This window comes from Typopeltis vanoorti, chromosome 15 (assembly GCF_054136105.1).
Source record: "Typopeltis vanoorti isolate ZY-2024b chromosome 15, IOZ_Tvanoo_1.0, whole genome shotgun sequence".
NCBI classification, from domain to species: domain Eukaryota; kingdom Metazoa; phylum Arthropoda; class Arachnida; order Uropygi; family Thelyphonidae; genus Typopeltis; species Typopeltis vanoorti.
The window spans coordinates 47,196,303-47,307,237 of NC_143563.1; the positions used below are offsets into that span (position 1 = coordinate 47,196,303).

General features: G+C 34.4%; 1 protein-coding gene and 1 non-coding gene across 2 annotated transcripts; both read right to left on the minus strand.

Annotated features, from left to right (window-relative positions):
* Window positions 1-1,972: 1,972 nt before the first annotated feature.
* On the minus strand, window positions 1,973-2,044 carry TRNAM-CAU (transfer RNA methionine (anticodon CAU)). Its single transcript has one exon. It is a non-coding gene; the product is annotated as a tRNA-Met (tRNA).
* A 3,991-nt stretch (window positions 2,045-6,035) lies between these two features.
* LOC150098740 (uncharacterized) lies at window positions 6,036-72,166 on the minus strand. The gene is made up of 3 exons (XM_090405503.1): window positions 71,567-72,166; window positions 23,872-24,269; window positions 6,036-6,862 (listed from the first exon to the last, which is right to left on the minus strand). Exons 1-3 carry the CDS (start codon window positions 71,938-71,940, stop codon window positions 6,249-6,251), a joined length of 1,386 nt encoding a protein of 461 aa, XP_090261629.1. The 5' UTR covers window positions 71,941-72,166; the 3' UTR covers window positions 6,036-6,248.
* Between the last annotated feature and the right edge of the window lie 38,769 nt (window positions 72,167-110,935).

Here is a 110,935-nt window from a genome sequence, read left to right on the forward strand (position 1 = left end):
TTACTATTTAACTCTTGGTTCTTTTTTGTTCCTTACCTAAATGATTTGAACTTACCGCTATTTTAAATTCAGTTAATATAAATATTTTAAAACGTTAACATTTTAAAATATTAAATTTCGGTATTTTATAACTTTTTTTTTTTTTTGTAAATGAATTATAACAGAGAATTTTCAAATTAATTTAAAAAATAAAATAAAAAAAGCCCTATTAATTTACCTATTAATTTAACCTGAAAGACAATTTTATTTTGTTTAATGTCAATTAGAAACATTTTAGTTTATGAAATAAGGGGCGCACTTGTAAACTTTGCCTAGGGCGCAAAATAACGTGGCACCAACAGTGGCTATGGCTGACACGACGAACCCGCGCGCGCTTATACACGAATATCACACTATTCATGACTGACTGACTGACTGTGGATGAGATCCTCTTGTATTTACAGTGGTATCTCGCTAATCCGAACTAATAAAAACCGTGCTCGTTCGGATTAGCGAATTTTCTCCCAAAGAGACAACAATAACTAGCGTCTAAGCAAAATAATGAGATTCGAATGGTACATCAACTTAATTCTGTAAATAAATGAAGTATTTGATAGGAAAAAAGCTACTATACTGTAATGTAAAACTTAAAAAATAATTTAGTACACAAGTTTATTTTAGTAAAAAAATTTAGTTTGTATGTACCTGTATTGTTGAGGATTCTGATTTAATAATGCATAGTTCAGTACATAACTTAATTGGGGTAAAAAATATCACTTCCTTGTACACAACACAAAAAAAGTTTCACAAAATAACACAAAAAAGGTTTTTTATTTCTTTGTAAAAAAAGTCACTGATTTTCTTTAGCTTCTTGGAAGCTAAACTTTTCAAATGCGTCTTCTCGGAGCTGCATTAGCAATAAAATTTTGTGGATTGGCGTATCATTCTGCTTACCCCATTCTATACGCATATTAAAACTGTCAACTGCCTCTCCATGTTTTACTTTTTTTTTCTCTTGGAGTTCTTTATCGTCATCATCATCTTCTAATTCATTCTGTAGCGTCATATTTATAATTTCAGCATCTGATTTGATTTCGAATTCACTTTCGGTTCTACCTGTAATCCATTCCATAACATCTGTTTGTGAAATTTCAACATCTGGATTTATATTTTTAACTAAATTATGTACGTTTTGAATTTCCTCTTTTTGTGTATCAGTAGTTATACCGTATTGTAATAATAAGAAATAAATAATAATAGTTAAAATAATACTTATTAAATAAAAATAATAGCACACAAAATAATACGTAATAAATAAACCTTTTTTTTTTTCTTCTTTCAAAGCACAGTTCGGATTACTGGAGGGTTCGGACTAAGGAGGTTCGGATTAGCGAGATACCACTGTATATGAAAATAATAAGGTATCAAGAACCTTCGAGATGTATCAGGAAGGCACTAGACAGCGCACTCAAACGAACTACTGCTTCAGCCATCTACCTGCGACGTTAGTACTAGCACTTAAGTACCGCTTGGCGCTGGTAGATGGCTGAAGAAGCATTTTTATGGGATTTTATGTAAAGTATCAAATGCACAGGTTCCTTGTGAATCTGGAAAGCATCTTACAATTCTAAATACCGCAGTATAGCTTAGTGGCCCGTGGATTCATTGAAATTATTTTTTATTTAATCGCGTTTTAATGTTAAGTAGTTATTTTTTTTAAAATGGCCGGGGAACCGGCACAGCAAAGGGCTCCGCTGGCCATGCGTTGAAGACCCCTGCTTTATAGGAAGTTGACAATCACCCTGTACAACGTTGTCGGTGGGAGTTTTTTAAAATCCGGCATTTTTTAAAGTATTATATTTTTTAATGCAAATATAAATATAAAGCTAACTACATTGTGTTTGGTGCCTTCATAATGTTTTTATCTCTGTTATCGGGAAAATAACGTATTTAGAATTTCACAGTTTGGGAGAAAGAAAAAAAAAAAAACTGTTAGCAGAGCGTGGTTTCGATCCACGGACCTCTGGGTTATGGGCCCAGCACGCTTCCACTGCGCCACTCTGCTTGCATAGATAGCCTTACATTATCTTCTCTAATATTTGCTAGCCAATGTTATTATTATTTTTATTTTTTTTTATTTTTATTTATTTTATTTTTTTTTTCAACTTTGCTGTTTGCTAATTTCGCATACCGCATTTACTCAGGAATCTGATTTATTTATTTATTTATTTATTTATTTTTATTTAATAAACTTCAACTGAATGGAAAAACAAAACTGGGATTTATTGTTATTTTTAGAGGAATCTGGTCTTGTTTGAAGGCTATCAATTTATGAAATAAGAGATACTTCCGAAAAAGTATTCACTTCAAATCGCAGCGTGGGTGTTTGTAATACTCTTCAGGTGGTAGATGATTTTTGGTCTTCCGATGTGAAACTGCCACTATGTTAATTAGAGGCCCGAAGCGGCTTGAAAAAAAAAAAATAAAATAAAAATACCGTGTTTAGTGTATAACTCAGACAAATCAGATTATTTCACCTAAGCTGTGCACCCTTTCATGGGTGGAATTTAAAGGAATTCCATAATGCCACTTCAATTTATTTTATTTCTCCTCAAGAAAATGCTTTTAAACTTTTCGAGTAGGATTCGGAAGTTGCATAAACACCTATAACATCCATTCTGTAAGAAAGAACTCCACTCAAACAGGAAGAATTTTAATGAAATTTAGCAATTTCAATCTTTATTAAAATGTGTTGCGTAATCGTTTGAATCGGTGAATGGAATCCAATGAAATTTGATTTTTTCTTTCTTTCTTTCATTTTGGTTTAACTCAGAACATGTGATAAAAGCACGCAAAAAATATTGGAAAAAATATAAATTCGCATCATTCTTCCTAAGAATATCGTAGTGAAACGCACCATTTTGTCTCCCATCGTTTCCATACTTATTTGTTTCTTCAGGTCGTAATTGGATGCATGAAGAGTTTTAATTTTTTTTTTTTCCATTTTTAGAATTTCGCTATTTGTTTCTAAAAGCTCTTATTTAAATTTTTCAGTGTGACATATCAAAGCCCTACTTTAACTTATTTTATGCTATTCTATGTTCGAGATTTGAAAATATGATAATGGCAAACACTTCACACAGATTGGACAATCATACACTTTCCTGCTAATAGGGAACCAAGACTGTGAAGCTTACACGTATGATTTAAGGGAAAAAAGAAAAAAAAAAAGCCTCTCTGGTCAAGGAGTTTCGCGTGCGATAGCAGGTAAATCAAATAAACTTAAAATAAAGTAATTAGATTATGTCAAATTACAATAAGCTGGCAGAGGACAGACTACCGTTGACTAGCAATGTCCAGCAGAACAGACTTTGTCACCACAATCTTCCTGTCATTTCAAGCAGTAATCCTAGTAATTCACTCAGTCGAACTGTAATCAGCTCACACAGAATTGGATCTTCTAACATAATTATATTTCCTTTCCTTCTAAGTCAAAACAGGCTTTCCATCCAACTTTTATTATTTATTATTTATTATATATTATATAATATATCATATTAATATTAATATATAGATTATATTATATATATATATTATATTATAATATATTATATATATTTTATTACTACATCTCCTAGAAGCTGCGTTTTACATTATGAGAAAATATTAAGGAAAGTGAGGGATCTTGCTCCACCTTTGCTCCGAGTTGTCCTAGTGTTGTACCACCCAGGTGTTGACTTACGCTTGGACTCGCCGATAGTTCTTCGGCATGAAACTCTTAGATTAGATTTCGATCTCCGAGTTTCGTATCCGGCTTTAAAATAATGAGAGATTTATTATCCCCTTAACTTAATTTACACCGCCGGAAAAAAATAGCCTCTTGGCTCTTTATCATTTTATTATTATTATTATTATTATTATTAATTATATCACCTGGCACATTAAAGGTTGCAAAACTCATACCACATTACTTCTATGTGGGGGACAAGAGGTTAAGGGGGAAGTAGGAATCCATTTATGTGTTTTCTTGAAGAGCAGGAGGGTACAGTCATTGGGGGACAGCCTGGTTGGCCGAATGGTTAGCATATCCGCTCTCCAGGCTGCAGGTTCGAATCCCACCTAAGCATGGATGTTTGTGATTGCCTTTCCCATCTTACAAGTGAATAAACACCTCCAAGATGGACTGGGTCACCGAGGGAGAAGTAGCCCCAACCCTCCCGCAATGGGAGAGGCCTTCACTCTGTAGTGGGTGGAATAATAGGCTAATTATCATCATCATTGTCATTGGGTGGGGAGAGAGAGAGTGAGGGTTTGTTCAAAAGAAAAAGAAAAAAAAAAGAGGTAGACGGAATAAAAGAGCCTATTCTTTTTGAAGTTGATTCAAAAAAAAAAAAATACACACACACACACACACACGTTGTATGTGTGTGTGTCTGCGCGTGCGTGCGGAGAGTGGGAAGTTAAGCAAAACTAATTACGCAGAATTATATGTTACGAAAAACAACGAAGTGAAACTAGTATGTTCGTATGCCAAAAATGTCTCTGGATACAGTTATTACTGTTACAATTGAATAATAGGCATTTAAATATTTCTTTGTATGCAAAGTTAATAATAAAATAAAGGATGGAAATTCAGATAAAATTGGCAGGCAAAGGATGTTCCGATGGAACCATAACATGAAGATGACTTACAAATATTATTGTATAAATTCTCAACAAACAAAAAGAACGTTATCGATATCAAAGACAAATTATACGAAACTTTTTCAAGAAGCACCAGTGCTGTACAAATTAATAATAAAATATAATGAAAATTAATAATATAATAGAGAGATGGTCGAATTAAATTCAGTATCGCATTAAATATTAAACATTGTGCCATCTATTAAATGCAAATGGCAAAAATCACTTTGTATCATAACTTATGACATATTCACCGGAAACAACAAAAATCACGATGAAAATACTGAATAAAACTCGACTAGATAAAATAAAATAAAGAATTCTAGACATTGGAGTTAATGTAATATAAAATCAATAACAGAATTGAATAAACACGGAAAAATGACTTACAATATAATTATTAAGATGACAAGAGACTATCAATCGGCATAAGAGGAATAGAAAGAAGAAAAAAAACGTAAGATAAGTAACTATTCACTCTATATATATATATATATTTATTTATTTATTTATTTATATATATATATTATTCCTTAAATATTCCTCTTAGAGACAATGAATTAACGTTAATTATTCCTCTTAGAGACAATGTTATCGTGTTTACGTACAAGGTTACCTGGTGGGAGTATGACTAGACACTGCTCTCAGTGCACACACAGACAATGGGAGCGAGATTAGAATTTTAAAACCACTGTAGATCTACTGTACGTCGTCTGGTACAAACTAAATTTTGGATGGAGTTTAAATTGTTGTCGTATGTTGCATGTCTGTAAGCCAAGCGAACTGCCAAAAGGTGAAAATGATAAGTGGGGGTTGTCAGAATGGCACGTGCGTAGACTAGGTAGGAGAATAACTGAAAGCGGCACTGTTTTCAAGATCCTAATTTTGGAAACAATCCTAATTTTGTAATCTTCATTTTGAATGAGCTCATTCTTCCACAATGTTATTCGTGAATGTTTTGATTCTAAACCATTTCAAAAAATGTTCGTTTAGCACTTGAGAAACCGAAGTCACGTTCTCCACAGTTTCATTCCATCCCTATCTCAGCAGGAAGCAAAATGAATCAATATAATAATAAGGTTAAAATATTTAAGTTTCCAATCGATATGGTTTACAATAATGCACTAGAAAATATTTATTAATGCATTGAATCGAAAAAGGTTCACGTGATTCTACATAGTTTGCGCATAGTGTAGATTTCATTCTTGATTAAATAGATATTTCTGAATGATTGTGTTCATGTCTTTTGGTAAACGGAAATGAACGTATGATTACACATGCCATTTCAGGAAGACATTACGCTGAAAAAAAAGAGTCCACTCTTTATTTCAAACATATGTACATAAACAATAAGGAAACATGTTATCCAGAGAGAGACTTGAAACAACAAAAGAAAAAAAAAATGAAAGAGAGAGACATCACGGGAAGAACACAACATACCATTCTAAATTCCTTTTCCTAGTAAACAGAAGTCTGTGATTTCTCACTTTGTCCACAACTACATGTCTCATAAGACACATTACCGGGCTGCCGTTTTGTGATGTCTCACGTGCTGGACACACTTGTTTTCTTGCAACACACGTCCCTTATTTAGGGGGAAGGAAATGTCCCAGAGAATGGCCCGGATTGTAAGCACAAGAGCTGGACCCATCTCCCGGCCCTCGCGGTTCGGCACCGAACATCGCCTGTTCCTGGGTAGGAACGACGTGGCTAAAAACAGGGCAACTTTGCACGCTGATTAGGCCGGAAGGGGGTGAAAAAGCTTTGGTACAGTGGCCGAAAGTGTCGGCTTCCATGAAACCTGAAGAAGCAGCCCGACGTCCGTGGAAATCTGGAGCGTAGTTATGGTTGCGATAGAGCTCGAGAGATGATCCGCTAGTCCTGTCGCCGTCTTTGCCGCTTCCCATGAGACCGTCTCCAGATAAAGGGTGGTCGTCACGGGCAATACATCCCATCCGGAGGCGGTCCTGAGTGAACTGTTCCGTGAAGCGATTCCAAGCTGTGGATGACGGTGATGCAGACCCCGACAGACTCGGGTGTTGAAGATGCGGGTACTGAGGGCCTGCTTGCAGACTGAAATGGACGTATGGATCAGTGGTTACGGGAGCGTGAGCAGTTGTCTCCATGCCGCCAAACTTACATGGACCTGCACGGGAACTTGAGGCAGCCGCAGCTGTAGCAAAGCTAGCGGATTCATGACCTAGACGAAAGAAAAAAATAAAATAAAAAAATGATTAGTAACAAATATTCAATGCTGTCCATCAGACTTTCCCACAACATATGGATGTTTATACACATTTTGATATGCTGATAATTGAGCACAAATAGATAGTACTTTGGGACTTGTATAAACAACGCAGTGGAAAGTTAGGCTTAAGGTTTTATAGAATAGTTACAATTAAAATAATTTTCACTAAAATAATCATAACAATAATAATTTATAGTAAGCTTTTATATTCAATACTGGTTATATTTATAGTTAGAAAAATGAACGAGAAATTTCAAAATAGAATTTTTTTTGTTTGTTTGTTTGTTTTAAATGCTGATACCGAGTAAATATGAAGTCTTTTCGAATACATTTTACAATAATGAAATTGTAACAAACACAAGCAATAAATAATGAACAGGAAAAGAGCAACATTAGCTGTCACTTGCTTACAAATCACTGAAACATCCGTTTCTTCAACTGATACGCAAATTTATGCGCATGCGTAACGAAATGAACAATCACACTGAATAATATTAAGTTTGTTAACTTCTAGGCAATCACTGTGTTATAATAATTTTATAAAGTTTTACTATGTATAATGCGACTTCTAAAAACAAGTAAATTAAAAAACATAAAAGGAATTCAGTTTTATGAAGAAAGTAAAATGTCAGTGAATGAACTCGAAGTGCTATGAGATATCTGCAGAACAAAATTTTGTATCTCACAACGGCCTATCTCGGATTGGCGGCCATTTTGTTCAAGTTTATCTTTCTAAAAATCTGGTATTCTTAAAATTTAAACGACGCATGTTGATTAAAAAATCGTGATGACCACTGTCTAAAGTTAGAGAAAAAAATAGGAAATATCGACATATAAAAGCAAATACAAACAAAAAAAAGCAGTAAAATATCAAAAGATGGATAAAAAAGCACTCTCCTTAAAAAACTCTTACTGATGGATTTCGAACAGTGTTTGTTCGTTTTGAATTAGTTTTTAAGTATTATTTAATCCAAATGTACTTTCGTTAACACTAGTTACGTTTTATACGTTCTGTTAACGAAATTATAACGATTTACTTTTAAGGATACCATTTAGAGAAAGCTTTTTTTTTCGCTTTGATTTTTAATCATCCGAAATAAAGCTTTAGAAGAGCTCATCTCGCTAGTCAAAAATGGGGTTCCCTTGAGAGTACTTTTAGGCTTAACTAATTTGTATTTAACTATACAAATACTAATGATAATTGCATATTTAATTATACAATTTAGTTAACATTGCGTGTGCACACCTTACTAATATTTACTAATTCAGTTTTCATTTCAAAGATAGATAGAATTAGCATTATAAATAAACTTAAAAAAGGATCCAAGGATTTGCAACAACCAAAAGATCGGTAATTTAAAAAAGGAGTGTTCCAAGTTTGTCTGAAATACTAAAATATTTATTCAAATAACTGTGGTAATTCTGCTAAAGAGATGTGTATTATTCCGCGGCATTTTAATTGATAATTTCAGTTTTGTTTATTAACTAAATTCATCTGGACTTTAAAAAAAATACGACATCTCTTTGCAATAAAATCGATATTTAAAGTATTATTAATAACATCTGAGAAGCTTTAAAAATTCTTTGCCTATTATTACATCGTGGAATTAGTATTTATATGAGATGATTCATCACTCTCTGAATGTATCACGGTTCAATTTTTTACTGGTTCAATCAACTTTGTAATAATCACATTTGTTTCTATATACGTGTCTACAGAAAATGCATAAAATGCATTTATGTACTTCCTTACATCTCGAAGAATATTATTAGAAATAGTAATAATACAATTTAGAGGCGCCGCAGATTAGTCGGTTTTGCGAGGCCTTTTTGGTTGGCGGAACCAGGCAAACCGGCCAGATGAACACTCGCAATTTACACGTAAAAATATGCATTTATGCAAAAGACTATTCTAAAATTCCTCCTATCCTTCTCGTCCGTCCTAGGACGGGTTGAGTCCTCCCACTAATTAGGGGTTAGTGGCGAATTAATGCAGCCCGGTTCGCCACTCCTCTGCTGCATCCCCTAAGGGCGATATTCATGACTATAATCCGCGTGTGTTCACGGGGCAGGTTTCCTGCTTCCGGTAGGAAAAAACCCCACATAAACTGGGGTTTTTTTTCTGCTGTCCTGCTGTCCACTCTCAAGACTATGGCTGAGGAAGATCTTTTAAGCTCCTCGACGACGGGAATCGAACCTAGGACACTCCTTCCCCAGGCATATGGTTGCCAAGCGCATAACGACTAGGCTAACCGCTCAGATTGGTTATGGGAAGATTCAAGGATTCGTTGAAAAAATGTGATTTTTTTTTCATCTAAAATATTAAATATTAAGTAATGTTCAGATCAAAAATACCTTACAATGGAGATTGAAATTCAAGTGTTGTGTGGCTAAACGATTTTCGTAAATAAATCCTGCGCTAAAGTCTCGAATATTGGAAAAACAACACTTGTGCTTATTCCTTTACTTTCTTTCTATTTATTTTCCCCTTCTCCTCATCCACATTTAAGACTGCTAATTAGGTGTGGAATCTACTGAGTAAATATGAAAGCTGTTACATGTGACACGATGGGGAAAGTTGGTTTCCAAATAAACCAGATGAACATCCTTGATAAGGAATCACTCTTAAGGGAAAAAAAAAAAAACATTTAAAAAGAAAGCCGAAAAGAAGTACATCGCAAGACAACTAATGATGCCAACAGTTCGCCTATCTTCACGGATCACCTGATGATGGCTGAAGTGTTAGCGGTTGATTCCTACCTTATATAGTACCGGGACGAATTCCCATCCATCATTAGAGTATCAGAAGATATGCAGCGACCACCCACAGACAAACAACTAATTAGACTAAGCGGAGGGGGTGGGATAAGGGGATAATGTGGACGTAGAAACACAAGGCAATATTACTTTATATAATGATATACAGGGAAGACAAACCGACAAATTTCTTTTTTTTTTTTTTTAACACAAGGCTTAAAGAACAATGATTCTAGATTTGTTACAAATATTGATAAGCTAATCAATGCATCTTAGAATCGTAGATTATATTACACTTATGAAATATGGAATTTAATGAAATCCTTAAAGGGTAAACGTTTGTGGCACAGTACCGCCTGAACGACTGAAGTAGTGCACAACCATTGAGGTTTCGAAGCGAACTTGAATAAATTTCTCGCGAAGTGGTCCACGACACAGTTCTTAGAACATTACAACCCTACATGTTTCGACTACTGTTTGTTACATTTTTCTTAAAATTTTTCCTAGTCCAATTCCAAAGAAGCAAGTGTCTGCTTCACTTTCAGGAATACCGTTGTTCATGGCAGCGCTTTTCAAACTCTGAACCAAGTTCTTCATAAATAGCAAAGATGCTATCAGTTCCACGAACGAATCTGAATAACTGCGCAGTATCTGTGATGTTTATTTAACGTCTTGCACAACTCACATAGGTTATTATTATTACTATTATTATCACCTTGCACAACTCATATATCTTCTTCTTCTTCTTCTTCTTCTTCTTCTTATTATTATTATTATTATTATTATTATTATTATTATTATCATTATTATTATTATTATTATTATACCATTGCTAAGACTGTTTCTTAATTATGTTTTATTGAACAGTCGAAGTAGCTTCCAAAAAAAGTGCTGATTTTATTTTTCCTAAGTCCATCAGTTAGAGAATTTTTATTTATTATTTTTTTTTTCGTTCACTCTCGTAATAGCATTCTTGCATTATACTCTTTCATAACAAATACACTTTCCTTACGGATAAGAAAAATAATTAGTCGCGATTAAAATGAAAAGTATTTGGTACTCCGGACATCTCTTTAAAGTTGCTCTCTTCATTCTCAACTTTCTGTTTGATGCCATGGTTCAAAAAGAAATACACTTGAAATCGCATCTGTTCATCTCTTCACTCAAAATGCCATTGAGTGATTTCTTATTCGTATTTGGAGATTCGCGCCTGAGGAGCTCAGTTGGTAGCTCCCTTCTACGACGTGACCAACCTTCATCAGATCAAATGGAGAGTTAGCCGGTCTCATACGAGGTAGAGGTTTATTTTTCTCCACAAAACTCCGGCTTTTCGTCTCTCGGAACAGACAAACCGATCCCGTGCATTAAATTGGCTCAAGGTCCCTAATCAGAGGAGTAAACCCGTCTTGGAAAAACGAGAAATGAATTTATAGGTTCATTGACCTTCGTGTATCTGCCCAGAAAATGCTGATCATAGGAGGGGGGGAGGGGGAGGAAAAGTTCTCATAAACACCTAGAACAAAAAGGACTGGTTTGTGCAATAGGGGAAAGACTTTTTTCTCAGAGGATTGCAAATGATGCAACAGCGTTGTAACAAGTGTATAACACTTCGTGGGTAATGTAGAATAATGTGTAAGTTACGTGGTTCTACCTCAATTCCTTCTTGGTGATTATCATAACCTTTCAGCACACCCTCGTCGTATCTAAAACAGACCAAGGCTTGCAACCTATTTGGTCGCTGTCACGCTACCTCAAAAAACATTTCATTATTCAACCTAACACTACATTTAAAACACTTCCGAAGAAAGTTCCGAAGAAGCTTGACTTAATCTATTTATTATCATATTAAACTGTCAAGCCATGAGGAATAAAAAAGAAATAATTTTTGAGCGGATATAATATTCTAATCTAGTCAGTAAAGAAATATTATTAAAGTATATGCAGAACAGTCCAGTTTTACCTCCTGAAAGTTGGGCTTTTAACTCGCAAACTCTGAAAAATCAAACCAGTAATACTCACACAATTTCAGACAACAAGACGAGTTCGGATCTAGGATCTCGAAACGACAACAGTTGTTTGTCAACCACACACTTTCCCCAGATACTTTCAAAATCATCGGCACCATAGGCTCAGCTATCATTGTCGTCTCAACGTGGAAACTGGTTGCTAACAGAAAAAAGTTAGATTGAATAGACTTTGCTTACTCCCTTTGAGAAATAAAAGGTGTTAGCGGATTGACATATTCATATTTTTATTTAAAATATTAAAAATAAACGTGTCATGAAAACATTTTCAAAAGAGTCATAAAGTAAACTCGAGGACTGGATGTTGTGCCTACCAGTTGCTGACAGACGGACTAGAGGTTTAGATAAGAAATACGTGATATATCGCATGAGATCAGTGTTAGTTGGTTTGAATTTACTGTCGAAGCAACTCATCTTATGAAGGCAGTGCATTAAGTCTGCGATGTCTGGCGTATTAAGCCGGTGTATTGTCTGCGATGAAAATACCGAGTTTCCGGGCAGAAAACAGCTCTTCCAAGACCGTGGAATTCGCCTTCAATTAAAAAAAGCCCTTATAAAGATTGTTTGCGTTTAGATGAGATTCGAACCTGGGTCTGTTCACCCAAAGGGCATTGTAATTATCGACTAAGCTATAGAGGCTCACAGTATTGATTATCAACAGTATTCTGTTATAAAATTAGCCCACTTTTTATGGATGAATTTCATTTTCAATTCACTCATTTTTGTCCCTTATTCCAAATTAGAGAAACTTTGAGTAATACGGAATGCCTTTGACCTAAAGTTAGTAGACTGGAATTTATTCGTTCATGTATAAGTTTTAGTCATTCCGATAATGAATATTTATAAGAGATTACAAAGTGTAATTGTCAGTTACCTTAGTTAAGTAATTTAACTGAATATTTCTATGGAAACATGAATTTCAATCCTGATAAGAATTAAGGAAATCTTTCCCGCTTGAAAAGCGATGAGGTTGTCTCAATAAGTGATGGCATCCCCCCCCCCCCGTAAAGTGCGATTATCTATTTCTTTTCAAAACTTTCATCCCGCATACGAGACAAACCAGCCAGTAGATCAGAATTTACAGACATAACACACTCTGGCCTGATAGCCTTAACTGATTCGGCCATAAATCCAAAACAAACAGAATCTTTGCAAAACAGGACAAACCGATTAAAAAAAAAAAAAAAAAAAACAATCGATAAACAATTGCATTCTGTCAAAAAAAAAAAAAAAAAAAAACTTTCTGTTATTAAAACAATAATGTGGCTGCAAGAAAGCTTTCCCGATCTATAATTTATCCGAAAGGGGAAAGATTGAATATTAAAAATAAGCCACTGAAATGACATGAAAAAAGCGAAATGGATTTTCTGTATGTATATATTATTATTATTATAAACTATTATTACAAATACTAAGATTTCAAATAATAATTGGTCGAAATATTTAGTATAACAAACGGTTGGCTATTCATAACAAAATACATAAATTCAAGACATCGATAGGAAATTTATTTATGTTTGTTTAGGCTTGGTAACAAGCCTAAAAGGAACGTAAAGATTCTTTGCCGCTATAGCACACAAGACTAGTAACAGCTGGAATTTTTTTAAACTTTTATCATGCTTCTATCCACTTTAAACACAGCTGCATTAAGCTACTTTCTTCTCCCCGACATTAACATTTCTACGAAATTTGATGACAATTCTTTCGAGAAATTTAATGGTAGATAAAAGAACTTGAGTAAGAGCCGTCGTATCTCGATCTGCTGTTAGTGCCTCCATGATCAAATTCCGGTGTCTTGTTCCTAGTGTCTTTCTGGTGAAAATGATGGGGGGGATCGAGTGTTTGAAAAGATAGTGTTGCAGTAAGTGTAAAGCCAATTCTTGAGAGAAAATTAATGAGAGGATTTTAAGATGTTTGATTTTAAAGATCAGACTACATAATGCGGAGCTTTTATTGAATAAACGAAGGCTTACCGTACTGGAAATTAGACTTTAATACGAATAACTTTACATTCAGTTCGTGATGTATAGGATATTTTTAGCACGCTTTCCTTCAGGTAAAGATACTGTTGAAATTGTTCTCTTTGCCAATGTTATCAATACTTAAGATAAAGTAAGAAAAGAAAGATTTATATGTACAATAATTCTACTTGTAATGCCTTTGGAGTTTTCCATAATCCAATTTTCTCATTAATAAATAAATAAACAAAGCCATCTAGTAGGTGAAAAGCGAGTCAACTTAGAAATAGTACTTCACAGATATTCATTTTAATAATGAGTGTTATTGATGTTGGTGCTGTGAGTACCGCTTTGGAAGGAAATTTACGTAAATTCTCAATAATTGAAACAATCATGTCAGCCAAGTAACCGCGTCTAAACTGTAGCCAATTTCCTATGTTCTGAGTACTTGGCTGCATTTTCTTTCTTTCTTTTTTTTTAATGAACTTGTTTGTCCAGCATACTTCCAGCTTCATCCAGTTTACTCCAAGTTTATCACGAAACTTACTTCAGGGATAAACTTAAATTATGTAGGATGTTTCTCATTGTTACAATTTTCCCCATTAAACAGTGCTTCCCAGTTAATATTTCTTACTTCTCTTAGCACGCTTTCACAGTTATCTTTCATTGAAATTCTATGCGAAATGCTTTCAAAATATCATTTTCCCTCTTAGTTTAATTCCCTTTCTCGTCCATATTGCTTTCGATACCATCCCGAAGTTCCAAACTTCCTCCACTACGGTAACAATCTTCTACCCTCAACTGCAGAGACTCCATGTGATTATAATTAATCCCAACGTCTCGAACTCCTGTCTCGAAGAGAAATTCAGTGTATCAGTGATATAGTAGTTTAAATCCTAATAATACACACCTTCTCTTTTCCGTGTTCGGTCTCTTCTAACAACATTATAATTACCATTGTGTACTTCTACTATTACGTATTAATATTAATACGGTTGCGTATTAATATTACGGTTTCGAAAAGTTCTGCCTCGATTTCTTTCTTTTTCTTTTATGCAGATTTTATCGGAGAAATATTAGGATTCAGTTTCTCACGACCTCTAGAACCTAATTAACGAGAATCTTCAACAATGGACTTCTATTTGCTTGAGTATATTGTTTAAGTTTTCGGTTGTTATAAAATTTTAATTAATATTACTTACACTTATTTCTCTTCACTCCATGAGGAGCACAGAGCCTCCTTTTATATTTATACAGTGGCGGATTGTTTTAAAGAATCGGTTTTGATATAGACAATACAAGGGATCATTCTTTTATTTCTCATCAACAAATTTATATAGCGTGCTTTTTTTCAATGAAATCAAATGAACTAAGAATTACTGGCTCTTTTCCGACACACTGCACTAGCGAAAAAAAGTAGTGCCTCTTTTTGTAATAGCAGAAACATTCCTAAACCAATAGCGACAATGTCTCTACGGAACAAATGGAGCAACCTGCAAAAAAGACGAATAATGAACATCATCATCTTCTACACATAGTGTATATATATATATATATATATATATACACTATGTGTAGATCACCAGTGGAGAAACTCATATCCGCAACGTGTGGGATCCAGCAGTAGTTGCTTTTAAACCTACTCAGCACACGAAGATGGAATTAGACACTGTTGAAGAGAGTGTCAAACCATTTGTAATATAAAGACCTAAATATCTCAACTGAGGATAGCACAAGTTGTAATATTACGTCAAGTCTAGAGAGAGATAGTATTTGTGCGTGAGTTTACTAGTCAAAGAAACATTTTAAACCCCTCCCCCCACTTCCAATGTGGAAAATCAAATCGGAGATATATTTACATGTCAACTCATACAATTGCTGGATTAATATAAACACAGGATTTTAACAATACTTCATCCCTATAATCTTAATTAGATTATAGGGATGAAGTTATAGGGTTGAATTAAGTGAAATAGGAGATAAATGTTTAATCATTTAACTGTAGTGAAGTTACAAAGAAAAAATCGCACGAGCCACGTGTTTAATTCTATATGAAATCTAACTGGACGATTTGGTAACAAAATTTGGAATTGAAACTAAAATTGGTTAAACTAGTCTGGTTTTTATCGGGGGGGGGGGAGAACTGTTAGAAAGTATGAAGAATATCACAGTCTAGCTTTTGTTGTTTGTTGTCCGCAAGAAAGCAATCTGATAGGTCGGGAGGAAAAAGAAGCCACCGCTCACCATTGCACAGTTCAAACGATGACTGTTGTGAGCAAATATTTTTCGAAATTAGAGTGTACACCAATGGAACGATTCCTTTCAGTGATGAGTCCGCATTTATACTTGCAAGCGATGCATTAGATATCGCTCTGGTTTGGAATTCTGCAGAAATTGCACATTCCACAACTGGAAACATCCAACTTCGCTGTCATGAGTTTGGAAGACCAGAAGCAGACTACGCTGTGTAGATCGAGTGAAGAATGCGTGTCTATATTAAGGTCTTTTTAAAGTGCTAAAAATCCTCTCAGCAAGAATGTGATTCGCTAATAATATTTGAATTTAATAATGATATTAATGATGACTTCGATTTAAGGTTTGGTCGAAAACGCATTTTGCAAAGCTCATAAAACCGATATCACAACAAAATTTGCGAATAGAAAAAATAAAAGAAAGAAAGACTTCCTCTAGACTTCCTTCTTCCAGACTTCCTCTACATAGGTTTTGTCCCATTTCTCTTTTCAATTCAAATACCTTCCTACGACTACCAAAATAGAGGAAGGTTGGTTTATAACCAACTTTCCTCTATTTTGGTAGTCATGGCTTTTATGATGTTCCCTTGAAAGAATGCGCCACAGCGTTAATCTTTTTCGTAAGTAAATTTAAGATCTTCATCTATACAAAAGGAGAGTCTTTGAAAACGGAAATAGCGGTATGAAATAAATTAATGACATCTGGAGTCTGAGTTAAATTTAAAATCGCCTCTAAATTGTATGTTTATTTTTGAATCTGAGCCAGTTGGAAACGGATTCAAACATAAAGTCGAAACAATTTTAATGTACATATTCATCAGCTGAATAAATCAGTATAACGTAAGGTGCCCTATTTTCTTTCTTTCCATTTTTTTAATATATAATTGTACAATTACGCATTTTCTCTGTAGTAGGACAGAAGCGATATTCAAAAGTGAACAGTGTCAACTTTTTTTTAATACATATTTAGAAAGCATCAAGCATCAGAGTTGATCCTCTAAACTACACAATGTTTAAAAATATTGCGCAGCATTAGGCATATCACAGAAGAATTAGTGGAGAATTATAGATCATGTTAGTTAAATTAGCGTTACTAGGGGATCATCTAATATCTAAGGAGTTAGAAGAGAATGACTCAGAGGTCAATAGGGCTTTTATTTAATATATTCATAAATGATTTTAGGTTCAAATATTAAGAGTAAAACTTTCCACTTTGTTTAGGATATGAATCTGGATTGAATAGTCAATTATTTGGATAGCCTTAGTGTTTTTAGTTTAGATTAATTCTTCATTTGGAATTATTTGACGAAGTAACTAAGGCTGTGAGTTCAGTTGTATTACGTCTGCTTATTGCGTATGTTTTCTGGCTAAAGTGTCTGATTTGTGGGATGAAAAACCCGAGTTTCGAGTTAAAAAACCTTTCCGCTTCTGTATGTGACCCTTGGGATTTAGAATTTAACATGCACAAATACAAGTATGTGCGATTCGTTAAGATAATAATATTACTTGAATATAATGTGAACTAAGATGAAAAGGCATATTACAGGCATATATGCCAAGCTTCAAAAATGTTAATGATTTGGATGTTTTTGTTGATAGGGAATTTAATTTCTGAAGTCATATGAAGTAATTAATAAAGCTCAAAAGAATGTGGGATTAATTAAAAGCTTCACCTGTAGCTTTAAGGACATAATGATAGCGTTATACAAGTCTTTAGTCAGACCAATATTGGACGATGGCTCCCGGCTTTAGTCACCCAAGTTTTTAATAAATGTCAAGGAAATTGAGGGTATCCAGAAAAGATTCACTAATCCATATCAGGATAGTTATGGAAGTTGTAATCTGAAGAATTTATCTAGCAGGAGCGGAAAGGATTTAATTGAAGTTTATAAGAGTTAGTTTGGGATACATATAGAATAGACAGCACGAGCTTGTCGCACTTGGTTGAATTAAGCTCTACTATAGGCATAATAAAGAGACATTGAAGAAGTACGAATAAATGAAGTTCATATTTTACTGTTTGGGTTGAAATATATGGAATAGCCTCCGGCAAAGGTTTATAGAAGCGGATAAATTTATGAAAGTTTAAGAAAGCAGTAGACATTTATGGCTGGAGGATAGGTTGATAAAAATCAATGCGTTATGCTTATGTTAATTAGACGTTGGGCAAGTCGGTATGGAGATGGAATAAATCGAGAGAGAGAGAGAGAGAGAGAGAGAGACAGAGACAGAGAGAGAGGAGTATAGTATATTATCCATCCGTATCACTCCTGTTTACCTCAAAACACTTAGCAGTTTTGGAAACAACATTAATTGACGGTGAGGGAGGAATTCATTAGAATTGATTGAGTTCTATTGTTTAATGCTTGATGGCTCCTCCAAGAATATATATAAGAGTAGGATACATAAGAGTAGGTGAATCAATCCATACCTATATGGGCAGTACTGACACTTCACAATTAGGAAACGATCGACAGAGGCATTGTCCTGGAAAAGATAAATGCCCCACTGTTCCTTTACCTTGGGAAAACTGAAGGATGGCATGCTATTTTCAAAAGTCTCCGTAGCACCTACTATTCTTCTCAATATGTATGTCATATTCATGTGACATTTATACTCAATATCATGTGTTGTGTCACTATAAATATCGTTATATGTCAACGCTAATGTGTGAATTTCCGTTAATCTGCAGATTCCCTACGTAATGTTCACGTTACCTTTCAGTTAAAGTTGAAAAATAAAAATGCGTTCTACACTTAAACTAGATCATATGTAAAGTAATTAGTTAATAAACATTAACTAAATATCGATAAAGTTCGAATTTTATCTCAAACACACAAAGATTACCAAATAAGTACCTCTTCTCATGCGATGTATTTTACGCGTGCAATTTACTATCAACAAGTGTTATATCTTATTTGTGTAACGTTGGAGGTTAGGTGACTAGACACTTTTATTAAAAAAAAATAAAGAAAATACAAAGTAAAAAAAAAATTTAACACATTTAAATTTTTAATCTAAGGACAAACATTTAAAACAAAAACAAATTCAAAATTGAAATTACTATAAAAATAATTGCAAGCTTCCTTCTGACAATTTCCATTAGTTATTTATTAGGAGAACTTAGCGATTGATGGCATTTTGAATTGCGTAGTCAATTATTTTTACGGTACTCACAGATTCCTGTGAAGCATTGAGATTTGCAGGGACACTTTCGATATCCTTGCCTAGTGCCAAGACACAGATGTTGCATCTTGTCGCAAGGATACTTCATCTCGAGGAATTTCATCCTTGGTAATAAATTTTGTTTTGCATAGACTGAACTGTGATTGGCAAAAGAATTACTTCAGAACACCACTTTTTGTCCTTAATTCTAAAACCCGTCGTCATCCGTTTCGCTGAAATTCTGGACGCGGAATAGTGGACGGGCGTACGCGAGCAGCTTATTTTAACGATTTTTCGGATATATACTCGTAATACGCTCTACTCGTTAAAGTGAGAAATAATATTTTTTTTTCGTACTTTAACGATGTGATTCAGTTAATGTTGACAATGACTAGGGAATGTTAACATTAACAACTTTCGAACATTAGCGTTAACAAATACGATATATTTAAATGGCGGGATTTTTTGGTAATAAACATTGGAGTTTTACTACTCTTACAATTAAGTTAATTTCGTCAGAACGAAGCAAATAAATCTAATAAAAAGAAACAAATAAAAGTCAAATGAATGACGAAAAAGCGTGCTACACAAGATGCATTTTCAACTGTGACAACATTCTTCAGAATGTATATACATATCTTACAATAGGCACTCATTCTCTTTGTGTATGTTTTTCAAGTAACCTAATTCCCGTCCCTTGCATTCCTTGGTCCAAATCGGATCCAAGGTTATTCTGTCTGTCTTTAAGGGTAACTATGGAGGAGGTCCTCCAACGTAACTTTTCTAACGAAACACACACACACACACACACACACACACACACACACACACACACACACACACACACACACACACACACACACACACACACACACACACACACGAGAGAGAGAGAGAGAGAGAGAGAGAGAGAGAGAGAGAGAGAGAGAGAGAGAGAGAGAGAGATGACAGCAGGGCCAAATTCTTTCATTTTTTAAAAGTAATCTTGTAATAAAAAGACAAGTCTGGGTTCAGTCTATTAACTTTATTTAGCCCGAATAGTAGGTTAGTATTGTGAGTCGAGCCACTTCACCATTACGCTATATAATATAATATAACAATATTGTTTCAGAATCTATTTCAGATATAAACAACAAGAATAAAAAAAAAAGTTGTAAAAAGAGTTCATAATTGTTGAAAGTTCAATGCTCTAAGCGATAGGTGTTGGAAGAAAAAGAAAAGTGCACACGAACATTGTTTTTCTTTCTTATTATTTTTAAACCCATCGTGGGCAGGCAGGCCTGAATTTCAATATCCAGCGTAAGATCACCATCCTGCTTATTGGAGTCCCTGAAGTGGACAGTGGAGATGGTATCCAATCGGCTAACCAGACTAGCAAATGAGATATTTCCAATAAAATTTAGTTTGACTAAATTCAGAATAGATTTTCCCCCCCTTCTGTTCTCCTGTATAAGCTATGTAGCATTTTCTATTTCCAGTTAAAGAATAAAATAAGCATGCGCGGATTTCACCAATAATCTTACATACGAGGGTTTTCTGAAAGATTCTCGGCCTCGACCACAGATGGAAACACTATCGGCATGATTTTTTTTTTTCTAAGTTGGTACATCTGACATAAGTATCCATGTGAAATTGCAAGTCATTCTATCAAGTAGTCTGTGTTTATACAGCTGTCTGAAGCAAAAGCTGTATTCCTTGAAATGGATAAAACTGAGTACCGTGCGGTTATAAAATTCTTTGTAAAAAAATGTTTAACGCCAAAACAAATCCATTCGAAGTTCATTAAAGTTTATGGGCACTCTTTTCCTTCGTTATCAACAATTACGAAATGGGATGCCGAGTTTAAACGTGGCCGTACCAACCTTGAAGATGATCCACGTGAAGGACGTCCAAAAAGTATAACAACACCATAAATCATTGATCAAGCGCTCGATATGGTATTGGATGACCGGCGAGTCAAAGTGCGTGAAATTGCTCAGACTATAGGCATTTCAAAAGAAAGTGTAGGATATATTTTGCATGAAGAATTGCAAATAAAAAAGCTTTGCGCAAGATCGGTGCTGCGCTTGCTCACATCAGATCAAAATGCACTCGCATGAAAATCTCTGAACAGTGCTTGGAGCGTTTTGACAAGCATAAAACTGATTTATTGCGTCGATTTATTACTATGGATGAGACTTAGATTCACCATTACACACCAGAATCCAAACAGTCGAAACAGTGGAGAGAAGTCGGTTGTTCAGCGCCAAAGAAGACCAAGTCGGTTCCATTTCGGGTTCCATCACCTTTCCTGCTGATGGAACTCAAAACACCGATGCCACCGATTCATAGCATCGGTGTTTCGGGATACTAAAGGCATTTTTTTATTAATTATCTTGAAAAGGGTAAAACAATAAATATTATTCCGATCTTTTAACCAGACTAGACGAAAAAATTCGTGAGGAAAGACCCGGTTTGCAAAAGAACAAAATCATCTTTCATCAGGACAATGCACCTGCCCACAAAGGTGTTTTGGCAATGGGAAAATTAAGCGATCTGCACTATGAATTGTTGGAACATCCCCCCTATTCCCTAGATTTCGCTCCCTCTGACTTCTGCCTCTTCCCAAAACTAAAGCTCTTCCTTGCTGGTGAGCGTTTTTCTTTGAATCAAGAGGCGATTGCAGCTGTAGAAGGGTATATTGCAGATCTTACTGAGAGCCACTACAGGGACAGGATAATAGCGCTGGAGCATCGCTGGAATACATGTATTAGCCTTAAGAGAGATTATGTTGAAAATAAAAATAATTTAGAAATTATAAATTCCTTTTTTCATTGTTAGGCTGAGAACTTTTCAGACCACCCTCGTAGTTTAGTATATTGATCGCGAAAAAGCAAGGCAGAAAACTTCTGGCTTATATTAAAAATAATAAAGAGGAAGTAGCTGGAAGAGAGAGAGAGAGAGAGAGAGAGAGAGAGAGAGAGAGAGAGAGAGAGAGAGAGAGAGAGAGAGAGAGAGATCAATAAATGAAAACATAAAAAAATCGAACTAAATTATTCTGATCCGTTAATGAAAAGTAAAAAAATAAGGAATTATGATGGTAACCCACAGAAAACTTAAAAAAGCTTGTTAAACTTTTCATGAGGAAGTTTTATGGGGTTATGGATGTAGAAGAAAATGGACAGAAGAACAGATTGCAATTTACATCCCTTGATTCTCCCATAAAATCAAAACAACTGAAAATATAACTCAAGCATGTTTTGAGAAATGCGAAAATTCCTGTGTCCCGTATGAGACTGGTTAATTCACCTTTACGTTATTTATAAAAAAAAAAGCACAATATAGATGGAATTAAAATTTTTACGGATTGTATCTTCTTCTTCTCATATCTCATATCATGCTGTTCTCTCCTTTGAAATGTTTTTTTTGAGAAATGATTCCTGAAGACCAACATTTGTGCTAGTTTTGAAACTGTTTGCAGAAGTCTTGTGTTTTGCACTGCCTAAAAGTTGGCGCTTTTTTTTTTTTTTTAATCGTGATGATGACAGCAAATTTTTTTTTTTTTTTTTCAGCACAGTCAGAGCAGAGTGGCCTCCGACCATAATAAAGTATCGGCATGATCCACATCTTACATAACGATGGTCCATTTTCATGGACAATATTTCCTGATGTACGTCATGTTTCCATCGTTTTGGTAGTCAGCTGATGCCTTGATTAGCAGCATTAGCAAACGCTACATCATTTTTGAACTTGTAAAACCAATCGAACATTTGAGTTTTGTTCACTACTTCCTTTCCGAAAGCAAGTTTTAATACCTCGAAGGCTTCTATGGCAGATAATCTCAGTTTGAAACAGATACACGTGCTGTTTTTTTGAAATCTGTCAATTTTTCATAAAGCGAAATCACGATTACTCTTTGCAAGATATCGCTTTGAAATAAACAATTAATAACTTGAACAAATTCTACTCTGTTACACCTGGCGAGGTAGCTTTGTACTAACTACAGTGGTATCATCTAGCGGTTCGTCGGATTTGTTATCATTATTTTCAAAGTTTAACTCCCCGTATCAAATGTTGAAGGGATTCAGTCATACCATTCTAAATGCTTTGTAAATATTCTTTGTAACATTTTTATTCTCATTATGATTTCTTTCTAGTTTGTCCGACCAACTTGGCTTCTGTTTTAGAATAAGCAAAAAAGAAAAAAAAACGTGTATTATTATTATTATTATTATTATTATTATTACCTAAATTTATAGTAACATTTCTCATGCTTAAAACTAGCAACCTTATAACTTTTATCTAAAAAAAAAAAAAAAAAAAAAAAAAAAAAAAAAAAAAAAAAAACATTTCTTGCTAACGATTTAGACCAGAACATAAGAGTTTAATGTATCCTTCATTTACAGAGTTAATAAATAAAAAAGAACCTCGTAACATCAAGCAAAGAATTCAGAAATTATAACAACCGAATCTGTATGAAATAAACTCAAACAAAATTATCTCTAAGTGCAAAATACTTGGAAAGTAAATAACTACAAAACAGTTAAGTGGCAGCCCCTCTAACAATACAAAGTTTAGATAAGTTTTAACTGATCTATCATCTTTTCTCGTACTTATCTACTCCTTGTTACATTTACGTATGATATCAATAATGATTATGATTAAAAGTTTAAATCTGGACATGCAAAAATGAATTAGAATTTAAAATTTAAACTTGAATAATACAAGTTATTATCGAACAAGCAGGAGTTCCTAATAATACAGTTATGTATAACGAAGAGCTCCTACAGAGCAGAACGTAATATTCTGTGCCGATATATTCTTACCTCTCGCCGCAGCTGTCACATTCAGTTCCGCACTCTGAATCCGGTGATGTTCTTCCCTACCATGTGTCGAGAAACGCGGGCCGTGGTGCGGCGTCGTCGGCGGGGTTGGAGGACTCTGAGGATGTGCCGCCACGGACCTCGTGTTGTAAAACGCTCCGAACTGCTTAACGTCGGTGTCGGATGCGTCTCCCGAAGGTGCGCCAATTTCTCCCGAAACGCCTCCTTTGTTCGAAAGGTTTGCGGTTTCCGAAGGGACGTTGGTCGCTAAGAACGAAGACGTCTTTGGAGGTTTCCGTCTGCGCGGTTGGTACTTGTAGTCTGGGTAATCTTTCTTGTGTTTGCAACGTAAGCGTTCCGCTTCTTCGATGAATGGCTTCTTTTCTTCGTCGGCAAGCACCCTGCGAATAAAGAAGACAGTGAGAATAGCTCCTGAAGTGTTACCGTAATTAGTTTGTGGCAAAAACTAAACAATTACTTATCAGAGAGACACAATACTAATTAATTCTAGTGAAAAACACAGCATGTTGTTGAGGTGGCAATGTTTAAATGCAATTAATGTCAATTCAGTGGCGACGATTACAAGAGGAAACAATTGTATACAGGAACTGCGATAGTCTGCCAACTTTTCTGACCGACTAGTTGGCCGAGTGGATAACATACCCACTCTCCGATCAACAGGAGGGGATTCGAAAACCAATACGGACAGGCATTTTGTATGCATTTTACAAAGTCTCTTGCACGCAGTGTTATCAAATTTTCCCCGATCATTGATTTTTTTATGTGAATTCCACCAACGAAAAGTTGTAAACATATGCATCAGCACCACAGGTGGGCTAAGGGTTGAATATTCTGAAAATCCTACTCTATACACCAAACATGAAACCCACAGCTCGGTATGATGCCGTTTCCTTTGAGTGGGTTCGAACCCGTTCGGGATACGAAGAACCTTTATTCGAGGCCGGTGTCATATAGATGTAGCAGGATTTCACCCCCCCCCCCCCAGAAACTATTTTTACTCCCTCCCACAAAACAAGCAAACTTCCCAGAAAAAAAGACAGGATTAATAATTAGAGTACATTTGCAAGATAAATTACTGAGGGATACAGAAGCCTCTAGCAATGAGTCCTAGGACTCCGCTGCAGGTGCAATAATAATAATAATAATAATAATAAATGATGCAGTGAATGATAAGAGCTATTAGATGCATATATTTTAGCTTGTATTTCTACTAATTTTTCTTATCAAGAGCAATTACTGTTCCAAGTTATTGGAAAGAAGTAACAATTTTGAATTTCTACTTATCAACAGTAAACTGATCATTTGCTGCTGTTGTTTTTACATTCTTTTAAATATCAGTTTTATCCTAGTTGATTTGTAATCCTAATTTCCGCTAGTTTTAAGTTTTCTGAATGTTATTCTAATATGTTCAGCATTTTCTCCAGTTAGACGAATATCATCTACATATCGTACTGTTACCATTCTTCTTGTATTATATTTGACAGTTTCTCTAATACATTATTAATATCATCTACCACCTACGCATAAATTCAGAATCTAATGGGAAATAAACTTCGTTTATTACATGCAAAATAACCAATCATACTATTTGAATGCTTCCGATTCTATAAGCGCGCGCAGAAACATAATTAATATTTGTAATCAGAACACAAATACAGCAATTGTACTGTAAAATTTCTCCATCATACATAATGAAGTAAGGAAAACACCCCTCTTGTAGAAAACGGTGTTTTCCGTATTGATTCTGCTACAATATGTCCATTAAGAATATGACAAAATTTCAGAACGAGGAATTTTTCTCCATCTCCATCTTCTTTCTAGCGAACACATCCAATTACTACTCCAGATACTCTCGTAATAACATCACTTCGTATATGACAGTTCGATGTATTACTAATTTATCCAAGCCTAACCGGCCACAACATCATTACACTGTTTTTTTCTTTTGACTGCACGAGAGTCGCAGAAGAGCTATGAATCTTATTTTTCCCACAAGTGGACGAAACAGGCGGAGTTTTTCCGTCGTGAAATTTTAACTGAACAATGACAACGATGTCAGCTGGATCATTGACAGCGATGTCATCATTGACCCAGCACCGTTCACATGAAACGTGATCTTCAAGAATTCTCGTAGATCCTTAAGATCTTCATAATAAATTAAGCCGCAACTATAAATTTCGCGCTCTTTCACGGCCCTCTTCTATTTATTTCCAGTTGCAATTGACGGTAAATACAAATTAATAACCATTGTTTTTATGACAGTAAAGAGTTATATATCGCTTTAGTTGAGATTCGCCTAAAAAACAGGAATAAATATTTTTTTTTTCAACCGCCTTTTATAAATTACTTCACAGAATAAGAATAACATTTACAAATGCTTTTTTTTTTTTTTGCTGTTGTCGTTAAAACACAACTTTTGTCTCTCTATTCGACACAGAACTATTCCTAACGTAAATAATTTCTAAATTGCTTCTACACTTTCACAAACAAATTTAGTTTACACTTAACACCATTCCCCCCCCCCCCCGTCTTTTCTAAATGGATGTTGTGGAACGTTTGGACTGAAGGTGTATAGTTGAAAGCTGGAAGGCTGCCATCTTCTACAAAGAGTTATTTGTTGTATATCACAGATCCCTATCCCTCCTTTCTCTTAGTTTAGTTTAGCTATTTGTCATAGTCTTAATAATACACTCTTGAAAGACGGTGTATATATATATATATATATATATATATTTCCAGCAATGAACACCATATATATATATATATATGGTGTTCATTGCTGGAAATAAAACTAAATAAATAAAAAGATGGATAGATTTATTGATATTTCTTTTAAACCGCTGCAAAATATATACAAATAGTAGATATTAAAGATCCAACATTATTTCAAAGCTGAATATGTGTAGAAAATTCTGAAATGTTGCCCAGAGAACTTATGAGAATACAACCGCCTGCATCGGAGTTGCCTTAGCTTGCACTACTTAAAACACACGAGCGCTGCCCAGGAGTTCATATATTCGCCTTTTATTAGTGCATTTGATAATAGGTTTCACTGGACTGACTGCTGCTTCGAACTGGTCGGTTCTCTTTAGAGACCAGACAGAAACTTTAAGAGAACAAGAACTCTCATACAATACCAAATATTCATTTCGGCGACGTAAGTTATATAGAAATAGTGGATAATATCGATTGAAATAATTCGATATTTAATATCCACTATTTCTATATAATGTACCTCACCGAGATGAAGCTGTATCGCTCTTTCTTTGATAATTGACTATTGCTGCAATGGGACTAAAAATGGGCATGAATGTAGAAGACGAGGAGAAGAATATTTTTGTAGAAATAAATTTAAAATTGGACCGATTACCATTCGAATTTCGACATGTTTTAGAAAGTCAACGGTGGAACTATAGATTCAGACTCATGTGAACAATGCATACGAAAGTATCTGTAGATAAAGTACAACATGACAAGAAAGGAACTAAGAGGTAACTGAGTCTAGAAATTTTAAGACCTTGAGCACTTTCCGAAACATGGGGGACAGTATTTCGTAATACGCGGAAGTTCCCGTTGCTCAGTTGGTTTCGACGACGGACTTTGATTAGAAGGACCTGGTTTCGAATTCCGCTAATGCCGCAAATGTAATACGGGGGATTTTCAATTAAAGGTGAGTTAGCCGGTCTCGTGTGTTGGTGGAGTTTCTTTTCCTTCCCCGGAAACTTCGTTTTTTCGTTGATCAAAACAGGCAAACTGACCCATTGAACGCACGTATCTACAGATGCGATGTCTCTGACTGACGAGAATTGGATGGATGTAGATATACAAAAGAAATATTACAATTCAAATGTGACGCAGAAGAGTTTTCTTATAATAGTCATACATTTCCTTTGATTCTAAATTAAATCACTGAGAATCTAAGTAGGCCAAGTGAACTAAAGTGAACCACGTGAACAACGGATAGGGCACAACTGTTTTCAAATCTCGAAATCAGAATCTGCAGTAAAAAAAAAAAAAAAAAAATTAGATGATAAATAATTTATAAATTCTTTTATATGCAATTATTCATTTTTTTAAACCATTCATTTATCGCTAAACAAAGTCAGAAAATTTGGTATTTGCCATAAATTAATTAATTTTTAAATTCCCATTGAGTTTGTAATATTTCCTTAATGGTTAGAATGGTTTTTACTGATTGCTTTCTCCACGAAAATAATTCAAACCTAAACTAGAAAAAAATGCGCACATAAAAGAGCTTCTCTGAAGTGACGATTCTGCCTACTCGGAATATAATTCTGTGAAAAGTGGGCGTACTCGTCTTCTGGTAATCGCGAAGCACTGAGAACACCGATTCCTATTCAACATCGACCTCATCGCTCAGCAAGTGACAGAAAGTTGTAATTAGTTCTTAGAACAGGTGATGGTGGTTTATGAGCCGTCGATTTATCTGACGTTAACTTCTGCAAGTTGAATTTATGAATTCATTCAGACAAGCGAATTATATGAACGAGATTCTTTTTAATGACCTCTCACGACCTTTGAACTGAACGAAGTTCAAAGTTAACGATTCCCAATCAGCACAGCCAACTTATATGAACTAACTAAAGATTATGAAGATTTACTACGCAGCAAATCGAAAACGGAAATTCTTACAACAGTTATGTGTCTCGCGATCTCTATGGTTTCAAGGTGTGTGTGTGTGTGTGTGTGTGTGTGTGTGTACGCTTTAGTGCTTAGAAAATGTACATATAGGATTGCCTTTTCTGTTACGCATGCGTATTGAGCGGAGTTTAATAAACTGTATTTTGAATTCCCATGTTAATTTCTCAAACACCTCACTTTAGATTTTAATGGAATAATCATTGAGGAGGGGAAAAATTGTAAAAAAAAAAAAGATGATGTTAATAAATTAAGTTATAGAAATTCGTATATTTTCGCTTCGATTATTTTCTTCAAGCCCTATTGCATATCAACGTCTATTCCTGATTGCAAATAAGATCATGAATATTATTATTGTTATTATTGTTGTTGTTGTTGTTATTTGACGTTTCTCAGGGATTCCAAGGACTTTTCGTGGGAGGGCAATCCGCACAACACAATCCACTGTCTGAACTGCTTAATCATCCATCTACATTATATCTAAATATTATGCCATTCTCTCAATTCTGTAAAACTATCTCAAAGCAACTTACCTGTCTATCATATACCCCTCCCCCAACACACACCTAATTAACTATCATATCTCACCCCTTATCCACCTATTAACTAACAAATGCTAATTAGGAGAATCATAAGGAGAATCCCACAGACCTGCCACCACTTGGTCATTCGCCTCTGGATCCATTTCAACCTCTTCCACATCTCCTAGATACCTTGAAGCGATCAAATCTGTGAGCAGTAATCTAAATTGAAGATTATGAGGTCTTATCCAAGATGTACAATAACCTATTTGTCCACAACAGTCTCTACTTTACGGTGTTCTTCCATAAATTTGCAACAATTATTCCTATAATTCCACTAGAATTATCAGAGCCATATTGCAAAATATGGCTCTGATAATTATGGCACAAAATATGGCACAAAATAAACAATTAATGTTCAAAAACAGTAAAGTCAATTTACTGTATAAAAAAAAAATTAAAATTAAAATTAAAATACCAAAAATTCCGAATTGCTTAGAAAAATTCTGCGCCGTCGCTAATATGAGAAAGAAAGAACAATTATACCCCCCCCCCAGTAAATTTCAGTCATCTAAACATTTAAAGTCGTTTTAATCAGAATGATTAAAACGACTTATTAATTACTACAATCCAATAATTCAATTACCTGTATGCAAAAGCACACCAATGATACTGGTTTATGTAATAAGCCTCTTGAAATTACTCAAATCCAATGAAATTTTGTGTGTGTCACACACACACACACACACACACACACACACACACACACACACACACACACACACACACACACACACACACACACACACACACACACACACACACACCGCGCGTGCGTGCGTGTGTGTAAAATTCTTTAGAATTAAAATAATTGCATGAATCAAATGCGTGGCAGTAAGATTCTTGTGTTTTTAACTCTCCCCCTTAATAAATATCATTAACTTTGTACCCCTTTTATAAATAATTCGAATTTTATAGCATATCAAAATCAATTTTGTATGATATGAATTTCGTATCATACCATTTTCTCTTGCTAATGCGTATGAATTTTGGGTTCCCTTGCAATTAATTTAGTTTGGTAGGCTATCTTATATTTTATTATTGTCCATGACGGCATTCAAATTTAATCAACATTTTGGAGTCAGATATGAATCTGTTAACAGACACAGTTAATTATATTTAAATTTAAATATAATGTATATGATATTATACACATATGTTGAGAAAGTATATTCTGAGTATAAAAAAGTTATAATCTTCGCACACATGACAAAAAAAAAAAAAAAATTCGGAATATCGCTTTAGGTAAGCTAAACATACGTTCAATAGCCAGCCTTCGTAGCTCAGTGGTTAGAGTAATGCTCTACTGCCCCCACACTTCCCAAATATGGAACACTGTTCAAAAATTCATACAACATAAAGAACCTTTCATAGAACACACTATACTGGTTAAACGAAGGTAACATAAACACTACAACAGCAATCATCATCATCACAACCATGTACTCAATTTGGACATACAGATGCGACAAAATTTACGGAAGGGGAAACAGGTCCAGACATACTCAGTAAACTCAACAACCAATTAAAAGAAATCATCACGGGCACTATAAACAGAAACAAAATAACAAAACACCAATGGCGGCAAATAGGTCTCATCTCAGAATTTGAAGAAAAAATACAAATAATAGAAATAAAGGACCCACCGTAAAGAAAAACACAACACAGAACCATACACGACACTTTGAAGAATGCTGATAGCTAAAAATAAACATATACATGTGAATGAAAAGAATCTTGTACTCTTATTTTGTAACCTATATAACTACTTGTATGATGGTTGCTTTATACTGTAATTAGTTGTAGTGTTTTGTGCATAATGCTCGTGAGTTGTAGAGGTTGTAGATTAGTTTTATGTACCAGAAAATGTCAGTCACAGCTTACATATTGGAAGAGTTAATGACATGGTACTGATTCACTGCTTAACCTATGATATACTGTCAAAAAATGTAATCCTCTCCAGTATATATATAAAATCAAACAGTACACATGTATACAGAAAGTTGTCTCCCAACAAGAGATGTTGCAATAACCTAGTTAATGATATACTGCAAAAAAATGTTTAAAAGTAATTATATGTATAGAATATGTATTATATGTAAAGCAGTTGTATATATGTATGTATGTATATGTATATATGTGTATATGGATATAAATGTATAAATATGGTATATAGAAATAGTATTGTAAACTTTCAGATTAGTTCATAATGTATAATTCAAACTTGTATAAGTTAAAACAAATGTTATACAGGTCTAAGCAAAAGTGTCTCCTAACACACACACACAAAAAAAAAAAATATAGATCGAATCCAATATGTAAGTGGTAATATACCATCAAAATATATGAATGTCATTATAATAGAAGGAAATATGATCTATGAAAATAGAAATGTGAATGTTAACTTAAATCCATAATATAGAAATGAATATGTACGTAAGTTATGTTACGCTAAAAGAACAAAATACTGCTCAGATTATGTAAAAAGGACTTTAGGAAGAAGTAGATACTGAGTTATCATGTTTAAAAAAAAAAAAAAAAAGGAAAAATAGATTATAGGTGATACACATTATTAAGATATCAAGAAATGTAAATAAAAATGCCAATTAGAATAGGCATTCTATGTACAAATGTATATATTGTAAATAGTTGTATATATATATTTATGTTGAGTGTAGGTAGATGCTTTGATATGAATGAAATATGGCTCAGTGGTTAAAGCACTCGTGTTGAAAACTTAACCGTCGTGAGTTCGATCTTCACCGAAGGCTGTCTAATTATGTTTTACTTCACTTTGTAATTACAGAATGCAACCAACGTTTATTTAAATCCCAGCTTTCTTCTTAAAAAAAAAAAATCATGAATCAACAAGATAAGCCACGTTATAATAATAATGAATACGATCGCATCTAATTGATGTTACGCAAATTAATGAGTAAAATACATTGCAACCATTTCCATCGTTATTTATCTTTATGTTAATTTATAATAAGGATGAAGTAGAGTTTCTATTCATTAAACTTGCACACATCAGATTCATCAGTCCTTATTCTCAAGTGATTGACAGAGTTCGTTCATAAGTATTTCCCAGGAGAAACATTTCTATGATGCGTTCTTAAATCCCATTCCATACTCAATATATTCGGAAGGGAAGGGTTTTGGTATTCTCTGGAACGTTCAAGCCATACAACTGTCAACCGCATGTTGAGGAAATTACAGCTTTTTTTTTTTTTTTTTTAGTTTATCCTCTGTCACATTAGTGAGTCGCTTTGTCAACTCAACATAATGGATGTCAATCTCTTATAATACATGTTATTTCTCAGAGAACAAGTTTCAAGTAACGCGCCAAGAGTTCTTATACAATTCCACACACACACACACACACACACACACACACACACACACACACACACACACACACACACACACACACACACACACACACACACACACACACACACACACACACACACACACACACACACACGTGTTAATGCTTTTAGTTTCTTCTCAATAAGCAGCTTAGTCCTCTTCAGTGTATAAAAGAGAGAAAGGGGTTTTTGAAGTCTGTTTATGAAAAACGTATACTTGAGCATTTCAGCATTTAAATCTTCCTGTCTCTGAAAAACCCAGTTTTCAAGAGGGATTTTTTTTTTCCAGTTCTGTATTGACATAGGCTAACTCATCTCCCGTTGGGCAAATAATAATAATAATAATAATAATAATAACTTATAAAGGTTCTTTGCTTCCTACACGAGATTTCAACTTTTTACCAACCAAAGAGTGTTGTCCATACCGAATGAGGCTAACGCTGGTGTAACAGCTATAGAGACGGGAGTAAAAATTAAGAGTTTTGTTGATTCATCTGGCTCTCAAGTTTTTGCATTTTCGCAAGTTGCCATTGATATCAACAAATTACGACCTTGAGTTTATCTCTGCTATCCTCAGTATGTTTTACTTTGGTAAACAAAGCGCTGGATCCGTTTTATGGTGAAACTGTAGGAGTGAATCTAGGATTGCTTTGAAACGTAGACAAAATTATCAAACCTATTGTTTCATAGAGTAGAATCCTGAAGCATAATAGACCAAGAAAAGCCTTAAAGATTTTTGAAAATAAAATATCTTGACAGCAGGAAGTAAAAAGACCCTTCTATTTTTCTTATTGATGATAATAATCGCTCGTTGAGTAGTGATGTTCCATGTTTGGGCACCAAATGTAAATATGGCTTGACTGGTGGTTTTGTACAGATGAATTTTGGTATTTGTGGCCGTGAGAGTGGATTTCCAGATATTAGGCTTTCATGGAATTGAAGAGCTTTCATGCTATGTTTTCACTATGTCAATTAGAGTATCGGTGTAGAAGCCAAGATATTGAAAATCATTTATTTTTTCAAGACTAATATTTCCTTATACTCTCTTCTTTAGGATTTTAGTTTTACTGCTGTTGAACTAACAACCCAATCAGTGCTGCATTTTTACATAAATTATCTAAGTTGTTTTGAGCAGTCGGAATGTTAGAGTCATTCTGTACAAAAACGTCTGCACAATGAGACTGCTTATGAGGATATGTTCTGCTGAATCTTCGGGAGTTATTCCGTACCCATTTCCCCGAATACATAATCAATGGTAATAATAAAAAGATATGGTACCAAAGAATCTCCCTGAAGAATTCACTCAGAAGGACGACTTCAGATTCGTCCTTTTAATTTATCTTTGATGTCGTGAAATTTTGTCTTTGTGGTCAGAAAGTAAGGGGAGGAGGGGGGAATTAAAACTGGAGTTTCCGGGAGAAAAAAAAATTCCGATTCCCTTATGAGCCTCTCAGAAATGCAGTCGTTACATTAAAAATGGCGGAATGGTTTTATCTTTTACTAGCGGCAACAGTAGCATTAACAACAAAGTATGGCTCTGCGCATGTCACCAACTATAATTTAATTATATCCTAGCTCTTAACTTTTCTTCTAAAACTGGTTAAGCTAATTTGACGCCCATCAGGTAAATAGATATTACCGTTATTCATAATACCACCAAATCATTAAAGAAAACACAATATCATAAGGGACGTGAATTCACAAAAGATCCCGTTGTAAGTATCTCTAAAAAGTATGTTTTGTTTTGTTTTATTTTTTCGTAATTAACATGGTTATTTATTCATTTGGTTGCGGATAACCTTGGCAGTTTTCGGTCATCAGTGATCTATAATGGATTTCTATCATTGTTTATGACTATGAGTCTCAAATTATAGTTATACCGAAGTGTCATTCCAAAATGTTGGAGTATTATAAAGATAGCAATTCCGGGATACAATTTATACTTATACTTTAAAAACTTGTTCTGGTGATCCACAAGTCTTAATAGATACTGTATTAATGCGTTCCTGGATATTTGAGCCAAGTTGTGATCAGAAAATATGGGATACAATTATGACTGACAGAATACGAGAATACAAGAAATAATCTTCACATACAAAATAAAAATGATCTCATCGGAATCCAGTGGAAGTGACTTGGAAATGAAAAAGGTCTGATCATTATGAAACACTATGTACTATGACCTGTTGTTTTTAATCATATTTTAATTATTAACAAATATGTTTTCAAAAAACACATTGATCTCGTAATGAATTCAGTTATCACTAGGAAGAATTCTTATTATAAAATAATAATAAAAATCTTATGTCTTCCTGTTTGAAATCAGTTAATAGAATAAACACAAATTTCAAAATAAATCATTCATAATCCTTTTTTTTTTATAGAACAAACGTAGTTTATCTCCTCTCGCCAGTGGTATTTGTTATAATTAGAAAGAGCTAAGAAACATGGCAATGCCATATGGCATTGGGAAGCAAATGATTCTAATACGGTTACGTTAGATTGAGCGTGGAATACAAATTCTGTGTTGGAAGCTTGCAGTCCGCAGAACTGGTCCTATTGTTAAATCTTATTTAACATGAATGAACAGAATTAGAAGAATAATTCTTATTTTAAATAACTTGATTAAAAATATAGCTGTAGGTGTATTTGTAATCGTTTGGATTATCACAAAAAAATAGTGTTAAAATACGAAACGTTGTCGAATGTTTAAGCGGGGATGGGGGGGGGGATTTGGAACTAGTCAAGAAAGGAATGACATAAAAACCTAAGTGATTCTCCAGCACCTGGGATTCAGCCAAACCCTGAAAATAGACAGAAAGATGGAGACGATGTAAGTCCAATGTTTCACAGGCGAGGATGCTTGGGTGGAGTTTGTTCAGCGATTTAGAACGGGCGAAATGGTGTTTCGTGGTCGAGAGAAGCTGGAAGATCCAGCGTCTTGACATCCCCCGATGGCAGTAGGAATATGGCCACACTCCCAGGATGTGAGCCAAGTTGCGTGATTCACGGCAGTGCCTGCCAGCGTTGCATAAAACCTACTTACTCACAACCCAAGTTCAGATGTCATCACACTATCTCACTCCTTTGGCAGGCTGCTATAAATACCACGTCATCAGGCTGGGGTAATGGGGAAATTCTTCAGCTAGTTCGACCTAAGTAAAACGTGAAAAATGAGATTTGACACGTGAAATCCGAGCAGAAAAAAAAGAGATACCCATGCATTTCACATTGATCATTCCCATCATCAACATGCTTGGAGCTAAAACGGCCCCAATTTTTTTTTTTTTTCCTTTTCTTTTTCCTGACTGTTGCCGATGAACTCTGCTATACCAAAGCGGTGTCTGTGATGTTTCATTTATTTTAGCCCCCTTCTATGTCATGTTTTACCTAAAATCTGATTAATTCTCACGGTTAGTAAGTTTTAAAGAAGTTAATTTAGGTTAATTATAGTTTGTCGGGACAAATATGAAATGTGCTTCCCGAAATCTCTTTGAGATCAGAATATACGTGTTTGAATATTTCCTCAGACATTTTAGATATAAATACGATATCAAATTTAAAACAATATCAATTGAGACATATTAATATGTTGATAATGTATTTAGAGCCCACAAATTACTTTCATTATTTTAAATATTTGACACTGCAGTGACACTTCAAAGAAAAAAAAAAGGCGACGAATTTGCAAGCGTATATTTCAAGCAAATATCTGCATAAAATATGAAGACCTTGAAAGTATACTTCAAAAATGATATTTCCATATTTCGCAGTGTAAAATTCATAATATAAATGGATACAGGCCTAAACAGCACGTAGAGGTGTATTCGCCTAAATTAAAAAAGGTTACAAAAATATTGTTGTACTTCATACAGACGTCGTTCTGGCATAATTAGAATAGTTTAGCGACGTCAGTTTGGAGAATGTAGACATCACAGGTGTATCCGTTTCTCCAAACAACTTATGCCACCTTTTACGGAGAAAAATCGAATAGCCTCCGAGATTAGATTGCTGTGGAGTTCTTTACTACACTATACATACCCCCAGCACGTTTGTAAAAAAATTGTAAGACCAAAATGAAACCTGAAAACTCATACGGACAATAAATATCACCAAGAGAGATATTCTGATTTTTAGTAAAAATTACCGTAATGCGGGATTTAATATCCCCTTAATTTAAATAATTACCGTAACAATTTAAAATATATGACTTTATAGTATTTTATATAAGAAATACACATCAATTATAAAATATCAAAATTAATAAGAAAGAAAGATTTATATGCAAATATCGAGTGCACCACGTTGATAGCACACGTACACATTTATTGCTGACCTCAATGAAACTGAGATTAATATTTATGCATCAAATGTAATACACATAAAAGGCGTCATGTTATTATTTAGAAACGCATGTAAAAAATGATGAACAGTGTGTGTGTGTGTGTGTGTGTGTGTGTTCTTCCAATCGAATTTCGGAGTGTTTATTTCAAAATCTGCCTTTATTATTTTTACGTGACACCTCCAAGGAGTCCAAGGATTCATCTTAGGAGGGCACTCCACACAACCCACCGCTCCACTACTTAATCCTCCTTCTACACATGATGGCGCCATCCACAATCAGCATGACATCTAACAGATAAAAGCGTGTGTGTGTGCTCAGGCAAATTTTCCTGTAAACGGGATGTAAACATTCGAATTTCAGAGAGAAAAACCTAAAATTCGGCTTGTAACGACGAGAATCGAACTCGGGTCTCTCTTTTCCAATTGAAGAGATATAAAAAAAAGTGCTGTCGTTCTTCCCAATCGTTATTGAGGTGGTGATTATTAGTTGAGGATGATCACATCCTAATTCGAAATGAGACCAAAAGCTGTTAATTATATCTGCAATTTTATTTACTAATTCATCAATAAAAGCCCAAAAAAATTTTACCGATTTCTGTTTTAGCTTTTACACTAAAAAGTGTCTTCGTAGTTGGAAGAACGAAGGAAAAATGTACGCCCCCTTCAATTGGAAATGACCTGAGTCCGAATCTTTACGTGGAGTTTTTTCAATTGAAAGTAAGTTAGCCGATCTCATATGGCGACTGAAGGCTTCTGTTTTGTATTTTCTTCCCAGACACTCTAGTTTTTCATCTCTCATTCAAACAAATTGGCCAGAGAACAACAGTTCAATTAACCGGCAGAAATGCAACTCGTGCACGGTAGATGGCATCGTGTAAATGATGATTTTAGTAATGTGTACATGATGAATTAAGTAGCACAGGCAATGGGGTATGTGGAGTAGAGTGCTCTTCCACGATGATTCAATGAAGGTGCTAAGTATTATTATTATTATTATTATTATTATTATTATTATTATTATTATTATTATTATAGTTAAATATAACTGTTTCCCTATTGTTATTGTGACAAATATATGGAGGGGCCTTTAACAAGAGTTCTAGAAACAGGCAATTTAAATAGAGTGAATTAAATAATTGTTACGAATCGATGATAAATATAAATTAAATAATAGCAATTGACATATAGATGATTAACATATAATCTGGAAATTGAGAATCTAGAGTCTGAAACTCTACAAGCTTCTAATCAAATTGGTATATATGTCGAGCGATAAAAAATCATGTTTTGCTTAAAGACAGGGACGCTTTCACAAGCGTCCTTGTCACCCTAGAATTCTAACAACAACAGCCTATTAGGTAGTAGAACAAAGGCGCTATCCACTTGTCTAACAAGCCATCTCAGATACTAGCTGTAGTTTGCAATATATGAAATTAGCGCTGAGTTTAATAGTCGTTTTGGTATTATAGACAATCAGATTATACACTGACTAGTTTCGAGCACTATGAATCCATGGCTTCTTCAGGATGGTAGATAAAAAAAAAGGATTACAGATTAAAAACCAGCCTAAGAAAAACCGTTAGAATAGTAATAATTAAAATGAGGAGCCGGGATAAGTTGCGCATAGCATCTGTTCGGAGGTGACTGTCGGAAACGTTAGTTTCAATTATGCTGAGAGATCTCTTGAGACTTTTTGGCCATAATTTAAGAAACGCTAATTTCTGTTGATGGCGCTATGAGTGATGACAGCACTGAATTCCCTGGCCGTGAAAGACAGTTTTCCTCTACATGGACATGGTGGCTGCACCCCAATCGATAGCGCGATTTGGGGTAGGTAAATGATTATGAGCGAGCCTAGATCTTTTTTTCCTTTCTGTGTGCCACGTAGGAGAGATGTTCCTTTTTTTTTTTCCTTCTGATTTCAAAACGTCTGCTTGTCTCTGACCTATGTAAGGTAGACAACAAGAACACGGAATTCTATAAACACTCAAATTTTTAGAATGAAATATTGTATTTTCAAACTGCCCATAGTTTCTTGGGTCTTCAAGAGACAGTATTCCCTTCTACAAACATCTGGATATGATGTTTGAATAATCTTCGTCAGCTTCGGTATAAAGAGCACATAACATTAAAAAAAATAAAATAAAATAAACAAATTACACGTTATTCAATTATAGACCCTACTAGTTTCGTGAGCCAGCCTACCCACTCTCAGGAGATTATTAATGCTATTACAGAAAAAAAAAAAAAAAAAAGGCTTAAAAACACTAGAGAAGTTAACATAACTTTGGGTAATAAGGGAATACGACGGATTTTTTTTTTTTTTTTTTAAATTTAACTAAACAATGAAACCTGTGACGGTAGAAAACTAGTAATGTGTCGTTCTGTAACGTAATGAGTATCACAGCCCAGGTATTTTCAAACTGGTTGTCAGATTTTTGATAAATGAAGACCAAACTTGGTGAAACAATAACACTTGTTTTTTTTTTATTGTTGTTGTTGCGCTGAGCAGGGTAGCGTATCATTTTCAAAGCCTCCTTGAATTTCCCTACAAAACAGTTACGCTCGATGTAAGGAATTTCTGTTTTTTTGCCCCAGTACTGGATGGTTTGACATTACTTGTGTGAAAGGGATAATCCTGACTTGTCTTTTCTTTTCAACTTCCTTGAAATGCTCCGACATGGTGATCTCTCCGGAAACCCCCTTTTGGCCAAGATGCCACAAGAGCACTGAATCTTGTAGACCAGTGGTTTCCTTAGGGAAAGAGTATGGGCAAGAGGGGGGAGGTCTCGGAGGTTGTAAGAACCTAGATATCTGGTAAAGAAAAGTGAAGCCACTTTTATGTCATGGCTCCGCTTCAAATAAGAGATTCTGTCAGTGATATTGCGAAGAAGGATTACGGCAAGTTTCTTGCTTAGTCGATATTTTAGGTGGAATTTTTAAAATTTTGTTAACTGTCTTGAGCCTATATTCATTTAAGGAATATGGGCTAATTGAATAAAGCATAGTTTCTTTATTTTCTTTATGTTATGTGGTTTATGCCGAAACTTTCACGAACTCCAAAAACCACAGAAACTTCAAGTTTTCAGTGCATAATCTGATGATATAATATCAACGACTATTAAACTCAATATTTACTCAGTAAAACTGTTGCACATACTACGATTGTTGTTGTTGTTGAATTTTAATTGCAATCAATATGAATGCAGTGATTGGTAAGTGATTGATTTAAGATTATGCTGATATCCTTATGTTATGTGGATATTAAAATGATAACAGAAATAATAAATAAATAATAAAAACAAAATTTAAAATGATAAATAAAAGACAAAGGAATAGAAAGAAAAGATAGATGCGTATGTGAATATGTACTGTAAAAGCTATCCAATATGTGGCCATAGCGGGAGAATCCATAGATGGATTCTCCTTTTATATGTATCAATTTCGTACCACTAGTTTTTATTTACTCAAGAGGAATTATTATGATTCTGATCAATTCTATTTGCATTTTGACTCAGCTTTGCTTCTTCAAGCATATGCATTGCAACAAGCGAAGCCTAAACTGTGGTGAATTGGATAAGCTTCTTACGAGTAGCCATTTTTTTTTTTTTTTTTTTTTTGATACTTACTGAGCAGGTTTCCGATAGCGCTAATATGTCTTTCTGTGTTCTATGGAGACAGTTTGCAGCATGTGAAATCCAAACACGGCACCTCCCTCTTTAATGGTTGCCGGACTCATTCCTGCATGTTGAAAATTAAGTCGTTGTACCCTAGTGAGGTCAGAACTAGTCACCGCTCTGGTTTGTCCCGACTGTGATGACAGGCGTGCGAAATGTGAACTGGCGGCATGTCATTTAGCCAGAACGAGTGCGTCATTTTGACACATTTCCAGCCAATCTCCACTGCCAGTAACGTTTTTTGTGGAATCTTTGAAGATTGATTACTATGGGGATAATCCATAATTTGGCTACTTACTTACTTACTTACTGACTTACTCATTATCGGATAATTTTTTTTCTTCTTCAACTGATAGTTCTAAATGGTAAATAGCGGCCAACTATTCATATACAATATTTTTGAAAAAGTGATCCTTTATAGGTGGGATCTGTTATCCAGTTCTGTACAAGTAGAAATTACAAGGAAAATCTCGCCTAATCTTTCTTCGAAAATTAAGCTTTATTTACCCCCCTCCCCATTTCCTCTAAATAAACTGAACATGAGTAGTACAGAATTAGCCTTTCTGTATACTTGATTTCAGTAACATTCTTAAATTTTAAGATATTTTGCTTTAATAAATATCAGTTATAAAAACTACTCTCTCTCTCTCACTTTCATATTAGGTTACACGACATATTAAAACAACAGATCTTTGCATGCATAGTTTACTAGCCGAACTAAAGAGCTCCAGTCGAAATGATTTATGATTTAAAATGTGAACTTTCTAAAAATTTTGAATACAATATTACTGAGTCACAAATTACATTCAGAACTAAATTTTCAAGCAATCTAATACTATAGTTTTTTTTTTTTTTTTTTTTTTACAAATTGGTGAATGCATTTGTAATGCACTCACCAACCGATAACTGTTTATTATTATTATTATTATTATTATTATTATTATTATTATTATTATTATATTCAATTATCAGAGTTCACAGTCAAAGAGTAACAAGAAACATCAAAAAGAATAATGAAATCTTTGACTGGAATCCAATTCGGGCCTTATTCAAAGGCCTAGGAATCAAAAATGTGAGCTGTCCCTAAAAGTGTCGTTTTTTTGGAATTGAGATGGTGTATATCTGGAAGGCTCAACTTTTTCAGATGTTTCATAAATGTTCTTGGTATTGCTCCTAGCGCTCCTATGACAATTGGAATTTTGTTGCCTTCTTACTCCAAAGTCGTTGAATTTCAATCTCCAGATCCCTATACCTGGTCAGTTTTTCATGCACGTTTTCCTCTACTTCAGTATTTGCTGGTTGGCTGGTTTATTGATATGGCATTGTCACATCAATAAACCACACATGTTGTTGTTCAACTACAGCGATGTCTGGCATATTATGTTCAAGATGTTTAAATCTGTCTGAATTTTACAAGTCCCATATTATTATTGTTCTGGATGTGACAAAAAACAACATTTCCACTGTTCAGGGAACGCAGAAAGCACGTGGAAAGCAAAAGGCGCGGTGAAATGAACCGAATGGCGATGTCTACAATGCCGTGAGAAAACGAAGAACAAAAAACAGACACCAAAGAAAAGTAACGACGCACATCAAGGTAAGCCGCTTCCTGATCCTAAAATTACAGATAAGTTTGATTCATTTAAACTCATGGTGAAAGACTTGCTAAATACACACATGGAACAAATCAACAAAAAATTTGAGGAGTATGAACGTTACATACAGTTCAATAACGAGACCTCTGAAGAAATGTTAGGAACCGTGAGAGAAATAAAGACAAAATTAACGGTAACGATTGAAACACTCAAGCGCGAGAATGAAGAACTGCGGAAAGAGGTAAATGCACTCAAGTGTCAAATGGAGCACATGCTACAAAAAGAAAGAAAAAAAGAACATCAAATTGAGGGAATAACAAAAGAAAATACAGAAGACTTAAGCAACATAATGCAACTGATCGGCAGCAAAATCATGATTCAAATAGCAACCACAGACATCACCTCTATTAACCAAGGCCCACAAAAAAAAACAAAGAGAAACTGCCACCAATCATCGCTCGCTTTACCAACAGAAGTCTGAGAGACTCCATTCTTGCAGCAAGCAAGAAAACAAGGCCGACAACAACGATCCTAACTGATACGAAACGCCCAACACCAATCTATATAACGGAACACTGGACTCCATATTTCAAAAATCTTTTATACCAAGCAAGGAAGACAAAAACAGAGAAAAACTACAAGTTCCTGTGGATAGAGAATTCCCAGACATTTATGAGAAAGAATGAAAACACTCGAGTTTATATAATTACAAGTGAACCCGACATACACAGCCCATCAATACAATACACTAACTCTTCACATCCTTAAGAACAAGATTAGAAATCACTTAAAAACTATATAATGGAGATCTCAAACACAAGCGAACATATCCAGTCAGACAATATAAACTTCAAGGTCTTTGACTCTTTGAAGAAATGTTCAGACAATATTTCCACCAACACCAACTTCACTATCATACACACAAACATAAGAAGTATAAAAAAACACTGGCTTACATTGATAACACAGCTCAACTACACCATGATAAACATAGATGCGCTAATACTGACCGAAGTTGCAATAAACGACACAGAAATTTACGCATACAACATAAATAATTACCAAACCCACAACTTATGTAGATCAAACAAAAGAGGAGGTGGCATTGTGGCATTTATCAAAGAAAAATACAATGTGACTGAAAAACGAACTCATTTCGAACACGCGGAAACACTAATTTTGGAAATCACAAATAGTCAGAACAGTATCAAATGCACAATAAACACAATATACACCGCGCTTCTTCAACCACTAACACATATCTTGATATACTATGTCAGTACAACATAAACTCTACCATTAACTCCCCAACAAGAGAAGAAATACTCAATAACTCACTAACACAATCATGCACATTGATCATATTATCAACATACGGGCTCTCATCCATACATATACATCATCAGTAATTAAAGTCAAAATTGCCGATCACTACTTTGTCTCAACTTCGTTTTATTACGTTACTTACCCCTCCTCCCACCACCACAAAAGTCGACAAAACTCGATCATACTAAAGAGCATTGTCGATAACCAAGTAAAAAATACAGACTGGAATTGCCTACTTAAAATAAACGATCCTGTAACATTATACGAGAATTTTCAACTAAAGTTCAAAGAAATATACAAAAAAGCAACAAAGCCTACACAATCTTTTACAATATTACTGTAAAAGAAAATCTATGGAAAAAAAACTCAAAAAGTCACCCAGTAACACACATTTACAAACCTTATACAAAAACACAAGAAATCAACTAAACAACAAAAATTCGTAGGGCAAAAAGATACTACTACAGTACAGTACTTCCAAAAATTCATGGAATATAACGACGTCATTAAGCAAACATGGGCTACACTCAACGAATTAGTAACTCGAAAAAAGAAAACTTCAGCATAAGATTTTATTGCAAAACGCTTCGGTCAGGACACAAACCAAGAGGAACTAGCAGACTCATTCAACCATACCTTCACAAACAATATCACAACTCAAAAAAGACAAACTACCTACGATCAACAAAAAACTACCGACACAAAGTCAACAACAATCGATGTATTTTCCACCCGTAACAAAACAGGAACTGAAAGAAGCACTCTTACAACTAAAACCAAAGACCACTCCAGGAATAGATAAAATAAGACTCACAGACCTTATAACACACTTTGAACAAATAAATCCAATACTTTTGAAACTCGTGAACATACTATTCGACACAGGCATTATTCCACAACAACTAAAAACAGCACTAATTACGCCAATATACAAACACGGCAAAAGAAACGATACTCAGAACTACAGACCAATAGCTACACTACCAGTCATCTCAAAAATTCTAGAAAAAATCACACATACACCAGACTACAGAAGTACAACATCATCATCTCACAAAACAACCAAAACGGCTTTCAGAAAACAAAAAGCACCATTACTTTATTAGAAGACATCGCCGACATAATAAACAAAGCTCTCGACAAAAACAAGTACGCCGTCCTTATACTGCTGGACCTAACCAAAGCATTTGATACTTTGGTATGCCACTTGAACATGACTTACTACTCGCCAAACTATAAGAGGAACACTGCATACATGATTCAGGAACTACCTCTCAAACAGAACACAAGTAACAAAATTAGGTACATGTCACCAGTGCCGGTGGCAGGTTATTTTGCGCCCTAGGCAAAGTTTACAAGTGCGTCCCTTATTACAAAGTTGGATATTTTTTAAAATGAAATTTTAAATATAAAAAATAAAAATTATTTTGGCATGCTTTATTAATAATATGCAAAGTAATATACAATATGTATAATATATGAAAATCAAATTTTAATTTTTCTTGCCTTCAGTTTTGCAAAATTTTCTACCATTTCCTTTAAATCTAGTGTAGAAGCTCGTGTTCGATTGAAATTGTTGCCAAATCTGTTAACCTGTTTTGGGACATTTGGGAAAATACAAACGTAGTTTCTCAAGTTTTAACTTGGAGAAACTACGTTCTCCACTTGCTACTGAAACTGGAAGTGTCAGGAGAATTCTTAGTGCAACAAAAACGTTGGGTATGCAGTCGACAAGCTTTTGCTGTGCTATAAAGAATAGTACTTCTTGTGGTGGCATGGATTTTGGAAGTCTTTGAGCTATTGCTCGAAGTTCACCGCAGAGATCCTCGGCATCAATATCTTTATTAGCATTATGAGTCAAAACATTTTCAAGATTTTTGCAATCGTTTAGTAAATCAGCAGTTGTTTTTTCAGTGATATTATATATATCATAAAGAAATCCAAATAGAACATTATGCTGCTGTAGTTGTTGGAGCCTCTCTTCAATTGACTGTATAGCCATATCCAAGATACAATAGTAAAATTCTATTTTGAACTTCTGCTGAGGATCTTGCAAAGCCTCATCTTGACATTCATATTCGAACTGCCGTCTTTGTCTTCTCTTTCTTTCTATTTCAAAATTCGGTTGAATCCCCAGTTCTTTTATAATTTCAACAGCATCGGTCAATTTTTTTTCAAAACCCTTGTCAGTTCTACATTCTAGAAGGTATTCTTTGGTTACTTGTAGTTGCTTCGTAACTGAATTTAAATCAGCCTCTTTTCTCTGTATCATTTTGCTTGAAATATTTACCTCATAAAGGATGTTGTACAATGCGACAAGGGATACTATAAACTTAAATTTACAAATGGAATCAGCAAGGGCTTTTTCTTCATGTCAGGTAGCATTTCCAGTTGAATTATTTAATCTTGGGTCATCAAAAATTTGAATGAGTGCTTAACATATACTGACAAAGATGATACCTTAGTGGTTTTAAAGCGGCGATATGACTCTCCCATCTTGTATTACTCAACGGTTTAACAGTCAAGTCCGAGATACAAGTAGAAAGAATTCGCCAACGATGAGTAGATGTAAAGAAATAGTTATAAATCTGTTGAAGTAAAGTAAAGTAAAGAAGCTGGTTGCATCTAAACAACACCTGGAAGCGTTATTGACCTCTGCATTTAAAGAGTTTGAACTACAAGGAATAAAGAAGGCCCGAGGATTTATATCTAGAACTCTCTTTTGAACACTATTTTCTTTGGCCTTCATATTACTTCCGTTATCATATCCTTGACCATGGAGATTCTAGATCGGTAATTCCATTTGCCTTAGATGTTCAATTAAAGTTTCTGTTATGAATGAACCTGTGGCTTCCTCTAGAGCAGTGGTTCTCGAACTTTTTTGTTTGGTGGCACACTAAAATCAATAAATAAATTTCACGGCACCCCTAGTATTATTTGCTTTTTATAGAGAGTAAAGTGCCGATTAATTGATTCTGAAAGACTCGCATATATAACCCATAAATAAATTGATATTACAGATACTAAAGATATGAAGGAAAACGTGTTTAAAAGAAAACAGATTTTATTTAAACTAAATTGGTTTATTTTCAAACAACCCAAAAACATACAAAACAAAAGCTATTATAAAGGTTCAGATAATAAAATATGAACTTAATGCGAAATATGTGCCTGGTGTTGTTTGCATATTTCTTTGATATTAGGCCTTGTTTTTGAGAGACATATTCTCATCTCATTTTCAAGGGCCTTTAGTCTTTCTCTCTTCTTTGTTTTAATATTTACGAGTGCAGAAAAACCCAGTTCACACAAATAAGATGTAGAAAATTGCAATAAGATGTTAAGTGCTTTGAATCCTATATTGGGGTACTCCTTCATAGTTGTTATCCAAAATGAATTCAGACACATTTCTGAATGCTTCAATCTCAACGTACGATCGTTACTTATATCAATTAATTTTTCGGCTTCTATAAGACTTAACTCACTCATTGCTGATGTTGACTCTACAAATGGATTTCGAATCCAATCGTATAAATTGACTGGAATGTCTGGAAAATAATGGTCAATTTTTTCTTCTAACGATGTTAAATGACTGTAAATAAGCTTTTGCAGATCAGTGTTCTTACATTTTCTGGAGGCAACTTTAAGGAACATTTCTACATTGTTGGTTGTTAATTTTATCTTCCACATTTTTTTTTTTATCTTTAAAAGCTTTAATTTTATCTGTAGATGTCAAAATATTCTCATTTCTTCCTTGCATGTTGGAGTTCAGCTTGTTCAGATGATCGAATATGGCTGTTAAATAGGCTAGTTTGGAACACCAAAAATCATCTTGTAATAATTTATAGAATTTTGGTTTGTCTTCATTTTGGAAAAACGTTAATATTTCTTCTTTAAGTTCAAAAAAACGATCCAATACGCGACCTTTTGAAAGCCATCTTACTTCGGTATGAAGAAGAAGATTCTTGTAATGAGATTGCATCGCTTCACATAGTCCTGCAAATATTCTAGATTTTAATGGTCTGGCCTTGATATAATTAGCCATCTGAATGATTTCTTCTAATACGCTTTTTAATTCCAAGCCTATTGTCTTTGCCACCAATGATTCACGATGAATGAAGCAATGAGTCGTTATAATGTTCTCATTTTCTTTTCTAGCAAAGGAAACAAACCCTTTTGTAATTCCAACCATAGAAGGTGCACCATCTATACATATACTCACACAAGTTTTCCAAGATAGACCATTTGTATTAAAATATGTGTTCATTATATCAAAAACATCTTTTCCCGTCGTAGTTTTTTCGAATTCCTTGCAGCATAGAAATTCTTCGATAATATTATCATCTGCAATGAATCGAGTAAAAACAAGTAAGTGTGCTTTACCACCGATATCAGTTGACTCATCTAACTGCAAACTGAAAAATTTTGATTCGATTATTTTGGTTATAACTGACTTTTCAATATCGACTGACATATCATTAATATGTCTACTCATAGTATCATTTGATAATGGAATCTTCTTTATTTCTTCTTCTGCCTCAGTACCAAAAATTGTTCTCACAATTGCTGAACAGGCCGGACGAATCAAGGTTTTGCCGATAGTATGAGGCTTCATTTCCTTCGCAATTATTTCAGCGACTAAATAACTCGCTTCTTGAACTCGGTCGGAAATTGTAAACTTTCTTACAAAACTTTTACTTTGTTTTTCTTGTAATCTTATTAACTCTTTGAAATATTCAGGATTTTTATTCGACAAGTTGTCATGTTTTGTGGAGAAATGTCAATAATTTGCTAGGAACCATAGCCTCATTTAATAGAATCAAACCATACAAAATACACTTAGGTCTGGGAATTAATTTATCACCACACCACGTAAATCCCATTTTCAGATAGCTCTCTTGATATAAACGAGTTTTTACATTCTTTTTCATTGTTCCCTTTTTACATGAACTTATTCTTTCTGTTTCTGTTGTTTCATTAGTACTTTTTTGTTGCTGAACGTTAAAAATAGTCAAATTTTCATTAATGCAAGTATCAGTTTTTGATAATTTATTAGTGCAAATTGGTTCGTTAGCTTTGCTACAAGTAGACATTTCTTGATCGACAGAAATTATCCATCCGGAAAAAAAATTTTCCGGATGGAAAAAGGAAAACCATTTGTTTACGATGTCTCTCGTTATAGTTGGAATATATAACAATAAGAAAAACCTCTACTCACTGAGTTTAACGACTTTAATATCGTACTTCGTTTATTCTCGCCGATGACAAAAGACTCATGATTTTTGTTTAGGGGAAATGATCATGTATAATACTTGTCACACTGAACAGAGAAATACTAAAACAGACAGCAGGACAACTAACCATTCATCAGTTAATTTTCCCCAGTATTTATGTGCCGTCACATATCTAGATACTACGACACGCGGTGATCTAATGAAATCCCAGGATATAATATAAGAGTGATACAAAAAATGATAATTTTTATATACGCTTCATCCATTAAAATCAAAAAAAATATATTTTTTGTTTTTGATTTAGTTATTTGTGGCAATTGAATATTTTGCTTTTTTCAAATAAACGATTCAAAATTTCGCAGCACCCTTGTGGCATACTTGCGGCACCCAGTTTGAGAACCACTGATCTAGAGGAACAAATCCTAAAAAATACTCTCTTACTATTACCTCAGGTTTGGACATCTTACTATCTGATGGAATGACAATATCAACAAAACGTACAATCATTGTCAGCAGTTCAATATGGCTAACGTCTGGAGTGCACTCCAAGATGGCGGAATAATATTTTGCCGATTTTACGAGGGATAAGATATTATTTTTTATATCTTTTGCCAAGATTTGTATAAGCTCATTTTGAATATCTTTTCCTAAATAATGGATCATTATTTCTTGACTTTTGACTCTACGTACATGTTCTTTCATTACAGGATCAAAGAGAGCTAAATATTCAACAAATTTCAAAAAATTACCCTTACTGGCAGTGTACAACTTTTCGTTAGTACCGCGAAATGCAAGATTTTCTGTGCCAAGTACTCTAATTAAAGCAATCAAACGTTCCAATATTTGACGCCAATATTGTTCTTCTTCTCTGATGGTTTGCTGATTGAAATTATCAAGAGTTGTTTCTGCGATTAATCGCAATTCAAATTCTTTCCAAGTTTGATAGTTTTCTAAATGAGAAGTACTCCTCTCATGTGAAGAAAGGATTACCCCAATATTTTTTCAGTCTTTGACTCCTGATTTTTGTACAGTTAGTTTTTTTTACTGAATATTTTACAGCAAAAACAAAAAACTGCATCCTTTGATACTGAATATATTAACCGTTGACGGTATACTACTTCATTGTTCGGTAGTATCCTCTTGTAGTGTAAAGAGGAAAATCTTCATTTTTGTGAATCTTTGAGGAAATCGTATGACACAATCTGTTGTGGTCCATTTTGTACTAAGATTTGTCGAAAATTATCGTTAAAATGAGAAGGTCAATCCGGGGGATCACTGTAATTTAATACAGGAATAGTAGTATCTTCTTCTTCTGGTTTGTCTTTGATATCTTCGTTTTCTTTATTTTGCGCATCTGTTCTTGGATCGTTATCGTTAATAAGAGTAACACAACATTCATCTTTCGCATCTTCGGCAAAAGAATTATCATGTTCATCTTTATTAGCTGTTTCTCTTGTGTAGAGATATTTCAAAAAAAGAACCCTCTTGGTTCGCTAGTTCTTTAGCTTTTTCTGATTTTCTTTTCCGATACTGAGCTCCAGATGGTCGTTTTTTATCAGCCATAGTTAACTAAAAAATTATACTTTTATAAACTTTCTTATAAAAATAAAAGTAATTTTTAAAAAGTCACAGACTTATTAATTACTCACGTTATTATTAAATAATTTATCGTTGATTAATTTTGGACACTAAAATTAACTCGAAAAATTAATAAATGTTTTTTAAATTATTTTTAAGAAATCAATTTTTAATAATTGATTATTGAAAATAAAATGAACTCACCTGATTCAATCGCTCGATACTTGGAATAACTTATGGAGATATTGAAACGTGTTTCAATATCTCCATAATCCCCACTTTCTCCACACATTGTTTGGAAAATACCCATAAAAACCTGACATAAACTAAAATGTTTCTAATTGACATTAAACAAAATAAAATTGTCTTTCAGGTTAAATTAATAGATAAATTAATAGGGCTTTTTTTTTCTTTTTTAATTAATTTGAAAATTCTGTTATAACATTCATTTACAAAAAAAAAAAAAGTTATAAAATATCGAAATTTAATATTCTAAAATGTTAACGTTTTAAAATATTTATCTTAACTGAATTTTAAATAGCAGTAAGTTCAAATCATTTAGGTAAAGAACAAAAAACAACCAAGAGTTAAATAGTAAAATAGTGTGATATGTGAGGGATAAGGAAAAAGAATCGATACCTAAATCATATATCACTATTTAATTTTGATATTTTAGTAAAGTATGAATAAAGCATAGCTTGAATTTTTGTGCCCCTTCATGGCTTACGCCCTAGGTGGTTGCCTAGTTTGCCTAAATGGTAACGCCGGCTCTGTTTCACAGCTGGGGTATACAAATAAAACACGGTGTTCCTCAAGGCGCCATATTATCATCCACACTATTCAACATATACATTAATGATGTTCATAACATGGCCATAAGAGGTCAAATATTTCAGTACGCAGATGACACCGCACTACTAGCAATCCACACAGACATCAACACGGCTCTCTGCAAAGCACAACAAGACCTAAATGAAATCACAACATACTTCCACCAAAACGCAATTCTAATCAACGGCACCAAAATACAGATGTTGATAATACACAACCCAAGAATCATGCGTCCCGCACCACTATCGATACACTGTCACATATACAGCTGCATTAACAACAAAAGTACCTGCAAATGTCCCGAAATCAAACCTGTAACACATGCAAAATACCTTGATCTCTATATAGATTGCCACCTTAAATGGACAAAACATACAGAATACCTACATACCAAACTCCGGATCATCGCAGCAAAACTCTTCCAAGTAAAAGACATTATTCCATCCAACATAAAAAAAAACTCTTATATCACGGTATCTGCGAATACCTACTCAGATACGGTATAACAGTCTGTGCAAACACATCAAACAGCCACCTAACAAAATTAGAAACATTACACAGGAAAATTGTGTCAACAACCAATATCTGATCAGCACATGGCGACACATAGAATCCTGAGCATTAAAAACCTGAAACACTACATGACATTAACAAGGAATTACTTCAACATCACCTATCGAAACAACAAAGACACATATCGTATAACACGACCTACAACAACTCTCTATATCCCTATCCCTACACCCTTCAACAACTCATACGGTTCTTCTGTGAGCTTACATCGGATACCACCGCAACTCAACAACCTACCAAGAATTTTAAAACATCTGGATAATTACAGAACATTAAAAAACGAACTCTGGAAAATATACCAACAAAGTTAATACACCATTAACACTAATATACACTTCACAAATCACCATCATCCAATGCCCACAGCCTATGCATAAACAGTAATAACAACATAAATAGTAAGGCTAATCCCACTCTCTTCATAAAAGCTAACCCAAGCTTCGAAGTAGGTGGGATTAATTTGCCTCACTCATCTACACTTAGCTCTTATAATCAAAAAATGCAGATTATGTAACAAAACAGTCAGTAAATTACATAACAATAAAGAAGATACTGATTATTATGAGATAATATCATTAATATAATATTACTATGTAACGTGATAAAAATAATGTAATAACTTATTATTAAAAAAATATGTAAATAACGAGTTCACATTGTATGCTTGTGAGAAATAGGAAATATAATATTTTAATTGCACATGTGTAAAAACTGTTGTATAATCACTCTTTCTCAAACTTTGCAAAAAAAATAGTAAACTACATGTAATGTTATATAACTTCTGTAACTCTGAACTATATAATTGTAAATTATTACTGTAATTGTTATTTTAAAAAAATAGCAAAAACACTATGTTATCATCATTATTATTGAAATTTCATTATATGTTACACTTAGTGCTGAACCTTGTAAAATAATATACTGAATGTTACTCAAGATGATAACTGTATATATGTAAATATTTGAGAGATCAATTATTATTATTATTATTATTATTATTATTATTATTATTATTATTATTATTATTATTAAAAAAAATTAATATAATGGACTGTTAAATGTAACAGAATATCTGAGAGTAACTGGTCAAACTCTCCAATCTTATAATCTGCAAAACTTGAATTCGATGTTTAAATTTTAGTGTAGAGTTCCTAAGCCAATTTTCATAAAAATTCATCAAGCGGTTTATAATATGAAAAATACAAATAAAAAATATAATGTAAAATATCTGAATAGCTACAGAACATTAAAAGCTGAACTATGGAAATTGCGTCAGCACACTTAGAACTCCAACAGTTACCATAACCACGGCAACAAACTCCAACAAAAAAAAGAAGAAAAGTTTACAAGAAATTAAGATAAACTGGGTTGTATATTGTCCGAAGAATTTTTAATAATAAAATAAAGTAAAAACACCGACAAGTTTCGCCAACTTGGCTGTTTGGCTTCGTCAGGGCATATAAAAGTGATACAAAACAACTTAAACAGTTTATGAAAGAATAAACCGAATACAAATGTATTTTATACAAATTCAGAAGAACGCGTATATCAAACACATGGAGCGTGTATGATATCAACGATTGTTATGCAAGTTTGATGTACGCGTTCTTCTGAATTTGTATAAAATACATTCGTATTCGGTATAATATAGAATTACTAAGAAAAAGTTTACTTAATCGCTAATCCCGCTGTTCAGAAAAGCTAACGCTAACTTCGAAGTCAGTGGATTACTCCGCCTCATTATCCTTTTACTATGAATATTAGCACCTAACTTATTTTCATATATATATATATATTTTTTTTTTCCCTTACATTACATTACTCTAATATGCATATAGCCTATGTCCATATACGTACTTGTATAAACATGTGAACATCTACACATTGTAAATAGTACGTATGCATGAACATTAAAAAAAATTGATAAAAATAATAATATTATTATCAATCAAAAATGAATGTACTCACTAATTTGAAAACTGAGTTTTTGTAGTAATAAAAATGGAATAACAATGTCCTTAATCGTACACATGCAAATACGGTGTATAGTAATAAATTATGATATTGATATAGAAAAATTATTATTATTGGAATATTGACGACTCGTAAAGAAGGGAACAGCACACCAACCTACATGAATGCAGGTCATCAAGCAGATATGACCCCGGAACATGATAATTGCCACATTCTGAAATCAATAACAGAATGGAAACAAGTGACTAACACCCAAAAAGGACTATCTATTCTCCACATCAACATTAGAAGCATTCAAAAATACTGGCTGACCCTGCAAGCTTATCTGAAGGAAGATATAGACAACAAAGACATTTTAATACTGACTGAAGTATCTACCAAATGCCACACTTCCAACAACAACAACAACACAAACGCTGCAGACAAAAACGAGACGATGGTATAATAATATTTACCAAACATAAACTAGAAATAACAGAAATAAACTATAAATTAGAATATGCAGAAAACATATGCATCAAAATTAAAAACATCAAACAAGAAAACTCCTTGATATAAAACGCAATATACAGACTACCCAACTTAAGAACCACAAATTTTCTAGATGAGCTAAACAGATGGGTATCAGCCACGAAAGAAGGCGCCTCAGAATACTTGATAATAATAGGAGACATGAAAATAAACATTAGCAACATAAATAACAATACAGAACAATACCTAGACCTCTTATCAGTATATAACATAACCCCATCCATACACGAGAAGAGATAGTCGGAAATACAACACCCTCATCCTGTATTGACCATATAATATACGGGCTCCACCAAACAACCACAAAGCAGCCGTCATAACATGCAAACTGGTAAACCATTTTTTCACAGCATTACAGTTACACACTGAACCAGAACCCATAAAACTCACTGAGACTACAAAACAGTATTATAGCATTCTAAACGAAACAATATAAACGACGAAATCAGAAAAACAGACTGGATGCAGATAGCATCTTTAGACTCTGCTGAAGTTGTATATAATAATATTAAACTTGCATTTAACAAAATATATAACAACGCATTAACAAAAATAAAAATACGCTCCCAAACGAAACAGAATCCGTGGATAACACACAACATATTAACAGACATACAAAGAAAAGATGCTCTATGGAAACAACTCAAGAAGTCGCCGAACAATATCGCTTTAAAAGCTGAATACAAAAGAAAACGGAATCTCCTAACAACACAGATTAGAACTGCAAAAAGAAACTACTACAGCAAATTAATAACAGCTCAGAACGACATAAAGGAAACCTGGCACCTGATTAATGAAATACTGGACAATATACACAGAACCACTGCTTCAGAAACAATAAAACACAGCTTTGCTTGCGACCCCAAATCTCTCAAACACAAATTGGGAAACAACTTTAATCAGCTTCGTGAACTCTGTTCAAAAACTACAAGAAACAACCTTTCCTCACACAAACGAACATTCTCCACTTGGTCCATGAGCAACTAACTCAATGTGGTTCCCACAGTAACAAAAGAAGAACTATCACTGGCAATTCAACAAATTAACTTTAACAAAGGACCGGGGATAGACGGAATCAGACCAAAAGACATCAAGAAACACTCAACCAACCTATGTTCAGTTATACAAAAACCGTTAAATAAAATCTTCGAAACGGACATATACCTGAAACACTAAAGACTGCATTAATCACACCCATACCCAAAGATGGAAAAAGAAACATTATATGTAATTACAGACCCATCGTAACGTTGTCTGTAATCAACCAAATCATGGAGCGCATCACGCATTGTAAACTCTCCACATACGTTGAAAAATTTCAAATCACACCCAAAACAAAATTTGACACACTAACACACAAAACCTTGTTTACGAAATTAACGCATAACGGAATCGGAGGTCGTCTACTCCAGTGATTTAAAGCATACATGAAAAACAGGAAGCACATCACACATATGGGATCAGCGTACAGCAAAGAGGTACCGGTAACCTGTGGAGCACCGCAAGGAGCTATCCTATCTCCCATTCTATTTAACATATACACGCACGACATAAGTCATCTTCCCCTAAAAAGTAAAATCTTCCAGTACGCAGACGACACGGCCATAGTATCCATTCACAACAACAAATATTGCTTACACTAATATGCAACACGACATCAATCAAATCACTAACTGGTTAACCGAAAACGGCATATATATATAAACCCTGGAAAAAAGAAAGCTAATGATATTCGAAAATCCCCAAACCTTGCCCATAGAAACTAAATATCTCACTATCCGACATTCATCCTCCTATACACAAAGCGCTGAACCTAAAACCACAATCATCACACAGGTGAAAACAACACGCTATCTCGGACTTCACTTCGATGCTGATCAAAATTAGTATTTTTATGTGCCCCAACCCAATAAAAATACTAATCTAAAAACATTATGTGAAAACATTTTAAGATACGCAATCACATCATATGCATTCTGCACACACTACAGACTTAATAGGTTACAATGGTTGCAAGATAAAATGATAAAACTGATATTCTAGGAACAACCCACACTTATGTAGGCATCACGGACACAACACAAAATATTTAAGGGGAAACACTTATGCCACTACTAAGTCATGTTAAAATATTACTACAGCCCAACCTATAGAGTAACCAGAACAACATATCAGATAACAAGAACACAGTCAACAAACTACATAAGATATAAGTACAACAATCACTACGGAAAAGCCACCCGAAACTTCTACGTACCTGACATGATAAACAAACTGCCGTTCGACGACAGAAACTTAGGGGCATACAGAGAGCTGAAACAGGCGATATATAAATATTATAGCGAGAATGAAAATGAGAGAAATTCCTGTTTTTCTGTCTCCCTCCCTCACACACACACACACACACACACACACACACACACACACACACACACACACACACACACACACACACACACACACACACACACACACACACACACAAACTTATGACAAACCCCTCCCAAAAAACACCACTACAAGGACACAAACAAACACACCATGCCCAAATCTAACCCTACTTGCAAAAAAAAAAAAAAAAGAGTTAAACAGTGTAATAGCAGTTGAAGTCTTCCAAGCACGTACCAACAAACAGTAAAATCAACACCTGGCTTGCGACCAGTATAGGAACATAACCATGGAACCACCGCCATCTATTATCTTCCTCAGATAAGCTCCAGCTCCACAAAGCTTCGAGGAAGAAATCAGAAATGCCTCCCAAAGAAAGAAATTAATACATTATACAGAAAAAAAAAGAAAAATTTGTACGAATTTCATTGTTACAAAAAAAAAAAAAAAAAAAAAAAAAAAACAGAATTCAGCCTGTTGTAAATATGTAATATTATATGTATCAGAATATGTAATCATAATTTTAATAATAAAAAAAGATTGAATTTAAAAAAAAAAATGTAAACAGTGTATGTATCATATGTAATCAAACGCACGTAAAGTATGTATCATATGTAATCAAACGTATGTATGTATGTATGCAATGTATGTATCCTATGTAATTTATATATTTAATCATAAATTTTAATTAAAAAAATATTATTATAATTATTATTATTATTTAAAAATATTATTAACTTGAAAGTATCTGTTATTCATAATTGTAATGTATTATATATATATATACACACACACATGTACATATAATTATTATTGTATCTATGTATGTAATTTATCTGAGACATAATAAAAAAATTACTATATATATATATATATATTATTATTATTTTTATTATTATTATTATTTCATAAAAGCTAACCCAAGCTTCGAAGTAGGTGGGATTGACTCTCCTCACTTATCTACACGTAATCCTTATAATCAAAAAATGCAGATTATGTAACAAAACAGTCAGTAAATTACATAACCATAAAGAAGATACTGAAGATACTGATTATTATGTGATAATATCATTAATATAATATTACTATGTAACATGAAAAAAATAATGTAATAAGCTATTCTTATTATTAAAAAATTATGTAAATAATGAGTTTATATTGTATGTTTGTGAGAATAAGGAAATATATTTTAATTGCATATGTGTAAATACTGTTGTAAAATCACACTTTCTCAAACTTTAAAAAAAAAAAATAGTAAACTACAACATGTAATATTGTAAATTATTACTGTGATTGTTATTTTAAAAAAATAGCAAAAAAAAAAAAACTGTTACATCATTATTATTGCAATCTCATTATATGTTACACTTAGTGCTGAACCTTGTAAAATAATATGCTGAATGTTACTCAAGATGAACATTGTATATAAGTAAATATCTGAGAGATCAATAAAGAATAAAAAAAATAGTAAAAGAAAATTATTATATATTATTATTATTATTATTATTATTATTATTATTATTATTATTATTATTATTATTATGATTACAGACCACCCAACTTAAGCCAAAAAATTCCTAGAAGAACTAAACAAATGGTGGCTTTCAGCCAAGAAAGTAGGCACCTCAAAATACTTGATAATAATAGGAGACATTAATATAAATATTAGGAACATAAATAACAACACAGAACAATACCTAGACCTATTATCGGCATATAACATAACCCCATCCATACAGTCGTATACACGAGAAGAGATAGTCGGAAACACAACAACCTCAACCTGCACTGATCATATAAATATAAGGGCCCCTCCAAACAGTCACACAGCAGCCGTCATAACATGCAAACTGGCAGACCATTTTTTCACAGCATTGCACTTACACACTGAACCAGAACCCATAAAAATCACTGAGACTACAAAACAGTATCATAGCATTGTAAACGAAGCAATAGTGAACGATGAAATCAGAAAAACAGACTGGATGCAGATAGCATCTTTAGACTCTGCTGAAGCTGTATATAATAATCTTAAACTTGCATTTAACAAAATATATAACAAAGCATTAAAAAAAATAAAAATACACCCCCCAAACGAAACAAAATCCATGGGATAACAGACAACATACTAACAGACATACAAAGAAAAGATGCTCTATGGAAACAACTCAAGAAGTCGCCGAACAATATCGCTTTAAAAGCTGAATACAAAAGAAAACGGAATCTCCTAACAACCCAGATTAGAACGGCAAAAAGAAACATTTACAGAAGAAACTATTACAGCAACAAATTAACAACAGCTCAGAATGACATAAAGGAAACCTGGCACCTGATTAACGAAATGCTGGACAATATACACAGAACCACTGCCTCAGAAACAATAAAACACAGCTTTGCCAGCGATCCCAAATCCCTCAAACAGTTGGCAAACAACTTTAATCAGCACTTCGTGAACCCTGTCCAAAAGCTACAAGAAACAATCTTTCCTCACACAAACGAACATTCTCCACTAGGTCCACGAGCAACCCAGTCGATGTGGTTCCCCATAGTAACAAAAGAAGAACTATCACTGGCAATTCAACAAATTAATCCTAACAAAGGACCGGGGATAGACGGAATCAGACCAAAAGACATCAAGAAACACTCAACCGACCTACTTCCAGTTATACAAAAACTGTTAAATAAAATCTTCGAAACGGGATACATACCTGAAACACTGAAGACTGCATTAATCACGCCCATACACAAACAGGGAAAAAGAAACATAATAAGTAATTACAGGCCTATTGCCATGCTGTCTGTAATCAACCAAATCATGGAGCGCATTGTACACCAGAAACTCTCCACATACGTGGAAAATTTTCAAATCATACCCAAAACACAATATGGCTTTCAAAAAAATAAAGGAACAGCAACACTCCTGGAAGATTTCACAGATCTAATAAACGCTGCATTGGATAAAAACAGAATAACATTAGTGGTATTCATTGACCTAACAAAAGCATTTGACACACTAACACATAAAACCTTGTTAACGAAACTTACCCATATCGGAATTGGAGGTCGTCTACTCCAGTGGTTTAGAGCATACACGAAAAACAGAAAGCACATCACACGTATAGGAGCAGCATACAGCAAAGAGGTACATGTAACCTGTGGAGCACCGCAAGGAGCTGTCCTATCTCCCATTCTATTTAACATATACACACAAGACATAAGCCAACTCCCCCTAAAAAGTAAAATCTTCCAGTATGCAGACGACACGGCCATAGTATCCATTCACAACAATGCAAATATCGCTTACACAAATATGCAACACGACATCAATCAAATCACTAACTGGTTAACCGAAAACGGCATATACTGTACAGTATATATATATAAACCCTAGAAAAACAAAGCTAATGATATTCAAAAACCCCCAAACCCTGCCCATAGAAACTAAATATCTCACTATCAAACATTCATCTTCCTATACACAAAGTGCAGAACCTAAAATCACAACCATCACACAAGTGAAAACAACATGCTATCTTGGACTTCACTTCGATGCTGATTAAAGTTGGAATAGCCATACAAACTACCTACATACCAAGCTTAGGATAATAGCAAGCAAATTATACAGATTAAAAGACATTGCCCCAACCCACATAAAAATACTAATCTATAAAGCATTATGTGAAAACATTTTAAGATATGCAATCATATCGTATGCATTCTGCGCAGACTACAGACTTAACAGGCTACAATGGTTGCAAGATAAAATGATAAAGCAGATATTCTGGGAACAACCCACTCTTATGCAGGAAGCACGGACAAAACACAAAATATTTAAGGTGAAACACTTATGCCACTACACAGTCATGTTAAAACACTACTACAGCCCAACATATAGAGTAACCAGAACAACATATCAAATAACAAGACCACAGTCAACAAACTACATAACATATAAGTACAACAATCACCACGGCAAAGCCACCCGAAACTTCTACGTACCTGACATGATAAACAAACTGCAATTCGACAACAGAAACCTAGGAACATACAGAGAGCTGAAACAGGCACTATATAAATATTATAGCGAGAATGAAAATTAGAGCGATTCCTGTTTCTCTCTCCCCCACCACACATGCACACACACACACACACACACAAACCTATGACAACCCCCCTCTCAAAAGCTATCACTACAAGAACACAAAGAAACAAACACACCATGTCTAAATCCAACCCTATTTGCACAAAAAAAAAAGAAAAAAAAAGTTAAACTGTAATAGCAGTCGAAGTCTTCCAAGCACGTACCAACAAACAGTAAAATCAACACCTGGCTTGTGACCAGTATAGGAACATAACCATGAAAACACCACCCTCTATCATCTATTATCTTCCTCAGATAAGCTGTGTGCTAAGCTTCGAGGAAGAAAATTATTAACTTGCAAGTATCTATTACACACAATTGTAATGCGTTATAAATATTATATATATATATAATTACTACAGCAACTATGTATGCAATTCATCTGAGACATAAAAAAAATAATAATAATAAATAAATAAATAAAATAAATAAATTATTATTATTATTATTATAATTATGTATATTCTAAATTCAAAAATTCTGTATAATCCTTATTGTAAATATTGTAAATATTATTATTGTATGTAATTTATACTGAGACATAATAAAATGTTTTAAAAATATATATATATTATTATTATTATTATTGTGTACTGTATCTGTGAACTACAATAGTAAATTCTTATTGTGGTATTTATTATTATTATTATTATTATTATTATTATTAGCACAAATTGATAAAAGACACATCGGAACTCCGTCAAGAATTTAATTCCATGAAACTACAATACGAAATTTTAAACCAACAACATAAAGAAGACCTTGTCATAAACGGTCATCCAGTGAGTGCGCGTATGCGAATTTCTTAATCATAGATTTCGAAGCTTGCCAACACAGCAAAAAAAAAAATAAATAAATAAATAAATAATAACCAACTGGTGTCATCCTCAGACAAATTAGTTCTCATCCAAGATGTATCATATGTAACCAAGTGCATGTAATGTACGTATCACATGTAAACTAAAGTATGTATTATATGTAAACAAATGTATGTAATGTAAATATCATATGTAATCAAATGTATGTAATAACTGTAACAAAAGTATGCAATATAGAGTGATTATATCCACTGATATTGTATATATAGAGTGTAAAATTGCAAAGAAACATCTGTAATAATCATCATTATAAATATTATAATAATATATATGTTGTAAACAGTTATTATTATTATTATTATTTAAAAAAAAAACTTTATGTACGAGAAAGTATTTGTTATGCATAATTGTCTTCATATAATGTATGTAATTTATCTGAGAAATAATACATTATTATTATTATTATTATTATTATTATTATTATTATTATTATTATTATTATTATTATTATTATGTACTGTATCTGTGAACTACAATAGTAAATTCTTATTGCGGTATTTATTACTAATACATGAATTATCCTGTTATCAATTTCGCTTGACGCATATTATAATGATATTAATTAGAATATGTTCTTTAGCCAAATGAAAGAAAATGTAGTTAAAGTTTACGTTTTATATATGTGTAATTTATCTGAGACATAATAAAGTGTTTAAAGAATTTTTTTTAAAATTATTATTATTGAATTGTGTATTGTATCACTCGCTGTATTGTATAGTATAGTGAATTGTAAGCACATTCATGCTCATGCATATGTAAATACTATGGATAAATATTGAGTTAGTTAAGAAATGATTATTATATTTATAAAAATTGAATGTACTCTGCATTTTGTACTGTACAGAATATATATAATGTTTCATTGTATATATGTAAATGCTTTGTATGATAATGAACCTTGTCACTGTCATTGTAAAAAAAAAAAAAAAAAAAAAATCATCATCATTATTTACCTCTTCCTGAAAGAATACAAATTTAATTTCGTTCTTCATTTTCGAATTGCAGGTCAAGTGTTCTGCGTTTCTTATACCTGATAAACCTCACAATGCCTATATAAATTATTTACATTAAGCAAATTTTACCGCTTCCTTTGAGACCACCACCCTGCTTACTGAAGAGCCGAAATGGTTTGAAACAGTTCCATGTTTGGTCTCTAGGCAGAGTTCTTCATTATTTAATCTTTTGCCTAACTACAGCACATAATAATTCCCTAAGATGTTTTCAGGTAATTGAAATGACCGACGATCGCACCTACGAAAATGTTCCGCTCGGTTTAAAGCGTACAGTTGGGAAACAAAATAAACGCTTCCCCTCTGAAATTCCCCATATTTGCATTAAAAAGCCCAAAAAATCTACATACAATGTGATCAACCTAAACACCATAATATAAAAAGAAGTACCCCACAAGAAGAATATTTCACTAGAAACATGAACAAATTTACAACACTAAATCATCCGCTATCCACACGTCACAGCGTCATCTTCGAACTATATATATATATATATATCAACTTCAGATCAGAATTCAGACTAGAGTGAGAGACATTATAACAGCCATTAAAAGATCCAAATAGATGGGCAGGTCATATTGCAAGAAGTAACACTCAACCATGGACAAAGTTGATATCAAAATGGTATCCAAAGATGAAAGAGAGCTACAAAAAGACCAAAGAGATGGTGCGAAGATGAAAGTATAGAAATGGCAGGAGCTCAGTAGCATAGAAGCTCAAGATTAGAATGAATGGGGGACTTTGGGAGAGGTCTTCAACAAGCAGTGGACAGAAAATGGCTGGTGATTATGATCTATCGGGCTATTTGAAAATGAATACTTCCTCTTCATTTCATTCTCCCACACTGATTCATTTCGACTAAGGTAAGGCGGTACTTTGTATTGCATGTGACATGTTCTTAATGAACTCATGGACCGTTCACATAAAATCGGGGCAAGTATATTGTAAGGTGACTCCTGGAGCAAACATGTGCTTTCATAGTTTCTGTGTGTGATGTAAAGGAAAAATACTCCCCCCCCCCTCTCTCTCTCTCTCTCTCTCTCTCTCAATGGCTACGAATTAAATCGAACTAATGACGATTAGCAAAATTGTAGGCACACCTCCGACAGTTCCTTCGAAGAAACAATACTTCAAAAACGCAATCGCCTTATCATACATCAAGAATGTTACAAAGAAGATTGCAGCAGTGCTACGTAATTACAACGTTAAAGTGATTCTATCCCAATGCACAAAATTTTTAGGGTCTTGCATTTCCAACCATAAGGAAACTAGGAGTTTATAAAATTCATTTCTTTCTCCGGACGTTCGAAAAGAGATCTGCATATCAGAGCATATAAAAGACGTGAAAAAGAAAAGGAAGCACAGATCGGAATTAGCGTTTCACACAACAAACGCACGCCACCAAATAATTGGGCACAAAACAGAAATGCCGTATATTGATCATGCCTGTTATATTAAAAAAAAAAAAAAATTGAAGAAGCCTGAGAAATGCTCTGCACTCCCACAGTTTAACAAACACCAACATTTAATTCTACACCAAGTTTGGTCAACATTTATTAATTGTCTAACAACAACAACAACAACGGACTTGAGATGTGATACGCATTCTACCACAAAATGTGACAGCAATAACTAGCTTTGTTCGATCGCTTACTTTATTTCCGGTTGCACCAACGTCGCTAATCTAGTTTTTTGTAAATTTCAGTATTTAAAAGTCAAATTAAATGACCGTAATACCTTTGATCAAGACTCCTAGAATTAGCTTAATTTATAAATAGCAATAGAAACTACTTGTCAGTATTACGAAGAAATTTGATTTCCTGCAATCATAAGAAAAACGCAATGACTTAGCTGTAACATTGACATCTCATTCTCCTGCAATCCCACCAGTTTTGGTTGGATCCTCCCCTTCCTCTGAATTTCAAAATATGTTGGCAATCATTCGAAAAATCACTGACAGAGAACAAATCCTCACTCAGAACACCCCATGAAACAATGTGATAGTGCAGGTTTAAGGAATTGTATTCGAAACAACAATTCTCCCTTTTTTTTTTTTTTTAATCCCTCCCACCTTTCTTTCCTGATGACTGCTTGACAGCTCTCTGTCTCCACATCTGCTAGCTGGATCACTGTTGACAACCCGGTGTATTTTGGAATTCTGCCGTATTGCCCGGCGATCTAACAATAGTGGCTTAGTAGCAGGTTTACAACAAGAATGCAGAGTAGACATTCAACAAAAAGAAAAGTCTGTCTTCATCGGTCTGAAAGGATCTCAGTAGACAAGTGGTTGATGTGTGAAACAAAAATCTACGCTCTAAATGTAACATTCAACTTCACTCGAGACATTGCACTTTCAAATCCTCTTGCAAGTGATTTTTAATGCTGTTCTTTTAACTAGTGAACAAACAAATCTAAAAATTGCTTGAATTTTTACATGTACGGCGTCATCGTCATTCTTTGGGCAAACAAATAAAATAAATTTGAATAACTTCTCCGCAAACAAACAAATGAAATATTATAAACGTTTTAATCGCAGAATTGATTAATTAATTATAGAAGTTATAATTTATTTTTAATTTTCATTTGATCCCATAATACACTGTTAACCGCTGAATTCTGAAATTGATTTTGAGATTTTTATTACAAACATTATTATCATTACCGCAGCTGTGATCAAATCCATGAATCCCTTCCTCCAATTAAGGTAGGATAATTAAAAAATAAATTATCTTAAAAATATTCTAGCGTAAAACGTGTTACTGTTTTTAGGCTTTCGCTAAATAAAGTGAATGAAAGCCTTGATAGTTTGTTTCTAGTTTTCTTACGGAGCTGGTAATATTTGCCTACCATATGCGTCCATTTTACCCCGAACCATCCAGTTTTGACTTATTTAAAGAGTTTTTTTTTAATTTCTCGTGGAGTAATCAGTAGCGACGATATACTTTTGGATAGTGAAACCTGAATTCGATTCGTAATGGTATAACAGAGATATCTTATAAATGATATCTCAGCAGAAGGTAAGCTAGCCAATTTCATAAGGATGTAGCAGGATTTTTCCTCCTACATAAGTAAAACCTGTCCAGAGAACACATGCAATTTATAAATCTAATCCTCGCCATATTATCTTTAGTAGTTTAGCAAAGTCTGAACAGCCAACCACGCAGGTATTGATTAGTAAAAGTGAAATGAGAGCAGTTTCAATATTAGAACTGTATATTAATTTTTCATGGTGGTATGTAAACCTTTTAAATTAAAATTTTCCTCTAGTAAGTATATTTAAAAATTAGTTTCCACCTTTATTTTTTATTGAATGTATTTCAATAAAGCAACTACTGGTTGGCTGAGCGGCTAGCATACATACCTGCTTTCCAGCCAACAGGCTTCGGGTCGAATCCGGTCTTAGGTATGGATGTCTGTAAACGTCATTAGGTGAGATACGAATTTCATGACCGGGAGTGAGACCACAATTGGCTTATTGAAAAGTTTTGAAAAGTTCAGTACAAAAAAATATATATAATATATACAGTATGTATATATATATATATATATATATGTTTTAATGTAGTATGTCTTTACAACCTTTCGGGGGTTGAAGACACATAAAATAAAATGGTAATAATAATAAAAATTTGTGACTGAACATACTAAAGAGCTCCTCGCAACTTAATTTTGAACTTAATACATTCATATGGAGTGGATCATTTTGAATAAATCGAATATTTGGCTGCAATAAGTGCAATTCGTATTTATACCGTGAGTAATTCCATACATTTTAAGAAAATGTTTGGAGAATGATGATTTCCGAATATCTTGAATGTCTATGATTTTTCTATAACCCTCCGTAAAAAAATGGATCTGTTGAATATTATTGTGACAACATATGACTTCCCATTCTCGTAAGTTCAGTTTCGGGCAGTTCGGAATACAATTTTCAGCCTGCAGGTCCCAGGTATGGATGTATGTGTAAAATTGTATATGTTACATTTATTAATTTTGTATGATTTAAATTTCTGCTAATAAATTCAACATACACAATTTCGTGCACTTTTTAACTGTTCACAAAATTTACTTGGCACCATTGCTATTTTTCGCCATCTTTATATCCTCTTCTTTTAACGTAAATTTTTGCCAGGTAATCGATGTGCACAAGTTACCGGACAAATAGCAACTCTCTCTGTAAATTACAACTTCCATGAAAACAAATAATTTTATTTGATATACTCATTTTATAATTCTTATAATAAATGTCTATTTTAATACCTTAAATACCTTGCGATTTCAGCATAGTTTAAAAAATCTCACAATACTCGATACATAACATCACACTTATGATACATTGCATCAAAGCTGTAACCTATCAAGCGCCATCTACATATTCATCAATTCCAGCACAATAATTGCCAATATTACTTCTTTTTTTTATCTCTTTTTGAAATAATAATTTTTTTTTATTAGCGGGTGTTTTTTGGGAAATAATAATCAAATTAAAAAAAAAAAAAAAAAAAAACAGCCAGAATTCACCTCGTGAATTGTGTTTTTTTTTTTTTTTTTAATAACCTAGGATAAAATATGTGTGAAATTGGATACTCATTTTCAAAGAGTACCTAATTTTTTTTTTTTTTTGCTGTTTGAATATATATATATATATATATATATATATATATATATATAATCAAACTTGTTAATATTTAAAGCTACTCTTTTAATAAATAAATTATGTCGATTTATTAAAAAAAAGGGGGAAATATTTATTATACTTGTTATTACTGTGATGCGTATTATGCAACTTTTACGTTGTCATAGATAGTATTAGAAAATTAAATATAAGATTTTTTTAATTTCGAAAAAATGGGGGGGGGGATGGAGTTTTTTTTTTTTTTTTTTTTTTTTTTTTTATCTTTATTGCGTCGATCCTTTCCCAACTACTGTTGTCACAAATGTAACCTACCCTTCCCTAGAGACGCCTCATATAATTTATGAAAACTTATCTTTTCGAACTTGGATTTCTCGGAAAAGCTGTCCACCTCTTCGCAGTTTTATCACGTGACCAAAATATGAATAAAATGAATCAAAATAAATTTATAAAATAAAATAAATCTATTATCAATGAATTTGACTTCTGGTAATGTTTATGCACACCTGTCGATTACGTTGCTCATAAATTCGAGATTAAATTTTGGCTAATTGTTATTATTTTAGCATTACAACTGACACGTCCTGTTAATTGTAGAAGTACGTTTCTATTATTGTGTAACCTGTAGCATGGAGATGAGCTCATATCCGTACCATCACTATCATTCCTACCCCTTTCTAAATAATGAGGAAATCCATCCATGGTCCTCTTCACTACCTCGAAGTGTACTATCTCATTAACGATCACCCGTGTGGATTCCGCTCTTCTTTCAATTTCCGAGGGAGCACTTTCATATATACATCACACACACACACACACACACACACACACACACACACACACACACACACACACACACACACACACACACACACACACACACACACACACACACTTCTGGCCACGTGCCATGTAAAAGTTCATGGAAACTCAAGCTAAAGATTTTGATATTTTTGGAGTCTCTGATCAGCTATGGCATATGGAGACTTGTAAGCAAGTTCTAAATTGTCTTGTTCTTTTTCTTCATTTCGCAACCCAATGATTTTGATCGCTTAATGTATTCAATGTTACAATGTTTTCAATCGTCAAACTTTCCGACTAAATCAAGCTTTCTCATTACTGCATTGTCGCTGACCCTTTTTCTCCTATCAATGTTCTTCTTTCGTTGATGGCAAATTTCATTCATAATCAATCTTATTTATCATTGATGCAAAAATTCTAGGGACTCGCCTCATGCACGAGAACGCGAAATGTTCAGTCAAATAAACAAATATTCCTTTGCTCAGTGTTTCATTTTTTTTTTGCCTTTTTTTATAATTTGACAGAAATACTAATTATGATGGGGGTAGCAATCTAGAAGGCGTATACCTTTCTAAAGTTCAGGTGATTCGTCTAAAGGGAGACATATTTATACACTACATCCATTCAGTTAGGATAAAAATAATTATAAAAACTAACTATGTGTAACAAGGAAACTTCTCAACAAGATTGAGAAGGTTGTTTAAATATCTGGAACAGACCATTCACAAAATCGTTATAGAGTTCAAAGTGGGCATGAAGCCAGGATAAATAAAAACGATGTAGTCTATGAATGCGTCTTTAAAAAAAATGCTAAATGCCTTGTATATTTTACTCGAAATTCTTCTATTTATTTATTGCCCATTCCATGCAATTAAAATGTTTGCAAAAATGTTTCCGCAACTTACTTGGGAAAACATTTGGAACTATTTTTATACTAAAAATAAATAAATAAAATAAAATAAATTCAAAACGATAATCAAATAAAGTCAGTTGCATTTTGGTTTTGATTTTTTTTTTTTTAAATTCTGCATCTTATGAATACTTTTTTTTTATATAAAAATGTAACTATTTATTTTTTAATTATAATTTAAAATTTGAATGGTATTTAAATAGTACGTTATTCAGATATCTACAAAGTAATCAACAACTAAAATTTATGATACTTATAAAAATAAAAAATAAAAATAAAAAAACCTTGTACACTTTCAAAGCATTTATTTTTAAACGCGTTCGAACTGCTAATACGGGATCTTGTTACAAAAAAATTGTGCTTTGTTTTAACACAAATTGATGGCCACTGTTGTTCCCACTAATGCATACATATACACCTACATTATATACACTAGCAGAATTAGCAGATATAAGTTGAAGCCAACGTTAGACATTTGAAACGTCGTTTAAACGTCATCTGTCCAAACGATTCCAGGTTTCAATTGTTCTACGCGTATGTAGGGCCAGATGGAAATACTGTATTGTATTACAGGTTAGCTATGACAGAGTGATTGTGCTGGTTAAGTGCTTCTCACAGTTTTTCCTATTTTCCTCCTTTTTAAGGATATATCACAACATGGGGACTGTTGGAGAACAGTTCAAAGAGCACAAGAGGACCCTACTGTATATTATTGGTCTGCTCCGTAGCAAAATGTCAATCCATTTTTTTTTATTATCATTAAAAATTAAATGATACTTAAATGCACATTATTAAAATATCTAGTTCGCTACAGAGATTGATCACAATTTTAGGACCAATCTCGTTTTTTAAGTATTTATAAATACCTTTTACAATTCAAAGTTACACGACTCTGTGACTTGTTTCGTAAATGATGCAGAATCTTATTCGATGATGATACATTACATCAGCTGTACGATATACGTAAGTGAATCTGATCTATTGATAAACAGATTATGGTTGACTAAACATGTATATTTAAACACAGAAAAAAAAAAAAGAGTTTATATATTCTGAATTAACCAAAGAACAAATACCACGGATTAAATATAACAGTTGTGCAGTTCGAGAGAGAGAGAGAGAGAGAGAGAGAGAGAGAGAGAGAAGTAGGTAAAATCATTCTCTGATTTTCTGATCCCAACTTACTTTTATTTTTTTCCTGAACATCACTGTTTTACAGGATTTTTCTTTGAGCGAAACGGAGTTTTTTCTTTCACAAAAACCCCGCTATTTTTGAATTTTGTTACTAACTACTGTCATGCTATGATTATAATGTGGAGACAAGTAATGAAATAATTTTGAACGCCACCTTGGATAGCTGAGTTGTTTATAGCACTTCGTGTGGGATGAAATTATGAGTACTTCCTACTTCTCCAACACTCCACACAGAAACAACATTAAGAATACTTTGGTAGAACTGAAAAGTGTATTTCGCTGCTTGTCAAAAAACATTTCAGATGAAGTATCTTTTTTATTTATTTATACATTACATTTATTTTTATTCTAAGCAGTTTACTTATATATGCATGTAGTTTATTCCTTCTGCTTCAATAGACGTATGGACACAAGTTGATAAATAAGAGGGGGTAAACAAGTGTTTTAAAGAAACTGGGACGATGCATTTTCAGTCTTTAGTTGTATGTAGAGTCTAATCGCTCTATATACAACTAAAAAAATAATTGGAGAGGAATTTCAAACCAAAAACCTTTATGAATGTCTTATTTGATATTCATTGCTTTTGTTGTAAATCTATAGGCTTGGTAAGAAAGGTTATCTCAAACATCTTCAGTAAAAGTTCCTATGAATTACCACAAACCTTTGTGATATTGTGGGTTATCTTGATAACCCAAATCATAATGCTCGGGATAAGTCATTTGATTATAAAAAATGAAATTCTCCTACCACGAAGCCTTGCATCGTGAAGACAAGAGTTCAGAATTACTGGAAGTTAGTTCCTCAGGAACTGAGGTCCAAGGAAACTAAGGCCATGAAACTATCAGTAGTTCAGACCTAATGAATGATCTCAGGGGTCTGACGAAAGCTGTTAGAACATATGAGAGTTTGCTGATAGGAGGCCTAAAATTTGCTGTTAAAGCACTTGGATATATTTACATACATTTCTTCTTCTAAGTGGAATATCTTACTTTAATTACGCTCATAAAGTTTTAAGTAAGAGAGGAATGTTAAAACAGTTGGCCAAGTGGTTAGTGTATCCGCTCTCCAGTCAAGAGAATGCAGATTCCAATCCCGCTAGGAATGGAATCCGCATGTTAATTATGTCAATTATGTTAATAACACTGAATGGAAAGTGCATCTGCGACTCTACCACTTCTTCTAGCAGAAGGTTTCACTCCCAAAACCCAATGAGGTATAGGAGTACTCATACAGCGTACAGTGAAGTCAAATGGGAATAACTAATTCAACTAAACATACTTTCGGATATGTTCTTGTTTCTATTGTTATCTTGACACGTATATCTGATGTTTGTTTGTCAAAGTTATTATATAGGTGTGCTTATTTATTTGAATATAGAGTTTATTTCATTAGCAAATGAAACAGAATTTTCATTTAAAACATTTAAAAAAATCGCCAAACATGCTACCTACCTCCACAATTTTCCGAGGGTTTTACTGAGCTCGGCGTTATGTAGGTGGGGATACTGGTCAGCCAATTTTCTTCGGGCTGCTTGAGCCCACACCATGAAAGCATTCATTGGACGTTTCACGTGCGGCTTTCGCTTATCTGCGCCGCTCTGTCGGCTGCTCTTAGCCACCAGTGACCAGTCGTAGCTCTGAAGAACCTTCGAAACTGCTGCCTGAATGCGAGGATTAGAGTCCATGGCGTCCGCCACTAAGTCACCTTCCGGAGACATCCCTTCACCTGAAGGTGAAGCACTGGATGAAGCGTCATCGCCGTCACAGCTATCTTCATATTCCTGCGAACTAGAACAGTCCAATTCCACCCTGTTTCTCTCATTCATTGTCGGATTACGTAATACGGTCGTCAATCTCACTTTGGCGAAGCCTCGATCCTCTCCTCATCTGAGATGATATCGCTCATGGAAAGAACCATCTTAAGTCTACGTGAAATCCTCTTAAAACCTCCACGTATTAGTAAATAACCATGCTTCTAAAGTTTCAGTAGGGAATAAAAGTCGCCCACAACCTCCGTATCCTTCCAGCGAACACTCCTCCTTGCAGTGAACGATAAGCTTGTAATTACCTCCTCTCAGACAACCGGCGACACTATCTGTAGCGAGAATTTTCTGCTCCGTCAGTCGACATTAACCCCCCCACTAATAGGAGTGTGCCGACCTTATAGGATTGGCAGAAAGTTCCGATTACTCCGCCCCTTAAATCTAGAGAGGCGAGTAGAACAACGATACACGCCTACCTCATCAGCTTGTAAGCACGCACGTGCGATGATGCCAACACACCAAGTCGAAGATTTTGTCACTTCAGACTTATAACAGCAGTTGGTGGATAAATCTGAAGAAGAGTATTTTGGATATGAGCTTTGACAGGAGTGTCTAGAAAAAAGATCACGAACCTAGTCTTCTTTTCTAGGATAGCTCAAAAAAGAAGATGGGAAATTTTTAAGGTAATGTTAAGGGGAAAAAAACAACAAAAAAACTGAACACGCTCATCTTCAAGCGTAACATTTGCTACAGTAACAGAGCTATCTATATGAGAATAAAAATACTGAGTAAATATTCCAATAGGAAATTAACACTCCCCACGCACCCCATAATTGTGAGACAATGTAAATTTATTGCTATGAAAGCTTTATTTAAATTTCTCTGAAAATTAGAGTCAAATATTTTGATAAACAAATATAAATAAATTGTTGTTGTTGCATGCTGTAAAAACTACAAAATAAAATTACAATTGCTAATACTAATGTATTAGTATTATTGAAATTACTAATAGTTTTAAATGTTGACTTGTTTATTGCAATTTTAATCAAATATTTCCATTTTTGTATAGCCAATTAATGGGCAATATGGTATCTAACTTTTACATATGTATATTCTTGTCCTTTGTCTTAAAAAAGAAAAGAAAAGAAAAGAAAAGAAAAGAAAGTGAATTTATTTAAGACGTATAGTACTTAAATTTAGGGTCAGCATGGGGTTGAAAATATAATAAGCATAAATTACCAAAAGACATACAAATGCCTATTCCTAGCAATATTCTATAGCTAAGCTGTCTTGAAATACATAGAAATCTTAGCCGCAGTTATAAGCTAGGCAAAGAAATAAGCATCCTTCAAATATCTTACAAGAAAGGGGATAGAAGTAGAATGAGATGTCCTCCGGGCAAGATAAAACTTGCAGTGTAAGTTCTATACTTCAATCACTACGTCAAAACAACGATTAAAAAGCTAGTAGTCAACATTATGATATTTAAGGCAGGTTTTGCCTTTATGTCTTGAAGAGGCAGGGGAGGGGGAGAAGAATTAGTAGTAAAATAAATAAATAAATAAATAATGCTTCTGGGAGAATCTTTGGAGGGAAGTAAATACCCCCCCTCTCTGGTGGATTCAACCTTAATTCAATCTGATCAAAAAGTAACGAGACTTCTTTCATATTTTCTTAACCACACAGTCCATTGGTGCAGTGCGATACAACACTTCAATGATCACGTAAGTTGCTTGGGTAAACAACATCACGCCACTCCCCCCGTATTGTTTCATTCATTCATAGTCAGCTCTGAAAGTTAAAATAAAATTACCCTTTTGTTTCACGATATTTGAGGAGCAGAGAATGTGTATCTGCGTGCACGCGTTGCGTTTTATGTTAAGATGACATAAAGTATAAATGCAAACACCATTCGGCTTGAAGTAATGAGCCGTGCACGAGTGATTCGATGGTCGGTGGTTGAGTGATGAGCATCCTTTTACTGCTAAAATAATCAGTAGTTAAAGTGAAGCATTTGAAGAGGTTGGACTTTCTTTATGGTATATGGTTAGGCAAAATTTGTGAATGGAAGCTTTACTACCGACTACATGTTATAAGTTATGGTGACCAAACAACATCTCAAGTAATACAGCACCCTCCGTACTCGCTGCACTCGACTATGTGATTTTTTCCCCATCTTTTCTTAACCATGAATAGCAAGTTTGATAAGGCGGACAAGGGAGAGTTTCGTATTACCGAAGTGGCGGGAACGTTAGTATATACACTCACATTAATAATAATAATAATAATAATAATAATAATAAAACAGTCGCTTTGAAGGGGAAACCCTTCAAAGTGGACCGTTCAATATAACCCGCTCTCTGTAAGCATATTTTGTTTTTCATGATTCTTCGTCCTTACTTTATTTTTTATTTTTTATTTTTTAAACTGCAAATTTGGTAGAAATTCATAAGAAGAAATTTCCTGCAAATTCATAAGTAACAACAAAAGGTTTGGCCCTTGTATTGATGCAGAACTTTTTATAGCTTAACAGAAGAACCAAAACAGATAAATAAATAAATAAACAACTCAGTTGAGATGAAGGTGAGTTGGAGAGAATTTTCACACATCGGAAGAAATTCCCTTCAGCAAATCAAATAAAACACATTACGAAAACTTTCTTAAAGAAAATTCATCTTATGACGAGATAAAAGAATGGCTACGTTTAAAAAAAATAATAAAACATAACTTTAAAAAAAAAGAAGAAAAGAAGAACAAAAAACATATCACTCTCTTTGAAAAGAATTCAACGGAAATTGCATAACATGTATCAATGAAAAAAGAAACTAAAAATAAATAAAATTTCAGCTACCATATTAAAAAAAAAAAAAAAAGAATTAATACTTAGAACATTCCTTTTAGTGATTTCAAACTGTTAAATAGTTATATTACGAAAAACTATAAAAACAGCAGAAAACTTACATATAAAAATCATTCCTGCAAATAAATAAGGCCTTACAGAGCGTACGACCATAGACAGTTTGGACCTAAACATACCGTACGGCTTTAACTTTGACTGGTTACTTCCCAATAAACTAAAAAAAGAACCCGAAGTGCTCTTTTTATTTTTTTAAATTTTATTTTGCAACTAGGAAATACCATTAAAAGGTACTATTTTCCCATTAACATAGTATATAAATTTCGAAATCTAAAAGAAAATGTTGATTGATGCATCAATCGTATTAGCTTGGAGATCGAACACAGAAAAATAAAATATGGATTCAATTCATTTTCATGAATCGTCTCTGCTGCACTAGTTTGTAAGATATCACAAAAGCACCTAAAGGTCTTGAATTAGTTTCCTCTGAAATTCCTCATACTTTGCACGCACATGCAAGTAAGGCCACATTTACGACAGCCCTATAAAGTGCGAAGTAGTTGGAAATGATGTTTGCTTTATATAACGAATTAAATGAACTGGCTAGTTATTTTGTCGTTCAGTTCAAAGTGCATTTTAATTCATGCTCGGCCTCAGGTAATGATCAACTGATAAAGATTTCAAAGTTAAATTGTTAACAAACTGGCCTATCTAAAACCAGCAATCTATGAAGAATTTTAAACAAAACATAGTATACTAATTTTCTTGTTTCAGCATTTTTGATGTGCACTTTTAGCTTCCATAAGCCAATATGTTTATAATGCCCAACTAGGATAGGATAGGATGAGCTGGACACTCTTGCACTAGGCTTCTCGAACAGCAAAATCAAATGCGCTGCAATTTATACAACAAAAAAATAGATAAAACTTGTCTTTTTGTTATTTTACATAACAATGTACCATTAAATCAATTCTCAACGTATTATCACTTCGTTAGTAGAACCTTCTGTGGGATCATAGACACAAATAAGTCTCATCGTCCAGTTTTCCTATTCTGGGAGAATTCCATTGAAGAAGATTATCCCCAAATTTATTATTGAATACTATTGCTGCTCCTTCTTTTCCTCGATTGTTATTGCCTGAATATAATATCTTGTATTCTAAGCAACAAGTGCAATATATTATATTCAGTCAATACCAGTAAGAGAAACGGAGTAGCTATAGTATTTAACACTAAATACGAGGATAATTTTCTTGAATGACAGGAAAAGCAAGTAGAGTGATGTGGGCAATATCACAATAAGAAAATTGGACGATGAGACTTATTTGTGCCTACGATCTCACCGAAGGTAGAATTAGGAAAAAATGGGGTATTTTTCGAGTATCAAAGAAGGCATTAGAAAACGCAGCTGACACAACGAAAAGAAAAAGTTGGTCCATATTGGAGATCTAAACAACAGAGTAGGAAATGACTACTAAACATATAGAAATGTTTTGGGAAAATTTGAAGAAAAGAGAAAAATTAATAATAATGGTAAGTATCTGCTGTATTTCTGTGCAAGACATGGACTAGTTATTATTTTAGATATATGAAGTAATTACTTTGAAAGACTGCTGAATGAAACAAGTAGTGACAGCATGTAAACAATAGAGGGCACTGAACAGAAGTGTAATCAAGATACATATCAATACTTTAAATAGAAAACATCACAAAAAAACTCAAATTTGGAAAGGTAGCTGGAGTAGGTGATATTCGACGAGAAATGCTAAAATATGGAGGTATATAGAGAGGTATATGGAGGTATATTGCAAGTCATTCTATCAAATAGTTTGTTTTATACAGCTTAGTCTGAAGCAAAAGTGTTGTCTTTATCCCTTGAAATGGATAAAATTGAGTATCGTGCGGTTATAAAATTCTTTGTAAAAGAAGGTTTAACGCCAAAAGAAATTCATTCAAAGTTTATAAAAGTTTATGGGCACTCTACGCCTTCGTTTTCGACAATTAAGAAATGGGCTGCCGAGTTTAAACGTGGCTGTACCAGCCTTGAAGATGATCCACGTGAAGGACGTCAAAAAAGTGTAACAACACCAGAAATCATTGATCAAATTGTCGATATGGTATTGGATGACCGGCGAGTCAAAGTGCGTGAAATTGCTGAGACCATAGGCATTTCAAAAGAACGTGTAGGATATATTTTGCATGAAGAATTGCAAATAAAAAAGCTTTGCGCAAGATGGGTGCCGGGCTTGCTCACATCAGATCAAAAATGCACTCGCATGAAAATCTTTGAACAGTGCATGCAGCGTTTTAAAAAGAATAAAACTGATTTTGTGCGTCGATTTATTACTATGGATGAGACTTGGATTCACTATTACACACCAGAATCCAAACAGCAGTCAAAATAGTGGACAGAAGCCGGTTGTTCAGCGCCAAAGAAGACAAAGTCGGTTCCATCAGCAGGAAAGGTCATGGCATCGGTGTTTTGGGATGCTAAAGGTATTTTGTTTATTATCTTGAAAAGGGTAAAACAATAACCGGGGAATATTATTCCGATCTTTTAACCAGACTAGACGAAAAAATTCGTGAGAAAAGACCCGGTTTGTAGAAGAAAAAAAATCATCCTTTCAGCAGGATAATGTACCTGCCACAAAGGTGTTTTGGCAATGGGAAAATTAAGGGATATGCACTATGAATTGTTGGAACATCCACCCTATTCCCCAAATTTGGCTCTCTCTGTCTTCTATCTCTTCCCAAAACTAAAACTCTTCCTCGCTGGTCAGCGTTTTTCTTCGAATCAAGAGGTGATTGCAGCTGTAGAGGAGTATTTTGCAGATCTTACTGAGAACCACTACAGGAACGAGATAATGGCACTGGAGCATCACTGGAATAAATGTGTTAGTCTTAAGGGAGATTAGGTCGAAAAATAAAAATAATTTTGAAAATATAAATTCATTTTTTCATTGTTAGGCCGAGAACTTTTCAGATCATCCTCGTAAAAGTTTTATAGTGGCTATGTTACCGCTAAAGTGCGAAAACCGTTAATGTGCACATTACCTAGCTAATCTGCAGATTAACTGATTTGCTCCGTTAACGTGCGGAATCAAGAATTTTCCGCATTTTACCTAGGTAATGTGCACATTAACGGCTTCCGTATCGTTAAAGTTCAAAAGTTTGTTTCTCTCATTTCCTTTCCCTACTCCTTCCCCCCTCTCCCTCCACTTTTAGTTTGGTATTTTAATAAGTAAACATAATTTTATCATATGTTTTTTTCTTAATTGTAATAATATTTTAAACCGTTTGATTCCTTGTATTATATTAATTGATTGATGATTGATTCTATCAACTAATTTGTTGATTGTTTGATTGTATTAACTTGATTCTTTAGATATCAAAAAAATAAATAAATAACATTATCTTAATTTAAACATACAGAAACGTTGCTGTTGTTCCAGCAAAGATCTTATTTTCACTTTAACGAGTGCCTAGTAGGTAATGTGCAGATTACCTAGGTAATTTGAGAAATGAAACAATTTTCCGCACATTAACGGATCACCGTAGTTAATCTGCACAATACCTAGATAATCTGCAGAATAACTGATTTCTGCACTTTAGCGGTAACAGCTACACTGAATAATTCAGAAGCCCGATTCTGGGGTTCGGACTAGCGCTTTCATACTACCATCTAAAAAATAGCAAATAAAATTGAATGCAAGAATTACAGAGGAATTTCTATACTGATTGTTCCTGGTAAGATTCGTGAATATATACTTGAGGAACGGCTAAGAAAAAGTGTGGAAAAAAAGCTTGGGAAGAACAAGCTGGATTCAGGCCAAATAAACGTGTCTAGGATCAAATTTTCACTTTAACACAAAGAGTAGAGAAGTCATTGGAATATAACAGGAATCTGTATTTAATTTTTGTAGATCTGGAAAAGACTGACAATGTGATAAGAGAAAAGCTGTTCAAAATGCTAGGGTTATATGGTGTAAATGGGACATTATATCAAGCAATACTCAGTCTATTTAATAAGAGTTACGGGAAGATGGTTTGATGTTAAATCTGGTGTGAGACAAAGGTGCACATTACCTCTATTCTTATTCATCATCCATATGGATCACATTATAAAGGAAAGTGGTATTGAACTTGATATCAAAATTGGAGATATTAATCTCAGTTCTTTATTTATGCAGATGATGTCATACTTCTAAAAAATAAAAATAAAATAAAATAATAATAATAAAAATCTAGTGCTAGTCTGCAGGATTCCCTGACTAAATTGAATAACTGCTTTGATAAATTTGGTATAGGAATCAGCCAAATAAACAAATACAATGAAAATAGGCAGAATAATCGAAAACATCAACTGCATTGCGAATGGAGAACCTATAGAACAAATAAAACATTTCAGCTACTTAAGCACAATTTTAAGTGAAGATGGCATATTAAATATGGAAATAGACAGCAGAATTAGCAAAGCTAATATTGTAGGAAGTCAACTGAATAAATTTATATGGAATAAGAGAGAAATTAGCCAGAAAACTATACTATAGTTCGCCCACCGATTAGAGATCCTTCGACACTTCTGCGCATGTCAGAAAAAGGAGAATCCATTCCGATAATAGGGTAATCAGTCCGTATTGTGTGATGAGTTGTTTATTATTACAGGTCGAAAAATTAACTTCTCTTTTATGATTATTGTAGTTAACTATGTTGCTTATATAACAGTTGGAAAATTTTACCTATAAAGCACGTGATTTCGTGTTGGCGACCAATTCGTTCATTTCTTTCCCCCCTTCAGCATGAATCGACTATTTTTGGCAAGACGCCAAGCAGAGATCTACAAACGGTGGGCGAACTTATAGCTGCATGCAAGACGATGTTTAAACGAATTTTAAATTATGAATCTCAGAGGTGGGATAAAAATGAAACACTTGATCAAAGACCGATCGCAGATATGAGAGTTCTAGGAAAGATTAGGGGAGTGAACAAATGGCAGTATATATTAAAAATGAGGATATGAGGAAGAATTTGACATCGCAAGCATCCAGGAATATGTTCAGAGCTAATCTCAGATGGTGCGATCACTTAAATAGAATAGGAAAGGAAAGATTAGCTAAAACAAGTATTCTTTGCCAGAATGGCAGGACCAAGATATAGGTGGATTGATACGGTAAAAAGTGCCTTAAAAGACAGAAATATAAGATCTGATAATAAAAGCACAACGCATTGAATTAATGGTATCCATTCGCGATAAGTTAAGTTGTGTGTGCTAACCAATGATTTAGTTACCACACTGCAGTTGACGCAAAGACGTACAGAAGTTCTATAAAGAGACTATATATCAGTCCTCTTTCAAAAAAAAAAAAAAAGTTTGCTCCAGTGCATGTGTGTCCCCAGAAAATAAAACACTGAATAAATAAATATTTGGAGGTGGTTTCATTCATCTACAATTCAAATGGAATCTATAGTACTTAAAAACATCGTTCGTCCTAATAATAATGCATGCTATTTTTTTTTTTAGAAGAGCTCGCTATAAACAATCATTTTCTTAATATTTTTTCATGGTAAAAAAAACATGACAACATAAAACATTACTTGTATCACTAGCTTACTAAAAAAATATAATTTTTGCGTTTAACATTCTAGGTCATTAAAATCTACTCTCTCTCTCTCTCTCTCTCTCTCTCTTTCTCTTATTCACTCTTTCTCTCGTCGTCATCTGGCATCACACTCAGAATATCAACCTTTGACACCACAATGTAAGCTCTAGCGGTAGAATTGCCTTGCCGACTTTCTTGGTATGACAACATCACAGCAGGCCGCTGAGGTTCGCACGTGCGCCGAAAGAGGGGAAACACGCTCAGCAGAGCCCGAGGTATGCTCCGAAAGAACAGATGTGAGAACCCAGTTGCACCTGCAAAACACAGAAAGCGAAAGAGGGGATAAACGTAAGGAAAGTGATAAAATCGCCGAAAATAAACAGACACGACTCTGTGTTTCGATTAGACTTGGAGGAAGTGGCCACGAGGATCTGAAAAAGGTAGGTGAAATAACAAACATTATGGCGGAAGTGAAGTTCTGTAGACCTTCCGGGGGCATTTCGCGCCACGTGGAAATAAGAATCAGAGACGTACAGCATCAGTGACTGTCGGCAAGTATCAAAAGTACTGCAACATCTGACGTAGGGACATAAATGTCAGATGAGCTTATATGCGGGCTTGCTAGCAATAGCAGGGTACATCACAGCTATGGGAGAAAAAAAAAAAAAAATACTGGTGCAAAGCAGATGACGCTTTTAATTATTTGAACGACTAGGCTTCTGAGTGTTTTCTATATAAGTTACGATATTCGACAGTGTAAAATAATTAAATGCAAACGAAATGAATTATAATTAAATAAAACATTAATTAATTAACCGCTCTCTGGTACTTGTATTCATTTTATTGAAATACGAAACCTCATATGTCACTGCGCTTGCGTGGCATAGCTATTCGTCTGCCATTAGTTTGTAATACTGAAGAGCCAAATATCTTTTTGATGTAAAAATTTGCGCTTTTTACAAGTATTATTTATAAAAAAGATTTTGCAAATATTAAATGTATTTGCATATATATTAGCACACTGAAATAACGTAAGTAACTTTGCTAATTCTACATTATATTTATCAATCATAAATATTAAAAGTATCAATGCTTTAATTCACGACGAAATGTAAAATTAATGATAAACATGAATTTAATTCAGTGCGTGTGATTTGTAGTTCTTGTTGCTGAAGTGTTTTTTTTTTGTTTGTTTTTTTGACAAATATGATGATTATGATGATGTGGATGATGATGATGATGATAATAATAATAATAATAATAAACATGAATTTAATTAACTATGCGTGAATTTGTAGTTCTTATTACTAAAGTGTTTTTTTTTTGCGACAAATACAGAGGAATATATTATTTTCGAGATTCACAGTGTTACATTTAATGCAGAGACAATAAAAATTGAATATTACCAGGAACTTCACATTAGCACAGAAATAAAAAAAATAATTTAATTAAATATAGCAGCGTGTTTTACATTTTAAATATTCTAACGAAGCGTTTCTCAACCTATCTAAGACCAAGGACCAGTAAAATGCTGAAAACAATTCTAGACCACTAAGTGACAGAGGCGTAGCTGGGGGGAAGGGGGCGATCCTCCGCGGGCGGCACTTTTTTGGCGTTTAAGATATCTTGTGTTACTGTCTATAAAACAGCAACTGAGTGATGAAATAGACTTCGACAATATCATCGGCGATTTTGCGAACAGGAAAGCAAGAAAAATATCATTAAATAACATAATTAAAGTTTTACTTCAAAAATAAACATACTGTTTTTAATTTATTTCCCTATGCGTCATTTTGACTTTTCGTAATTTTTTTTAAAAACCTAAGTAGGAATTACCAACATTTCGGAAATACTGTGCCATTTATAACATAATAAATCTAAAAGCATGTTTTGAATACATAAGGAAACATAATTAATTAAAATGGAAGCAAACGATTAAAAGTGTATCATCATTGAACAAAGTTTTAATTTTTATTAAACAAATAAATAATATGATCTAATTATGTTACTACTTACTTTTATTGAGATGGTTGAGCTTCTCGGCCCTTGCAGAATTGCTGGATATCTGGCTCAATATTGGTCAAATTCAGTCGAAGATCGGCGCGCGCGCACGCACACACACACACACACACACACACACACACACACACACACACACACACACACACACACACACACACACACACACACACACACACACACACGAAGACGATTTCTGTATTTTGTTTTTATTTGGAGTGATGAAAATCCTTTCTCACAAAGATAGATTGTAGAGAACTGCATGATGATTTTCAATGCTTCTTCAGATAATTCGGGAAATTCACTTCTCACTGAAGACGAGATCCAAAATCGAGCCAAACCAAGATCACGGAATTGCATTTTAAGTCCACTGTCACTTGAAAGCTCAATTAACTATTCTTTTTTTCGATAACGAAAGGTCGTTCTCGTGACTGCAAGTCTGAAATGGATTGCGAACCCACAGAAATTTCTTATAAAAGTTATTCGGAAAATATGTTTCAAAATTCCGTTTCAGATTTTTGAGGTGGTCACAAACCCTTTCCAGAAACTCAGAATCAACAAAAATATTATTTTCCACTAAAAAGGATTGCAATGTTGGAAAAGGTGCAAATGTCTGTCTTTTACATAATTAATCCATAAAACCAATTTTTCTCGAATGCCTTTATTTTGTCGTAGGCATCAAGAACAGTTAAAGAATTTCCCTGAAGGGAGAGAGATTTAGTTTATTTAATTTCGAAAAAATATCTGAAAGATAGGATAGTGTTGATAACCATGCTTCGTCAACAAGGAGTGATGCAAAATCAGAATTACGTTCAGTTACAAATAATAAAACTTCGTGCCTTAATTGAAATTTCCTTGTTAGTACTTTGCCGCTGGAAAGCCAGCGAATTTCAGAATAAAGCAAAAATTGTATATATTCACTGCCCATTTCATCACAGAGTACTGAAAATAACCTGTTATTTAACGGTCGAGCTTTAATAAAATTAACTAGCTTTACAGCGTTGTATAGCATAGTTTTAAATTATGGTGGCTTCCCTATGTATGAAACAATGTACTCAATTCATATCCGAAGTTACTTCCTTGACCATAGAAACAACCCCACTATGCCTACCTGTAAGGGCGCGAGCTCCATCTGAACAGAAGCCTATACATTTTTTCCACTGGATTCCTTTGTTTATTATATAATTATTGAGAGTGTGAAATATTTCTTCTCCGGTTGTTCGGGATGGCAGAGTTCTACAAAACAGAATATCATCATGAATGTTGTTATCATGCGCATATCTTACGTAGCATATTAACTGCGCATCACTTGTAACATCAGTAGTCTCGTCTATTTGTAACGCATAATAAGGGCTCTTGTTAACTCTTTCGATTAACTGATATTCTACATTGCCTGCCATATCATTAATTCTGCGACCGACAGTGTCATTTGAAAGAGGAATCAAATCAACATCTTTTAGTAACTTGTTGCCAAACATCGTTTTTTCCATATCTTATAGCTGGAAGTAGCAAATTTTCCCCGATAGAATGAGGTTTCCCTGTTTTCGCTATGCGCAAACTTAAGAGATAGGATGCTTCCAGTGCCTTGCTATTAATGGAACCCATGGCCAAAACTATATCTTTTCCCATGATTTAATGTCCCTAAGCGTCGCTGAAAAAATTCAATTGGCTTATTTTTCACATCACAATGTTTAGTTTCTAAATGTCGTCGGAGTTTCGCAGGTTTCATGAACTCGTTCGGCAACACTTCATAACACAAAACACATTGAAGTTTCTGTTCACTTTCATCTCCACACCAAGTAAACCCGAATTCCAAATATAAACTGTTATATTTCCTACTGTATTTTTTCTTTGAACTGCTTGTTTCTTCTTCTTCTTCTTCTTTAACGGTATTCGGAAAGTTCATCGAAAAGGCAATTCATCGAATGAACAATTCATCGAACGACAATTCGTCGCAAATGCAATTCATCGAAAAAACAGTTCACCGAAAATTTAAAATTTTCGAAAATGTTATGAGAAAATTGATCAATTCAGAACAAAACCTGAACCGTGAATAAGATTATAATGCTACTTTCATAGGGAAAAATTATAGAACAATATGGTTCTTATAGTCTTTCTTGTCCGATAACTGTTTCATGTCTGTTCATGGGATTGATTTGCCTGTTTCCGGAAGAAAAGCCCAGCCGTATCTATATTATGCCTGCTAACTTGCCTTTAGCAGAACAGGATTGATAAAAATTATGCATAAATGGGATCCAACTATCCAGGTCTTTCTAACTAAACAGCTTCGTTTTTTCCGACTGAACTATGCGGGCTTTATTATTATTATTGTTGCTAGTAGTAATATGCGACTTCAATACTGCAATTATTATGGGATGAATTTTACTCAGATTCGCTATTTGAAACTTTTACAAGAAAATGTAGAAACCGTTTCCGTTTTCAGTTCAGCTATATTCGTGGCGACAAAGAAATAATGTGTCCAAATTATGTACTGAATTACAAAAACTCTCTGACTTGGCGGAATTAGTATAAGTTGAAGTACAAGAAGCAGTCTGCATGGTTAAGTTTTTTGTTCTAAATGGATTATTTTACCATAACATTATCGAAAATTTTAAATTTTCGGTGAATTGTTTTTCGATGAATTGCATTTTCGACGAATTATCTTTCGATGAATTGTTCATTCGATGAATTGCCTTTTCGATGAATTGTCTTTTGATGAATTTTCCTGTAACCTCTTTAACAGTATCAGATTTACTCGCCGTTACAACACTTGTGTCACGATTAGGGTTAGAATCACCTGTTTCATTTGCCCTTCTTTTCAAAGTCCTGGTTCTAAGCCACTTTTCCATTATTAAAAATATATATAAATATATAATACTGGGATTAACTCAGGACACACTTTGTCCAAGTATCACTTAGCACTTCTCAAGATATACTGAGCCTTGGTTGAAGGAGGGAAACCTTCGATTATAAAAATCAATAAACAACAAGCCATTCGTTGAAATGTGGATAACACATGTTCACTTCAAATCTGACAAAACAGCAATTGAAGCGGAAGCAATAAAACTATATTATTGTTCACTTCACCCCTCTTTTATTATTGTCAGTCTACAAATTTAGCGGCAGAATGACGAATAATAAAAAGGGTGAAGTTAACAACAATATAGTTTTATTGCTTCCGCCTTTAAACATTCTGATTTTTTTTTTTTTTTGTAAGTCTTCAATTGATTTCAATAATTTTTACTTAGTTATTCAATTTTAATTTGTTTAGATAATTAAAAAATATATATATATTTATTTAATTTAAGTCTGCTGGCGGACCACCTGTACCATCGTCGCGGACCACAGGTTGAGAAACACTGTTCTAAAGCAACAATATCGCTATATATTAAGCATCAGTAAAATATTTTAAGGTAATCAAAATCTTACCTTAAAATATTTTAAGGTAATATTTTAAGGTATTTAAAAATCTTACTTTAAAATATTTTAAGGTAAGATTTTGGTAGAATAATAAATACAAATGCAAAGCACAGATTTAAAAAAAAAAAAAAAAAAAAAAAGATGGCCATCTTGGTAAGGAAAGCGAAATCAGATTATGAGAGGAAGGTAGAACAAGTCAAAGGAAATTCCAGAGTTTTTTCGCTTAGTGATTTACTCCGATTCTATAATAGTTACAATCGAGTTGCTTAGAGAAAATGGCTACACTATGATATTGTGTTTAGCAAAAACATTGACAGGATACTTCATGGTAATTGTTTATGTAAGTTGGAGCAAATGGATGTGAAGCTGGTGACATGGATAACGGGTGGATGATAGATAGAAAGAATAGTGTAAAGCGGGTGACCATTAATGTGCCTCGAGGCTCTGTACATGGCCTGTTGCTCTTTTTAACATTTGTACATTAATCATGTTGGAGATGATTCTACAGAGCAATATTCAGTTGATTGTTTGAGAGAGAGAGAGAGAGAGAGAACAATAGAAAAATAAAAGCGATATGGAGATCCTGTAGGATAACTTGAATAAGATGACATAGTAGGTAAAGGATAATGATTACCAGTTCAATGTGGCAAAGTATGATATAAAGTTATGCACTTGAACTGAAAATTCCAGGGTATATATTATTGACGATGTTGTCCTGTTAGTAATTGATGAGGCTAGGAATTTAAGGATGCTAGTGGACATCGAATTGAATTTCATAAGATGTTACAAAAGTGCACAAAATAACATAGCATATCACTTGGGTTTCGAAAAACATACTGGCAACTAGGGATAGGGAAGATATCTCTTTTTATAAGGTTTCAATACTGTGTGGGATACAACGCTTAGATTTGTCGCATGGGTTTTTTGGAGAAGAAGACGGTAGAAAGGTTTCAGAGGCAGGTGACAAAGATGGTGTCAGAATTATGAATGCTTCGTTATTATGAGGATAGATTGAAAGTTTGTAGGGTTACATTATAAGGTTTAATGGAATAAAAAAAAAGCACAAAAAAATAAACACACGTTTATTCAATCCTATATTTCGACTGGGTCACTGACACATCGTTAGGGAACAGAATTAAAATTATAAAAACACACACAAAATTGTACAAACAATAAGTGGAAAAGAGAACGATAAAAAAATATTACAAGAGAACAACATCTATAAATGAAGTTATAAACGGTTGCTGACATTTGAGGGTATTCTGGATCCCACAGTATTGTTTGGCATGTTCACGTCGGTATGATCTTGTGCACGTCAAACTTGGATGGCTGACGAGTAATAACAATCAGAGAGGTCAAAGTTCAGGTCAATATTAAGTTGAATCGGATTGAGGAAATTTCTATCGATTCCATAGTTCTTCTCTCAAGCTCATAGTAGTATCTAAAAATGTTTTCTGATTTATCCAAGATCGCTGGGTGAGTGGGAGAATCTTCATTATCAGGGCTAGCTGAATTAAGAAGGTGATTAGATAAAGCACTGTCTCTAGTTCTGCCATAGGTGATGTTTCTTCACATTCTCCAACATAGTTCAATGGATTTTTCCGACTGACCAAAATAAGGTGCATTGCATTTATACCAAAGAAGTCACATCCCTGGATATGTCAAGCCGTTTTGGTTTTGCTGACCAAGCAGGTAACCAAGTTCGGTTAGAGGAGTGAAAGAAGTGTGGATTTTAAAGTGTTTTTATTTCTGAGAATTTTAGCTAACTTTGGTGAAATGGAGTTGATATACTGAAGAGAAATAAAACCATTCACATCATTATTATCTTCAATACGGTGAGCTGGATTAAATAGGAGCTTATTAATAGTCTTCTTACGATAACAGTTCCTCTGAAAGGTTGTTGGAAGAAATTTTGGTTCTTTAGAACTAAAATTTACTAAAATACTTTTACCTAATGTAGAAATGAATGGGGTTGGTAATGATGAGATTACATATGAAGGTATCTGTTGGTAGGTGTGGTTTTTCTGAATATAGCGATCTTCATTTTTTCTGACACACATGTAAGTTTGACATCCAGGAACGGGAGAGGACCGTTAAATTCCAACCCTGCAGTGAATTGTATTCTAAGGTGTTGTTGAGATGGTTCAAGACTCTTGGAGAGAATCCGGACCATGGCTCCAAATTAAGAAAATGTCATCTATATATATTTCCCATAATCTTGGTTTCAATGGAAAGGAATTAGCTTTTTCCTGTTGTTGTTATGTGCCATCCAGTTGTTTTCGACTCTTGGTGATCTTTTGAATAATGAATTGCCATGGCCAAGCCGAAGTTCTATTTGTAAATAGCGTTTTAAAATAGGAAGTAACAAGACAAGAACTCAGATTACGGACCATCATCTTGAGAATACTCTGCGCATAGCGACTTCCAACACTGATGCCAACATCGACAAGCTGGTCAAGGAAAAGCATTGCCAAGTTGCTCATTGACATTGTAAAAAAATGAATGTTTTCTTCATTAAATTATATTTTTTCAAGTATTGATTGTATTTGCTTATCATGAACCCAACTCTTACCTACACTCTTAAAGCTGAGTTTGTTTATTTTTATAGGATTTTATGTAAGGTATCAAATGCACAGCGTTCTTTGTGAATGTGGAAAACATCTTAAAATAGCTTAAAATTCTAAATACTGAAATTTTTAATGCGGCCCGCACTGTCTGAAAGGTTGAAGACCACTGATGTAATATAACGATTGCATTTCGTTTTTCTGGCGAGAGAATTATAATATCATTGCTCTTCTGTAGATTTTTTAAAACTTGGCGTTCTGCAATAGTAACGTTATCTCCAGGAAGTTTTGTATGGTTAATCGTTATCCACTCCTCTTTCACTCATCTAACTAAACTCCGTTCCTTTCTTGGAACAGCAAAACCAAAACATGACAGCTTAAAATATCCAGAAGTACCGACTGGTGTAATTGCTGTGTACTATATTTTGATCAGATAGAAAAATCCATTGAACTATGTATAGAGGAGCATGTGAGAGACATCACCTATAGCAGACTAGAGCCACTGCTTTATCTAATCACGTATTAATTCTGCTAATCCTGAAGATTGAGATTCTACCACTAACCCAGTGATCTGGAATAAATCAGAAAAGATTTTTAGATGCTGTGATCAACTTAAGAGAAGAATTGTTGAAATGACAGAAATTGTCCTCAATCTGGTCAACCTTAATACTAACCTAAGGTATAACCTCTCTGATTGTTATTACTCGTCAGCCATCCAAATTTGGCGTACGCGAAATCATACCCATGTGAACATGCTTAACAATAATGTGGGATCCAGAATACCTTCAAATGTCAGCAATCCGTTTGTAATTTCATTTATAGCTGTTGTTCTCTAGTACTCAATATTTCGTATTTCTCTTTTCATGTTATTCACCCGATGAGGTCTTCTAGGAAGATGAAGCTAATCATGCGTGTAAGGTAGTAGTTTTTTTTTTGTTTGTTTTTTCTAGGTTTTATCCATGCCAACACTGGATGTCACATCAGTGGTCTTTCTGTCCATGACATTTCTATCCGTCTCAGTATACCGAAATCCACCGTTGTTTATGTCATTGTTAGATGGAAAGTTAATGGTGCTACCAGAGCAGGAAAAGCCCCCGGAGGCCACCGGCACTCACTAATCAAGGTTGACGAGCTCTGTCTAGGAATGTTCGAGCATCACGCACGTCATCAATGGCGGACCTCGCGGTCAACTGGAAAATGCTGCAGGGACACCTGTCAGCACTAGTACTATCCGCAGAGAGTTGCATGTCTTAGATTACCACTACAGAACTGCTGCGAACAAGCCATACATCATCCCCTAAAAGTCAAACAACTTTTTGACTGATGTCTCTCACACCGTTCCTGGACCATAAGTGATTGGAAAAAGGGTTCTGTGGAGTGACGAATTCCGCATCCAAATGTTTCATTCTGATACTCGTGTTTAGATTACCCTAGGATCGATTCCGGCAGGACTGCATCATTGTTATTGTCAAGTTTGGTGGATGCTCGGTAATGGTATGGGGTTGTTTCAATTGGATGGGGATTAGTCTGTTGGTGGATGTGCCTAGAACCATGATGTCTGATGACTATCTGGACATCCAGGACAACTTCATGCTTACGACGCTGTAGAAATACTTCGGCATTGATCCCTGCATGTTTCAGCGCGAACAGTGCTCTATGCCCTGTTCCGAGACTGGTTCCCACCAAACAACGTTGAAATCTTGGACTGGCTGACTCAGAGTCCAGACCTCAACCCCATCGTGCATCTATGGGACGAATTAGAACGGCGAATTCGCTCCAGACCGAAGTGGTCGTTATCAGCATCAGCAATGGGGGAAAGCTGATGCCAGAAGTTGAGCTATCAGATCTGGAGACAGTAATGGACAAATAATTGCAGATATTCGCGAAATTTTCGTTAGAGTAATCGAATGCTGATTTTCAAAATAAAATAGCACGATTTTGGTTCGTTGTCGTGTTGTGAACTTCCCATGATAATTTTTCCGAATGTTCCTTAGAATAACTGAAAAAATAAAATGAAAAAAATTAATAATCAAAGTTATTCAGATTTTAAACTCCTTACATGACTTATGGGCCAACCTATATATACAGTCATCCCTCGACTTACGTCGGGGTTACATTTCCATCCGGCAGGGCGTAAGTCGGTTCGGATGTAAGTCGATACATTAAATCAACAGCATGTGTTAGGAATTAACAGTAATAAATATACTGTCATTTTAATTTTTAAACTTTATTATAAAACTGTACTGTGCGTTACTGCCACTATAAAACAGGAGAATAATCACCCAAATCGTCCTCCACAATCACATATTAATTAACTTCCCTATGTGAAGGACGCTGCGGCTCTTGTGTAACGTTTTTTTTTTTTTTTTTTGATGAAAATGTCCAATGAGCTTTGCTTATTCCTCTTCTTTTCATCATAAATTTATCTATAGAAAGCAAACGCATCATGTACTTTCCTTTCTACTAATAAGTAGCGTTCAACATTGGGGTCCATGTCTTCAACCATTTTGAGAACATCGCTAACTGCAGAGAATATTTCGGCAAGACTCTTCACTGTGAAATGTTTAACTACCTCTTCTTGTTTCTCTTTTTTTCTTTTTTCTTTTTTTTTTTTTAACAGTTTTTATTATTCACATCAAGTATACAAAATTATACATACTATACTATTCAATGCACAGTCCAATGTTACAAAATAAAATTCAAGTATTACTATCATATTCTGTTGGTACTAACACTTATTTTAGTTATTATTTTATTATGGTTAATAAAATGTTTTCTCATATATGCAAGTAGAATGTAATATATTTCGAATGGTTTCATAGTTATGATAAGTAACTGGTGTAGAGTAATAAGTTAGTTAATGCAAATATGTGTAACCAAGGGCCGTAGCCATACTAGTTACTAGAAAAGTAATTAGCTCAAAACAGACACTGAGAGTCCGGGGACCGCATCTAAGAGGGCTCCCTTACCAGCTATAATAATGTACACGTTGATATTTTAATACCTAATTGAATGAACCAATTTGTAAATCAATACCTTAATTGGTTATGATATATGAGTTATAATGATCTCTTATACTATACGTTTAAAATAATTGTCAACATTCTTTAATCCCATATGGTAGTTTCTCAATCTTTTTCTGAATACATATTCTGAGGTTATAGATTTAATTTCATTCGGAAGTTTATTATAGCTACTCGTCGCAATGTGCTCGAAAGATTTATGAAAAATTTCTTTGTTAGGTACTTCCAGCGTGTTTCGACCGCAGCGCAATCCATAGTCTACATTATATAGAAACTTTCAGTGTTTCTTTTTACATATAACACACAACCATAGAGATATAATTTCTGAAATGGTAGAATATTATGAACGATATACAGATCATTGGTTGAGTGTGCGAAGTCGGTAGTAGTTATGGCTCTAATTATTCTGTTTTGTATTCTTATTAATGGAAGCAGGTTGTCATAATAGTCTCCGCCCCAACATTGCAGTGAAGAATTTACCCAGGAATAGTATAAACATCTTAAGAATGCTGCATTTACAAATTTTTTAACATAATATATTCTGTTAATTATGAACCTAAACTTATTTGTTAAGAAAGTGGTGTGGGAGTTCCGCTTCAAATTGCTATCGATATGGAGACCCAAATACTTGACGGTTTTTGTTTTTTTGATTAAGCTACATTTACAATTTAGAGTATCACTGCATTTCCTTTCGTGCCATTTTATAGTTATACTGTGATCTAATTTGTCTGTTAATGTAAAGTACATATATCTCGTTTTGTCGGTATTAATGTTAAATCATCCGTTGTTGCTAAACCATATACAGTGGTATCTCGCTAATCCGAACCTCTTTAGTACGAACCCTCCAGTAATCCGAACTGCGGTTTGAAAGAAAAAAAGTTTTATTTTTACACAAATAATAATATACAAAATAGTACACAAAAATAATACTATTATTTTTATTTAATAATTATTATTTTAATTATTATTATTTATTTTATTATTATTACAGTACAGTATTTCCTTCGTACTGTCGATTGTACGGTTATACCGAAGGCCTATTTTGACGTATTGTGCGTTCACGTTTGCTTTTTTATACTGCACAGTACGTACTGTATTGTCGGCATGAATCACAAATATACGCAAAAAACAGGAAATTCAAAACGTGCATAATTTGGTTAAAAATATAAATCCAGATGTTGAAATTTCACAAACAGATGTTACGGAATGGATTACAGGTCGAACCGAAAGTGAATTCGAAATCAAATCAGATGCTGAAATCATAAAAATGACGCTACATATTTATGATATATTATGTAGAATCATCGTCTTGACGATGATGACGATGAAGAACTCGAAGGAAAAAAAAAGTAAAACATGAAGAGGCAGCTGACAGTTTTAATATGTGTATAGAATGGGCTAAGCAGAATGATACGCCATTCCACAAAATTTTATTGCTAATGCAGCTCCGAGAAGAAGCATTCGAAAAAAGTTTAGCTTCGAAGAAACAAAAGAAAATCAGTGAGAAAGAAATAAAACCCTTTTTTTTTTGTGTGTGTGTTATTTTGTGAAACTTTTTTTGTGTTGTGTACAAGAAAGTGATATTTTTTACACAAATTAAGTTATGTACTGAACTATGCAATTTTATTAAATCAGAATCCTCAACAATACAGGTACATACAAACTAAATATTTTACTAAAATAAACTTGTGTGTTATATTATTTTTTTAAGTTTTACATCACAGTACAGTAGCTTTTTTTCTATCAGTTATTTCATTTATTTATAGAATTAAATTGATGTACCATTAGAATCTAATTATTTTTGTCTTAAATGCTAGTTATTGTTGTCTCTTGTGGGGAATTTTCTAATCCGAACTTTTCGCTAATCCGAACGAGCACGGTTTTTATTAGTTCGGATTACCGAGATACCACTGTACTTATTTTTAACATATCGCTATTAATCTGATTTTTTAGATCTTCAAGGGTTGTTTCGGTGTATACTAAAACCGTATCGTTAGCAAAGGATATCATTTTGCCAAAAAGTTTGTATTTACATAGATCATTAACATATATTATAAATAGGATGGGTCCTAGTACCGACCCTTGTGGGACTCCGTATTTTATTATCTTTGTTGTGCTTTTAAATATATCATAGCTGGTATATTGTTTTCTATTATTCAGATAGGAACTGAACCAGTCATTAGTAATTCCCCTAATGCCGTATTTGGACATTTTCAATAGCAATAGGTCATGATGAACACAGTCGAATGCTTTAGATATATCAAGAAAAACAGCTGCTGTGTGCATTCCTTCATTTATTCCACTATAGACCTTTTTATGAAACTCCAATAGCGCTTTTTGAGTATTGCATCCGGATCTGAACTCATCTTGATTAGTTGCGTAAAAGGATATTGTATTTAAGCTATTTAAGCTTTTTTTTTATCAGAATTTCAATAATCTTTGAGATTTGAGATAGTATAGATATTGGTCTGTAATTTTTGATTTCATTTCTATTTCCTCCTTTAAATAACGGTACAATTGAAGCAGTCTTTAGGTGTTCTATAAATTTACCATGTTCAAAGGATTTATTAATGATATTTGTAAAGAATTGTAATTTATGCCTAATGAATTTTTTGGGGTGCTTAAGGGTCAAAGCTGTATAACTGAGAGGAGACCTCCACATAGCCTTTAAAGGAATGCGGAGAACCGACCAGGGCTTCTGACCTAATGTCCAATCCTCACCTTCTCGTGGTGCACCCTGTTGGGTATCAACTTTGATACTGAACGAACGAGGATGGGCTGGCAATTTGGGATTTAGCCGACCAAATTGTATTCTTATTGGTTAAACCAAAATAAAAAATGATGGTACAACATGACAAAATTTCATGCCGGCTGGGGCGTCGCCCGGTTAAACAAGGCCCCCGTTGTTTTCGCCAGGGAACCAGGGCGAACAGCGAAAAGTCAGCTACTGGAACAAATCTGAAAACAAACCCCAACTCAACATCACCAGAGTTAAAGATCGGTACTATCAACGTAAGAAGCCTGAATGGCAAAGAAATGGAGCTAGCTGAGGAATTAGATAAGTACCAGATCGACATAATAGGGGTGACTGAAACAAAAAAGACCAAAACTGGTGAGATCTTTCTGAGCAATAAATACAAAATGTTATATTCAGGCAATGACAATCAAGGAAAAGAAGGAGTAGCCATAGTATTCAACACAAAATACGAGGCTAATCTTCTTGAATGGCAGTCAGTCTCAAGTAGAGTAATGTGGGCAAATATGAGAATGGGGAACTGGACAATGAGACTTATTTGTGCCTATGGTCCCACAGAAGGTTCTACTAAGGTAGAAGTGGAGGAATTTTTTGAGGCTTTAGAAAAAGCAACTGACACAATGAAAAAGGAAAAGTTGGTCCTTGTTGGGGATCTAAATAGTAGAGTAGGAAATGATTGTGAGACATACAAAAATATTTTGGGAAAATTTGGAGAAAAGAGCAAAGCTAATAATAATGGCAAATATCTGTTGGATTTCTGCTCAGGACATGGACTGGTTATTACTAACACCATGTTCCAACATAAAAATGTGCACAAATTCACATGGAGAGAAGAGGCTAGGAATAAGAAAAGTCTCATTGACTATGTTATTGTTGATAGTGATGTTTTCTCCCTGGTGCAGGACACCAGAGTGTACAGAGGATTTGAAATTGGAAGTGATCACTATTTAGTCTTGAGCAGGATAAAATTGAATTTCATATTGAAAAGAATAACATGTAAGAAAGTTTTAAAGCGAATAAAAGTTGAGCAGCTCTCGGATGTGAACTGTAGACTAAAATACAGAAATATTATTGAAAAGAAAATGAAAGAGTTTGAGAACAGGAATCAAACCTTGGAGATTCAGTGGCAAACTCTGAAGGAAACATTGATTGATTCTGCCAGAGAGGCATGTGGTGAGGTTGTGTGCAAGGATAAAAAAATCAGAACTCCCTGGTGGACACAGGAAGTTAAAGAGGCAGTGAAGGAAAAGAAGAAAGCATATCAAAAGTTCCTGGCAAATAAGTCAGCTTTTACTCTTACAGAATACAGAGACAAATGTAAGAAAGCTAAACAGTGTGTAAAACTAGCTAAACAAAAGTCATGGGAGGACTTTGGCAAGAATATAGAAAATAAATATCAAGAAGGTTGCAAAATATTCTGGAGGTTGTTGAAGAAGCTTAGGAATGGAGGAAAGAGTGCTGTAAAAGGAATTAGAGATGATAAAGGTGAAATGAAAACAGGAGAAAAAGATATCCTTGAAGTATGGAGTAATTACTTTGAAAAACTGCTAAATGAAACACTGACCAGGCATGCAGTCAGGAATACATATCCATACTTGAAGTAGAAAAAGCCATCAAAGGCTTGAAATGTGGAAAGGCAGCAGGAGTAGATGATATTCGACCAGAAATGCTGAAGTATGGTGGTATAAGAGTCTTACAGTGGCTGCACTGCATAGTTCAGAAAGCCTGGACAGAGGGACGAATCCCCGATGATTGGAGTAGAGCTCTCATAGTACCCATATATAAAAAGGGAAATAAAACTGAATGTGAGAATTACAGAGGTATTTCCCTACTGAGTGTTCCTGGCAAGTTCTATGCAAGTATACTTGAGAAACGGTTGAGAAGAATTGTGGAAGAAAAGCTTGGTGAAGAACAAGCTGGATTCAGGCCAAATAGAGGCTTTCAGGATCAGATCTTCACTTTACGACAAATAGTCGAGAAAGCATGGAAATATAACAAAGATCTGTATTTAAGTTTTGTCGATTTGGAAAAGGCATATGACAAGGTGCCAAGAGAGAAGCTATTCAATACGCTGCAGTTATATGGTGTCAATGGGGCATTATATCAAGCAATACTTAGTCTTCATTTGAGTTGTGAGTCAGCAGTTAGAATTGAAGGAAGTACAGGAAGATGGTTTAATGTTAAATCTGGTGTGAGACAAGGATGTAAATTATCCCCTCTGTTATTCATTATCTATATGGATCACATTATGAAGGAATGTGGTATTAAACCTGATATCAAAGTTGGAGATGTTAATGTCAGCTCTTTGCTTTATGCGGATGATGTTATACTTCTAAATAAATCCGCTACAAGTCTGCAAGATTCTCTGACTAAATTGAATAGCTGTTGTAATAGATATGGTATGAAGGTCAGCAATAAAAAGACAAAGACAATGAAAATTGGCAGACTCATTAAAAATGTCAACTGTGTTGTGAATGGAGAACCTGTGGAACAAGTAAAACATTTCAGCTACTTAGGCATAATTTTTACTGAAGATGGTAAACTAAATATAGAAATAGACAACAGAATCAGCAAAGCTGGTATCGTGGGAAGTCAATTGAATAAATGCATATGGAATAAGAAAAAAATTAGTCGGAACACTAAATTAGCTGTATACAAGACTGTGTTCAAACCAATTTTAACTTATGGATCTGAGAGCTGGGTCAGAAGTAAAACACTTGACCAAAGACTAGAGACCGCAGATATGAGAGTCCTGAGAAAGATTAGAGGCGTGAACAGATGGCATCAATGGCAATATCATATTAAAAATGAGGATATTAGGAAAGAACTTGACATTGTCAGCATCCAGGAATGCGTTAGCAGGGCTAATCTCAGATGGTATGGTCACTTAAATAGAATGGGAGAGAAAAGATTAGCAAAACAAGTGTTCTCTGCCAGGTTGGCAGGAAAACGACCCAGAGGAAGACCAAGATATAGGTGGATTGATACGGTACAAAGTGCCTTAGACGATAGAAATATAAGATCTGATAATGTTGGAGTCTTGACAAGTAACAGACTGATTTGGAGGAAAATTGTAGATAGGAAGTTAGTAATGATGTAATTTTTTCATGTAGTACTGTCATATCCTGTACACCCCTTGAGGGTACATGGCAGGAATTTGATGATGATGATGATGATGATAATGTTTAGCTTTTTAATATTTATGTTGTCACATCCCACTTTTTTTCCTTTTTTTTTTAATCCAATTACTACACTCTTCACTTCATCTTCGTTTACTGCATGTAGATACATAGAATTCTTAATCCACGGAAGGTGACTGACATACTTTGCCCTTTCTGCAGGGTCGAAAACACAACTGTCATAGTTGGTAAAGTGGTTAGTATATCAGTGATGTCATTGCCCTCTGGGAATTCTCGCGTTTTCTGTTTTGTGTTACCTATTATCATATTGACCAACCTCCATTCTTTACTTTTATCATTACAACAAGAAAGAAATTTCTTTTTTCTTTTTCTTTTTCCTCTTCCTTTTCTCGTTCTTCCTCTTCTGCAATACGTTGTTCGACCAATCCTTCATTAGTCGAACAACGCGTCAATCAACTCTTCAGGAGCACGTTCTATGAGTTGAACTGTGTCGTCATCATTCTCTTCGAGATTCAGATTGTTTGCTAGGCCTACTACTACAAACTTCCAAAATCATGCACAAACCTTTTAATGTCTTTTTCCATATGCCACTCATACATTGAAAAGTCACTTCGTCCCAAGCCATAGCAATATTTTTAATAGCATGATAAATATTGAATGCTTTCCAGAACTGCATGAGAGCCTGGTCATTTCCTTCAGTGATAGAAATGACTTGTGAAAAAGTTCTCCATAGATAATAAGCTTTAAACACTGCAAGAACTTCCGCGCGGTTAGCCGAGTGGCTATGAGCTTAGCAACCATATGTCTGGGGAAGGAGTGTCCTGGATTCGATTCTCGTCGCCGACGTGGGGAGCTTAAGGATCTTTCTCAGACATAGCCAAGTTAGCCGGTCTTGGGCCTGGACAGCAGGGGTTTTCTCCCCAGTTTATCTGGGATTTTTCCTCCCGCAAGTAGGCAAACCGCCCTGTGAACACACACGGATTACAGTCTGGAATACTTAAGTCCTAGCCATAGGCCTGATTCGTCAGCTATGCCGGTCCCGAGCCCGGATAAAATTTGAGAGGATTGAGATGGTGTCGTACTTCTCCGTAAAAGGGGCCTCACGGCCGTTGTATCATCATACGCTTTAAAAATAAATACTGCAAGGACTTCCTGTCAATTGGTTGGATCAATGAAGTATTATTTGGAGGGATAAACATGACCTTGAACTTCGTGAAGATCCCCGATGTAAGGTGGATGACCTGGAGCATTATCTAGAATTAATAAAATTTTAAATTCAACATTTTCTTTCACACAATAGCTTTCCATTTCATTGGCATTACAGTTGATTAAGGCATCCGCAAACAATTTTTGAGACATCCACGACTTCTTATATCTCCGCTAATGAACTGGAAGAGTATGCTTCCTAATGTTTTTGAAGGCTCGTGGATTCTCACTGTGCCATATCACAAATGGTTTCAGTTTATATCCAGCCACATTACCCCCTAACAGAATCGTAACACGGTCTTTAAGAGCTTTGAAACCAGGCATAGATTTTAGCTTTTTTGTGGATGAATGTCCGCTCGGACATTTTTTTCCGAAACAAGGAAGTCTCATCCATATTAAATATTTGCTGTGCCAAATAATTTTCCTCCGTAATTATTTTATCCAATTTCTCCACAAACTCATTGGTAGCCGTCTCATCCGAACTTGTAGATTCACCATGCACTTTCACATTATGCAGAGCAAAACGCTGCTTGAATCTCATGAACTAACCTGAAGAAGGTTTTGAATTCGTAGTCGTAATAGGGTCCTGCTTTCTCCTTCAACATGTTGAAGAGACTTAGTGCCTTAGCGGTTATGGTCATAGTGCTAAGAGGTATGCACTTTTGGTTCAGGTCCTCTGTGCATGATGCAAGTAGCTTTTCCAATCACCGATAGGACCTTGTCGTTGTTTCATCACTATCGTTAAACTTGCAACTTCATTTCATGATCAATTGCGCGCTTTTTTTTCTGTGATTCTTCACTAGGTTTTTTGATTGAGCGTGTAAGGGGCCATGTTGCACAAAATATCGCGAAACATTTAACGATAAATACACAAATAACCCATTTCTCAAACACAAAATCAACAGAGAAACTTTGAAGCCACGTGCCAACTGCCGAGGGAGGCTGCCGCTGAATGTGCTGTTGCCACTGCGCACGATGTATTGTTGCTAAATAGAATCCTTTTTATTTTACTTTCGCTTGCGTCTTGTTCGAAAGTATAGCCGAAAATATTATTTATTCCCTTACGGGATCACGGACGTATCTTTGAACGGACGTAAGTCGAGGGATGACTGTGTATATATATATATATATATGTGTGTGTGTATGTATATATATATATATATATATATATATATATATATATATATATATATATATATATATATATATATATATATATATATATATATATATATAATATATATGTGTGTGTGTGTGTGTGTGTGTGTGTGTATGTAGAAAGTTTTTTTTGACCTTGGGTATAATATATGTTAAAGATACCAAGCTATTTTAAACCTGTTTTTACTCCATTTCCCAAGTAAGCAAACAAACAAATATGTCAAGTTTGCGCCTGCACGTAATGCAAGTCTAAGTGACTCGTAAAGTAGTACAAGTCAAGGCAACTCGTTGGTAAAGTTGAAATAAGCTCTGATCAATATTCTTAATATTTACCCTTAATGCAAAATCCATCTCTTTGAGGAGATGTGCTATGCGTTAAAGGTAAGGGACTACCACCCAGACAGGTTTCCACCTTTATTGAGATCTCATCAGTGAGAGCCAGGCTTAGAAATACCAAGGTTAAGTAAACAACGAGTTGCCTTGACTTGTACTACTTTACCTGTCACCTAGACTTGCATTACGTGCAGGCGCAAACTTGACATATTTGTCTGTTTGCTTACTTGGGAAATGGAATAAAAACCAGGTTTATAATATCCTTAACACATATATCTTACATCTCTAGGGAGTCAGTGACTCATTGAGGGAGGCCACATACTACCCGCACCAGCTGTCATACTGGTTCTTGAATTCATTCACACTACTACTTGCACACACAACATCCAATTGCAAGCCATTCCAATCAAGCACCACTCTATGAGAGAAAAATCGATAAAATCAATTTTTTTTCATAAAATACCTTCCATAAAATAAAAAAATTCTACCTACTGAAATTCTGTATAACTCTTTCAGAAGTTTGCAAGCCGCAATCATATCACCCATCTTTCTCCTGTTTGCAGTCCACAAATTCTCAATTTTTATTCATTATCAGTATTCCACAATCTTGATATCATATTTAACACTCTCCTTTGCACTCTCTCTCTCTCTCTCTCTCTCTCTCTCTCTCTCTCTCTCTCTCACCCACTGTATCAGAATCAGCAACGAAACCAAGAGATCAGACCAGCGCAGAATAATCCAAGTGAGGTCTTTTCATCAAAGTATTTGTAAAGAGGCAGAATGACTTTCTTATATTTACATGTCAAATGCGTTTCAGCATTGCAATTATCCTCTGAGTTGTATTTGCAATCTTTTGCTCTATGGCCTTGAACTTAAACTTCCAAGATCCCTAGTCTGATCAGTTTCTTCTAGCGCAATTCCGACGTATATAATATGATACTGGATATTCGATCACACCGAAGTACATGACTTCCATTTATTAACATTGACCTGGTAGCCATTTTCACATGTCTATTCCAGCCTATTCAAATCATTCTGCAAGTACTGCATATCAGCAGCATTCCTGATTGTCCTGCTTATATTTGCATTATCAGCAAATAGTTGTATGTCGCCTGTCTAGTTCTTCCCAATGTCATTAATGTACAGATTGAATAACAATGGAAGAACTGATCCTTGTAGTACACCACTAGTTATCTTTTAAATCTTTCAGACACATTCCTTATATACTACTTTTTGATATCTGTCAATCAGCCACCCTCTTATCCAAGCTAATATTTTATACTACAATCCCATATTCTGAAATTTATGCAGTTTTTCATGCTACATTCTGTCGAAAGCCTTAGTAAAATCCAAAAGTATCACGTGTATCTATCACCCTTGTCTAACTCAATGGTAACATTATTCTGGAATGTGAACAAGTTACTCAAACATTACCTTCCTTTAGGAAATCCATGCTGTTCATTGCAAAGTAGAGATTCTCTGTGAACCCATTTCCGAATGCGAGCTCTGACCACTTTTTCCAAAATCTTCACCACCAGTCCAGAGATACAGATAAGCCGATAGTTTGTTACACCAGTCTTCTCACCACTCTTGTGCAATGGGATTACCATACATTCTTTCCACGCCTGCAGAATCTTTCTTGTCCTGACAAATTTTATGACATGGTCAAAGGAATAGTCAGTTCAGCTGAACATTTTTCTAGCATCCTTGCTGATATCCCATCAGTCCCTGTTGTCACATTCTCATTCAGTTTGTGCAACAGCTGTAATACCTGCTCTTCATACGTCTCAGTTTCTTCATTGAGTGAAAGGGTAGCAGCGAGCGCAATGTTGCACTCACCAGCTTTTAACAAAATGTGCACTCAGTTAGTTGAACAGCTTCTGCATCTGTCACCCTCACACTATCTGCATTCAGTAGAGTTATGCTTTCATAGTCATTCTATCTTTTACTTGCAGAATAACGATTGAATTCTTTTGGGTTGTCTTCAGCATGCAGAGCTAATTTCTTTTCATACTCAGACTTGGCTTTCCGTATAGCAGTTTTGCTTTTTCTAGTCTGCTCCGTATTATTTTCAGACCCTGACGTCCTTATGCACATGGTGTTACTTCCACATCATTCTTTTCTTACGAATATCTTGTTTAATAAGATTAAATATCCATTACACTCCTACACTATTTATTCTTTGTACTTTAGGAACACATTCCGATATTGCATCATTTAGGTATTATTTAAGTGTCCCCCCCCAATATCGATATTCTTCCCATCTAATAACCGATTACATAGCACAGAATCCAGCAGTCTTCAGTTAGTCACAATTTGTTGCTTTGTAGTTCTTCATAAAACCTTTTCTGAGTGGAACATTAATAAAATTAGCCACTTCCCAAGTGATCCCTGCATAATGACTGTCACCAATCGGAATCAGAACAGTTCCTTCTGTCACATGCTGCTTGAAAAAATTGTCTCGCAACCAACTGCTCGACAAATTCGGTTTCATTCCTTTCGTGAGATTTTCCTGCTATCCAGACAATGTTTGGATAATTAAAGTCCCCAATTATGATTACACTTTTCGCACCCATCGTCTTTATTTGGTGATGCATTTCTTCGTCACTAGCAAATGATCCACCAGGTCTGTAACAATAATCCACTATGTATTTTATCTTGTTAGACTCTAACCAACTATCACTAGTATTACAGTCACAGGTCTCAACGCTAACTTGATTAAAGTCATCCAGTATCATTAGCAGTATGCCCCACTTCTCTCTTATCCTGTTTATCCTTTCTAAAAATACTGTACTCTTTACACTCGATACCAGTTAATATGTCAGCTTCTGATAGACAAGTCTTACTAATGCTTACAATTTCAGGTCCTAATGTATTGATAAAGGGAACAAACCTACCCCCTTTGTTTCTAATACCCCTCGCATTCGTGCACAGAATGGAACATTCATAAAATTAGCCAATTCTAACCACTTAATAAGCTATTTTGCATGCTTTTTTTTATATTCTTGTCTGTAATTTGTGTGGAACAGTTGGACAACTGGCGGATTTCTGTTCTTATCTAGTGTCTTATTTATGCAGGCATATTTGAACATGCTTGATAGTTCCAAACCGGACGAACACAAAATCGTTCTCTGCTCATAACCGTTTCCATGATAATACCCATTCCCATTATTAACAAAGTTATATAACATTATTGTTCTTACACACAGATTCTCACCATTCCTCCCATAATAATTTAATTTCCCTGACTCTCTGTGTTAGGTCTCATTCTAATTAATAATTTCTCAGTTTGGATTAAAAACTGATTGTAATTTAATGTCGTACATAGAATACGGTTATATAAAGTAGACTTATTTTTTACATAGACTCTTAAACGTAAAAATTTTAAAAATATAGTACTTTGCATGGATTGAAATCACACTACAATAGGGAATTCGAAGTTAAGGAAGGGTGGGAAAATATCTTATATTGAAGATTTTATCTTTTTTTTATCTTACATTGAAGAAACTTTTAGTTTCTACTCAAAATAAGAGTATCCTAACTAGTAATAAAAATCGCAACGACTAATAAATACACCATATTGAACACATTATTTATCAAATGTTTCGATCTTTATAGGTTTAATTTTATTCATGAAAACTATAAGCAGTGAACAAGGAAATAACATGTACAGGTTTCCAAATCACATCCTTTGGTGTGAGATCACTGTCCAGTTAATTGGAAGAATCAAGTGGCCTAAAAAGTGACATGTTAGGTCTGTAAATTGAGATTTCTGAATGAAATATAAAAAATAAATAAAATTTAAAAAATAAGGGAAAAATCAGTGAATGAATCGATTGGTGATCGGTTCATTAAGTTAACATCGGCTTCTCTTATCATAATTGAATTTAACGCTTCAAATTCCGCAAAACGTTCGATTGAATATTTCTGTCAAAAAAAAAAAGGAAAATGGATTAATGGATTAATGATATTCTACTTTACAACCATGATTCGTAATTATCCCAGTACTGTACAGAATGCTGATTACTCTTATTACAAGACTGGTTAAGACCGAAACCCGACCACCCACTGTACTCCGGTTGTAAGTAGAATACCATAATCCACCACTTTTTTTTTTTTTTTTTACAGAGATATTCATTCGAACACATTTCGCTGAATTTGAAGCGTTAAATTCAATTAATAAAATAATTAAATCACTCTGAAAGTAAAAAATAAAAAAAAAACTTTCAGTTTTTTTTTTTTTTACTTTCAGGAGAAGGAATCAAAATGTCGAATAACATTTTGATTCCTTTTCCTCCTTATCTGCAAATTCCTTTTAGAAGTCACGTTGTTCAAATAACTGCTACCAAATCTGGAACAGGTTTTATGTTTTCAGGTTGCTAAAGGTCTTCTGAGAAATTAAGCCAAATTAGAATAAAATCGGGGTAGCGATATAAAATGGGAAGTTACTGTTCTCCTTTACAGTCACCGTTTAGCCTGTTTCATCCAAATTTAAATGTCTTCTTGAGTTCTTTCAACTCCTCTGCGAATTTCAGTCAAATCAGATTTAAATGAAAGGGTGGAGGGATATGAACCGTTCAACCACATTTGGAATATATATATTTTTATGTTTTCTAAAAGTTCCTTAAGAATTTCAGTCTCCGACTAAAATTCTTACGGGCAGTGTTTCTCAACATTTTTTGGATCATGCCCCACCTCAACGTCTCAAAGATTTTGGTGCCCACCTCTAGCATAATAGTCAGCCAAGTTCTGAAAAAGTATAATATAAATATGTATAAATATGTACATTACATTTTCCAATTTCCCCCCGAAATATTCAAATCCCCCCCCCGAAATATTCAAATCCCCCCCCCCCCCTGTGCGGCGTACACCCCACGTTGAGAAACACTGTCTTAGAGGAAATACAATAAGGAAATACAAATCTCATATTTCAACCAGTTTCGACCCATTTCAGAAGATCGTCCTTTTTTATCATGTTGTTGTTTAATGTCTACAGATTTTGACAGTCGAATAACAATGGAAGGAAATGCACAAAAAGACAGAAAACAAAAGTAATTTGCTTCGGACACTACTGCAGATCTCTCGCGCAACGGATTTTGACCATTTTATTCGTCGATACTATCTCACCTACTTTATTTATAAATAAATATCTCATAAAAACATCTTATATGTAATAAAAAAAAAGCTAAGAATGTAAATTCTCTCTGAAATTCAAGTCAGTATCACAATAAGTAGTAACAACAATACTATTAATTATTAAAAATAATGCCAGAAAAGTAGCTTTACAGATAACCTTCAGTTTTAATCTTGATGTGATAAAACATTGTACACCCAGCTAGACAAAAGGATTTAACAAGGAGTATTCAGTATTGTGCATGTGACAGAATCGCTATCTCTGCTCGTTTTGTGTGTGTGGATTAGGGTCGAGTAGCTCTCTCTCTCTCTCTTGGATGTTTACATAGAAGCGTACTGCCTGAAAGCGAAGCGAGAAGGTTGTCTTTAATTCACGATTTCAGTAATCAGTTGGAGATCATTTGCGGGACAAGTATTAAGAATTTGAATGTATTGAAAGTTGAACTGTTCGCTTTTATTTATTTATTTTATTTGTTAATTAGGATTCTGTCGGATATCTATCGGGACATAAAAATCAGCTTGATATTCTTCCATCTGATGAAATGGTCTCTCTCTTTATGGACGTTGAATTGTGAGAGGCGATTTTATGAATAACAGTGGTTCTTGCATTCTTTATTTCTGACCACAACTCTTTCCGTTTGGCTAAAATAAAGATGTGTTTTTGAAGGATATTAAACACGTGATATTAAACTTGAAGGATATTGAAAGCACACACACACACACACACACACAGCGCGCTATACTTCTCACCACATGAGCTTAGTGTGTATGCGTGAGGGAAAGAGAGAGACAGAGAGAGAGACAGAGAGAGAGAGAGGCAGAAGGATGAAAGGAGGGAGAAGGTGATGTTATTATTGCAGTGTTTGGCTATGCTGATAGTGGAACGAGTTATTAAAGAATGCATGTTTTAAGGGTTTCATTTATCGCTGAGAGTTAGAGCCAAAAAGAAACACCGATGTAATTCATTATATAAAAGAAGGACTGACTTTTCAGTTTAAACTTATTTTGTTTACAGATATATTCACACCTCTAGAACCGGTCTCAACTATGAAACCGTTAATAATTAAAGCCCAGCTTTAAATTAAAACAGTAATAATTTTCGTGAAAATAAAAATCGAATTTCAAGTTCGTAGCCTAATGGTGAAACATTTCTCTCTCTCTCTCTCTCTCGCTCTCTCCCTCTCTCTCTCTCTCTCTCTCTCTCTCTCTCTCTCTCTCTCTCTCTCTGTGTGTGTGTGTGTGTGTGTGTGTGTGTGTGTGTGTGTGTGTGTGTGTGTGTGTGTGTGTGTGTGTGTGTGTGGACCTCTTTTCATATTTGGGTGTTATGTGTTTTATTTGAAAGATGTGCTAATTTCAAAGGGAAAAATAACCCCCTGGATATTTTTCGTTCTTCTATCGCTTGAGTTCTGCTTTATCCTTCTTATAAGGGATGGATGGCTGTCACGCGTGAGAAATGGTGGTCAGGTAGCCTCCCCTTTTTTACGACAATAAATAGAAGGGACGAAGTGGGCCACAAGTCTCCTGTCGTTTCCTTTTATTTTTTCCCCTTAATTCCTGACTTCTTGCGCTGAGATTTCGAAACGATCCGGCCATAGATAGCGGCATGAAACGTGCCGCTGAGGTACGCCACGGGACGCTGCACCACTTAATGAGGCGGGCCGTGCCAACAGAGTGGTCCATTGTCCCAAACCAACCAAACATGCCAGCAGTCCCGCGAGCCGTCCGCTATCCCCATCTCCGGCGATGTCTCTGTTCTGCCGCCGACGGTATCGGCAGCCAAGAGAGAAAAGAGAAGCGCGTGCAACAGCGCGTCGAGAGAATCGCCAGGAATTCGTAAAAGTGGAAAGCGGCCTCTCCTGACCCGAGTCGGTGGATGCGGAGACTATCCGGCTACCCACCCACCCCATTGATAATTAATTTCTTCACCGCCAAACACCTCCGAACTTCGGCTACTACTGAGCAAAAAACAGTAAGTAGTGTTGGCACTTCCTCGTTTTCGCAACATAGTTCCGTTAGCTTTCATTTGTCGACCGTACGGCCGGTGTCTATCCTTCCTCCGAATAATCGCAATTAGTGCCTTACTTCTAGCAGCTGTTGCATAGAAAGTTAATCAGTCACGGCCTTGAACGAAAACTAGATAGGATCTCTAACAGCTTGCAGCTAAGTTTCCATACCACATATTTTCATGGCAAAGTGTTTTCAGTCTGTTTCTAAAACGAAAGTTCCAGGATTAGGATGAACTCTTAATACATGAGATAAACTGCATATAATTAAAATCTTACAAGAATCCATACTATGAATTGCAACAGTAGCGAATAGCCAATTCGTTGTTGGCAAGTTATTTCACACGCACACACAATCAGTTGTTTCGCTAGCAAATTGCTTTTAGTTCATTTGTATAAGACAGAGGTGTAGAAGAATAAAACGAAAGCGCCTTTTAATTATGCATTTTATTTATATAATCATAAATAAAATTTAGTAAACACAAAGCGTTACTAAATATTACATTAGCAGAATAAAATGCACTTGAATATGACCAGAAACGATTTTTGCTAGTAATAGACTCGCTTGGCATACGATTCAAATTATAACTAAATAGACATATTTAGTTGCAGATCGAAAAGTGGTCTTAGGCAGTTATGGAGAGGAAGTTATGGAAAATAATAATAAGAAGCATGTCGAAAGTTTGTAACAACGGAGCCCAGCCTTAAGCCAATTGGGCTCAGTTGGATCACGAAAGAAGAAATTTAAAATTTGACAAAATTTTTTGAAGATTTTGCTGAAGAAAGGGAAACTAATCAATTTTCTTTTTAATTAGTTTCGTTTTTGTAAAGTATATTATAATCATTAAATATATAATTTAATTTTTGATATTGTGTTTAGCATATATTCCTTTACCTAATTATCTTAAATTAGGGCCCGCCAAATTACCCCAATTGGATTCCCGCATTTGCTACGGCCGCAACTGCCTAACCAGTAAGTTAAACATGTGCTTTGAGAGAATACAAAGCAAAATGTAAGGAAGCGAAGCAGCATTTGTAAGAATTGAACAAAAGTCACGGGAGGACTTATTAAAGTATACTTGAGAATAGGCTAAGACAAATTACGAAAGTAAACACTGAGAACAAGATGGGTTCAGGCCAAACCGAGGTTGTCAGGATCAGACCTTCCCTTTAAGACAAAGAGTTGAGAAATCGTGGGAATACAGCAAGAATATGTATTTAAATTTTGCAGATCTGGAAAACGAATATAACATGGTACCAAACGAAAATCCTTTCGAAATAGTACAGTTTACAGTGTAAATGGGACTGTACAGAGCGATAAACAATCTATATTTAATTTGTAAATCAGCGGTTACATTTGAAGGAGACAGGAAAAATGGCTTAATGTAAAATTAGATGTAAGTCATGGGTGCGCACCATCATCGCCACTGGTATTCATCACTTGTATAGTATCAAATTATGAAGGTAAGTGACATTAGACTTGATATCAAAAGTAGAGATATTAATCTCATTTGTTTGCCAGCGCGGTTAGCCTGGTGGCTATGCGCTTCTTAACCATATGTCTGGGGAAGGAGTGTCCTAGGTTCGATTCCCGTCGACGACGTGAGGAGCTCAAGGATCTTCCTCAGCCACAGCCAAGTTAGCCCGGCGTGGACAGCAGGGTTCTCCCCCCCCCCCCCAGTTTATCTGGGGTTTTTCATCCCGCAAGCAGGCAAACCGGCTTGCGTGAACACACACGGATTACAGTCATTAGGGGATGCAGCAGAGGACTGGCGAACCGGCTGCATTAATAAGCCAGTAACCCCCCCCCCCCCCGTCAATTAGGAGGGGGCGTAACCCATCCTAGGACGGACGAGAAGGATAGGATAGGAATCTCATTTGTTTACTATATTGCAGATTCGTCATACGTTTGAATAAATCTGATACAAGTGTGCAGAATTCCTTAACTAAATCGAATACCTGCAGTAACGAAATTGGTATAAAAAGCAGCAATAAAGGATAGCCTGTGGAAATAGCCAGGGACTTTGAAAACATCAGCTGTATCCTGAATGGAAACCTATAGAATAGAAAAAAATTTCGACTATTTAGGTAAAAATATTTAGTGAAGATGGCAATTCATTATGAAAATAGAAAAAAAAAAAAACTAAACTAGCTCTATACAAGACTGTTCAAATCAATTTTAACTTATGGATTTGAGAACTAGGTGAGAAATAAGAGTTGATCACAGACTGGAGATCACAGATATGAGAGATATAGCATCGATGAATGGCAGCTTCATATTAAAAATGATGTTACTGGGAAGGAATTTAATCTTGTTAGTGTTCAGGAATGTGTGAGGAGGTCTAGTTTCTAGTATGGTGGTTTAAAAAGAATGGGAGAAGAAAGTTAACAAAACAGGTGTTCGATACCGAGATGACTCGATAAAGATCAGAGAAGAACCAAAATCTAGACGGATTGATGCAGTTAGAAGTAATTTAGGATACGGAAATAAAAGATCTGACAGAATTGAAGTCCTGACATAACAAATAAATAATTTGGAGGAAAACTGTCAATAGGAAGTTAATCATTATATAAATTTAATCCTATTAATGTAATGTCATAGTATTCTGTACATATCAGAAATTTCATGATGTTGATGACAGACATATTTAGTGGTAGTTATCGTTACGTTGTATTAAGAAATTAGGAAAAGCATATGGTTTGAGGAAGGAGTGATTTTCCCTACAATGATTATGTGGCCAATTGAAATGTAGTTTAAATTATTTAAACTTCTTTTTTTTCCCCCTGCTTTCGCTGTGCAATTTTAATGTTCGTTTCCAGCGTTAATATTAATATTTATTAATCATTTAGCTATAAATATCATTTACTTTTAATGATTTCTTTGTATTTCTTGGCTTCAAATCAGGCGTTTAGAAGAGACCGGTAGAGAACACATGCTATGACACACAGCAGATTATGAAGAGGTTAAGCTTAACCACCGTATTAGAACATTAATTAGGTTTGTATGAAACCAAGTTACTTGACCATGATAAGCCATTGAGTCTAGCATGCTAACGAAGGAATGAGATGAGATCATGTGTTCGCTGATTGTTTTGTTAATTTTTTTTTTTATGTTGCTCCCACCCACGAATGGCTATTTGCAAATCTATAATACAGTTTGTACCTTGGGTGGGCTAAGGACTTTTTTCCCCATTTTTATCGATTTTATATATTTTTATATTATATTTTACTTTTTATTTTTTACATAGTCCGGAAACTCTGCTCTAGAAACAAAAATGGAACTTTTTCAAGCCACTTCAGACCCTAGTAAGCGGGACTGTGGTCTCACACCAGGCGATGGCATTCATCTCCCACCCAAAAATTATTAATTTGCTTTTAAACTGTTATCAAGTAATCATTTTTAAATGCTTCATTAAAACAAGCCGACTACGACATGAATTGGGAAAAGATGAAAAAAAAAAAAAAAAAACTTTTGTATTTAAATATATATGTTTTTTTTTTTTAACTAAATAGCACTATTTTTTTTTTTTTTTCATTTTCTTTGTGGTCAACTCTGAGCCAATTTGAGTCACTTTAAACTATGAATAATTTTGGTGTTCATTTTATTATTTTTAAAAAAAAATCAGAAAAATACTTTTGTTTACAAATAAGATAAACTAACCAATCACAATACAGCAGTAGGTCGTATTGTAATTGGTCAGTTTATCTCATTTGGAAAGTGGTAGACCGCAAATCAGGTACCTGAAACTGGCGGTCTGCATCGATTAGTATTTGAAAATTTACCGCCGTGATAAATTTTAATGTTAGGAGTAAGTGTCCTATTCCGGTTGATTTTTTAATACATAGT

Excerpts from the sequence above, each read along its gene's own strand:
- LOC150098740 (XM_090405503.1), bottom strand. The coding sequence starts at position 71,940 with ATGAATGAGAGAAACAGGGTGGAATTGGACTGTTCTAGTTCGCAGGAA. Across the intron at positions 24,270-71,566 it reads ACCCTCGGAAAATTGTGGAG|GGTGCTTGCCGACGAAGAAA; the intron begins GTAGGTAGCATG and ends CTTTATTCGCAG. Across the intron at positions 6,863-23,871 it reads TGTGACAGCTGCGGCGAGAG|GTCATGAATCCGCTAGCTTT; the intron begins GTAAGAATATAT and ends TCTTTCGTCTAG.